Source organism: Dromiciops gliroides, chromosome 4 (genome assembly GCF_019393635.1).
Source record: "Dromiciops gliroides isolate mDroGli1 chromosome 4, mDroGli1.pri, whole genome shotgun sequence".
NCBI classification, from domain to species: domain Eukaryota; kingdom Metazoa; phylum Chordata; class Mammalia; order Microbiotheria; family Microbiotheriidae; genus Dromiciops; species Dromiciops gliroides.
The window spans coordinates 18,585,119-18,709,882 of NC_057864.1; the positions used below are offsets into that span (position 1 = coordinate 18,585,119).

General features: G+C 40.9%; 1 protein-coding gene across 3 annotated transcripts; it reads left to right on the top strand.

Moving 5' to 3' along the window:
* Positions 1-54,573: 54,573 nt before the first annotated feature.
* On the top strand, positions 54,574-120,711 carry C4H1orf87 (chromosome 4 C1orf87 homolog). 3 transcript variants are annotated; one of them, XM_044004253.1, is made up of 12 exons: positions 54,574-54,677; positions 56,188-56,401; positions 68,131-68,332; positions 73,052-73,192; positions 77,909-78,160; positions 81,492-81,613; positions 85,949-86,093; positions 90,670-90,767; positions 96,004-96,074; positions 101,769-101,848; positions 108,580-108,781; positions 117,746-120,711. In XM_044004253.1, the coding sequence occupies exons 2-12, from the start codon at positions 56,295-56,297 to the stop codon at positions 117,871-117,873; spliced, it is 1,548 nt and encodes a 515-aa protein (XP_043860188.1). In that variant the 5' UTR covers positions 54,574-54,677; positions 56,188-56,294; the 3' UTR covers positions 117,874-120,711. The 3 variants fall into 3 exon arrangements, with proteins under 3 accessions (XP_043860188.1, XP_043860187.1, XP_043860189.1); XM_044004252.1 differs by having other exon boundaries at positions 117,531-117,890; XM_044004254.1 differs by lacking the exon at positions 73,052-73,192 and having other exon boundaries at positions 117,531-117,890.
* The last annotated feature ends 4,053 nt before the right edge of the window (positions 120,712-124,764 follow it).

Genomic DNA, 124,764 nt, shown 5'->3' on the forward strand with positions numbered 1-124,764 from the left:
AAGCTATAAGTCTGTCGGTTTGACTTCAACCCCTACCACAATTCTAGAGCATATTGTTCAATAATAAGAACATATTAATTAAATCTTCAGCGGTTAGAAAACAAACTGAAAAAAATCCAAGAGCCATCCTGAATTCAACAAGAACAGATCACATCACACTAACCTTACTTTCAGGGTTTTGGACAGAATTAATGGACTGATAGATTAAGGCAATGTCATAGACCTAGCTTGCTTGGATGTTAGCCAGGCATGTGTCAAAGGGTACCCTTATGAACAAGATGGAAAGATGTGGGCTTGATATGAAGACAGAGAAATGGATGTGGAATTAGTTGAATGGATGAATACAAGAAGAATTAATTCACAGATCGATTTCCAACTTGAAGACGGTTCTAGAAAACTGTGCTGTTCAATGTCTTGGGTATTATATTGTGAAGAAATAGATGGCATAATTACCAAATTAACATGAAAGTGAGAGGGAAAGCTATTATGTAAGACGATAGATTCACAAACATCTCAACAGACAAGCAGAATCTAAATCAGATAAAATTTAATAAAATTAAATATTAATTTCCATACTTTGAACAAAATAATCGCACCAGTATAGAATGAAAGAGGCATAATTGCCCAATTTTTTGTGAAGAATATCTGAGCAATTGAGTAAACTTCAAATTCCATATGAATGAACAAGGTGACAAAGCACCTAATGCTATTTTAGGCTCTGTTAAGAAAGGTAGTCTCCCAGGGCAGCTAGGTGGTGCAGTGGATAAAGCACAGGCCCTGGATTCAGGAGGACCTCAGTTCAAATCCAGCCTCAGACACTTGCCAATTACTAGCTGTCTGACCCTGGGCAAGTCACTTAACCCTCATTGCCCTGAAAAAATAAAGAGAAAAAGAAAAAGAAAGGTAGTATCCCAAATGGAGGAGATAACTGTCTCACTATACATATGATTCTATTCAGACCACACTCAGTGAATTCTGTATGTTTAACTCTGGACCTCACAGTCTGCGACGGACATCAGTCACCCATAGAATATTTGTGGAAGGGCAACCAAGATGTTGAGATACCCTGAGATCTTGCCATGCAGGGATCAGGTAAGGGAAATAGGTAGATACAGAACACTGGAAGAGGAGAGGTTTATGGTAAAATATTTCAAATATTTAAAGTGCTATCATGCAGAATAAATATTAATCTCATTCTGCTTTGAGCTAAAAGGTGGAACTAGAAGCAATGGATGTTCAGTGGAAGAGAGGAAGATTTTGACCAGATGTAAGGGGAAAATATTCCTAACAATTCGTACTATTCAAAAAATGGGCTTGCTAGATAGTGTGCTACTCATCATTAAAAGTCTTCACTCTAATACTGGGTAATCCCTGTCAGAGATTTTAATAGGTAGGGATTCTTGTCCAGCTATTCATTGCTCTAGATAATCTCTGAGGTCCCTTAAAATTTTTGGATTCGATTAGGTTAAATGACTAGCCCAGGAACACATAACTCATTTCAGAATTAGAACTCAGGTCTCCGAGGGTTGCGTATAATGTGCCTTCCACTACACCATTCTATTTTTTATTCTTACAGAATTTAACAGATGAAAGGGACCTCAGTAGCCATTTAGTCCAACTCATACATGAAAGGAATCCCAATGATAGCATAGCCAACAATTCACCATCCAGCATGTATGTGGAGACCTTCAGAGATGGAGAAGCCAGAATCTCTTGACGTAGACCTTCCCACTATTGGAATAGCTTGAATTGAGAGCAAAATTTTTCCCGATATCTCATCTAAATTGCAGCTTCCTCCATGGCTTCTCATTCTGCCCTGTGGGACCAGATAGATTCCTTTTCCAAGGTCCTGCTTTCCAAAAAAATCTTCATATCCCATGTAACCAGCCCATCAACTCCCTAAGCTACAATTTCTAAACGGAGTGGAGCTCCAGGCCAGTCTCAGTGGGTAGGTAACTTGATCCAATTCTCCCAGACCTCAGTGTTTTCTGGCAGCTCCAGGGTGACCATGGACTGCAATTAGCCACTTGGAAACAAACATTGTGGGTACATCTAATTGCCAGCATGGAGTCTGCCCTTGACAAATACTGGAGAACTGCTGAAAACTGGGCAGGACTCAACTCTCATAAGAGGGCAGCTGCTATTGTCAATAATCTTGGGAGAATCCTGTGCCATTTGAGAGAGAAGAGATTACACTGGTTTTATACAATTTCTGCATTTTCACACTAGAAGTGACCTCAGAGGTCATCTAGTTGTGGTACTAGACTGAGATGTTCTCAGTTGCTATTTTAGTTTTTTTTCCTTTAACAGTCATGTAAACTTGAGCAAGTCATATTATTAGAGCCAGAAGAAAACAGAGATCAGCTAATCCAACCCCTTCATTTAACTCCTGAAGGAATGGTCGGCAGCTCACAAATGCAGAAACAGTGATACTTTAAGCTCCATGAAGGCAAGGACCATTCTTCATTTATATGTGCCCCAACATCTAGCATGGTACAGTGGGTGCTTCATAAATGATGACCTTGTCCCAACTCAGTGCATACTGACCTAGAGCCAGGAAGATGAATTCAAATCCAGCCTCAGACATTTAATAATTGTGCAGTTCTGGACAAGTCATTTAGCCTGCCTCAGTTTCTTTATCTATAAAATGGGAATCATATGAACACCTGCCACCAGCTGTTGTGATGATAAAATATTTGTAAAGGGTTTTGAAAATCTTAAAGTACTATATAATCATTCTTGCTGTTGTTAGTGTTCAATGTTCTTCCATTGTGTCCAACTTTTCATAATTTTGTTTGGGGTTTTCTTGACAAAGATACTTGAGTGATTTGCCATTTTCTTCTCCAGCTCATTTTATAGATGAGGAAACTGAGGCAAACAGGGTTAAGTGACTTGATAGGGTCTCACAGCTAGTAAGTGTCTGAGGCCAGATTTGAACTCAGGAAGATATCTCACTGACCCCAAGCTTAGCATTCTATCTATTGCACCACCTACAAGTGTTAGTTATTATGATAATATCCTCATCCCAGCATATCATGGTTCTGGTTTATTATATACATTCCATTCATCTTTTAATGGGACTCTCCCTTTTCCAGCTAAAATTCAATACCATCAAGACTTATGAAGTATCTATTGTGTGCACAAAATCCCATAACTGCATCAGAGTAGTACTAGCAAAATGCTGTAGGAGGTCATGGGGGAATGAATGGGGGAAATGCCTGGAAGTGAAGGCATTTGAGTTTTGCTTTAAAGGATGAGTAGCAATTCAGAAGTGGGTAGGATAAGGGAAGACATTCTAGAAACAAAGAGCTGAGTGAGCAAAGACCTGAAGGCATGTTTGAGGACAGAGAATTATTCAGTTTGGCTGGACCACAGCGTATTTAGGGGGTTGTACAATAAGCTGAGACTAGAAAAGAAGTATGATGTTGTGTTGTTGTGTTGTTGTGTTGAGAAATAACATGACATACAGTTCTGATCTTAGAGTTAGGAAAAAAACTGAGTTCAAATCTGACCGTCTAGATTTATTAGATGTGTGACCCTGGGCATGTCATTTTGACTCAGTCTCCCTTAGTTTCCTCATCTGTAAAATGTGTATAATAACTGCATCTATCTCACAGGGGGTTTGCTTAGTCAAAGGAGACATGTGAAGCACTTTGAAAACTTTAAAGTCCCTTATTAATTTTAGCTAGTATCATTGTTATAGAATTTTATACTTGGAGTCAGGAAGACCTAGATTTAAATATTGCCTTACATCCTTAGACCCTGGCCCCCTTGCTGTGTATCACACAAACTCTCCCCATCCTGATTCTGTTCATTTTCACAGACTTTCTGCCATTACAGGAATTCTCAGGATCCTCACCTTTGCCTCTGGCTTCCTTCAAGTTCCATCCAAATTCAGACCTTTCTGCAAGATTTCCCAGGCTCCTTCATGCTAGAACCTTTCCTCTCAGATGATCTCTAGCTTGTTCTGTCTATATCTTGATTTGACCTAGTTGTTTGAATGTTGCCTCTCCCATCATTGGAGAAGCAGATGGCAAAGCACTCCAGTATCTTTGTCACGAAAACCCCAACTGGGGTCACAAAGAGTCAGACACAACTGAACAACAGCAGCAGAAACAAAGGTCCATTAGCCTGTGAACTCCTTCAGTTCAGTGCTTGGCACATAATAGGCACTTAATTAATGCTTGTTGACTTGATGTGACTTAACTATATGACCAAGGGCTAGTCACCTCGAACATCTCTAACACGATGATACTTTGGTTAAATAGGACCTTGAAGGCCAGACAAAAGACTTGAAAAGCAAATTATAAAGCCATCAGGGAACCCCAGAGTCACATTGAGCAGAACAGTGATATGCTCTAAGACCTATGCTTAAGAAAGTGGTTTCCCAGAATGCATTGGAGGGCCATGACAGTGGAGGAGTTAGGACAGTTCTTGTGGAAGTCCAGCCATTGTCAATGAGGGTTTGCTCTAAGGAGCTGGCTCGGCCAGGAGGAAGACATCAGAGGGGGTTTGGGTAGGAAGATGAAGCAAGAATTTGTAAATCCCTAGGCATGACTCTAACTATGGTGTGTGAGAGGTGACTATCCAAAGTAACATTTTCTTTATCTCCCTGCCCTTTTATTTCCAGATGTTTCTTCATTTCTTAAATGATCTTCATCATGCTCACAGACTTCTTGTATCAGACACAGCCAAGTGCAGGGCCTGGAGTCAGGAAGGTCTGTGTTCAAATCAGTTTATGACCCTGGGCAAATAACTTTTATCTGCTTCAGCTTCCTTAACTATAAAATGGTGGTAATTATTAATTAAATAATTAAATGTTAACTCATTAATTAGTGATTGAGAAAGTGGTGACAATAATAAGCACTTACCTTCTTGATCCCAGGGGATCAAATGATATTTCTAAAGCACTTAGCACAGAGCCTGGCATATACTAGATACTTAATGCTTACTCCCTTTCTTGTCCCTTTCAATATTAAACTTAGTATGAATCACTTTCTGTGCCAGGAGTGTTAGGGGAAAAAAAAAAGAAAAGGAAAAAACAGCAACATTCTTTAGTAAGAACCTCCCAGCAACTGAAATGTAAATTATATTGGAGCCTCAGATTAAGGTGTGTGTATGGGCACATGAACATCTGAGAGCCTAATCTAAGAGAAAATGGGGGTTAAATATTGCCTCCCTGGGCCTGGGAGAATTCAGTCTTTCCTTAAAACTTTCTCTCTTAGAGAGGCCTCTACAAGAACCTTTCCTGATCCCGAACAACAGCTGGTGCCTCCCCCAATTAATTTACATCTACTTTATAAACCTATATGTGCATATGTGGTCACCTCAAGCAGGGACTTTTCTTTTTTTCTTATTTGTATCTCCAGATTTAGGACCATGCTGGGCACATACTAGGTACTTAATGTTTATTGACTGTACGATTGACCACTGGTCATTTAACTTCTCTGCACCTCAGTTTCCTCACCTGTAAAATGAAAATAATAATACCTCTAGTGCCTACCTCCCAGAGCTATTGTAAGATTGAAATATTCTATGTTGGGTGCTTAAGGAACTTTAAAACACTCTAAGTATCAGTTACTGTTATTATAAATATTATTAGAAAAACTAGAAAACATAATTCAATCATGTCGTAGCCCAGAAAGACTAGAAATGGACCGAGATTGAATAGCTGTGATGAGGGGTGACTCACCACCCCCAGGACTCTGTTTCCTCGTCTGTAAAAAGTGACTTTGCTAGATGATCTCTTGGTTTCCCTTTGGGTCCAAATCTTTACGAAACTTAGTCCTCTAACTTGTGGGGTGGGTTATATTCAACAGACAAGTTCTAAAATAGTAAGAATGTCATTAGATAGGCAGACCTGGGAGTCCTTCATTTTGAGCCAATCTTCCGTGGAAGATCCTGTCCTATCATTGATTCCAATAGGCTGCCATTTAGTATCGTTGGCTATTCTGGGCTTTGTGAGATACGGGGCTGGACAAGATGTTCATTAGCTAGAGTCAGTGGACATTAGCGATAATGTCGGTTTCAGATATAATGTGAACATCATCTAAAATTCATTTCTTGGTGAAATGAGTCTGAGAGCTAATTTGCAGCCGCTTGGAGGACGGTATTCCAGTTTTCAAAAGGAAATATGATTACCAGCAGCCTTAATACCAACCTGGAATGCCCCATGTGGTGGGACACAATGGGGAGGCCTTCACCTCTTCCTCCAGAGCCTGAGATTGAAATGTTTCAAGAACTAACTAACTTGTATTTCTTTCTCCCTGGGGGGGAACAGATCACTACAGTCACAAGTCCGGAATCACTGCAGCCCAGCTGCTCCTTCTTCCTGAAGTCTGATTAGTTCTCCAAATTAAAAGAAAAAAAAATCCTGTTACAATTTCATTATATTCTTTCCATTCCAAGGATAATTTTCGATAATAACAATAATAATAAAGATAATGATAATAAACCGAGAATACCAAAAATGAAATGAGCTATCCCTTGGAGAAGCTAAGGAGGCCACTTTTACTCCAACTGGCATCTGAAGTCTGGTCAAAGAAAGAAAAGGGAAATTGCGATCCACTTTTAAAGCACAAGCACTGATGGAGAGAGTCCTTAGGCTTGCTTGGCTTGTTAATAGACTCAGTGTTGGGGAAGGAGGGGTGATGAATGAGGTGAAGGGTTTTGAGGAACTTGGGGGACTTTGGGGGGTTTGTGTCCCCCCCCCCAATCTTAAGGTACAGCCACTGGTTCCCTGGTTGCATTTTGAGACCCCCCCTCCCAGCCCTTTCGTTACACTAAGTCTTTCAAGTTCCAGATGATTTAAAGCTCTGACCCACAGATGCCTTGGCAGTGCTTTGGCCAGATTAAGCCCTCCACGGTTCTGACTCTGAGGCCTTAAATGGGAACCATATGCGACTGCCACTTGCAAGGCTTCACGTGGTCCCTCTGTGCTGGCAAGGTTAGGGATGTTCCAAATTAAGATCTTTCAGTTGCTCCCCTTCCTGGGCCTCAGTTTCCTCGTCTGAGAAGTGGAGGGGTTGGACTACATGGTCTTTAAGACCCCTTCTAGCTCTAAATCTATGCTCTGACCATCCTTACAACAAGCTCTCATATTTGAGGCAGTTAGAAGGTAAAATGAATAGAAGGCTGAGCCTGGAGTCAGGAAGATCTGAGTTCAAATCTGGCCTCAGGCATGTATTAGCTGTGTGACCCTGGGCAAATCACTTAACCCTGTTTGCCTCAGTTTTCCCATCTTTAAAATGGGAATAATAATTGCAACTACCTCCAAGGATTGCTTAGCACAGTACCTAGCGCATAGTAGGTAGTTAATAAATGCTTATCTAGCCTCACATTCCATGACTGGGAAGTTGTTCATGGAGTTGGGATAAGGAAGGAAGGAGGAAGGGCAGAGAAGGATTCATCCTGAAAGGAATCATTCACAAAATTTTATGGCTGGACAGAACCTGAGAAATCACCTAGTCCATCTATTTAATTTAAATTATTATTATTATTATTGTTACTATTATTAGGTGAGGCAATTGGGGTTAAGTGACTTGCCCAGGGTCACACAGCTAGTAAGTGTCAAGTGTCTGAGGCCAGATTTGAACTCAGGTCCTCCTGACTCCAGGGCCGGTGCACTATCCGCTGTGCCACCTAGCTGCCCCCCCAATCCCTTCAATTTTATAAAGAGGAAACTAGATCATACAGAAAAAAAATTGACTTATTTAATAGTATACAGCTAGAGATGTTGACTAATTCCAGGATTCATATTCATGAATAGTGGTCTATAATTCAGTGGTCTTTTCTCTAAACCACAAAGCATGATATATTTCAGCTCAGGTTCACTTGTGTGATAACTTTCTCCTTTGCTTATTTTTTGCTTGCTCAGGAAGATGGATTTACAATCATGGAAAACAGAATGTTAGAGCTGGAAGATTCATTAGGACAGAGAATGCCAGGACTGTATAACAGGGAATATGATCAGATTTGTCCTTCCTAGGAGGTTAGACAGAGCATGCCTCCTTGCAATCTAACCTGTGGGATTTGGGGGGCCAGTTGTGTCCATGATGACTCAGTGGCTGATACTGTGTGATGATAAAAAGTGTGATGATTCAAGAGTAGTTGAGAAGGAATTGATTGTGATTACAAAAATCCCATCTTCTCTGTCTCTTTCCTTGGTGGCTTTGAGTGACTAAGATGGTTTTGAGCCACTGGGTAGGGGAAAAGCAATGAGTTATATTCCCCTCAGACTTGATCATGCTTTAGGTATTATTCATCTGTGAGCACATGTTACCTTTGTTTCTTTGGTATCTTTTCTTTCCTGATGTTAGGTGAATGAAAATTCCAAGATGTCTGTGCCCGTGATCTGGTGAATTTCGGACATCCAAAGGTTGCATTAGAGGTTCCATTAATGATGAAAGGGAGTAAAAAAGCCCATCAGAGGGTTAGCCAGAATCACATGAGTCAGGAGGGAATGAGTTATTGAGATGAACATGCACAAATAGTGAACCCATGGGCATTGCAAGGGCTGGAGAGATTGAGGAGCACCAGTCAACACAGCACTAGCCAAGGCAACTGAGGAGTCAGCACAATAGTTAAATTACTTGCTTGGCCTAGCCCAGTAACTGAATGACCTGCACAATGGAACCACTACAAGTGTCCAACCCAACAGAGCAGTGGGGGACTTGCCCATCACTGATGCCACACTGCATCAATTCTCATAAGAACTTTAGAAATGGAAAAAAAGACTTTGGGGGTTAGGAGTCAGGAGGTATCTCTGCCAGATGTGTTCTATACATCTGTATCTCAATCAGTTTGTACTATAATCATGAGTCACATATCCTCCAGGACTTTGTACATATGAAGCAAGAGTGTGCTTATACTATGCCCTATTGTTTGCTACAAATATTCTTGCTACATCTGCTCAGTAAATTCCTTCTCTAAAATTTTATGGAGTTCAACCGAATGGGGAGCATGCCAGTGGGAGCTCAGAAGGTACAATGGTAAAAACCCAGCAGAGCTACACCCTAGAACTCTGGCACTGGTAGTACTCCTTGCTTTCTGGGGACCCAAGCTACCAGTATGAGCCTGATTTGGAGGGGAAGCGTCAGGGGAGAAGTGGGACTATAAGCAAGAGGGACCTTCAAGAAAAGAAAGCTCATGGAATGTGAAAAACGTTAGAAGAAACCTTAGAATCAAGAACATCAGGGCTGGAAGGGATCTTAGAACAGAGAATAGGGCTCTTCTGAGCCCTGAGGACATGGATTTTTAGAGCTAAATGAAACAGCATACAATGTTAGAACAGGAAAAAGATTCTGTGGATTCTAAACAAAGGAGATTGTTGTTCAGTTGTTCCCTACTTTTCATGATTTCATTTGGGGTGTTCTTGGCAAAGATACCAGAGTTGTTTGCCATTTCCTTCTCCAGCTGATTTTACAGATGAGGAAACTGAGTCAAACAAGGTTTAGTGCATGCCCCAGGGTCAGGAAGATAGTCAGTGTATGAGGCCATATTTGAATTCATGAAGATGAGTCTTTCTTACTCCATGCCCAGCACTCTATCCACCATGCTACCTACATGCCCTTACAAAGGAGATAGTAGAGTGGAATTACTTATTGCTTAGACAATTCCTCTTCAGACAATGAGGATGCTGAAATGATTTTGTAAGTAATGTCTAGGATCTCAGTCTAGCTCTCAAAGCCTGCTTAACCTAAAACAAAGCTGGAATACGGTCCTCCTATGGCTGATTTATTTCAACAAATAATATTTTTTTAATTATGAAAGTATTTTATTATTTTCCAGTTACACATAGAGATAATTTTCAACATTTGTTTTTATAAGATTTCTAGTTTCAAAGTTTTCTCCCTCTCTCCCCAAGACAGCAAGTAATCTGATATAGGTTATATATGTACAATCACATTAAACATATTTCTGCATTAGTCTTGCTGTGAAATAAGAATCAGAGCAAAAAGGAAAAACCTCAAAAAAAGAAAAACAACAACAACAACAAAAACAATAGAAATAGTATGGTTCAGTCTGCATCCATATTACACAGTTCTTTTTTTTCTGGATTTGGAGAACATTTTCCATTAAGAGCTCTTTGAAATTATCTGGTACCATTGTATTGCTAAGAAGAATCAAGTCTATCACAGTTGATCAGCATATAATGTTGATGATATTGTGTACAATGTTCTCCTGGTTCTGCTCATCTCAGCATCAGTTCATGCAAGTCCTTCCAGGTTTCTCTGAACTCCTCCTGCTCATTGTTTCTTACAGCACACTAGAATTCCATTATATTCATATTCCACACTTGTTCAGCCATTCCCCAATTGATGGGAAACCCCTCAATTTCCAATTCCTTGCCACCACAAAAAGAGCAGCTATAAATATTTTGTACATTATTAAGTGTCTACTATGTGCAGAGAACGTGTCCAGGCACTGGGGTTACAAAGATTTTTTTTAAGGTAGCCTCTACTTCTTTTTTAAGAGCAGGGAGAACAGAAAAGGATAAGTAAAGTTCAAGGTTGGATTTAAAGACAAAAAAAGGAGATCTATAATAAGGAAAACTTGATCAGGCAAAAAATGTTCTCTTTCAGCGATGTGGGATTGGGAATAACTGAGAAGAGCAGGAGAATGTTCTTCAGTGGGCAGCAGCTGCTGTATAGTAGGATTGGGATAGAGAGTAAAGAAGAGAAAGAGAAATAAAGCCAGAAAGGTGGTTTGGTGGGCTTTAAGAGTCAGGCTGAGGGTCTGTGTTTGATCCTTAAGGTAGCAGGGAGCTCCTGGGAGTTGTTGTAGTTGTTGCTGCTGCTGCAGCAATAGCTGTTACTGTTACTGCTGCTATTGCTACTGATGTAACTGTGGTTGTCACTGCTGTCCTTGCTGTCACTGCTACTGCTGTTGCTGCTGCAATTACAGCTTTTGTTTCAGGGAAGTGAGATGGTCAGACCTGTTTCTTAGGAAGGTGATTTTAGCATTTACTATTATATCCTATTCCTGATCCCCCCCAAAAAAAACCCCAACAACTTGTATTTATTTTATTCATATTCATTTGCATTCCATTTGCCCTTGTTTTCCCCCAATAGAAAGTAAGCCCCAAGGGGCAGCTAGATGGCGCAGTGGTTAAAACACCGGCCCTGGATTCAGGAGGACCTGAGTTCAAATCCAGCCTCAGACACTTGACACTTACTAGCTGTGTGACCCTGGGCAAGTCACTTAACCCCAATTGCCTAAAAAAAAAAAAACAAGTAAGCCCCAAGAGGGCAGGTCTTATATCCCTAACCCAGTGCCTGGCTACACCATAAGTGCTAATGAATGCTTGTTGATTTGCAGCTATAAAAAGTCGGAATCAAGAAAGGAAAGAGTGTAGCCTGAGAAAGCCAAAGACTGCGTTGTCAATGACTAAATTGTAGATTTCTACATCTACGTCCAAAAGGGACCTCAGACACCAACCTCTTCATTTTACAAATAGGGTAAGCCAAGGCCCAAAAGTCACATAGAAAATGCCATAGATAGTCTTTCCCTTCTTGCTTCTCAATGTCTCTAACGATTCTCTTCCAAAGTCACATAGAAAATGCCATAGATAGTCTTTCCCTTCTTGCTTCTCAATGTCTCTAACGATTCTCTTACCCTCATCTTACAATTAAAGGAATATTATCTTAGTTCTCTCAGTATATTCATTAAACATTTTGCCTTTTACTTTAATTAAAATGCCTGTTTTCTTAACTCTGAACTGCATGTGGTAAGACTACATGAAATATATTATGATACACACACATATATTATATCATGTAGTTAAAATTTAAAATATTTAATCTTACACATGGTTTATATATGTATGAAAAGATGCATGCGGATAAATATATATATATATACATATATACATATACATACATATACACACATAGACATACACATAAAACCTTGGGATCCAAATGAAATTTTAAAATTATGGTAATGTCATGAACATTGTAATGGCCACCTCACAAAAATGAAATTGCCTCCCAGACAGCTCAGTCAGCCCATAGGCATTTTCTAACACTTTAGCATTTGGTGTCTACAACCTGACATTTGGTGTTAATGGGTGGCTGACAACCTTGCAAGAGCTGAGGGTGCTTACAACTGGTATTTGGCTCTTTGCTCTCTGTGGCAAAAGAACTTTAGCAAGAGCTCTTTCCCTCTCTACTCCATCAGTGCTTCCTGAAAATTCTTGACATCCTTCAGTGGCCTTGGCCCCACCCTACCACACAAACAGATGAAGGATACCATCAGGGCTGCTCAGTATAGACTGTTAAAATCTGTGGGTTTTTCCATGGTCACAGCCTTCTTTCAATATGTCAGTCTACAAATACAAATATCCCTTTTGGGAGTTTGTCAGAAAAAAAGGGGCTAAGGGAAAAAGACCAACCAGAAGACAGGCCATATGTCAATTCCATTCCATCCACAGATATGTCAACAAACATTTATTAAGCATGTGCTTTGGCTAGTCAATCAGGAGACAAGGTTAGACAGGATACACACTCTGCTCTCATGGAACTTGCAATCTGATATGTGGGGAGGGGCATTTACTAATGGAGTCCTGAGGGAAAGTCAGTCTTGAAGACCAAGGTGCTGCCCATTGTAGGTGTTGCCTTTTGGAGTTGTTTCTCTACAATTGAAACCTTGAGAGTGGGTAATATACCCAAGGAAGAGGGTAAAAATAGGAGGGTCTAGAAGAGAAATTTAGAGATCACTTCTATGTATGTGAAGAACTATGATATAAGAGAGTGATCAATGAATGAATAAGTCACCAGGCACTTATTAAGCATCTTCTATATATGCCAAAGCTTTTGAAACTATAGGTTACAACCCCATATGGGGTCACATAACTGAATGTGAGGATCATGAAAAATTTGGCAATAGTAAAAGTTTATGCATATCTATTTCATATGCCCAGAAAAAAAAAATTTTCAGGAGAAAAGAGGTTTTGAGTGGAAAAGGTTTAAGAAGTGCTGCTATATGTCATGCACTATGCTAAAAGCCATGGTTATAAAAACAAAACAAGCAAACAAACAAAGCAAAAAACAAAAAAACAAAAACAAAAACAAACAAAAAGAACAAAAAACAGACCCAAACCTACCCTCAAGGAGCTTACAAAGGAAAATAAGACATTCATAAGTAAGTCGATACAAAGTCTCTACAAAATAAATACAAGGTAATAAGATAAGGAAGGGAGGGACACTGGGGATAGGAAAGCTCTCCATCGGCTGCCCTTTGAAGAACAATGGAGATTCTAAGAAGGAGAGGTGGAGAACAAGATGGAAGCATGAGAGAAAAGCTGTACAAAGGAAAGGAGAAGGGCAGCCAGGTAGTGCAGTGGATGGAGCACCTGCCCTGGAGTCAGAGGGCCTGAGTTCAAATCCAGCTCAGACACTTGACACTTACTAGCTGTGTGACCCTGGGCAAGTCACATCCCCAAGTGCCTCACCAAAAAAACAAAAACAACAAAAAAACAAACAAAGGCATGGAGAGTCATGACAAGTGCAAAGGACAGAGAATAGTAGAAGCATACAAATAGCAATAATAATGACTATTATTTATACTTTTTAATATAATAATTTATTATATATAATATATAATAATTTATTAGTAATGATAAAATAATAAGAATGACTGGTGTTTATTACTTATTAGTAATAACATTATATTATATTGATATAAAATAATGTATAATTATATAGAATATATTATATGTAATTACATATCATACTATATAATTACACTATGTATAATAGTGTAGTTGTATAATATAATTATTTATAATATGAATAGCATAATTACTATTTATATAAAGTATAATTACTTATAGTATGACATTTATACTACATTTGTAGTATAGTGTAATTACATATATAATATAAATAGTATAATTACATATATAATAGTATATAATAATTTATTAGTAACAATATGGTAATAAGAATGCCTAGCATTTATCATTAAATGCTTGCTAAGTGCTAGGCATTGTATAAAGCACTTTTCAAATATTACCTGATTTGAACCTCTTAATCCTTCTAGGTAGGTGATATTATTATCTCCATTTTATAGTTGAGGAAACTGAGGCAAACAGAGGTTAAATGACATGCCCAGGGTCACACAGGTAGTAAGTGTCTTGGGTAAGATTTGAACTCAGGTCTTCCTGACTCCAGGACTTCCTGAGTGTTCTATCCATTGAAAGTAATAAGAATTTTGAGAAAAGACAGACCACTTTCAGAGGGACAGGAGGAGAGGGAGACATTAGGGAAGGCTTCAAGAAAGAGCTGATAATTGAGTTGGACCTTGAAGCAATAATAGACATTGCTAGAATTATGTTATGATTGTAATTCTATTCTAATATATCATAATATATTGTGCATTTAATATTACTAGATAGCTAACAGTGGGTTAAATATATACACAAGTATGTATATATGTGTACATATGTGTGTCTATATGCTTGTGTTGTAAGACTCAAGGGATAATGATCTAGAACATTTTATAAACCTCAAAATGCTTTATAAATGCTAATTTTATTAATATTATTATTAAGACTGGAACAATAGGAAGAGATTAACTTGTAACAAGCTTTAAGCATCGAACAGAAGAGATGACCAGGGTTAGAGAAAGAGATAGGGAAATTGTGTTCAGGGAGGCGGTAATCAACCCTTTGGGAACTGATGAAGTCATGGAGTGAGGGGAGTTTTGAGAGAAAGAAGAGAGCCCAAGAGATTTGGGATACACCCAATAGCTATTGCCCTTAGCGGGGATGATAACTTATCAATGGAGACTGAGAAAGAGCTGTCAAATGGATAGGAGGAGACCAGGACTGAATGGTGTCACTGAAAACCAGAGAGCATCTGGGAGAAGAGGCCAATCTGTAGTACAGAGACTGGCCCAGGCTGAGGGCCAAGAGAAAGAAACGAAAATTCCTAGGAACAAAAGGGCAAGGTGAGAGGAGGGAATTTCCTAAAAGCTACCATGTGACATAAAGGAGGCTGCACACTCTTCTCATGCAACTATCTTGCATCATTTTGCATATGTTCTGTGTGCATTGTGTGTGTACCTATGTTCTCTATATACAAATACACACATATATAATATATACATATTTTCTGCATGTGTGTTTGTGTTTTCTTCCCCATTAGAATGCAAGCATCTTCTTGAAGACAAAGAACAGGTCACTTCTGTCATTGTGTCATCTGTGGCACCTCTCACAATGCCTGGCACATAGTAGGTGATTCATCCACGGTTTTTGATTGATTGTATGGGAATAAACAAAGATAGAGTATTCGGAGTCATGGAGCTGGATATTATTGTTCTGGAGCACTAATTTTAAGTAAGTCACCAAACTGAGCTGGGGGCTTGGAACATGAAGCCAGCAATGAGATTATTTGCCCTGATTCTACTGGGCATGGAGGAATCCAATACAGATATCATTAAGTATGCAAATTATTATGGAGAAATATAAAGTCATTTTGTAGGGCAGTAAAAGGCCTTATGAAAGAGGCACCTGAGCTGAGCCTTGAAGGAACCTAGTGATTTCAAAAGATGGAGATGATGAGGGAGAACATCCTAGGCATGGAAGAAGGGAGATGGTCTGGACAAAGGTATTGAGGGAGGAGATGGGGAGTCAAGTATGAAGAGAAAACAGCATATTTGATCTGGAATGTATAATATATGAGGCAAAATATGGGAAATTAGACTGGCAAGGTTGGCTACAGCTAGATTATGAAGGTATTTAAATGATGAATAGAGGAATTTATATTTAATCCTAAAAGTAGCCCTATAAGCTCTTGAGAGATTGAAATTGTCCTATCTGTACTTATAAAATATTGTATTGACAATTGTATAACTAATTCCACTATATCAGACTAGGTGATATGGTAGTTAGAGGAATCTCCCTGGAGTAAGAAAGACCTGAGTTCAAATTTAACCTCAGGTAATAGCTAGCTTTGTGACCCTGAGCTAACCAGCTAGCGCTTGGCTGCCTGTCTCAGTTTCCTCATTTGTAAAATGGGGATAATAATAGTCAGGAAGACCTGAGTTCAAATATGACCTCAAACGCTGATTAGCTGTATAACCCTGGGCAAATCACTTAACCTCTACCTCAGTTTCCTCGACTTTAAAATGGGGGTAATAATAACACCTACCTCCCAGGGTTGTTGTGTTATGCTGAGTCTTGAAAGAAACACAGGGATTTTATCATGGAAAGATGAGGAGGAAGGACATTCTTCTGGGCATGTGGAACAGCCAGTGCAAATGAAAAGAAAGAGGAGATTGACTAGCATCTATGAAGAACTGAAAAAAGCCTGTGTGGCTGAATGAGAGATTATAGAAGGTACCTTTCTTTATATGACAGCATTAACCAATCTTATGAGCTGGTAAAATGGGCATTAGCATCCTGGTTTTACAATGATGAAACCAAAATTCAGTGAAGTTTCATAATTTTTTCATGGTTGCACCCAAACTAGGCCGTGGTTGAATTGACATCTAGGTTGGTTCCAGCCATGCCTCACTTATTCCTCAGCCATCTTCTCAATAATTGCCTCTTCCCCTCACCCCTGCTTTCTAGTTCCACTTATGGAAACATAATCAAAATAATATTGCCACTGCTGTTGTAAAGATTGTGTCATTACACTCTTCCATGTCTCTAATCACTATCATTGTAATTTTCCAACGTAGAATTCCCCTTTCTAGCCAGCACTTTTCTATTAGAATATAATTGATTGAAGAATTCTGAGGAATAATAGTATCCCCTAGACCAATGGCCCTATGTTCAGTATATTATTCTCTACTGCCTCTCTCATTATTTAGGGAAGCAATTCTTAGGAGAAAGTGGCCAACCATCCCATCCCCTCCAACTACAAACCAACTTCCATCTACAGAATCATCTTAGCAAAATACCAAGGCACCTTGAGGAAGAGATAGGAAGCAGCATAGGCCAGGCAAGTCAAACAACCATCATTACCTCAACTTAGACCCTAATGGAGACAGCACAAGACCATGAGTTCAAGAGCCTTGGGGACAGACTCATCCCCAGACCATTGTTTCTGCTTCTAGACCAAGCCCTACAGTCATCCTTGTGGGAAATAGTCACTGAGAAACAGATGTGGGCTGGCATATGGCTCTGTGGGTGCTAAAATACCTGCTTCCCTATCAGCCACAGCTACCCATGACCCAAGAAAGAAGTTGTCATTATCAAAGGCCTTGGAACTATCACAAGGTTCCAATATTAGAAACAGCAATGGCTGTGTCAGTAGACATGGTATTAAAGAAGAAGCATTAACATCTTAGCTGCTGTACCCTAAGGACCATGGGACCTTTCCATCTTATTTACAACTGAGTCTTCTTTATGTCGCTCCCATAAGAATGAGACAGAGACTGTCTTGTTATTCAGTCTGTACATATAGCCTTGTGTATGCCATGTGCTTGCTTACCTCATAGCAGGTGCATAATAAATGCTTTTTCATTCATTCATTCATTCATTCATTCATTCATCCATCCATTCACCCAATCTTCCTGGTACAGTGTTCTTTTCAGTAGACCACGCTGAAGTTACACTTCTACGAAAAAGAAATCAGCAGAACTGGCTATATCCAATTGATTGTCTTTGGCTGTTAGGCTGAAACAAAGAAAACATGGTCACACACATGAACTCACTTCCTGGGAATTCCAAATGTTGCTCTGTTCAGGCTGGCTAATGAATTTGCACATCTGTGTTAGATAAACTGACTGGGCAGCCAGCTTCAGGTATGTGTCACGGTCCGAGGGAGACATCTGCTTGTTCTTTCTGGAGAACTGGAAAAAAAAACTTCCTTTGGCCCAATTTGCCTCTTACATAATAATAAGCAAGTGGTGAAAGCCTGGAATCGATGGAGCTCCAGTGGGTGCCTTTGGAGGATAAATAGGCTTTAGGGGAACGGGGGGTCTGTGGCTCATTCTCTTTCAGCAAAACAGACTTGGCTGAAAATACAGGACAGTGTGAAGAGCCTACAGACAATTCTTTCCTTTAGACACTTAATCTGAGCCATTAAACTTGGTTTGACCAACCCAATATGACTGGGGCAACAACATCAAGTGGTGGGAAGGGCATTGACTATGGAGCTAGACCTAAGGTTTGAATATAGAATTTACAAAGGGCCAGGAGTTCACCATGAGCAGGGAGTGTGTTGTTTGAGATAGATGGAGGGAAGATCAAAAGGATGTCAGATGGTGGAGGGATTGGGCTTATTTTTCCAGGTCCTAGATAGCAGAGTGAGGAGCAATGGGCAGAAGGGACAAAGAGGGGACAACTTAGACTCCACATCAGGAAAACATTCCTAACAAATCAAACAGCCCTAAAGTCCATTGGACTTTCTGTTGAGGTGGTGGGTTCCCCCTTACTGGAGGGCTTCAACCAGGGGTTGGGTGGTATGTTTACAGAGGACATATCTTTCAGGGATAAGTTAGACTAGCTAGCCACTGAAGTACCTTCCTACCCCAGTATTTTGTAGCTGAGTGATTCAGAGGAGGAAAGTTTTTTCAGTGATGGTGGAAGAGGGATCCATGTTTGGGAGTGACAATGAGGATCAAGCACAATACCTACTCTTCTTCCTTGCCTGGTGCATTGTGTGTGGGGTATGGAAGAAGAAGCCCTCAGGTACTAGAAAGTGCAGCTGGGATCCATTGTTGTCTGGGAGTGGGAAGGGATGGACAGCCAGATTTCCGTGAGTTTAAGAAGATTGAGGGAGTGTGAGAGAAATAGATCTAGGACAGAGACAAATTGGCTTACAATACAGAAGAGATTCAAGAGGCCAGAAGTTGCCACTTCCTTTAGAAACCTTCTCTGACTTCTCCAATTAAAGGTTTTCTTTCCTTAAAATTCTCACAGTACTTTGTCTCACTCCCTCCTTTGCTGTTTTTCACACCCTCCTTTGTTTTATCTTTATTTATGTGAGCTCCAAGAGCTGAGTGATTGTCTTATCCCCACCCTGACACCCTACACACACACCTAGCACAGTGATAGGAGCAAAAGGCGATTAATAAATGCTTTTTGACCAATTGGTTCATTGTGTATCTTCTTTCTTTGTTCCCCACCATTATTGGAATGTAAGCTTCTTGGATGTGTGTGTGTGTGTGTGTGTGTGTACTCACATACCTTTGAATGCCCAGTGCTCAACATGGATTCTGACAACTAATAGGTGATGAATAATACATTCTTGTTGAACTGAATACAAGAGTCACCAATGGAATGAGGATAGGCCATTCCTCCTGGCCCTACACTAAACCACACGAAAAGACAGTATCCCATCTCCTTGCTTGTCAGCACTTCCCAGGGGCTCAAAGTTACCTCAGCCTTGTTCAGAACCCCACTCTTAGATCTTCTGTTAATTTCTTGCTCCCATCACTTTAGCGGCCAGCCCAGCCTGAAGTTCCATAGCCTCATTTCAGTTCGGCACCTGTGTCCTTCATTACTGCAGACATAAAATAGCAATTTGGTGAAGGTGCAGCATATTAAAAAGGTCATGGTACTTCTCGGCCCTATTACTATATCCTCCAAGAAATATGAAGGACTAAGATCCAAATTCAGGGAATGGTTGGAAATTTAACCCATTCATTCTTTCCCTTTTGGATGGTGACCTTACACAAGGAAGGGAGAGAGAATCCCCATTAGCCGTCAATCAGATCTTTACTTTTCCAGGTTCTACTTTTATTTGTCTTTTTACTGGGAAACATGGTGTTAATGTGCTTTTAGAAAAGTCAAAAACTTGCCTAAGAACTAAAAAAAAAAGACCCACTTCAGCTTCTGGAGAGGCTGAGGCTAGAGGATCATTGAATGAGTTTTAGAATTCTGACTTATAGCAGGACTAAAGCTCATTATGTAGTTTAAAGAATTAATTGTTATTTGAGGTTTTTTATGACCCCATCTTTTGGCTAGAATTAAAAAAAAAAAAACCTCAGCATTCACTGGCCTCTGGGGCTCTGCAAACGGCACAGTGCTCCACCCACTGATTGTAGCTGTTGCCGTGGCACTGGCACCTCACGTCATCACCACTCGCCGATGCCTACATGGGTCTGGCAAAATTATAATGATTGGAAGCCTAGTGAGGGCAGTCATATTACTGTCAGAGCAGCCAGCCAATTGGCTGGGGGCTGTCTGGGGTCTGCTAGGAAGAAGGGAGGAGATTCACCATTCTAGCTGGAAGCTGGAAGGCGACAGGATACTGCTGTGTATTGTCAGCTGATTCCTGGGCAGTGGTGGTGTTCAGGTTGTATCATTTCCCTTTCCCCATTTTATGTCCTTTCCCTTGATCCTACTGATCCTGTTTGTGTTGTTGTTTTTTAAGTTCATTCTTGGTAAGTAAATCCTGCTCTGTTTTGAGGGAGGCTGCCGGTCTCCTTCCTTGCCCCAGTATTGCGGCAAGCCGCTTAGCTAACACTCCCCATTTAAAAATGGGTCCCCACAGTATCCACACTAAGTATAGCACCAAATGGTGAGCCCCTGGGAGCCAGGGTCCACCAGGCTGCCTGGGGAGCGAGGAGAGTAGTAAATTGGTCCAGGTCAAAGTTTCCAGGCCAAGCAGCAGTGGGATTAAGCCTGTGAATTACCAACACACTTTCAACCTGACAGGATCGGGAGACCCAGTCTTCCCTCCATCCTCTCTCTCTCTCTCTCTCTCTCTCACACACACACACACACACACACACACACACACACACACACACACACATGTACACACAGAGCATGGACTTGTAACTCTAACCCTATATTTCAAGTTAATCTGTCCTATGCCTTCAGAGATTTGGGTTCTGAAGTCTCTCATATGCCTGATAGGATAGTCTAAAATCCAGGACTCTTGAACTTGACAAGCTTTCTAGAACAAAGAGCTGTATTCTTCCAGCTAGCTAATATTTATTCTTTTCTTATGATTGCTTCTCCTGGTCTAGGGCTTTCAGTATCTCTGTCAGTGACCTCACCTTGACTTGGAAAGCACTCCCAATTTTAATATCTGAATCTTAGACCATAAACCAGGTAACGGTTATTTGCTCATTAACTACCAAAAAGCTCTGGCCTTTAGGTTTCCTCTGTATTTGAACCCTAAATTTTTCTATTATCCTATATTGTTGCTGTTTTGTTGTTGTCCTTCATTCTGGAAGAGGATCATGAATGGCATCATGGAGGTTCTGTTGTGACTTGCAGTCAATTGGATTTAAGCAAGGCAGGGCAATGCAAAGTCAACAGCCTCACTTTCTCTTCTGGAGCCACTTGGGTCCAGTGCCAAGATATGGATCAGGATGACTGGAAGTGTATGTAGAAAAAGGGGAAAAGACAAAGAGACAAGCTGAGCCAAAGGGCAAAATCATTGCCTCTATCTCCAATCTATTCCTGTTCATTTCAAATGCAGTGCAGTAGTCAACAAGTATTTATTGAGCACCTACTATCTGGCAGACAGTGCTAAACACTGGAGATACAAAAAAGGCAGACTATGTGAGAGATGAGGAGAATTAAGATATAAGAAGCCTGGGAGTATAGGAAGGGACCAGTTGAACACCAGGTTTTACATTTAATCCTGTAGGTAACAGGGAGTCACTGGGGTTAATTGAATAGATGGGTAATAGGGTCATGTGCATTTAGGAAAATCAGTTTGACCCCTGAGTAGAGAATGGTCTGGTATGGAGAGACTTATGGCGAGCAAACCAACCTTACATCAAGGTGCTTCATGGTCAGAGAGAAGGAAGCTCATATGAGAAAAGTTATGAAGGTAAAATGACCAGAACTTAGCAAAAGATTGGATTGGGGGAGGGGGAGGATGACAGAGAGTCCAAAGTCAAAGATGACAGTGAGACTGTGAGTCTGAATAACTGGAAAGATGGCAGTATCCTTGACAGTTATAGGAAAATGAAGAAGAGAAGGATTAGGGAAAACTTAAGTGCAGTTTTGGACATGTTAAGCAAGTCTATGAGACATCCAGTTTGAGATGTCCAATAGTAATTGGAGATAGACACTGGATCTTGGGTCAAAAATTAGGGCTGGGCAATAATCTAGGAACCATTACCATAAAGGTGATAATTAAATTCATGGAAGTTAATGAGATCACCAAGAAAAAAAAACAGTAAAGAGGGTGAAGAGAAACGGGTCCAGGGCAGAACCTTGGGGGACCCCTATGGTTAGGACAGTAACTTAGATGAATATCCAGCAAAAAAGGCTGGAAAGGAGTGGTCAGATATTGAGGAAGAGAGCCAGGAGCCAGTGGTCTTACAAGACATTTCATCTCCTGAGTATGCATTTTCATGCCTGTTCCCTATATCTGGAAATCTCTCCCTTCTCAACTCTACCCCCCCTCTTCCTTGGCTTCATTGAATGTTCAGATAAGATCCCACCATCTACACAAAGCCTTTCCTAATTCCTCTTAATGCTAATGCTTTTTCTCTGTTGATTATCTTCAATTTATAGCACACACATAATATACATTTATAAAAACTATATAGGGGTGCATATGTGTGTGTGTGTAGTTTGTATTGTTGGTACATGGTTGTTTGCATGCTGTTTCCCTCATTAGGCTATAAGCTTGAAACCAGGGACTGTCTTTTCTCTTTCTTTGTATCCCCAGTCCTTAGTACACTGTCTGGTATATAGTAGATGTTTTATAAAAGTTTATTGATGGGTCATCGACTGGTTGATTAACTGATTGTTCAGCACTTAGCATAGTGCCTGGGTAAAAAAAAGTATATTAAAAATGTATTTCAATCGGATGACTGATTGATTGATTAAACTTACCTAGATGTCAGAAACAACAAAAATCCTAGGGCTGAAGGTGTCATCTGGAGCTAGAAGTTGTGATTTCAGTCATCTCTACTCAGCATCTAGCACACAGTAGGCTTTTAACAAATTCTTGTCAATCGATTGATAGATTGCTGTGACCTGCCCATTCCTCTACCTAATTCAGGAACCCATCTATTTTATCCTGAGGTCTGTTATTATCAGTAACCCAAGGCAAGCCACATCACCAATGTGCGTCTCAGCATATTGTTTTCTAGATGCCAAAGGAAGATAGCATTGCTTCTCCCTGAGTGAGGGCTTCTCGAACTTCAATGCATTATAGAAATATGAGTGGCAATAATTAAAAATGGGGCCCAAAGATCACTGTTTTCATGAAGAACAGAGCATGTTTTCCTATTTATAAAGTCTTCTGAAAGGTTAATTACACTCGTGGCTGTGGCTCGAACACAATTCTTAGGGAATGCTTTTGTAACAACAGGTTGGCAGAGTACGGAAGCCATCTGCTTCATACAAATGTTAAGGTAGACGCTCAAACTTGTGAGGTTAACGATTACAGATTGCTCCATCGCTGAGTGGAAAGAAAACCCATGTTTTGTTGATGTAAAGTTTGTGACTCTCCTTGACCCTGGGCCTAGAAGGAACTCGGAGTAACACAATGGACAGCATTGGAGGGCACAGAAACTCTGAACAGCCGTCATCTTTGTTTGCATAGATTCAGGTTATCCAATGAAGCACAGAACACAAGGGAATATGGTATTTATACAGAATGTCTCCTGAGTAAATTAGGCCTCTCTGTCTGCCTCTGGCCTTGACCCATTAATGGGATCAAGATCATACAGGCAAGATGTGTTCTTTGAAGAAATATGTCATTTACTCTACAAAGCAACATAAAACGTTGCTCCATTGACACCCCCCCTCCAATCCGGCAAGCTGCTCTCAGGGATACTGGTGGGGGCAGTGAGAGATGCTTTGTCATGAAGAATTTCCCTTTGTTTCCCCCTCCTGTGGTACATAGCCATGGTTCCTTCCTCTCGCATTCTCAGAGAATAGCCAACCTAGCAGGTGTCTGGAAGCTGCAAATGTCTAACTTCAAAGGTAGTTCCCAAAGGGACCAGCCGCTGGGTAAGTCATCTGCCTTTATGAAACAGGTAACAATGGAAGCCTGGTGAAAGTTCTGAAGTATGAATGGGGAAATGGGATGGGTGTGGTCCGAAGCACAAATCACCCCTCCCAACCCGATATCACTAAGGAACCTTCCTGAGGCCATATGGTCACAAGTGTGCAATGGCCCTTTAAAACTTTAGGGTCATGGGTATCCCATATCTTCTCCTTCTTACAGAATGTCTTCCCTAGTAGTGGTGGGCTCTCCATGGTAATCAGTGCTCTCTCAACAGCATTTCCTCACCAGGATCCTAGACTAATACTTAGGGCCAGCAGTTTGGATGGGATTTTAGAAGGCAGAAAACAAACTAACTAAAAGTGGAAGGGGCAGTTGTGGAGCTAGTGGATTCTCACTCCCTTGGGGTCTTCAGGCAGATGATGGAATGAAGAAGACACAGGTTCAAATTCTACCTCAGATACTTATCAACTTTTCTGGTCTTCAGTTTTCTTATCTGAGAAAAGGGAAAAAGAGCTTACGAGCTGTTATATACTTTAAAGATAACAAAACATTTTACAGTTGTCATCTTATGTAATTCCCATAATAATTAGTAAGATAGGTACCCGTATTGCCATACCTCCTGAAACCAGTCACTGCCAAAGGAGGGATTAGAACTCTGTGCTTTTCACTATCACACTACAAACAGGAATCTAAAGTAGGGATTGCCAGATGATGTTGGGAACTGGGCAGGGGTGGGGGGATCTAATGTGCATGTATATATGTGTGTGTGTCTGTGTGTCTGTGTGTGTATATATATCTATATATCTATATCTATCTATATCTATCTATCTATATATGAAGTATTTTGCAGACTTTACAAGTGGTACATGAATATAAGATCCTACTTTGTTTTAAAAGACATTCTTTCCTCATTTGGGAGCTCATGACCATAGGTCTCAGAGCCAGAAAGAATTGTAGACACCAAGTCTAACACCCTAGAGATAAGACTGAGGTCAAAAGAAATTAAAGGGCTTGTTCAAGACAGAATTTGAACCCATGCGAACAGAAAGTTGTGCTAGAGGGTGCCTGAGTTTCCTCCGACTCAGGGGAATTCTGTAGCTCTGCAATGCTGCACTCCTGTACCGCCTCAGTGGAACTCGCCTCCACGTAGGTGGGATACAGAGTCTTGTGGAGGAAGATGCTACTGAAGGAGGAATTGAACTAGGTGGCCTCTGACATCTTCTGTAAGGCCTATTTAAGTATCTGAGGACTCTGTGATCTGGGGGGTGGGAGAGGGTGCATTCTCATCATGCTGGCCTGTAAGAACATCAAAGAGAAATCCTGGATACAATGTCAGTCTCAGAATAAAAAAATGGTTCAAATCTTGCTTCAGCCAATCTACAGGCTGTGAGGCTGTGGGCAAGCGATTAACTCTTTCACCCTCAGTTTCTACCTGATGGACTTCCAACAAGGAGAAGGGCATATGAACTCTGACCTCACTGCTGATTTGGGGCCTTTGGTCTGAGAGAGATGGCATCCTTTTATTAATATCCAGCCGGCATATTAATAAAATGATTACATTATCCAGAAACTATGTCTCTCATGTGTTTAATCCTCATACTCTGAATTTAGCAAGGCTGGTCCATGGACAGCAAGCATAGGGTATATAGCTGGCCCTATGCATTTGCAAAGCCTTTGCAGAGCAGTGGGACTGTCAGAGTGGTCTCTGTCAGTATAGCTAGGCTTCATGACCTATGGGGTCATCACCATTTACAATGAAGTGGTAGCACAGAATATACAACCAGAACCAGATTTTTATTTATTTATTTATTTTTTTAGTGAGGCAATTGGGGTTAAGTGACTTGCCCAGGGTCACACAGCTAGTGAGTGTTAAGTGTCTTAGGCCGGATTTGAACTCAGGTACTCCTGACTCCAGGGCCAGTGCTCTATCCACCCAGAACCAGATTTTAATGCAGGATTATCACCATGATTATTAGTCAAACTGTGTATGTCCTCTCCAAAAGGGATCCAGGAAGGTATAGGAAACTGCTTCAGCCAGCAAACATCTGTGCTTCTTCCTTAAAGGTAAGTCATGGAATCCAAGGTCAATACCAGTTTGGAATAGAAACTCATTTGTAAAATGCCAGAGAAGGATGGTAGTAGATTATAATCAGTTGCATTTCCTAAAATAGGGAGAACTGATATGGAAAATAACTTAAAACCAGGCTTGAGAAGGAAACCAATTAACCCTGATCATCTCAAGGGCTATTAAGGTTCAAATGTAATGATAACAAATCAATAGAAAATGGAACAGATCTGTCAACATTTTAATGGCCAACTACCTTCTTTACTAATAACAATGGAATCATTACATTTCAGTACTTAATGAGCAGAACTATTGTTCTCAAGAAGTTGAACATGGAAAGAGCATAGAGACAAAATAAACTATTATAAAGGAAACATACTGAAAGCAAAATAATTCTGAGAACATTGCGGAATCAATTATTAAGATTCTGAAAAAAGAGAAAATACCAAATGATTATTATTTTTTAAAAGTCATGTATGGAATAAGTAGTAAAAAAAGGGAATTTGAGAGGTCTTCAATAATCACCATCTCACATGCCTACTTTCTCATTTCTATAAAACTTTTATTTAAATTTAAAGAAAAGGGCAGCTAGGTGGTGCAGTGGATAGAGCACTGGCCCTGCATTCAGGAGGACCCGAGTTCAAATGTGGCCTCAGACACTTGACACTTACTAGCTGTGTGACTCTGGGCAAGTCACTTAACCCCCATTGCCCTGTAAAAAGAAGAAGAAGAAGAAGAAGAAGAAGAAGAAGAAGAAGAAGAAGAAGAAGAAGAAGAAGAAAGAAAGGAAAGAAAGCCTTGTTGTTCATTCATTTCAGTCATGCCCAACTCTTTGTGACCACATTTGGGTTTTTCTTGGAAAAGATCTGAGAATTATTTGCCTTTTCTTTCTCCAGTTCATACATGAAGAAACAGACAAACAAGGTTAAATGACTTGCCCAGGGTCATATAGTTAGTAAGATTCTGAGTCTGGATTGGAACTTACTACAGGCCTAGTCCTTTATCCACTGTACCAACAAGTTGCCCTTAAGAAAAACTTACACATGTATTAAAAGAACCTTTATGAAAACATGAGAAGGAAAAAGGCAGATTTTCTATAATAGATTACATCTTCATAGTCACACAATTGACCAAAAAGTAGAAATCTAAAATCCCCTTATGTTTATTGTGTGTTGACAATTTAAAAATCATGGAATTTCATGGAACAAAATTCAAATTTAAAGAAGTTTCTCAAACATAGACTAAGATCACTGAGATTTTTTGATAGATATAACAACAGAGACAATTTTGTTTGATGAGCCTCTGAGTATCCATATCACATGAAAACTAATTTACTGGTTTATCCATAAAGACACTCCACCTCTGGGCAATGCTCTAAACCAGGAGGGCTCACTCTCCTAATCTCCATTTACTGAATTCCCTGCTTTCCTTTTAAGTCCCAACTTCTCCAGGAAGCCTTTCGTGAATCCTTTTAATTCCAGTGCCTTCCCTCTCTTGATTATTTCCTATTTATCTTTATCCTCTATGTAGCATAAATATATGTATGTGCATGTGTATGTGTATATGAACATATGAGTATGTATCTCTATGTAGCATATATGTGTATACATGTATGTGTGTATTTTGTATATATGTATGCAGTTAATGTGTACACATATCCATATCCATATATGTATGAGTTTATTGTTCGTGTGTACACATGTATGTGCTTAATCACATGCACATGTGTGTATATGCCCATATCTAGGCATACATACATACACACACATACTGTTCGCCTGTTGTCTCCCCATTAGATTGTGAGCTCCTTGAAGGCAGAGATCCCCTTGAAGACTAATATCGTCAGATATTAGCACAATGTCTGACATGTACTAGACACTTAATAAATGTTTGCTGACTGACCGCATGTGAGTGGGCCCCTCAGTTCCTCTCTTCCTTTTTCCCTGTGAGTTGTGTCAGATCTTTTATAAGCTGTTTCTTGATAAAAAGATGGTAGCACAGGCATCTTTCCCTAACCTTCACCCTGGCCTCCATTCAGCCATGAGCACATGGCATTTCAGATACATGTCCATCTGAGGGAAGTCTAACCCTATATTTGGGCTGCCTCAATTGTGTTTATTCTCTCCTTATCTTAAGAAAGTGAATTTCTAAGGGGCAGCTAGGTGGCACAGTGGATAGAGCCCCGGCCCTGGAGTCAGGAGGACCTGAGTTCAAATCTGGCCTCAGACACTTGACACTTACTAGCTGTGTGACCCTGGGCAAGTCACTTAACCCCCATTGCCCAGCCCCCCCCCAAAAAAAAGAAGTCTAGCCTTGAAGGGAACCTTTGTAAGTTCAAGAATTTCCAATGGGTTAAAATGAATGACAGCAAGAGAGGAATTCTTAGCACCTATTCCCCTGTTCTTGGAAAGAATGGCACTGACAAGAAAATTCATCCAAACTCTACCCTATTCACTTCAAGAACTAAGGATGAACAACAGCAGCAGCAGTAAACTACCCAGGCATTGTTTAGATAGTGTCGGGCTGAGCCGAAATAGAAAATGCCTAATTAGCAGTCTCACATACCTCTTTTTTTTTTTTTTTTTTTTTTTTTGCAGGGCAGTGAGGGTTAAGTGACTTGACCAGGATCACACAGCAAGTGTCAGGTGTCTGAAACCAGATCTGAACTCAGGTCCTCCTTAATCCACAGCTGGTGCTTTATACACTGTGCCACCTAGCTTCCCCTCACATACCTCTTAATTTACTGATGAGGTTGAAGTATTAACCTCCCAGTAGACTGGCATCAGTCACAAGTTAGGATACTGAATCCTGGGTAAATCATTTTATTAATGTGACCAATGAGTCTTTGATATTTCTTTTACATGTAGGGATAAATGACCTTTCCCATGCTTTATTCATATTACAAAGTGAATACATTTTACTCCTTCATTTTGGGAGGAAATCCTGGAGGTGAACATCTCAGCTAAAAGTCAAACTCTTTTTCTGGACTTCAGAGGGGAATTTAAGAGGCTGAAGAAGAGCCTAGCTCCCTACCTCCCAACCCTCTCATCCCATTGTAGGTCAGGCTCTCCAGGCTAACTGCATACCTGGATACTGAGCAGGGAATGGTCTCAGTACCTTTCAGTGACCTCAGAACCTTGTGGACTCAGTCATGTCTCCTCAATGTTAGACTCTCAAGAAGAATAATTGGGAGTGACCCAAAGATCAATAGAACAACACATAATCCTTTGCAGCATATTACCAGTGAAGACTTGTACAAAAGGAGTGATTAAAAAGAGATCATCTCTAACATGTGTAATCAAATTGGAGTCAGCCTGGTCCTACAGAGAGGGGAGAATACTGGAGAGAAATCCCAGGGCTAGCTACACTGGAGAAAATATATTCTTTTTTTTCATCAATGATCAATAATTATCAGTTGTTTATGTATTTTGCTAACTGTGCCTCACCTCCTTGAGGAAAAAGAAAAGGTAAAAAATAATAAACCTTTTAACAAATCTAAAGAGAGACACTCCCTGCCTGTAAGGAGCTTACATTTTTTTTTTTTTGGTGGGGCAATGAGAGTTAAGTGACTTGCCCAGGGTCACACAGCTAGTAAGTGTCAAGTGTCTGAGGCCAGATTTGAACCCAAGTCCTCCTGAATACAGGGCCAGTACTTTATCCATTTCACCACCTAGCTTCCCCAGGAGCTCACCTTTTAATAGGGGAGACAAGGCATATAAGGAAGAGAGTTAAGGAAAGGCACAAATATGATGAATGGAATCACAGGGAGATCAGTTTGCCTCCTTTTGCAGAAACAATGATAGATATCATTGATCTGATTACTAGTTTAAGAGTGGGGTTGGGGGAGCAGCAGAGCAGAATATTGCAGGATGAATAGGAAGCGACCTAGCTCTCAGGAGTACTTGGCTGGGTGGGGAGCCTCAGGCACGGTCTCTGGAGGTCCATTCTGGAGAATGGAACAGCAGCAGTAAGGAAGTATAGAAAATGGTTACCAACCCAAATGTTGAGAGGATTTTTGTTTTTTTTTTTTTAATGTTTTCCAGGATTTATCCCATTCTTGCAATAAACTCAACAAACATTAAATATCTATATTTTCAAAGCATTTCACTGAGTGCTTGGTAAAATACATGTAGATTCTCTCTGTCATGTCCAGCCATTTGATTTCTTCTTTCCCTCTTTCCCCTGACTATACCAATGAGAAAAAGGTAGAATCAAAAACCTTACAGACTTTTCTAAGCCCCTACCTCTTGGGGAATTTGGGTTGGAACTTTCTTCCTAATTATCTCTCTCTCTCCCTTTCCTTCCCCTTCCTTCCTTCCTTCCTTCCTTCCTTCCTTCCTTCCTTCCTTCCTTCCTTTCCTCTTGCTCCTCCTCACTTTGTTTCTAGTAATTTCTCTGTCTATATATGTCTGTTTCTATCTCTCTAGTTCTCTGTGTCTGTTCTGTCTGTCTCTCCTTACCTTTTCCCCCTTAACACATTCAGACAGAATTTACATCCACATTCAGCAAAACAATGTAGAATGAATTCTTTATCTAGATAAATCAAACTTAACAACAAAAAGCCTCTATCACACAGAGGTTGCCTTGCTTTGCAAGATCCATGTAAAAGGAATGGACTCTAGAGGAAAAAAACTAAAACAAAAACATCTGTCTCAGCAGATGGAGGTGGGGGGTGGGGAGGGTTACAATCCTACAATTCTACTAAATACTTGCTAAGTACATGCTGAGGCAAGGTAGCCCCCTGAGAAAGAGATGTGGAATTAAGATCAGAATTCAAGCCAGACAGATACACATTGTGTGACCTTGGGCAAGTCACTTCAACTCTGAAGTTCCTCTAAGACTATAAATTATAGAAAAATAGTTGAACTTTGGTGGTGGATTGATTTTCCTTATTGGGATTTCTCCACACTATTAAAATCACAGGGACAGGTAAACTACACAAACATATCCATATATAAATATAATTTACCTGTACCTATGAGTTACATATAAATCTGTCTGTATCTAGAGATAGATACATAAAAGATATGAATGGATTTGTCTGTGTGTATCTGTATTAAAGTGGCTAAGCCAAAGAGATAAGTGAAGTTTGAGGGCCAGGGGAGGAGGAGGGATCAGGCAGGTAATCACCAAATGCAAGTGAACACAGAAGAATTCCCAGAGTTCACTTAAATCTTTAAAACTGTAGATTGTAGGGGCATCTAGGTGGTACAGTGTATAAAGCATTGGCCCTGGAGTCAGGAGGACCTGAGTTCAAATGTTCAAATTCGGCCTGAAACACTTGATACTTACTAGCTGTGTGACCCTGGGCAAGTCACTTAACCCCAACTGCCTCACCTAGAGAGAGAGAGAGAGAGAGAGAGAGAGAGAGAGAATCCAGAAAAAAAAGAACTATGGAATCTAGATGCTGATTGAATCATATTTCTATTGTTTTTGTTGTTGTTTTTCTTTTTTGAGGTTTTCCCTTTTTGCTCTTTCACAGCATGACTAATGCAGAAATATGTTTAATGTGATTGTACATATATAACCTATATCAGAGTATATCAGAGGGGAGGGAGAAAAATTTGAAACTAAAAATCTTATAAAAACAAATGTTGAAAACTACATGTAACTGGAAAATAATAAAATACTTTTATGGAAAAAATATAGATTGTAAGATAATGATCCAAGAAGCAAAGTTAGGAGTGGAGAATTCAAAAGGACTTCCAAGCATAGCAAAAAGAGTGAGCACAAACCTAGATGGGAGAAAGTAAAGGACATCTACAAGGGATGTCTGTTGGTCCAGTTTGGCTGGAGCCAAAAGTTCATGGATCATAAAAGCTTCAATTTACAGAAAACTAGAAGGGACCTTGTAGCAACTTCATATAACAGTGGTTAGAGCACTAGACCTGGTGTTGGAAAGACCTGAGTTCAAATCTTGCCTTTGAAACTTACTAGCTGTGTGATCCTGGTCAAGTTACTTAACCGCTGTCTGCCTCAGGTTCTTTATCTGAAAGGGGGGGACAACATTAAGTCCTTCTTCCTAGGGTTGTTTTGAGGATCAAATGAGATAACATTTGTAAAGTGCTTTGCAAAGGCTAGCTAGTATTATTATTGTAAACCATTAAACCCAGCAGCAGCAGCAGCATTATCATCATCATCTTGAGGTCTCAAACAGCTTCCTAGAAGCACAAGTTAGAAAGCAGGAGGCAATTTTTATTTGTTGAGTTTCCCCATACCAGGAATTCTATACATCAATAACATTGCTGGTCCTGTCCAATAAATTAAAAAGAAGAGAAATCATGAAAACATTTGCATCACTTATTACTTTGAAAATGTAGGCATTCCCACTTTTGAAAAACTGACGTATTTTTAAATGGGTTCAGACTCTTTATTTTAATAGTTCTCTTCCTTCATTTTTTTTCTTTTCTCTTAAATTGAAACTGACAAATCTCTTTCACAAGAAAGCTTAGGCAGAGCCTTGTTAACTCAGGGATGCTGGGAAGTAGACTTTCAGAGAGAGAGTAAGTGCATTATGGAATGTGTAAGTCCTCAAACCATGTTTCCACAGTGAGATAAAGGGTGATGGGCTCGTTCCCTTGTGCAGTAGAGAACTCCACATGATAGCATGTTAATGGCTGCTTCTGGGGTTTGCACGGGGTTATAATCAACTTCCCTTTGAGAGGCTTAGTATAATTGGATCAATGGAACATCTGGCTCTTAAGAAACTTTCTTTATTCTTCTCATTATGAGAAAATGGACGACTTCCTTCTTTCCCCATGACACAAAGTGGGGAGATAATCACACAATCACAGAACTTCAGAGTTGGAAGGAACCTAAGAGGTCATCCAGTGCACTCACACTTGAATTCCTCTACGACTAAGCATGCCAGTCATTGTCTTGCCTCTTCTTGAAGACCTGTAGTGAGGAGGAACCCATTTCCTCCCAAGACAGCCCACCCCACACTGGACCAGCTCAAATGGCTCTCCTTGAATCCCCAGAGCCTAACAGGGGCCTGGCACAGAACAGGTACTTAATAAATGTTTTTTTTAGTTGATGAATCATTGGGTTTTCTGATATCAAACCCTCATTTGACCCTTTTGACGTTCCAGTCATTTTTCCCATTTCCACCCTAATTCCAAACAGAGCAAATCCAAACCCTTCTCTGGGTGGCAGAACTTCAAATAACTGAAGATAGCTATAGTGGCCCCCCCAAGTCTTCTCTTCTCTAAGCTAAAGCATCTCCCATCAGTTCAATCAATCTTATGGAATGATGGCCAGTCTGAATCTGGGGTAAGTAGTATTTATTGGGGCTGGGGGGAGTGGGGACTTGCACCCTTCTTGTGTTCATTAGCATTCTAATAACTAACCATCACATAGGTATTAGTTTTGCATTGTGAATGAACCAAGGCAAAGACCATCTGTGTCATGGAGGATAAGACCAGAGTACTATGGTGAAAAAAGAAAAGAGCAATTCTCAAAGGGGGAGTGATGCATACTTAAGTTTACGGGACTTTGGGATTTTGCCTGCCAGAAGCCCAAGCATGGTCCATTGATGGAATCTGACTTGGTCTAATGCCATCATGTCTCAGGCCTCTTTGGTCAGACAACCACAAGTAAATCTTCTTATAGTGCAAATTAAGCTGTTATTACGTGTTAGGCACTGTGTTAAATGTTGGGAATACAAAAAAAGGCAAAACCATGAACCCTACCTTCAAGGGGCTCCCATTCTAATAGAAGAGATACCATAGAAACAACAATATACATGCAAGATATAGACAGTATAAATGCAAGGTAATCTCAGAGGGAAAGCCATTGAGATTGTTTAAATTGGGGTGGGCACCAGAAAATGCTTCCTGCAGAAGGTGGGATTTGAACTTAGACCTGAAGGAAGCCAGAGGACCTACTAGGTGATGAGGAGGAAGAAGATCATTATAGACATGAGGCACAGTCAGTGCAAGCAAATGCATGGAGTTAGGAGAGGAAGTTCTATGGCTGAGGAACAGCCAGGAGACTGGGGTGACTGGATCAGAGTTTGTAGAGGGGAGGAAGATATAAGAGGACTGGGAAGATCTAAGGGAGGGCACCATGTGATAAAGGGCTTTGAAAGCCAAATGGAGGACTATACACTTGTTCTAGGAGGTAATGAAGAACCACTAGAGTGTATTGATTATATCACATCTGGGCCTCAGAATTGTATTGACAGAATTTCAGAGTTACCAGGGACTTCAACATACATCTTCTCCAACTCATCCCTGAACAAGAATCCCATCTACAGTATTCCTGGTCACTGGACAGCCAGTCTTTGTTTGGAGACCTCCAGTGAGGGGGAACCCACCAATTCCCAAGACAACTCATCCTGCTTATGGACAGCTCTCACCCCCATATCAAATCTAAATTTACTTTTTTTTTTTTTTTGATAGTTTCCAGCTATTGTTCCTGGTTCTGCCTCTGGGGCCTTAGAGCATCCCAGCAGAGACTCTGGGTTTCTGGCCTAATTTGTAATTTCTCACCTTTTCTTCCCTTCCTGGGAACATCAACCACAGGTCCAAGGCCCTTCTTATTCACGTTGTCATGGCCAAGAGCACCATCAACTGCTATTGACAAGACAGAGCTGGCATGGTGGCTGGAAAAGGGAATTGGTTGATGGGACTGAGTTGAGTGAGGATGTAAAGATGCTGGTGGATGTGGCTATTTAAGGAACCATTGCTTTGTAAGCTTCTGCAAGATTTGATGGACTCATTTTTATCTATTTCCATGTTACAAATAAACTCGAAGCCATCCTGAACCACAAAGACTGTACACATGTAAAATACGGGCAAAGGGTGGTGTCATTGGGCCCTGTGGCAAAAAGAGAGCTTTTGACAGAAAGATCTCCTGGTGCATTTCAGGTTGTAGATCAGGGGCTCTTACCCTTTCTTTCTTTGTGTATTATGGATGTCTTCGGAGTTCTGGGGAAGCCTCTGATCCCCTAAAATAAAATAGAGTACTACAAATAAAACAATTACATTGACACATAATTGTCACATGAAAAAGGGGCCTAGACCCTAGTCTAAGAATTTCTAAAGGAAAGAATATGGAACTGGAGTTCAGAAGGTCTGAAGTCTGATGGTGATCCTCCTGATGACCTGCCAAGGGACCTTGGGCAAATTGCTACTTTCTAGATTAGTGCCTCAGCTCTACCATGAGAGGGCTAGAGTGGATGGGCACCAAGGAACTTTGCTGTTCTAAAAGTCTATGATTCTCAGATTTAGCTAACAAGAGTCCAGTTTCTACACAGCTTTCCAAGGAGATCAATTTCCTGCACAGGGGAAAAGACTTTCAAACAATCTCTGCTTTTTCTGCCACTCTTTATGGCTCTGTCTGGAGAAGCAAAATGGGGACCATCTGAGCTCTCCAGAACATTCAGTCAAACTAAACTGAGTCAGGCTGGTGCAGTACGGAAAGGGCTGGATTTGAATCACAGTACCTGGATGCAAATTCTGGTTCTGCAGTTTACTATCCATGTGACTTTGGGCAAGTCAATTTAATTTTTCTGTGCCTCAATTTCTCCATTTGTAAAATGCAAAATGTACTTCATGAGCTCTAAAGTCCCTTTCAGTTCTAAATCTATGATGTTGTTCATGCATTAAAAAGAATACTAAATTTGGGTCTGAAAATTCCTGGCTTACGATGCAAATTAGATGAAAGAAATCATAGCTTGATTTCTCCCCCTACTGGCAGACACAGAATCTGAATTATCCTTTCTTCTTTCCCCCCTTCTGTACCCAATCCCTAGTCTTTCTTCACCTAGGATGAGAACACCTGAGCTCAAATTTTAAGCTCGTGCAACAAACAGCATTTGTTAAGCTCTTACTGGGTGACAGGCATGATGCTATACTGGATACCTTTGTACTCCCATTCTCAAGGATCTGAACCTCCTGGAGGCTGAGCCCAGGGAAATCCATAAAAATTGATCCTATCATCATGTCTGGGACTTTTTCTTTGAAAGGAAATGTGCAGGAAAAAAAAGGAAATGTGGCATTTTGAAAATGTCACCTCTGAGGCAGATGAGGGGAATATCATTGGACCTTGTCAGGAGTTCAGATGCTTTCAAGATGTTTTCCTGTTAAAGGAAAACTTGGCTTTTGTCAAGTCATCCATGTGGTCCCATGCTTGGAAAAGGGCACATGATTACAATATGCCATGTAGCAACATCTGCTCGTTTATCTCTGGGTTCAAATATTGGCTCTGCTGCTATGATTATTTGTCCTTTGTTTTTGAAGAGAACCAGTGACATCATGAGGTGATGTCTTGACTCTTTGATAAGTTACAAATCACTGTGGCAGAGTTGTACAAAGTCACGTCAGCCTCATTCTCTCTTCCAAAGCCATCCACATCTTTTGGCAAGGCAATGTCAGGATGCCTGGCAATGGCCCAGGATGCAGTGGACGACCTTGGTGTCTCTGATGTCTGACAAAGCTCTAAGATGGTTGTTCAGGCACCTTCATGGACATTGAAACAAACTGTTCTCATCCACCCATTGCGCCGAGAGAAGTCTTTGCACACTTGGGGTAGACATTCCCCACTGATGGCTTTGAGGTCCTTGGGTTACTCTCAATCTGGCTTAGCCTGTCTGTTGAGATGATTTAGCTGGGTGTCACCACAGCTTCTTGGAGCCACAGATGAGAATCGTGTGTCAGGTAGACACCCAAAGTAGACGAGCAGCCCACACACCACTTGGCTTTGCTACGAACTGATTAGATAACCGTGACATATTACTTTCCTTCTGTGGACTTCATCTTTAAAAAAAAGAAGTACATTCATCTTTAAAGCAAGGAGGTTAGATTAGATCAGGGATCCTTACTCTGGGATCTATGGGCTCCCAAGGAATCTCTTGATAGATTTTAGAAGATCTGTACATTTGCCAGAAAAGCTACATCTTTATTGTTGCTAACTTTGAATTGCAATGTAGAATTTTCTTCAATTATGATAAAAAAAAAAAACCCTAACACTGAGGGAGGCTAGGTGGAGCAGTGGATAAAGCACTGGCCTTGGATTCAGGAGGACCTGAGTTCAAATCCAGCCTCAGACATTTGACACTTACTAGCTGTGTGACCCTGGGCAAGTCACTTAACCCTCATTGCCCCTAAAAACAAACAAACAAAAAAATCCCAAAACTAACACCAACATTATTCTAAGGAGGTATTCATAGGATAGAATTGCTATAAAGTGACCTGGGTTCCAATCCTAGCTCTGCTACTAACTTGCTATATGATCCTGAATGATTTATTTTACCTCTTTTGCTGTAGGTTCCTCATCTGTAAAATGAGAGGTTCAGATTAGATCAGGAGTTCTTAACCAGGGGTATGTGAAGAGATTCCTGGGGCCCAGTGAACTTGGACATAAAAAAATCATTTTTTTTTACTAATTTCTAACTGAAATTTGCCATTTCCTTCAATTATGAATTTTAAAAATATTATTGTGAGGAGTCAACCACAGGCTTCACCAGGCTATCAGAAAGGCCATTAGCCAAAAAGCTTAAGAATCTAATGATTAGAGGATTTCAGAGGGTTTGGTTTGGTTTTGTTTTTCCAGCTCTAAATAGCTGGTCCTGTAATTCTGGTCAGAAGAGAGGAGTGTGGAAGTAGAAGATGGAATTGTGGAAATGGCCCAGAATGAGGTTCCATCAACTTGAGTGGAGCAAGTTCTCAAGCAGGAGACAGAAGCAATGGGCTCAAATTCCAGTCCTGCCATTTACTAACTGTATGCTATTAGACAAGTCACCTGAACTTTCTAGCCTTCATTTTCCTCATCTGTATCATTAGGGAAGTAGACTAGGTGACCTCTAAGGCCCCTTCCAGACCTAAAATGATGATCCCCAAGAACTGAACCTTCACCTTTGACCTCACTGGCACCATGTTCTAATAAATTAAACTCCTGGACCACTGTAGTATGGCAAAATTTATTTTAAACAAACAGCAAGAGAAGCATGGTGTACTAGCAAAGGTATTAGAGTTGGGAGTTTTGCCATCCTCTCTTCTGTTTTGGGGGGTTTTGGGTTTTTTTTTTTTTGCAGGGCAAAGGAGGTTAAGTGACTTGCCCAGGGTCACACAGCTAGTAAGTAAGTGTCAATTGTCTGAGGCCGGATTTGAACTCAGGTATTCCTGAATCCAGGGCCAGTGCTTTATCCACTGCGCCACCTAGCTGCCCCCATCCTTTCTTCTAAGTTTTTTTTTTTTTTGGCGGGGCAATTGGGGTTAAGTGAATTGCCCAAGGTCACACAGCTAGTAAGTGTTAAGTGTCTGAGGCCAGATTTGAACTCAGGAACTCCTGAATCCAGGGCTGGTGCTTTATCCACTGCGCCACCTGGCCGCCCCCTTCTAAGGTATTTTTAAACTTTGACATTCTCTTGTCCCAGATCTGACATTATATGATCTAAGTACCTGTGCTGTTTAAAATCTAAATGTGGGTTCTAACCTGCCCCCCTCCCCAGTTTTGGGGGGAAGCTAGCTAAAATCACTGATAAATTCGGCAAGAGTTTAGGCTTTTAAGGATTTATTAAAATATATTACAAGTTAGTGAAGAGAGAGAGAGATTGAGAACAGATTCCTTATAGCATGGAAAATCCTAGCTTAGATCTATTCAGTTTAGCCAGAGAGAAAAAAACCTTTCTTTCCTAGTAGCCCATGTGAAGTTCTGCCACCAAGCCAATGTCGGAAGGAAAAGAGCCCTCTCTTTTTCTCTGTCTCTCACCAGGTGCCAGTTCCTGAATGAAAAGAGCAAGATCCAGTGAGTCAGCATCAGCTTTCTACTTCCTGTCTCCCTCCCCAAAAATGGGAGGTCCTTCAAGCTGATTGGTTGAGAGTGGTCTCCTGTTTATTGTGTAGTCTAGCCTCTGAGAACAACATACCACTCAGGGCTGGCCAGGTGTGATCTTGATTTAATCATTCTTAAGTAGGCTAACAGTCTCACCCAATTCAATCAATTACAAATCAATCTTCAGGTGGGGCCCCTGGGTGTCTGCCAAATCTCATTATTTTATCACATGCCTTAAAGCACTAATATTTTGTGCTCTAAGAGACATTTAAGTTCTGAATTTCTCTGTTTTAAGGTCTTTCTATATAACAGTTCTAATGGATCTTTAAGCTCTGAAATTCTCTTTTCTAAGATTCCTTCTTTCCCAAATAGTCTATGTTGTGATGTCCAACCCCTACCCAGATCTGACATTTCATAATTCTACAGTCTTTGTGTTTGTCTTTTTATCCTTGGAGACAAGCACTGTACCAGGAACACAGTGAGGACTTATAAATGAAAGAATGAATGGTCAAGGTGACCTTTTGGTGTCCCCTGGAGCCCTGTAACACTAGGCATTCATTCATTAAGGGCTTAATTTTACCATCAGCCAGTGACTGCATAGAAAAGTGCTGGCCATGTCTGGGTAATGATATACTCTTAGGTGAATGATACAGGAATTGTAAACCACTTAGAAAAGTGAGTAGCAGGACAATTTAACCACCCGTTAATTTCAACTTGGGCTGCTCTCTATAAAGGAAATTATCTCAGTGTCAAACATGCCTGATCTTCATTGTGTGGGGAGCACTCCTAGTCTTAGCTGATACATTTACTTTCATTCACTAAAAAACAATTGGGAGATGTCATGTTGCTTGACTATGTAAACCATCAGATGGGTTTTCACGGAGCTACGCAGAGGCACAGGGCATAAATGGCATAGCCTAGAGAATAGGATATTTATGAGCCTATTTCTGCCTTGTAAAGATTTGATCAACGAATATGACAATTGATGCCTCATAATATTTTACAACTGCAGTTGCCTTGGTCTATAAAACTTGTTATAATTCTGCAGGAATTGTTGTTCTGAGTGTGAAAATGTCTGTTTTTACTACCTTCAAGTGATCTGGAATAAAATTAGATGTTTGGCAGCAAAAATTCAGGAGACAGACTGCTGGTCAGAGAGGTTGGGTCACAAGGAAATTATATTATATTATATTATATTATATCCACCGATTCTTCTTTTTTTTTTTTGGCAGGGCAATGAGGGTTAAGTGACTTGCCTAGGGTCACACAGCTAGTAAGTGTCAAGTGTCTGAGGCTGGATTTGAACTCAGGCCCTCCTGAATCCAGGGCCGGTGCCTTTTCCACTGTGCCACCTAGCTGCCCCCGATAGCACTGATTCTAAGGTATTCCCTTTTCTTCATCTGTCTTTTCTGTCCTAATATAACTAAAGAATGCCCATCCCACTAGAATGTAAACTCCCTGAGGGCAGGGATTATTTAATTTATTGTATTTGTATCTCCAATATTTAGCACAGTACTTGGTGCATGGTAGTGGCTTATTAAAGACTTGACCAATTGATCAAGCTTAAATTTGCCTCTTTATTTTCATTCATTTTCTCCCTTGGGGCTAATTAGAACAAATTTTTTCTCTCTTCCACATAATAAAACCTTTCCAATACTTGAAGAAAGTTGGTATGTTACATGCCCCTAAGGGTCCTTTTATGTTACCATCAGCAGGTCCTTCACCATCATGGATATCCTTCCCTGGGTGTTCTCTACTTTGTAAAAATGATTTCTAAAATGCAGTACCTCACAAATGAATGCAGAGCCATTCACCATGAACTTTGACCAGGACAAACAATACTCCCTTAATCACTAGTTCCTCTCTGAGGAACCCAGTCTCATCTTAAGGGAACTGAATGGAAAGGAAGGTAGAATATTCTTCAGGCTATTGGCAGGGGTGGAATGATCAATAAAAGACTAAACATCTCATTTGTCTTAAAGAACAGAATGGGCATAGGGTGGGAGAAGCCAGCAAATCTCCAAAATAAAAAGGGAGGGGAAGGAAGAAAACCGTTATCTTATTTGACAAGTGGATCCCTTTCCTGAAATATATTTTCTCGTTCTTACTACCACCAAGAAGAAGGAAAGAAGGAAAGAAGGGAGGAAAAGGAAAGAAGGAAATAAGCATTTATTAAATGTTTATCAAGTATGTAATATTAAGCATAACATGCTATACACTTTACAAAAATTATCTTATTTGATCCCCACAACAACCCTGAGAAGTAGGTGCTATGATTATTACCATTTTATAATTAAGGAAACTGAGGCAGATAGAAGTTAAGTGACTTGCCCAGGGCCACACAGCTAGTAAATGTCTGAGGCTGGATTTGAACACAGATGAGCCCCCACCTCTATCCACTATACCATCTAGCTTCCCCTAGGAGCAGAAGAGGAGCCTGATCATGGCACAACTCTGACCCTGAACAGTGGCCTGTGGGGTCTTGTGTCATGTGGCATCCTGCTTTGGAAGCAGGAAGACCTAAGTTCAAATCTTCCCTCAGGTACTTACTATTATCTTGATGTCTTTTGATATCTCTTGGTTACTCCATATGTAAAATAGGGATTATAATAGCACCTACTTCACAGGGTTACTGTGAGTAATGAATGAGATAATATTTGTAAAGCACTTTGAAAACCTTAGAGTGCTATGTAATTGTTATTGATTATGTATTAGAACAACTATATTGCAAACTCTCTCTCAGCCTCTCCTCCTCTTCTTTCTCCTTCTCCTTCCCTTCTTCTTCTCATCATTCTCATCATTTATTTTTGTTGTTGTTGTTATTATTACTATTATTATTATATCCTGTTTAAGGAATTGATTCACTGAAGTGTGTGCTATCCACCCCACCCCTGAGTGCAGGTACGGGGAGAAGGGTTGGAACCATTTTGACTTTCCTAACTTTTCTACCATACCTTGGCTCCACCCAGTGCTTCTTCTCCCTACAACATTCCCCACCATAAAGACCATTTTTCTAACCCAGGTGAGTTTGTCTAGGGGACTCCATTTGGGGAAGGGAAGGTTGGTCAACCTTCATTACTCTATTATGTTTGCTTCTGACTTTCTGGACTGCACCAGCACATCCTCACATGGCCACCTGCCCCAGTTTCAGCCTCCCTTCATGTTTTGTTTAAATTCATTAGAATGTGAGCTCCTTGAGGATAGGGATTGTTTTTCTTTTTGTTGGTATTTTTATCCCCAGCACTCAGCATCACAGTGCCTGGTAATTAATAAATACCTGCTGCCTTGACTTGTTGAATGATTGATTGACTTTTGGCATTAAAAGTTTATTAGAACAGCTAAAGTTTGCCATGACTAGTGCCAGTCCCTGAACCAGTTGTTAGGAAAGATTATCCCATATTATTGTTTCTTGGTAGAGACAAGAGGAAAAGGACAGCTAGTGAGGATACTGGCCCATCAGGACATATAACAGGTAGCACAATAGCTGGAGGGAGATATCACACTTTGCCTTCTAAATTAATGAAGACACATCCACATCGACATTAATTCTTCCATAGACACGAAAAACCTACTTACTGTGGCTAAGAAAGCACTCCACACCAAGAAATCTTAAACATAAATATTCAGTGGAAGGAAACCTATAGTAGCCTCACTAATTAAGCCATTCCAGGGTTTCCAAACCATGCCTTTGGAGAGTGAATTAGTGTCCAAGTACTTGGCTATACCAAGGATTCTTTGAGAACTAAGCACAGTGTATTTTCCTACCTGGATTCTGTAACTCATTAATTTGTCCACTCTCTCAGGTTTATAGCTTTGGCAACACCCTCCACTTCTCACTCTCCCTCAACCCAGATATCAAATCAGTTGCAAATTTTTGACTGTTTTTACCTTCACAGTATATCTAATATCCAACCCAGCTCGGTGGCACAATGGATAGGATGTTGGCTCTGGAGTCAGGAGGAAGTGAATTCAAATCTGGCTTTAGACACTTGACATTTGCTAGCTGTGTGATCCTAGGCAAGTCACTTAATCCTCATTGCCTCAAACATCCAGGGTCATCTCCAATTGTACTGATGTATATCTTGTCACTGAACCCAAGTAGCTCTGGAGGAGAGAATGAAGCTGGTGACTTTGCACAGCCCTCCCTCACTTAAATCCAACTCACCACAAGTCTTGACATCACCTCCCAATGTCACGTTCGTCTTCGAGAACAATGGACAAACAATGATAACGTCTAACAATGACTTCCTCAATGGTTTCCCTTTCTCATGTCTCCCAATTCCAGTGTAGATTGCACAAAGCTACCAAAATTATTTTCCTTAAGCACAGATTTGTCCCATGGCTTGCCAGAAAATCCCGGGGATTTTCTATTGCTTCTAGGATAAAATATAAACTCCTATTTAGCTTCACAACTTAACCCAATGAGTGTTTCTTTCCTTACTTTTTTTTTTTAAATTCAATGCTTTTTATGGGAAATAAGAATTTCTCTTCCTTTCCTTCCACTTTCTCCATTAAATAATTTTAAGGCAACAGAACCCCCTCATAGCAAACATACTTATTCAAAAACAAAAATCCCCATGTTGGCCATGTCCACAAATGTATGTTTCATTCGGCATTTTGAGTATGCCACTGTCATGTCAGGTCCCAAACTCTATTTCTAACCTCATTCTATACTGTACTCTTGTATGCCTCCTGATCTTGGCAAACCGGCCTTCTCTCGGGACTTCACATATGACACTCAGTCTCCGACTTCATACCTTTACACTGTCGGTTGCCCATGCACACACAGAACACTTTCTCTCCTCATTTCTGATTTATGGAATGCTTCTCTTGAAGACTCAGCTCAAGAACCCTTTTTTCATGAAGGCTCCCCTGATCTCCTAACCTAGCTTGTTGGGGCCCACCTCGGCTCCTTTGTAGGCAGGCCTTCCTGACTCTGAGGCCAGTGTTCTACTTCCCAGGCACACTTGCCCTCAGAGGGAACCCATCTTAGTGTAATCCTAATGTGAACTCTGCATTTTCTTCCTTTTCAAACTCTCACTCTCACAAGAAAATTTCAGGTTCTAGAGCAACACTATATCTCCTCCTCAGGGTTGCAGGAATAATTATTAAAATAGAGTATTGGGAGCAGCTAGGTGGCAGAGCAAATAAAGCACCTGTCCTGGAATCAGGAAGACCAGAGTTGAAATCTGGCCTCAGACTCTTGACAGTTACTAGCTGTGTGACCCTGGGCAAGTCAGTTGTCCCTCATTGACCTGCAAGAGAGAGAGAGAGACAGACAGACAGACAGACAGACAGACAGACAGACAGACAGACAGACAGACAGAGACAGAGAGACAGAGAGAATCCCATTTGTATTTAGGGAAAAGGACAGGACCTGGGGACCTGGAACTTAAGTCATTCAGAGATAATAGAACTTTTTCTATCATCACAGGATGGAATAGTCACTACAACTCCAAATCTTAGAAAACTGCCTAAAGCTCAGAGGGGCTGTGACTTACCTAGGGTCACACAGCCAAAATGTGTCAGAGATAATCCTTGAACTCAGCTCTCCCTGGATTTAGAGTTAGCTTTCTTTATACTATGTCAAGCTATTTCTTACTTAGTGTGACTCATCAATTTAAGTGAGAGAAAGACAGACACAGAGAGGGACAGAGACAGGGAGGCAGAGACAAAGGAAGAAAGAAAGAAAAGAAAGAAAGAAAGAAAGAAAGAAAGAAAGAAAGAAAGAAAGAAAGAAAGAAAGAAAGAAAGAAAGGAAAGAAAGAAAGAAAGAAAGAAAGAAAGAAAGAAAGAAAGAAAGAAAGAAAGAAAGAAAGAAAGAAAGAAAGAAAGAAAGAAAGAAAGAAAGAAAGAAAGAAAGAAAGAAAGAAAGAAAGAAAGAAAGAAAGGAAGGAAGAAAGGAAGGAAGGAAGGAAGGAAGAAAGAAAGGAAGGAAGGAAGGAAGGAAGAAAGAAAGGAAGGAAGGAAGGAATATATATCACAGCTAGTTATATATGGTAGATAGATATATAGAGAATGGAGGAAAATAGACGCATAGCTATGTAAATATGTAGCTGATAGTTATAGATGGTAGGCAGATAGATAAGTACGTACATATACACATGCATAAATATAAGATGGAGAGAATATAAACATCACGTATGATTTATTCCGTGGGTTTTTCATATTCTGTTAAATCCAAGAAACATTCTTGAGTGCCTACTGTTCAGTGTTGAGCATACAAAGGCAGATGTGGCTCAAAGCCTATTCTCTCGGAACCTAGAGCTAATAGAGAGAATAAGACATGTCCACAAACAAGTAGACTCCAGGAGGGAGGGACAGAAATGTACCCCAGAAAGCAGAGCCAGGCCACATACTAGGAACAATCTGAGAAGGGAAACGTTGCTTAAGAGGACCAAATCTCCCCTCTTTTAAGCAGTGAACATGCCAAGGGAGGTCTCCCTCCTGGGCTTTGATTTTCATTGTTAGATTGCAGCTGTGAGGCGCTGAGCGTCAGCTGCACCGACAAAGCCGCCATCTCTCGGGAGTGAGCACCAATTTGCTCTTCTCTGGGGAGAATAGGAGGCTGATTACAAAAATAAGTAGGTAGGTTTCTTTCATTATGTACTATGGATAAGGCAACTGTAAACACCACTTCTCTCATTTAGAGGTGGCACACACAACAGATTGGAAGAACTCTATCTCTAAGCTATAGGGGCAAAAAACCCTCATCTACACATCAAACTATAAGCATCTTGAATAGAGTTAACAAGTCAAAGGATACTAATAGTACCTTATATAGATGATGCCTTTCTAGAAGGCCAAAAATCCATTTGGTGGTGACTGTCCCTGAATCACTAATGAGATTGATTCATTTATGTAGTACTTCAAGGTTTGCAAAGTGACTCTACCTCATTTGATCTTCCTAACAGTTCTGGGAGGTCAGTTCCATGATTGTCCTATTTTACAGATAAGAAAACTGAGGCAGAGAGACTCCAGGGCCAGTGCTCTATCCACTGTGCCACCTAGCTGCCCCTTGTAAGTGTCTTAAGCCAGGCTTGAAATCTGGTCTTCCTGATTCCAGACCCAGTGTTCAGTCCACTGTGATACTTAGCTCCCTATATGTGGGAAGGAAAAAATTTGGAACAGAAAGTAAAACAAATTGAATTTTTTTAAAAAAAAGTTCATACATGGAAAACATAATTCCACAAAGAATACACAGACTCACAGAATCTCAGACTCTGGGAGCTAGAAGAAAGCTCATTAGACACTAATTCCAAGCAGTACCTGAATAAAAATCGTCTCCAAATCATATTTAAACAAGTTTTGGGGTAAGAGATGAAATATGGGTGACTCCAATTCTGTCTCTTCCATGAAGTCTTCTTCATCCTTCCTGATGAATAAGATTTCTTCTACCACTTCTCTAATAGTGCTTGATTCTCCCTCTACCAAACAACCATACTCAAATTTAGATTATCTTGAAGTATACATATACATATCTCATCTACTTACCTACAATGAAATTCCCTGAGGGCAAAGAACATGTTATCAGTCTTTCTCCTTTTGCTGAATATGGTGCTCTTTTTAAAACAGAAATAATAAATACCCAATAAATGGTAGTCAAATGAATGAATAAATAGTATTATCAAAGAATCAGATCATTATCTATCGTAGAATTAGTAGAGAATGTCAGAAAACACAGTGTCAAACAATGGACTTTAGAACACAAGGTGCCAAAGCTGGGCAAAGCCTTGGATCATGGAATGTTAGCACTTGAAGGATGTCAGAACACACAAGCACCATGAAATAGATTATGAGCAGATAGAAGGATAACATCAGACTTGGAATGAGACAATATGGGTTCAAAACTATGCTCTGATATTTCTGGTTATGTGACTGTTGATAACAAGTCACCAAACCTCAGTTTGTTAATTTGTAAAATGGTACAGTAATTACTAGTCAGTCAGACAAGAAGCATTATTTGAGTGCTTACTATTTTCCAGGCACTACTTACATTAATGTAAGCTGGAATTATTATAGAGTATTAGAGCTGGAATGAACCATATGGATAAAAAGGGCAGCTTGGTGGTACAGTGGATAGAGTGTTGAGCCTGAAGTCAGGAAGACTCCTCTTCCTGAGTAAAAATCTGGCCTCATGCACTTACTAGCCATGTGACCCTGGGGAAGTCACCTAACCCTATTTGTCTTGGTTTCCTCATTTGTCAAATGAGCTGGGGAAGGAAATGGCAAGCTACTCCAGTATCTTCGCCAAGAAAACCCCCAATGGGGTCATGAAGAGTCAGACAAAACTGAAAAACAACTGAACAACAACACATGTATGATTTAGTCCAACCCTCTCGTTTTACAGATTGGGAAAATGAAATGAACAGAAATATGGTGATTTAGCCAAGTTCAAACAGAAAGTATGCAAGTTAGGATTTGAACCCAGATTTTTTGACTCTAACACCTGAATGTTTGACCATGAAAGGACCTTAGAAAATCATCTCTTCAGGGGCAGCTAGGTGGCCTTGGATTCAAGAGGACCTGAGTTCAAATCCAACCTCAAACACTTGACACTAGCTGTGTGACTCTGGGCAAATCACTTAACCCTCATTGACCCACCAAAAATATAATTATCTGTTCAGATGGACTATAAACTGTTAAATTAGGAGGAATCTTAGAAGATAAAATATTAACCCATAGAAAATAGAATTTTAAAATTGATGGGAACGGGGCAGCTAGGTGGCGCAGTGGATAGAGCACCAGCCTTGGAGTCAGGAGTACCTGGGTTCAAATCTGGCCTCAGACACTTAACACTTACTAGCTGTGTGACCCTGGGCAAGTCACTTGACCCCAATTGCCTCACTAAAAAAAAATTAAATTAAATTAAAAAAAATTGATGGGAACATTAAGGATAATCTTTGGAATTATGGTGTTATAATGGAGTCAGAGGACATGGGTAAAAATCCTGTTACCTATTGCATATGACTTTGGGCAAGTCATTTAATTTCCTTAGGGCTCAGTTTCTTTAGCTGTTAAATGAATAGGATGAGGCAGGGTAGCTAACAAATGACTTCTTGGACCCCTTTCAGCTGTGGACCTATGATCCTAATGAAGGACCTCATTTTATTTTATTTTATTTTATTTTCCATAAAAGTATTTTATTATTTTCTAGTTACATGTAGGGTTAGTTTGCAACATTTGTTTTTATAAGATTTCTAGTTTCAATTTTTTTCTCCCTCCCCTCCTCCTCCCTAAGACAGCGAGCAATGCAGTATAGGTTATATATGTACAATCACATTAAACACATTTCTGCATTAGCCATGCTGTGCTAGAAGAATCAGAGCAAAAAGAAAAAAACTCAAAAAAAATAGAAATAGTATGGTTCAATCTGCATCTAGATTCCATAGTCTTTTTTTTTCTTTTCTGGATTTGGAGAGCATTTTCCATCATGAGTCCTTTGGAACTATCTTGGACCATTGTATTGCTGAGAAGAGTCAAGTCTATCACAGTTGATCAAAACACAATGTTGTTGATATGGGAAGCACCACATTTTAAAGATGAAGTCTCAGAGAGAAGAAAGGCATATGCCCAAGGTCACATCTATTGAGTGGATGCTCTTATAGAAGAAGGACCCTAGTTTTATCCATTTGAAAAGTTCAAAAACACCTCCCAACCCTGCCTGTCAGCTGTATCACTCTAATAAGGGTAAGGTCTTGTGTTCTATTCCAGGTGGCTCAGCCCAACATCCGGGCTGACTCTCACTTGATTTGGAAAGATCTTCCAGATTAAATACAACACTTAAAATATATCTCAGAGATTGGAAATCAAAGGAATGTTCATCAATTGGGGAATGGCTGAACAAGTTGTAATATATGAATGTAATGGAATACTTTTTGTGCTGTAAGAAATGATGAGCAGGCAGATTTCAGAAAAACCTGGAAAAATCTTAAGTGGACTGAAGCTGAATGAAGTGAGCAGAACCAAGAGAACAGTGTACAGAGTAACAGCAACATTGTGTGATGATCAACTGTAATAGACTTGACTCTTCTCAGCAGTGCAATGATCCAAGACAATTCCAAAGAACTCATGATAGAAAATGTTCTCCACATCCAGAAAAAAGAACTGTGCATTCTGAATACAGATTGAATCATACTGCTTCTACTTTTTGGCTGTTTTTTTTTCTTTTTTGAGGTCTTTCCCTTATGTTCTGATTCTTCTCTCACTATATGTCTAATGCAGAAATATGTTTAATGTGATTGTACATATATAACCTATATCAGATTGCTTTCTGTGTTGGGTAGGGGGGAAAGAAGGGAAGGAAGGAGAAAAATTTGGAACTTAAAGTCTTATGAACACAAATGTTGGAAAGTATCTTTAGGGGACAGCTAGGTGGTGCAGTGGATAAAGCACAGGCCCTGGATTCAAGAGGACCTGAGTTCAAATCTGGCCTCAGACATTTGACACTTACTAGCTGTGTGACCCTGGGCAAGTCAGTTAACCCCAATTGCCTCACAAAAAAGTACTTTTACATGTAACTGGAAAATAATAAAATACTTTTATGATAAAAAATATATCTCAGAGTTTCTTTATAACTTCCTAGAATTACAAGGATTCAGATTTGACATGCTGGATGAATCCTGAATGCAGAAGTCAATAGCTTCCTTTTCTCCAGGCTATGTTTCATGGCCAATGTGAAATCACAGTGAAGAGAGGGGATATTTCTGTGTCCCTTTATTCAAGTGGCTTTTCCCCTCCCCCTTTTATTTTGGAAGCAAATACTCCCTAAGCCCCTTGGTGAGTTGGAGAATGATGGTTCTGCAGAATCTTCCTCTAGCCATCTAAAATTATAGCCTCCAAGGGAGGCCCCTGTAAACACACTATTCCACTAAAAGACAAATTTACTGTGATGCTTCTTTATTGGTTTTAATATAAACCAGGAGCAGGAGATTTCACAGATACATAGCTTTATGGCAGACCCCAGAAAATAGGATACCATGGTTAGGAAGGCTGAAGCATGCCATAAGAAGTGGGAAGAGCTCTGGGTCAGAGGTCAGAAAACTAGGGTTCACATACCAACTCTAATACTTACTGGCAGACTATTTCAAACTTTCTCTATGTATCTCCAGCTCCCAGTACAGGGCTTGACACCTATAATGCTGAATTGGACTAGATTGGGTCAAATTGGAATTTCAGCAGAGCTTCTTAAAACCCAAAAAGATGATGCTATTAAAGTACTGCACTCAATATACCAGGAAATTTGGAAAACTCATCAGTGGCCACTGGATTGGAAAAGATCGGTTTGTGCCCCAATTCTAAAGAAGGGCAACATCATAGAATGTCAAATTACTCAATGATTGTGTTTATTTCACATGTCAGCAAGGTTATTCTTCTTCTTCTTATTTTTTTTTGCAGGGCAATGGGGGTTAAATAACTTGCCCAGGGTCACACAGCTAGTAAGTGCTAAGTGTCTGAGGCCAGATTTGAACTCAGGTACTCCTGACTCCAGGGCCAGTGCTCTATCCACTGCACCACCTAGCTGCCCCCAGCAAGGTTATTCTTAAGATTGTGCAAACCAGACTTCAGTAATATGTGAACCAAGAATTATGAGAAGAATAGAGGAACTAGAGACCAAATTGCCAATATTTGTTGGATTATGAAGAAAGCAAGAGATTTCCTGAAAAAAAATCTACTTCTATTTCTTTGACTACATCAAAGGTTTTGACTGCATGGATCACAGCAAAATGTGGCAAGTCTTCAAAGAGATAGGAGTACCAGATTATGATACTTTTCTCCTGAGGAACCAGCTTGTGGACCGAGAAGCAAACAGTTAAAACCAAACATGGAACAACTGATTAGTTTAAGATTGGAAAAGAAGAGGGGCAGCTAGGTGGTGAAGTGGATAAAGCAGTGGCCCTGGATTTAGGAGGAACTGAGTTTAAATCCGGCCTCAGACACTTGACACTAGCTGTGTGACCCTGGGCAAATCACTTAACCCTCATTGCCCCACAAAAACAAATAAATAATTGAATGAATGAATGAATAACTGAAAGAATGAATAAATAAATGAACAAACAAACAAAAAATAAGTGAATAAAGAAATAAAGAATGAATAAGAAAGATTGGAAAAGGAGTAAGATAAGTCTTTATATTGTCTCCTTATTTGTTTAATTGATATGCAGAATACATCATGTGAAATGCCAGGCTGGATGAATCAAAAGCCAGAAGTAGGGTTGCTGAGAGAAATATCAATAATTTCAGATAGATTACACCATTCTGATGACAGAAAATGAAGAATTAAGAAGCCTCTCAATAAGGCTGGAAGAGGAGAACATAAAAGTGAACTTCTATAAACTTAACATTAAAAAAAAAATAAGATCTTGGCAACTGGTCCCATCACTTCCTGGTAAATAGAGGTGGGGTGGAGAAATGTAAACTGTGTCAGATTTTATATTCTTGGGTTCAAAGATCTATGTAGCTACAGCCATGAAATCAAAAGACTCTTGGATTTTCTCCTTTGAAGGAAAGCTATAGGAAATCTGGACAGCATACTAGAAAGCAAAGACATCACCTTGCTGACAAAGATCTATGTGGTCAAAGCTATGGCTTTTCCAGTATTAATATATGGCTGTGAGAGATGGACTATAAAGAAAACTGAGCAGTGCAGAATTGATACTCTTGAATTGTGGTACTGGTGAAAACTTTTCAAAATCCCTTGGACTGCAAGGAGATCAAATCCGTCAATACCTAAAGAAATTAATTCAGGCCATTCACTGGAAGGTCAAATAATAAAGCTGAAGCTTAAACACTTTGGCAACAAAATGAGAAGATGGGACTTATTGAAAGAGACTTTGATGTTGGAAAAGATTGAAGACGAAAGGAAAAGGGGATGGCAGAGGATGAGATGCTTAGATAGCATCACCAAAACAATAAACATGAACTTGGACAGACTTTGAGAGATAGTGGAGGATTGAAGGTCCTGGTGTGCTATGGTCCATGGAGTCACAAAGAGTGAGTTGCAACTAAATGATTCAAAACAACAACAAACTTGATAAAAAGACTATTCCCATTCAACTAGGTTCCATGGTTTAGTGGAGATTCACTCACTCCATCATTACACATAATAATCAATCAACCAATCAATTAACAGATCTTTCTTAATTGCCTACTATGTACAAGGATTTGTGCTAAGGAATATAAAGAAAAATGAAGTAACCCCTGTCCTTGAGAAGTTTCCATTCTACTGGGAAGACAATACACATATTTGTATGGGTTAGTATGTGTGTATACATACACACATATATGCATATATATATAGCAGATTACACATATATGTTTACATACACATACACAATCAGAGGTTACATGATTTGCCCAAGGACCCATAGCCATGAAGTGTTTGAAGCCAAAGCTAAATTCTTCAATCTAGGGCCATTGCTCTGTCCACTATGCTACCAGAAGATAAATGTGATTCTTAAAGATAAAGTACATTATGTACAAATATCCAATAAATGACTGATACAGAATTTGAACCCAGGGCTTCTGACCTTAAGATGCAGATTATTACTCTTGCCATTGGAATAAATGTGGGCTTACTCTGTCTATCTTTCTCTCTCTCTCTCTCTCTCTCTCTCTCTCTCTCTCTCTCTGCTCTCTTGCTCTCCTCTTTTCTCTCTGTCACTGTCTCCCTCTTTCTCTCCCTTTCTCTCTTTCTCTTTCTGTCACTGTCTCCCTCTTTCTCTATCTCCCTTTCTCTGATTATCTCTGTCACTCTACTTCCATTTCTTTCTATCTTTTTATCTTTGTCTTCCTTTCTCTGATCTTTATGTCTCTCTATTTCTGCCTCTGTCTCTGTATCTGTCTTTCTCTTGCCTTCTTTCTTTCCTCTCCTCCCTCCCTTTCTCCCTCTTTCCCTTCCTCCCCCCTCCATGGGTCTTGAACAAGAAAGGCTGCTTTCATCTGCAACCCCCCCATAGACTGAAGTTGGGAAAATACAGTTACCTTGCCTCCCACCTGGCCAATGGCTACCATGAGCACTTAGCACAGTATCTGGCAAATAATAGGCACTTAATAAATGCTTGTTTGACTTTAATGTCAAAAGACTAGAATTCAAATTTCATCTCTTCTATTTACTGCTGTTACTGTTATCAAGTTATTTTATCCACATCTATAAAATATACTGGAGTATTAGAACAAATGATCATTCTGTTTCTTTTTTACCAGAAATCCAAATGAGTGTAGGACCTTAAAGGTCACTGATACTGACCTTCATTTTACAGGAATGGAAACTGGAAACTGATCAAAGGGAAATGACATTTGAGCAGGGATAACAATTCAGGGTTTGACCCTCCAAGTTCAACTCTCTTTTCACTGTACCAAGGATACGTAATTTTCTAGCTCCAAGTGAATAAATCTGAAGATGTCTTTCTTGGGCTTTTAAACAGCATTGCTCCTTTGAAAAAAATCTCTAGGTTATATTAAATCTATTCATTACTGAGCCAATGATGTGAAAGGGAGAGGCCCACAGAGGCCTTGTAGCTTGCTCACCCAGAGATCATTTATCCTGTGTGAAGGATGACTGGCTTCCTGATCTGTTTACCCCTGAGAGCCAATGAAATCAGAAGCTGAAATAGATAGAGACAGAGAGAGAGAGAGAAAGATAGATGATAGATAGATAGATAGACAGACAGACAGATATATAGATACATACATAGAGAGACAGATATTCAGGTTGGTAGATGATAGATGAGATGGACGGATGATTGTATATATATATATGTATATATACATATAAATAAACACATGTGTATATGTATGTATGCATGTGTGCATGCATGAATATGAGACAGAAGCAGTTAGATGTTACACACCCAGACATGGATGATCTTGACTACCCACAGGAATATCCAACACAAGCTCACACAAGTAAAGTTCTCCTGGCAAAGGGAAGACACAAATTACCGAGAAGGATTCAGGATGAAAGAAGGGATTTTTATTTTGGGGTAAATGGCAATAACCAGGGAAAATCAAAAGGGGAAGGGCACAAATAGATTCCCTGAGCTCGGTAGCTATTCTAGAGTCAAAAGAGAGAGAAATCAGGAGGGAAGTTCATAACCTACTTACACAAGGTCATAGAGAGGGGGACAGTCCGACTGTCAGCTCCTCTTAATTTATCCTACAGCTCCCCCATCCCCACCCCCACACTCCAAGGTACCACTTCCCTCTAACAACCTATAGGCTTTTCTACTTCTCCAACTACAGCTACCCACTGGGTAGCAGCTGATGTGGCCCAAGGCTGTCTGCAGGTGAGGACAAAGAAACTTAGGGGACTCATGGCTTGTCTGTAGGATTGTGGGATACCTTGGAGAGCGTTCCAGCCCCAGCATCTATCTGTGAAAACTCTGAGAACTGTTCACACTATGTAGCCACCCCTCCTTTCCTCCTCTAATCCCTCTCTCCACTTCAAATTCCACCTCTGTCACTAGCTGTGTGACTTCAGGCAAATGACTTAACCTCTCTCTGGATTGTCAGGTCCAGACCTGCAAAATGAAGGCTGACTAAATAGCCTCTAAGCTCCCATCTGCTCTATACCTTTGATCGTAAGAACTCACCCCACCCCCTCCTCCCCACAAATGGGGAGCTCTCCTGCTGTAAACTCAGGGCTAAACATGCTGAAATCCTGCAGGGGGTGGAGAGAGGGGGAGGGGCTGGTGTATCCTTGGCCCAGATTAGCCTAGCCTAGCAACAGCTTCCGCGTCCTTAGCAACCTAGAAGAGGGGCGGTGCCGGGGGCGGTCTCTGCCTCAGCTTCTGAATCTCTGCACCTGATTGGTCTACAGCTCTCCTCCTACACTTGCCTCTAGGACTCTAGTCCCCGTGACCACACCTTCCTACCTGAATGCAACCTCTCTAAGGGACCCAGGTAGAACCCACTCCCCCTGAGCATCCTGGGCGCCAAGACCTGCATAGGTAAGCGCCTGGAGATCCATGGTACCCTATCGGTGAAGGGGAGGAGCTGAGATTCTCGGCAATTTCTGTCTTAACCTTTTTCGGCAGAGACGCATCTTAGTGCAAAGAGAGCCAGGGGGGACCTGGGTTCAGATCACCGCTCTTGTCCGTGTTGGGTCTGTGATCTTGAAAAAAGTCCCTTAAACTCTCTGTTATCTCGGATCAGCTCCGATGGTAGGGGATTTTTTTTCTGAGAGAATCCGAGGTCTGGACCAAGAAAACCTTTGGGGAACACCCGGAGAGGGTCAGCTCCTGGAGATGCAGAGAGTGGTTTCCTTCATTCCCCGCTCTCCTGCCCGCCCCCCCCCCCAGCTCCTACAAAAATTATAAAGCCATTCCCAGATTTAAAGACATTCTGCTCTAGAACGCTGGCCTCCTGGGCTCCTCACGGTTGTCCCGTGAGCAAGACCTTCTGGCTCTGGGCTCCAGGCATTTTCTCTGGCTGTCCCCACCCTATCCCACCCCCCTCCTTAAAATGCTCTCCCCTCACTCTGATTACTGACCTCCCTGGCTTCCTTTAAGTCACAACTAAAATCCCATCTTCTACAAGAAGCCTTCCTCAAGCCCCCTGAATTCCAGTGCCTTCACTCTGTTCATTATTTTCTATGTATCCTATATATAGCTTGTTTGTATATATTTGTTGGCTTGTTGTCTCCCCCATTAGACTGAGCTCGTTAAGGGTAGAGACTGTTTTGTTTGTTTGTTTGTTTGGTTTTTTTGCCATTTTTGGTACCCCGACTGTTTGGCACAGTGCCAGGCACACAGTAAGCACTTAATAAATGTTTATTTATTGATTAATATGGGACCAGGGCTGGGCAAGACAGGGAGTGGTTGGCAAGGGAAAGGGGGCAACACAGAAATCTGTCCTTTCTGTACCTTAAACAAACAAAACAAAACACTTTAAAAGGAAGTTGAAACCAGATGGAGCATATCTGAACCTAGTATTACCAGCTTTTAATCAGGGAAATAAAACTTTAAGAGCTCATCTAATCCAAACTTCCCTCTTTTTTCTAGAAGAGGAAACAGGACCATAGAGCTTGAGGCTTGGCAAAGTTACCCAAGTGTAGTAAGTGGGAGAGGCAGGATTTGAACTTAGATCTCTCTGAGTCCTAGTTTAGATCCTTCTTTATCTGAACTGTCAGGCTGCCTCTCTGTCTTGTAGATCATAGTTTCTTTTTTTTTTCCTAGTTAAACCAAGTGAATGAACATTAGATTTAGAGCTGGGAGGAACCTCAGATATCACCTATCCCTATGCTCTCATTTCACATAGGAGGAAACTAAGACCCAGAAGGAATTGAATCGCTCAAGGCTGTATACAAGTAGTAGTTGGCCCAGCTGGTATTTGAACCCAACTCTTTTGATTCCAAATTCTGCTCCTTCCATTCCAACAGGCTTTGGATGGCCCAAGGCAAAAGAGACACAGACCCCCATCTTCAAATTGCACAACTAACTCCAGCTTCCTTCTTTGCAGAGGAGGGAAAGCAGCCCCATGGTAGGCCTTGGGAAGCTCTAAAGCTCCAGACTGCAGATTTCCAAGGACAGGGCTGTAGGTGTCTAGTGGGAACATTCCAGAAAGTCATGGCTTCTTCCTGGGACACCCCCTATCGGAGGGCTCCAATGCCTGAGACTGTGGTGAAAATTATCGGGAGCAAACATTACCGATTCCTCGTGGAAAAGCCAAAGACGTAAGTCAGTGGATGTAAATATATTTCTGGGAGGCCTGGGCTGAAGAATCTAAAAATGAGTCATTAAATACCCTGAGAGAGGGGCAGCTAGGTGGCGCAGTGCATAAAGCACCGGCCCTGGATTCAGGACTTCCTGAGGTCAAATCCAACCTCAGACACTTGCCACTTAACTAGCTGTGTGACCCTGGACAAGTCACTTAACCCTCATTGCCCTGAAAAAAAGAAAGAAAGAAAGAAAGAAAGAAAGAAAGAAAGAAAGAAAGAAAGAAAGAAAGAAAGAAAGATACCTTGAGAGATATTGGGAAGGAGTTCTGATAGATAGATAGATAGATAGATAGATAGATAGATAGATAGATAGATAGATAGATAGATAGATATGGATGGATGAATGGATGGATGGATAGATGGATGGATAGATAGATAGAAAACAAGAAATACACTTATATAAATGGATAGGTAAATATAGATATGAGTATATTCATGGGATACACTCATGATATATTCATATCCATATTTATCTATTTATAAGAGTGTATCTATTTCTACCTATCCATCCAACCACCCATCCATCAATGCATGTATGTATGTATCTATGTATGTATCTATCTATCCATCATCTATCTATTGTCTTTGTACAGTTTTACTGTATTAAAGCAATTAAAGCTTAAAACTGCCCTAAGACATTTGGATTCTTCAGTATAACCTGTGAATGCCATTCATGGAAAACCCAACCAGTGACATAAAACTGTGTGCTTGAAGGGAAGGAGGGAGGGAGGGGAGGGGGAGGGGGAGGGGGAAGGGTGGTAGAATTCTTGATATTTTTCATTTTTATAATTCCACAAACTTCACCGAAGCACTCGTTTCATGATCTGTCAGGTCAGGTCAGCACAAAATGGAAAGTTAGGAATAGGCCAGGTTGTGAAGGCCTTTAAATGCTTAACAAAGGATTTTATATTTGATCACTGGAATTTATTGAGTGTTGGGGGGCATGCTATGGCCAGACCATCACTTTCTTTTTAAATTTTATCTATTTGTAAACATTCTTTTGTCCTTAATTTTGACCTTGAGGTACATGCCTACATTCCGGATCTCTTAGGGAATGGGCACTAGACCTGTCATTTCATTGGTATGTGAGCTCTCAGAAAAGGATACTCCTTCTATCAATGCAGACTGGCACCTTCTCTTTTGCTTACAGTCTTAGAGAGATGCATAGAGCACCAAGAGGTTAGGTGACTTGCCCAGAGTCACACAGTAAGTATCTTTCAGATTTAGTACTTGAACTCTGGTCTTCTTGGTTTCAAGGACAGTTCTTTCCATTATGCTGCCTTTTGTCCCATTGAGCAGATATCATAATCAGCAACAATATCACCTACAAAGAGGAGCATCTAGAGGGCATCACCATCCACAGAAAAAACCCCTTAAACTTGTACTCTATAGTGGGTATCCTTTATCACTTCAGGAACCAAGGATATATGTACAAAGAATGAAATTTTTGTCCTTGTTCTTGTTCTCCTTCTCCTCCTCCTCCTCCTTCTTGATTAGTGATTAAATTCTTAGGAATTACATGTATTATCTTCCCATATAGGAAGGTAAACAACTTAGCTTTTTTTGGAGTCTCATGATTTATTTCATTTTCATATTTACTTTTTTTGCTTCTCTTGAGTATTGTGTTTATATAACAAAATTTCTATACAGTTGTGGTCTTTTTATCAGGAATGTTTGAAAGTCCTGCATTTCATTAAATATCCATTTTTCCTCTGAAGAATTATATTCAATATTGTTAACGAGATTCTTCTTGGTTGTATTCCTAGCTTCCTTTCCTTTTGGAATATCATATTCCAAGCTCTTCATTCCTTTAACATGGAAGTTGCTAAATCTTGTGAGATCCTGACTATAGTTCCATGATATTTGAATTGTTTCTTTCTGAATGTTTGTGATATTTTCTCCTTGAAGTGGGAGTTCTGGAATTTGGCTCTACTATTCCTGGGAGTTTTCATTTTGGGATCTGTTTCAGGAGGTGATGGTTGGATTCTTTCAATTTCTATTTTACCCTCTAGATCTAAGATATTGAGCAATTTTTCTTTATAATATTTTGAAAGTCTAGGTTCTTTGTTTATCATGGCTCAGGTAATCAAATACTTAAATTATTTCTCCTATTGTTTTTTGTCTTTTGTTTTTCCAATGAGATATTTTACATTTCCCTCTCCTTTCTTTTCATTTTTTTGGCTTTGTTTTATTGTTTCTTGCTGTTTCATGTAGTCATTGCATTCTACTTGTCCAATTCTAATTTTTAAGGAATTATTTTTGTGCCTATTTTACAATTAGGCCAATTATATTTTTAGGGTGATGTTTTCTTCAGTATTTTTTGTGTCTCTCTTTCCAAGCTGTTAATTCTCTTTTCATAGTTTTCCATCTCCTTTCCCATTTGACTTTTCAAGTTGTTAATTTTTCTCTCATGACTCTCCTGCATCGCTCTCATTTCTCTTTCCATTCTTTCCTCCCTCTCTCTAAATCTTCCTTCTCTCTCTCCTACTTTCTCTTCAAAGTCCCTTTTGAGTGCTTCCAAGGCCTGAGACCAATTCATATTTTTCTTGGAAGCTTTGGATGTTGGAGCTTTCTGAGTGTGTATTCTGCTCTATTTTTCCCCCAAAGAAGCTCTCTATCGTCTGCTTTTTTCTTTGCTGACTCATCTCAAGCTGGAAGTAGGTGTCTGATTGAAATCTGATTCTCTATGTTTGGAAGCTTTGGTGAGCCTGTGGCCCTCCCCAACTGGACCACCACTCAAGTGGGCCCACTGGTTCAGAACCAGGGTGCTTCACCCCAACTCCACCAGAGACTATAGCCACTTCACCCTGGCCAACTGCCAAACCCCCTCACCAGTCTGCAAGCCAAGCCTCAGAAGAAGCCACTATTGCTCTGAAGGCTCTGAGGTGTCTGTTCCTGGGTGGGTCCAGGTCACGCACTGTGCTCCTCTTTCAGCCCAATCAGCAAGTGATCTCAATTGCCATTTCTGGCTGGAAAGTAGTCTCACTCTGTTCTTATGTGAGTTGGGCTGCTTTGTTTTTGTTTTTGTTTTTTTTCAAATGGCATTACTTGGGAGTGATTGGACAGGTTTATTGGGAGCTCTCAGGAGTCACAGCCTCTCCTTCACCATCTTGGCCAGCCCCTCTTTTCAAAGTTTTCCTATGTCACTCACATTTCTTTCATTAATTTTTCCTATACTACTCATCTCTTTCTTTAACTCTTCTAGGAATTCTTGTTGAGCTTGTGTTTAATTATCACTTTTTATGACTTTGGTTGTAGCTGTTTTCACATTCTGGGGATCTGCAAGTTTTTTGGTGCTTACAAACTGATGAGATCTGGGGAGAGGTGTTGCATTTCTAGTCTGTGTTCTGGTGTTTACCCAAGAAGGGCCCCTATTCCCCTTCAACCTCAAGCACTAGTGACCCTCTTATCTTTGGAACTAAGACTAGGCCCCTGCTTCCTTGAAACCCACAAGAAGTGCTTTCCTCTGCCCTGGAACTGTGACCCAGAACTGTGCATGGGCAATAGAGTTGCCAATCAGCACCAATTGTATCCAGTGTCAGTAAAAGGTCATGTGTAATCTCCTTTTGGCCAATTGTCTGACCCCCTCTGTGTCTGAGGTGAGAGCCCCCAAAGTTGTTCCTGCTCCTATCATGGAATGGCTGCTGCTAGTGCTTTGTCATGTATTCTCCAGGCCAGCCCCTAGCCCAATGTCATAGAACTCTTCTATGGACTTCCTAAGTTGTCTTAAGCTAGAAAAGAGTCTTACCCTGACCTTTTCTTGGTTCTATCATTCCACAACTCAATCTGAAGAGTTATTTTAAATACGTTTGGATGGGAACATTGAGAGAGTTTGGCTGGATCGCTGCCTCTAATCGACCATCTTGGCCCTGTCCCCAGACCTGCATTTTAGAAAAATCAATTGGCAGCTGAATGGAGGATAGATGGGAGTGGGGACACACTTGAGACAGAGAGACCAACCAGTGGACTATTGTCATGTGATTAGGGCCTGGAGTAGGTTGACAGCTGTGTAAATAGGGAAACAAGGAAAGATGCAAGAGATGTGTGAAGGTGAAAAAAACTAGAATTGGAAACAGATTGGATGTGTAGGATGAGTGTAAGATCAAGAATGTCTCTGAGGTTATGAGCCTGTATAACTGAGAGGATGATGGTGCCCCTAACAGGAATGGGTATTTGGGGTTTCTTTTCAGTTTCTTTTGCTGAATCATAATCCACATTGTATTTAATTATGACGGTCCCCTAAAGATCTGTTCCATATCTTCTCTAGATGAATTTCTTTATTATTTCTATACATTTGGGACACATTGAGCTTAATATAACTACAGGCTTTCTAAATGGCATTGCTCAGGAAGTTACTGTTGACATGGGAATGGAACTCTGGAGGGAGACTGGAGCTAATCTCCGAGGACAGGCTTACAGTCCTTCCTGGTCTCTACGTGCAAAGATTCTCCAGGTTGGGTTTCTGTCCCATCTTAATAGATTGTAAACCCAATGTGGGCAGGAAGCCCATAAGGCTGAAAATTGAATTCAGACCATAGGCTAAAAGAATCTTAGAGTTAGAGCTCCAGAGGACATCAGACAGCATCTACTGCAGCATCTTCTTGTTACAAGGGGAAACTGTAGCCAAGAGAGTTTAAGTGACTTGTCTGAGGTAACATCGCTAGTACAAGCCCAGGGTTAACATACAATGCTGACTCCAAAAAAGATCCTATATTCCTTTGCTCTGCCCATAGTAGGTGTCTAATAAATATTAGTTAAGTTTGGATTTAGATACAATTATTCATTTTTTAAAGGAGTTACAATGGGAAAAAAATGGACTCATTTTTATTTTCAAGCAAGTTTCCCTGCAAGTCACCCCCTTTTTGTAGATAAAAAAACCAAGAAACTTGTTAGAAACATATATTGTTTAAGAACTCTCAGAAAATCTATGTCAGTGTCAAGTTAACTTGGTCTCCCCTCAAATCCTAGCCTTTGAATTTTTTCTACCTTGTCATGTGTTGGCATTGGCTCTAGGGCTACTCCCCTAACTCATATTGGACTAGCAAGTTGTTTCCCTAGAGAATGACTGGTTATTTGTACACAGGGTTCTAGGAATAACCTTGAGTAGTTGGTGGTGATTGTTTTCTTATATTACAACTCATGAGCCCCCATTGATGTGCTCCTCCCATTATTACCTTTTATCAACTAGCCAGCTAGACACACTTAATTAGCTTTTAGAATCATGTATTTAATAAGGTAGTACAGTAATAAAATGAGTACAATGCATCATCCCAAAGTAGGGTCTGATTTTTCCATAAGTACACATTAAACCCAAGAGAAATTGGGTTTGTGCTTAGACAACTCATATGGAAAAGTGGTAACTTAAAGCTCTTAGTTGCTGGAAGTCATTTTTCCCTTTTGTGGGATCCTCATGAACTTTCCCTATTATTGCTTTTTTTAAGGGCACTCCTTGTAGAATTTTAAAGCTTAATTTTTTTATCACATCTAGCTTATCCTCAGCTCCCAAATGACAGATGCCTCCATCAGCCACTGCTATTCTGAAGATCCTATAAGGATGTTCATTGAAAAAGCCAAAGCCTTCCATCCTCTTAAGGTTCACGAGGAAATCCTCTGTTCAAGGGTGAAAGAAGGTACAGAGGTTCTCCTGTGACATTCCCCAAGTGATTCCCTCTTAGGATATGGCTAAAAATTGCATTTATGTGCCTGCCTGCTACTGAAATTCCTCATTTCAAACTAGCTTCCTGTTTTCATCCAAGCTCTTCAGAGTCTAATCAACTCTTCAACCAATTCCTGGTCTTCCTGACTGCAGGTCCAGCTCTCTATCCTCTGTACCACCTAGATATCAGTGTTCTGCTTGGACCCAGATGTCAAAACCAGGAGCAATCATTGGAGGTCATTTATACTTGAGGTTAAGGAAAACCTGCTTATGAGTAGAGCTATACCAAAGTGTAACATGAACTGCCTCAGGAAGCAGTGGGTCTGGTCTGTTAAGAAGATAAATGATATCAGGCACACATATCAAGTAATTTCATGGTAGTGGCCTGGTATAGTTTTCTTCTTCCTTTTCTCCATGCCTGTCAGTGACCAGTGCTATTCAGAGGAAGGACCCTGAGGCACTTTGTTCAAGTCCAGTCAAATAGCCCTTATTAAGCACCTAGCATGCTTTAGGCCCCATCCAAAGGGCTGGAAATACAAAGAAAGTCACATATACAGAAAGAAAGGCAGAGATTATTATATACACACATATATACCTATATAATATGTATATATGCATGCATGTATATTATATGTATGCATGTATTTCTTCTTTTAAAGAAATTATAGGTATTTGGATTATCTTTGATCCCATCCCAAAGACAGTGAGAACAACAGAATCCCAGAACCTGAGAGTTAACAGGAACCTCAGGGGCCATCCAGTCCAATCCATGTCCACCATGACACCCCTGAGAAAGGTCATCTTGCCTTTACTTGAAGACTGACACTGAGGGAGAGACCACTATCTCTTAAAGCCACCGATTCCTCTTCCATCAGTTCTATTTTTGAGGACTTTTTCAGAACAGAAAGCCCTAATTTTCTCTTTCACAACTTCCACCCATGCCTTTTCACCCTCCTAGATGCTGCAATTAGATCCCAATTCCAGGCTTTGGCAGGAATACCATTTTTATTCCAGAAGGCAATGGGCACATTAGTGGGGGCAATTGGGAATTGGTGACATAAGTGTCTGCCAAAGCTGGCAGACCTTTAAGGTGGCATCTGGTGACCTTTATGCTGCCCCCACCTAGACCTTTTTGAGTTTTATGTTCTGGGGGATGGTGCCTGGGTCCTTTGGATAGATACAACCCACACTGCAGACAAGTAGTGCTAAAAAGGCCAATTTGCTGGAAGATTTGGGTCAGGACCAGTGGACTGGTGAACAGTTGGGCAGGTCTCCTTTCTGAATCATCTGGCATTTTCATCATCCTCCTTCATAGCTCTTGTGATTGGATGGCATAAGACCAAGCCGGCTGTCCGTAACTATGTAAAAGTTGGCTATGTCTCTGTTTCCAACAGGTCTCGCTGTTGCTTTTTTCATCTTCTGAAGCTGTAATCATTACTTTTCATCAAGTTATACATGAGCATACGGGCAGCAGCAATGAGAACTGTGAGCTTGTGAAGAACACTGCGTGGTATTCTCAAACTGGTTGTTTTAATGGCAGACACACGTGGCTTCTGAGCTGACCAAGCTTTTGCTTGGTACCAGCACCCACAACCCCGCCACTACCACCACTACCTTTATCTTTTTTTTTAAGAGTGTTGTTTTGAAACAGATTTTATTCTGAAGGTACAAAGGGGGTGGCTCATTTTGTTGTATGTATGTGTGTGTGTGTGTGTGATTTATTTTAATCTCCAAATGACTCTCTTTTGGCAGATGGGCATGTATGCCTTTGATTCTGGAGGCCAACTTCTGCCCTGAGACTCTTATTGAGAATTCTTCTTCTGAGGGTGAGGGAAGGTGATGGGACCAAAGGTGTCATGCCCATCTCCTCTTTATCTAAACTTCTGACAAAAGAAAGGCAAAGTTGTAATGCCTTTATATAGATCTGAGTAGCCTTACCCTAAATCCCGCTCCCACTCATAAGTACAGTTCCCATAACAAAACTAGGTTCTCTCTCCTGACAATGTTCTCGGGGTACCCTTGAGGGGTTGGGAAGGTATTTCTCTAATGCTCATTGGCTCAAGACCCATTCTGATATTTTGGGGGGTCTAATGTAAACCACCACCAGTGATTAGTGTCTTAGTTTTATTTAGCTAATTAAAAATCAATTTAACTTTTACAAAGGGATATTTAGATATAGTGAAAACAGAAGTTACACGGGATTTGGAGTCAAGGGACCAGTATTGAGCTAAATCTTATCTCTGATATTTCCCTATCTCTATGACCTTGGACAAGTTATTTAACCTATATTACCCTAAATTTCTTTATACTTGGAAAATGAGTGGCCCAAATTAAGTGCTTTTAAGATATCTTCTAATTCTTCATTTGTTATCATCTGACCTTCTGGGAAGAAGGCACTTTAGGCACAATAAAGCTGAGAGAATTCCTCCTTTCAAAGAGTTTTCTGTTTAGTTAGCAAGGAAGAGACAGCCACATAACTAATGAATCAACAAGATTTCTTATGTTCTCCCTCTGTGCTAGATACTATGCTTCTAGCTGGGGACAAAAAGCAAAACAGTCCCTGCCCTCAGAGAGCTTACTTTCCATTAGGGGAATCAACATGTACACAAGCAGGTGAATACAAAATAAATCCAAGATAAAGTCATCATTTAGGAAATGGCATTTGAGCCATGTCTTAAAGGAAGCTAAAGATGTCAAGATGGAGAGGTCAGGAGGGAGAGCAATTATGGCACAAAAAAACCAAGAATCCATATTGGAACCTGGAAAGTGGCCTGGAGAGGTCCAGAGAATAAGGGAAAACAAAGTGAGGGATTTGAGGAGGGAGAGATCTCTCCCAACTGTGAGCAGTCAGAGAAAGCTTCCCAGAGGAGGCACCATTTGAACTTTGAGTGCCAGACTAAGGAAGTGGAATGCTGGATCCCATTCAGTGATTCTGGGAGAAGTATTGAGTACAGGAGAGATACAACTTTACAATGATGATGTCCTTTAAGAATGTGCCTTAATGGACCAGCGAGGTGATGCAGTAGATTAAGCACCAGTCCTGGATTCAGGAGGACCTGAGTTCAAATCTGGTCTCAGACACTTGACACTTAACAGCTGTGTGACCCTGGTCAAATCATTTAACCCTCATTGCCCCACAATTCTTTACTTGATATTTTAAACTTAAACAAAATAAAATGGAACATAAAAAGAAAATTATGAATTCAGGAAAATCTGAGTTCAGATCCTGCCTTATATACAAACTGCATTACTTTGGGAAATCCCCCTACCTCTCTCTGCCTCAGTTTCAATGGGATCATAATAACATTTCCTACTTTTCAGGGTTGTTGTGAGGATAAAATGAGATAACATATGTGCATGATAATATATAACAATATATACATATGTAAAGCATTTTGCAAACCTTTAAAAAGCTATATAAATGCTAGCTCTTATCACTATTATATTCTGAGAGAGTTAGTTGCCTAAGGAAATATGGGTTTTAGTGAATTTCCCAGGAACCCATATGTATCATAGTTAAGCCTAGAAGCCAGGTCTTCTTGGATATAAGAATGGCAACCGTACATTGTGCTGCACACAAAAGAAAAATAAGGGTTTTGGGGTATGGGTAGGCAGGAGGTGGGAAGGAGCACCTTCTGTGGTAGGAATTTCTAAGATCACAAGAAGCAGAGAACATTGGGAGAAAGGGCAGATGTGGACAAGGAATGATGGGGAGAGACTAAGGGGTTCAGCCTGGTCCACATTCACTGTATATGATGCATTACTATATGCAGACTTTAAAGTTTGCAAGCAAATGATGCAATGTGGCAGACATATATGTGATAAGACTGGAAAGGTCATAATAATAATTTTCATTTGGTTTTTTTTTCAGTTGTGTTTGCCTCTTTGGGTCCCCAAATGGGGTTTTCTTTGCAAAGATAATCGAGCAGTTTGCTATTTCCTTCTCCCACTCATTTTACAGATGAGGAAACTGAGACAGAATTAAGTGACTTGTTCAGGGTCACACAGTGTCTGATTTTAATATTATGTTTTAGTTAATGTTCATATTAATAATAGTACACATTATATAAGGCACTTTATGGTTTACAAAGCTCCTTCCATTTAGTAATCTCATTTGATGCCTAAAATAGCCCAGAGGAAGAAGTATAATTATTATACCCATTTTTCAGGTGAGAAAATTGAGGCTGAGACAGGCTAAGGGATTTGTCCAGGATCAAACAGCAGGATCCTAATAATAATAACTATCATTTACATAGAACTTTAAGATGTAAAAGCATTTTACAAATATTATCTCATGTTTATTTTCACAATAATCCTGGGAGATAGATACTATTATTAGCCCTATTTTACAGATGAGGGAACTGAGACAAATAGAGGGGGAGTGACTTGCCCAGAGTGAACTAGTAAGTGTGTGAGGCTGGATTGGAATTCAAGTTTTCCTGACTGTTTTTTTTTTTCCCCCTGGGGTGCCTGGCTGGTCTTCCTGGGTTCAAGACCATTACACCATCTGCTATGCCTCTCATAGGGTGCTACTGATTGTGAAGAGCCATGAATACTACTTTACATTTTATTCAGTAAGCAAGTGGGAGGCAATGGAGATTTCTGAGCAAGCAAGTTCCACAGTCAGTTAATTAGCCTGGCAAAGACAAAGCAGACCTCTCGTGAATCTAGTCCTAAATGAACTTAATAAATGTTTGTTGATTGATTAATTGACTTAAAAGTATCCCATTTCTGGTCTTGGGATTTTAAGGTTCACTGCAATAATTCCACCATGTGACTTATTTTGGAAAAGGTTTTAAAATCTGAAAATGATTCTTCTGTTATTTTTAAAAGGTTAGCCTGTGTTTTTAAGTATGCTTTAAAAAATGTCTTGGGACCAAGGTGTTATTACGAGAATATATCTTTGGCCTTTTAATGGGTAGCAGTTACATTCAATTTACAGAAATTCACTTTACAGCCAACTTTCCCAGAATACACTTTTCTTGTAAAGAGTGGTGCTCTGCTATTGGTCTGCTCATGAGATTTCTGATTCTGACATGGAACCACCAGGGCATACTGCAGTTAATGATAAGAAGAAGAATTATTATTCTAGTAGTTCACATTTCCATAGCACCTCAAGGGTTCTAAGTCGTGTCGTTTTCTTGAATGAGTTATGGGAGTGCAGCCTTGCATGAATTGTTTATTTGGTGTAGGTCAGTGGAAAGACTATCAGACTTCAAGTTAAAAGGTCTGGGTTCCATTCTCTTCCTTGTTGTGTGACCCTGAGCAAGTCATGAGAACAGGAAAATGTTTCCTCATCTATAAAGCAAGAGCAACATCTGTTCCACTTACCTTATTGGGTTCTTTCTTGGTGAACTCTTTGAAATTTGTAAAGAGTTACAGTATGGGAATCGTTCTTAGAGAGTGGTATCCCTTACAAGAAAGGAGAAATACAAAGTTTTACTTACTCTGTCTTCCTAATCAAGCATTAGGTACCTTTGGGCTGAAGAGATACTCTTCAGTTCTCATATCAACCTGAAGTCTCACAGAAGTGCTCAGCTTGGAAAAAAACAAGGAAGGAGGGATAGAGAAAAGGCCAAGTACCAATAATCTGTCTTAACTTTCCCCCTTCTCCTGTTACAAAGATTACAAATGACTACTAGGCTTTTATGAAGAAATATGATTCCTCTTTAGAAATCTATGTTGATGGACACCTTACTGGAAGTGACAAGAAACAGGTAAAAGGGTCTCTCTCTCTCTCCCTCTCCCTCTCTTTTTCTTTCTTTCTCTTCCTTCCTTCCTTCTTTCCTTCCTTTTTCTTTTTCTTCCTTCCTTCTTCCTTTTTTCTCTTTTCCTTCCTTCCTTCCTTCCTTCTTTTTGTTTTATAAACTGAAAAGTTAATTGTGAGAAAATATTAGTGCGACCTGTCTGCAAAGTAAATGGTCCACATAGCAAATAACTGGTTATTTCAGAAGGACCCCCATACCCTCTGATGCTTCTCTAAAATGCTGATATAATTAGCCTTCCCATCATTGCTGTCTTCTCTCAGTCAGCTAAAGGAGAACACAACCACCAAAGCTCAGCCTGAGCTGGGGCCATTGGTACCCCATCGTGGAAGGCAGTTTGGGGAAAATCCACCAGTTCTCAACAGCCTTGCTGATTCCAAAGTCAAGTTCAACCATGGTTCCAGAGAGCAGAACAAAGGGAGAAAGGAAGAAGACAGATCCTTCCTCACAGGAGCCAGCGGTGGTGTGAGTAATTAAAACAATGATTGCCTTTTCACTTGTTCTTGGGCCTTTGACATGGCAAAGGAGAGAAGAATGGCAAGATAGCCAAGGAAATAGATGTATGGGGTCACAGGATGTGAAGCTGGGGAAGACTTAGGGCAAACCTAACCCAGACCCTTCATTTTGTAGGCATAAGGAGGTCAAGTGATGTCATCGGATTAAAGGAGCATACACTTAGAGTGAAAAAATTACCCCATAAATTGGGGACATACCCCATCATTTTAACAAGGAAGGAAGTGAGGTCCAGAGAAAAAAGCTGCCTCCCTGAGATCATAGGGAAGCGAGCGTAGGCTCATAGATAGAGAGAGAGCAGGAAGGGACCTCAGAGGCCAACTAATCCAACCTCTCATTTTACAAATGAGGAAACTAAGGCTGAGGGAAATAGTAGGGATTCTTCTTCTGTTATGGGTTGGTCTGGGTGAGATCTCTGCTGACTCTGGAGTTCAGGAATCCAGAGATTTTTGAAGTAATCTAGTCCAACCTTCCTCTTTTAGTGAGATGTAGAGAAACTGCCCATCTTGGTTGAGGTAACTCCCGTCACTGGTACAACTAAGACTTAGGGACTTATTCCTCATGCTTCTGGATGAAACAGCTAGTAACATGAATCTTGGAGTAGGTCAGTTTCTACAGCAATATGGATTCACTGATGGATGTCCAAACTGCTAACATCTAGCCTTGTTCACTTTCTTTACTCAGGAAATAGAAGCTTAGAGCTCTTGGAGGCTTTAGTAATCATTCTAGAGCAGCGGATAGAGCTCCGGGCTTGGAGTCAAAAAGATCTCCGAGTTTAAATTCAGCCTCAGACACTTCCTCATTGTGTGACCTTGGGCGAATAACTCAACATCGTTCTGCCTCAGTTTCCCCATCTATAAAATGGGAATAATATGAGCACCTACCATAGAGTTGTTGTGAGGATCAAATAAAATCATATTTGTAAAGTGCTTTGCAAACCTTAAAGCACTATAGAAATATGAGCTATTGTTAATAATAATTATTATTAATATTATTATTTATTGTTATTATTACTTTGCAAATGAGGAAATGAGGTTCTGGAAAATAGATGGGACTTCATGAGCATCACACTCAGCTGGTGACTGGCAGAAAGGGGACTAGAACCCAAGGGAGCTGACTTCCAGGTGAAGGTTCTTGACAACATCCAATGTGATTGTATGAAACATTTGACAGGTCAATTAATAAGCCAATCAACAAGCCTTTATGAAGGGCCTACTATTTCCAGATACCATACTAGATTCTGGAGATGCAATAGCAAAAGTGGAATAGTCTTGCCCTTGAGGAGCTTACATTCTAAGAGTGAGCCAATCTTTCTAAAGGTCCCTCATTGTTTTATTCCTCCTTTATTTTCTCCCTCTTTTAAGCAGAGACTTGAAATCAGGATGACTATAGGACAAATCAAGTAAAGAAGCACTTAACATTTATAAGTGCTAAATATGTACCCTGACATTGTTCTTAGCCATGGGGATACAAAGAGAGGCAAAAGATAGTCCCTGCCCTCAAAGGGTTTACAATCAAACGATCCTTTCATTTTACCTTGACCCTGAATAAATATCTGGTACGCTACTCTAACCATCACAGGAGCTTGAATTTGCATGGTGCTTTGAGGTTGATTGAGTGATGCCCTCAAAGAAGTCCTGTGAGTGACGTAATGCAGGGATCATCAACCCATGTCACAGTTGGAGAAACCAAGGCTCAAGAAGGGAAACGGGATCAGAGAATTATTATTCCATCAAGCAAAGAAGCAAGCATTGATTATTATATGTTAAGCTCTGTGTTAAGCACTAAAGATACAAAGAAAAAAGTGAAAGCAGATCCTGTCCTCAAGGAACTTAGATTCATTACACTGTTATAGTACAGTCTAGTATAGCATAGCATTGTATCATATTACATTCTATTTTTATGTTGTGCTGTGTTGTGTTGTGTTGTCATGTCATGTCATATTATGTTATATCATATTTCATTACACTTCTAGAGATAGAAAGGACCTCAGAGTTCAATATTTAAGCCTCCCATTTAACATAACAACAATAACAATATTTACATAGAACTTCAAGGTTTTATGAAATGTTATTTCATTGGTTCCTCACAATAACCATGGGAGGGGGGGGTGCAATTATTATGCCCATTTTACAGATGAGGAAATTGAGGCTAAGAGAAGCTACATGACTTGCCCAGCATCACATAGCTATTTATTATCTGAGACATGTTTTGAATCAAGGTCTCTCTGACTCCAAGCTCAGAATTCCATCCACCATGCCACCTAGTTCCAAGGTTATGAAAATAGTAAAGTGCAAAATGATATAGTAAAGAGTGGCTATCCGAGTCAGACTTGGGTTCAAGTCCTGATTCCAAAACATACAGAATATGACTCTTCATTCCCCTAGGCAACTTTGTAAGATTATAAATTGCAGAACAGCTGCCAATCAACTCGAGTAGAGAGGGTTTCCTCATTAGGACTTCCCTATCCAGTGAGGTCTCAGATCCAGAATGTCCAAGATGTGTGTGTGTGTGTGTGTGTGGTGGGTGGATATCCAGTTTTGGAACCCACATATTTTGATGACAAAGCTATTATTGTAGGTCTCAGATAGTATGAAAGCAATGGGGCCACCATTTAAACTCAGATCTCCTGCCTCTTGCTACCTGGCATCTTCCCTGGCTGTCCTCTAAGTCCCTTCTCATCTCTGCTACCTGGCTTCCCTGGTTTCCTTTGAGTGCCAGCTAAAATAAGCCTTTACAGGAAACCTTTTTCTATACGCCTAGTTCTTTGCCTTGGTTAATTATCTCCTATTTATCTTCTAAGTAGCTTATTTGTACATATCTGTTTGCTTATTGTGCCCTTCATTAGACTGTAATCTCCTCGAGGGCAAGAACTGTCTTTTGCCCCTTTTTGTACTTGAGATGCTTAACACAGTGTCTGGCATACGTTAGGTGCTTAATAAATGCTTATTGACTCACTGACCATCAAGACTTCAGACAAGTGACTTGATATCCCCTAAACTTAGTTTTGTCATTTATAAAATGAGATAGTTGAACTATATGGCTTTAGGGGTCCCATCTAGCACTTTATTTGATCCCTAATCAAAGGGTCCTATGTCTACAAGGACAGAAGATCATGGGATCATAGACTTATATCTGAAAGAGCCCAACTCCCTCATTTTACATTAAGTGGAAACTGAGGCCAAGAGAGGAGTGACTTGCTCAAGGTCACACAGACATAGTAGATTTGGGATCTGAACCCTGGTGCTCTGACTCCTAATTAAGATTTGGGGGAGAGGGCAGATATGTAACATTCCAGACAAATGTGAATAAATGCATAATAGGACAGAGTTCAGGAAATAAGGACTATCAATATCGCAGCTGAACAAGGTGGCATAGTATCTAAACACAGCCCTGTCAAGTTTTCTCCCTCCTGTTGTTCCTGTGGCTCTTCTGAACATGTGTAAAGGGTCAAGGAAGTGACTTACCCACCCTCACACATCTGGAAGGTGTCAGAGCAAATCTATAACACCAAGGTCCCCTGACTATGAGGTCCAGAGCTCTCCCTGTAATGCCCCCCTTCTCATCTAATCCTATGGGTTGAGACAGAAGCTCCCTGCCTCCTCCCCCAAAGCTTAGCATGTTTTTGATCTCTAGGGGTCTTTGCACAAGGCTTGGCAGGGCTAACACCAGGCCCCCAGACAAAGCCAGCTTCAGTGTGATGCAGGGGGAACTCACTAATTAGCTTTGTCTTCGGGCAAGCCTGGTGACGGTCCACCAGATGGCAGGCACAGTTGTCTGGGACAGGAGGTGAAGGTATTGGGTGTGGGGGCCCTCATTACCACCATTGGGAAGCAGGAGAAGGCATCCTGCTAGAGTTAAAGATGTGAAGAAATCACAGAAAAGCATTCCAAACTCAGTTCCCTTATTGCTTTCTAAATAAGCATTGCCTTGGCTGGGGTGAGGGTGTTGGGCCTCAGTCCCTGAAATCCTTCAAATAAAGACTACAGATGATGGCTAATCTCCCTTGAAGGGTACCTGTGATGCTTTCTGTGACTTAGAAAGGCACTCTGAAGATTGGTCATTAGATGTGAAAGCATCATTTGAGTTTTGCCAACTGATTTCATAGAATGCTAAAGCCAGGTGCAGTCTTAGAAGAGAGAATATCACTGCTGGAAAGGATCTTGAACCATAGAATGTTGGAACCGAGTAGGAGCTTGGACAGGCAACTCAAAACCCAAGATAAAATAGTCAGTCCTCCCAAGAAGCTTAAAAGTCTATGAGGGGGGCAGCTAGATGGCACAGTGGATAGAGCACCGGCCCTGGAGTCAGGAGTACCTGAGTTCAAATCCGGCTTCAGACACTTAACACTTACTAGCTGTGTGACCCTGGGCAAGTCACTTAACCCCAATTTCCTCACTAAAAAAAAAAAGTCAATGAGGATTGGACTCTACCCCAAAGGTCCTTTCCAGCTTTACATCTATGATCATTATGACCTCCGAGATTTTGGATCTCACTTGTTTGTGCTAGATGCCCTCAAGTCACAGAGTCCTCTGATTGAATAACCCCAAGGTAAGAAATGCACCTGACATGAATCTCTATGCCAAGGCTTATAAGTTTGCAACCAGGAATGTTCATTTAAAGAGAAATGAACTCACCTCTTTTCTTCTGCTGTTGTCTTTTCTCTATCAGATTCTAAAATGGGCAAATGCTCAGTGTAGCTCCGTGCCCTCAGGAGACCAGTCGCTGTCCTACCTCCATGGCCTCCCCAAACCCAGCCCAATAGACTGGACCTTGGAACACATGTCTAGAAATGGTCCAGGTGGGCTTGAGGTATCTACATGGGAATGGGATTATTTTATGGTGATGGAACAGGAAAGCAAAGGTGGAGAATACAGGTAGAAGGTGTAAATCATAGGAACATAGGATTTGGAGCTGAAAAGCCACCAATTCCACATTCCTTGTTTTATTGTTATTGAAGGATTTTTAAATGCTTTTTGCTCTTATATCACAGGCATGTATAGACTGACCCCCCACACACACACATACACAACCCTCCACCCATCACCTCCCTGCTGTTTCTCACAAAAGATGCTGACTCCATCCATTTTCACCAGTTGTCCCCATGACTAAAATAATCCTTATCCTTGTATCCCTGTCCTGGCTCCTTCAGTCCTCAGCTCAAATCCTACCTTTCATTAAAGGTCTTCACCATTTTCTCTCAATGCTATTGCCTTCCCCCTGAGAATGCTTCCAATTTACCTTGCATTTTTTGTATATACATAATTGTTTACATGTTGTCTTCTCCATTAGACTGTGAACTCTTTAAGGGATGGGGACTATTTTTGCCTTTCTTTGTATCTCCAGCACTTAGTACTTTGCTGGCATGTAGTAAGTGCTTAATAATTGTTTATTAACTTGACCCACTCGCCCAAAGTAGACCTGTCATAAAAAAAATAGTAGGGGCAGCTAGATGGCGTAGTGGATAGAGTATCGGCCCTGGAGTCAGGAGTACCTGAGTTCAAATCCAGCCTCAGACACTTAACACTTACTAGCTGTGTGACCCTGGGCAAGTCACTTAACCCCAATTGCCTCACTAAAAAAAAAAAAGAAAGAAAGAAATAGTAGATCAAAATCAACCGGCATATTCTGCCCCTTAGTCCACCACCTCTCCAAGGAAAGGATGTGGAGGACTTTTTTATCTCGTTTTTTGGGGGCCAAGACTAGTTATCATGAATATACCCCATTCAATTTTATTTTAGTGATCTTTTCATTTATGTTGTTATAGTCACTGTGTATATTATTCTCCTGTTTTGCTTACTTTACTCTGTATCAATCCATTCAAATCCTCCCACTCTGATTTTGTTTCTACCTGTGATTTCAGCAGCCTCAGGCCCTCCCACATTTCTCTGAATTCCTCCAATCAGTTGTTTCTTACAGTTCAATAGTATTCCATAATATGTATATTCCCCAACTAGTTTGTTTCCAGTTTGGTTTTGCTACCACAAAAGTACGCACATGAAGCCTTTGTTATATATGAGACTTCTATTTCTTGAGTATATGGAGAATCACCAGTTCAAAGGGAAAGAACTATTAAATCTTTTTCCCTGCCAAAATTCCAAATTGATGTCCAGAATGGTTGAACCAATTCACAACTCCTTCAATAGTTTATATATTTTGGTCTGACCTCTGGCAACACCTCAAACATTAACTGTTTTTATTTTGTGACATCTTGAATGATTTGGTGAATTCCTTTCATTTTACAAATGAAGAAACTAAGAAAGACCCAAAGAGAGGTGATTTTCCCAGGGTCACACCTGTTACTGTAGGTGTGAGAGAGCTGGCCATTGAACTGGATCCTCTGACTCCCAAAGGACTTAGACTCCAAGGCATCATGGCATAATAGAGTGAGTTTTGGAGACAGAAGCAATAAGATCTCCTGATACTCTCAAGCTCTGAGACGATGGGCAAGTCAGCTATCCTCTCTGAGCTGCAATTTCTTTATCTGTAAAAGGGAGATAATAATACTTTCATAACAAATGAGGTATCTGAAAAAAAAGTTTTGCCAACTTTTCAGTGCTATGTAAATATTAGTGTTATTATTATTTAACATTGGATCATACTGCCTTTCATGATGGTAAACAGACATCAACCATCAGCTGATTGACTCAAAGGGTTGCCTCAGGCTAAAGCTTTTTTTAGACCTTTGTTTTTTTCTCATGGGGCTGAACCTTGACTGGCACAGCTTCTTGACTAGGGATGGGGGCAGATAAACTTAGGTGGATTGGTTCTGGTGCTTCCCTCACCCCAAGTATAGGTAGTATGGTAGAATTCATATAATACTAAACTTGGGGTCAGAGGACCACAGTTCAGTTCTCTGATCTGCCTGTGAGACCTTACCCAAGTCAATTCCTCCTCTTACCTTTAGTTTTCTCACCTGTAAAATAAATAAGTTGAATAGTTGTAGAGAGGATTACTGTTCAGGTCTGACCTAAAATCATAGATTAACACTTATTTCTGGAAGAGATATTCATGTCCATTGAGTCTAGTCCCCTAATTCTGAGGAAACTAGGGCCCAGAGAGATTGGGATTTCCCCAGGGTTACACGTCCAGTAAGTTTCTGAAGCAGTATTTGAACCCATCTTCCTGATTCCAAGTCCAAGGGTCCACACATAATAGGTATTTATTGAGGTCCCTTCCAAGCTGAGATTCTAGGATTTTGTGATTCTGTGACAAATTCATAGATCATAGACTTAAATCTGGAAGGGAATTTGGGGTCATCTGCCTCATTTTACAGAGGAGGAAACTAAGACACAAAAAATGGAAGTGATTTATTTGCCTAAGCTACAAAGTACATGACAAAAGCATGATTCAAACCCAAGTCTTCCAACTCCAAATTCTGTTCTTTTCCCACTACACCATGAGACAGTCTCTAAGTTCCCTTTCAGCTCAACATCCCACAGTTCTCTAACATGGGAATCACTTTCACGGGGTTGTTGGGAATATTGAATAAAACAATATATGAGAAGATCTGTGTAGAGGCACAATTGTTTTCAGGATTTCAGCCAGATGATGGTAGGTGGAATCATATAAAAGAATACCTTGATCAAAACTGACCCCCTCTAGCATTCTCCCAGTGCAGGTTCTCAGACTTGCAACAGAGGGGCTCATCTAGAACCCAAGTTTATCTGTCAGGAGCAGAATTATTCATTCATTCACTCAATAAGCATTCAAGTGTTTGTTAAACATGCAGAACACTGAGTTTTGATAAGAAACAATCCCTTCCCTCTTCAATCTTACTTTCTAATTGGGGAATAAAGCATAAATAAGGAAAGTTATGATGCACATTATATTTTACATAGATTTGAAATGGAATACATTTTAGGGTTAGAAATGTTTTACATAGTCTGAGGGGGAACCAACATTACCAACAGAATGGATCAAAGAAGAAGGAGAGGGTGTTCGAATTGAGCTTTAAAATATGACTAGGACATCAGTAGGCAAAGAAGTTTCCTCGTAAAGTATCTATGGCCTGACCCCATTCCCACAGGTCCAGTAGTTCAGTAACCATGCAGCTGCCAGAATGATAATCTTGGAGTTCAGGGTTAATGATGTCAGTCCCTCATGAAATAAACTCCAATGGTCCCCTCTTCCCTTCAGGATCAAACACCAACTCCTCTTTGGGGCACTTTGAATCCTAAATAACATGGTCCCCATGTGCCTTTCCACTCTTCTTATACCTTAGTCTCCTTCAGGCTATGAGCTAACCCAATTACTCTCCTTACTCTTCCGAAAAAAAACCAGTCCATCCCTGTACCTTTGCACACACTGCTCCAGCTCCAGCCGCATACCACCCCATGCTTGTGATGTCTTCTCCCCTCACCTTAGACTCTTTAGCTTCCTTTCAAGATCACCTCAAGTGCCACCTTCTGCATTTGAGGCTTCTCCTGATCCCTCCCTACCAGTGGCTCCTCCCAACATCACCCCAGAAATTACCTCATATTTATCATGTATATATTTAGGGTATCCTTACATATGTATATCGCACCATAGATCATCCAAAAAGCATTTAGGAAGTGCTTCCAATTGGCCAAGCATGAGGCCAAGCGTTAGTCATACAAAAAAAAAAAAAAGGCAAGATGGCTCCTTTGGCAGCTCCCTGTCTATGTTATTTCGCTCAATGAAATGTAAACACCTTGAGAGAAGGGTCTTTAGAGTTGTATACCCAGTACCTAGCATCCTGCCCAATGCATAATAAATGCATCTTAATTGATTAATTGGTCTTAAGAGCCCATAAACTGCCCTGACTTTCAAACACAGGACTAAAAATAAAGACATATATTGCTACCAACTCAGGTAGCCTCTGGCTACTCTCTTTGTCACTGATTCGGCTTTTCAGTCAATCAAACAATGGACATTTATCAAGCACCATGTACCAGACACTGTGGTAAGTTCTGGGGATACAACAAGAGGTCAAGGACCGTCCCTGCCCTCAAGGAGCTCCACTCTAATGGGGGACACACCATGCAAACAAATACATACAAAGGAAGTTCTATTCAGGATAAATAGGAAATAATGAATGGATGGAAGGCATTAGAATTAAGGGATTGGGGAAGGCTTCCTGTAGGAGGTAGATTTTAGATGGGACTTGAAAGAAGCTGGGGAGGTCCATAGTTGGAGTGGAAGAAGGCAAGCAGCCCAGGTAAAGGGGAGAATCAGAGAACATGCCCAGAGATGGAGGGTCTTGTAAGGGATACAGGCAGGAGCTGCTGGATCCAAGGGTATGAATTGGGGAGAGAGATGTAAGAAGATTGGAAATATAGGAGTTGGCAGATGGCTCCTAGTAGGGTGGGGATCAATGAGCTGCAGATCTGCCTGACTGGCTATAGAGCATGAGGTTTCTGCCCACTTACAGAATTCCACCCAGCAATCTGTAAAGGAGGTGGCCCAATCACATAGAACACATGAAAATTCTGTTTTCCGGGATTGGGTGTTTTACAATTTATGTCTGGAGCTGTTGTGTTATTTTTTTTTCATTGTCTTTCTCAGAACCTTGGTCTGAGGTCAAGTGAAGATGAGTCTCTTCTGGCCATGGTTGGAAGAGAATTCAAGGTGCATCCTCCAAGTTCAGATTTGCTGGAGAAGCTGGAGAAGGAGCTGAAGGTCTTGGATCCTATCTCTTCGGGACTTCTTCTTCAATCCCAGCTGAGTCGACTGCTAGTAAAGCACGAGGTCCCTCTTCAGTTGCCTACTGTCAAGTTACTTTTCCAGAGGTTCACCCAGAGCAGATACTCAGAACTGGTATGACTAGCTTAATCTGAGAGTGGGATTGGAAAGAGATTTACCTTTCACTCTTTTTTTTTTTTTTTTTGGTGAGGCAATTGGGGTTAAGTGACATGCCCAGAGTCACACAGCTAGTAAGTGTTAAGTGTCTGAGGCTGGATTTGAACTCAGGTCCTCCTGAATCCAGGGCTGGTGCTCTATCCACTGTGCTACCAACCTGCCCCTACCTTTCACTCTTTAAAGTAGCATGGCCAGTGAGCTGGCCTTCAGAAGCCTTTCCTGGTGCTTAATGCCAGAGCTCTTCCTCTGAGATGACATCCTGCCATTATTCCTGTGTATATCGTTTGTTTAGACTTGTTTGCATGTTGTCTCCTCCATTAGATAGTAAGCTTCTTGAGGGCAGGCAGAATGGAGGGCTTTGCCTTTCTTTGTATCCCCAGTTTAGCAGAGAACCTAGCACATCATTTTGTTGCTGTTGTTCCATCATGTCCATGTTCAGTCATGTCCAACTCTTCGTGACCCCATGGACCAGAGCATACCAGGCCCTTCTGTCCTCTATTATCTCCCAAAGTCTGTCCAAACTCATGCTAATTGTTTCCATGACAACATCTAGCCATCTCATCCTCTGCCATCCCCTTGTTCTTTTGCCTTCAATCTTTCCCAATATCAGGGTCTTTTCCAATAAGTTCCATCTTCTCGTTGTTTGGCCAAAGTATTTCTGCTTCAGTATTTGACTTTCCAGAGAAAAGCCTGAACTATTTTTTAAAGTATTGACTGGTTTGAACTCCCTGCTGTCCAAGGGACTCTGAAAAATCTTCTCTAGCACCATAATTTGAAAGCATCAATTCTGTGGCTCACAGCTTCTTTAGAGTCCAACTCTCACAGCCATGCATTGCTACTGAAAAAAACAAAACCAAAACCAAAAAACCAAAAAAACATAGATTTGACTATATGAGCCTTTTTCAGCAAGGTGATCTCTGCTTTTTAACATGCTGTCCAGATTTGCCAGAACTTTCCTGCCAAAGAGCAAGTCTTCTCATTTCCTTGCTGCAGTGGCTGTCTACCATGATCTGTGAGTCCAAGAATATCAAATCTGACAGTGCTTCCTTTTCTTCTCCCTCTGATCACCAGGAAATGATAGGACCAGTTGTTAAGATCATAGTTTCTTTTTTGTTCATTTTTTTTTTTTGGTGTTTTTTTTTGATGGCACATAATAGGCGCTAAATAAATTTTAGTTGACTGTCTGATTTTACATATGAGGAAGCTAAGCCAGTTTGGTGAAAGGATTTGCTTGAGGCAGGAGCTGATAACCTTTTTTGGAATGTGGGTCCCTTTGTCATTTTCATGAAGACTATGGAAGGAAGACATCAGAACCATGGATTTAATTAGTGTATCTACCACTTATCTGTCCAGCCAGCCAGCCATCTCTATGTAGATATATAGCTATAGGTTAAGGACCTCTTGGCCCCAGAGGCGGTAAATGACTGAGTCAGGATTGAACCCATATCCTCTGGCTCCGAAGGTATCCCTCTCTTTCACTGCACCCCTCTGCCTCTCTATGGGCCCTTCCTAGCTTTGTGACTATGGGCCAGCTACTTATCCAACCACAAGATCATGAGTCTAGGACTGGAAGGGAAAGAGGAAAGTGAGACCCAAAGACCTTAAATGAATAGCATGGGTAGTAATTGTCGGACATGGGACTTGAACCTAAGTCCTCTGAATCCACTGTGCCTTATTATCTGTGATAACTTACTAATTGTGTTATTACTATTGTGACATAACATTGGTTAGGTACCTAGGCAGCTAGGTGGCACCATAGTACACACACAGAGCGCTAGGCCTGGAGTTAGGAAGACTCATCTTTACGAGTTCAAATCCAGCCTCAGACACATAGTAGCTGTGTAACCCTGGCCAAGTCACTTTACCCTGTTTGCCTTAGTTTCCTCATCTGTCAAATGAGCTGGAGGAGGAAATGTCAAACCATTCCAATATCTCTGCCAAGGAAAACCCCAAATAGGGTCACAAAGAGTCAGACACAACTGGAAAATGACTGAATCCTAGGCACGGAAGGCCAAAGGGTCCCTGACAATCTACTAGGAAGCAAAGAAAGCTACAATGTGTGCTACTACATAATTAGTGTGAAGCAAACAGCTCTGGAAAGACTGAGAAGGAAAGGTCATCACCAATTGGAGGAAATCAGGGCAGGCTTTCTAAAGGAGATGGTATTTGAGTTGTCCTTTAAAATAAAGGACAAAATTCAGAAAATCACCTTTACCTCCTATAGCCTGATTTTTTTCTCTTTTCTGAAATGTGGCTTAGAATATACGTATCGCCTCCTTTACAGGAATTGGGAGGAATGAGCTTTGAAAATGTAAAAGCTTAGGGGCAGCTAGGTGGTGCAGTGGATAGAGCACTGGCCCTGGAGTCAGGAGTACCTGGGTTCAAATCCGGCCTCAGACACTTAACACTTACTAGCTGTGTGACCCTGGGCAAGTCACTTAACCCCAATTGCCTCACTAAAAAAAAAATGTAAAAGCTTGTTAATAAATTAATAACATTTTCTTTAATGCTAACAATAATGATCATTGAAAGACATGGGAGGGTTGAAGTCTCCTTGGGCAATAGGATTTCTCACAGAATCGAAGATTTAGATCTAAGAGGGACGGGAGACTCCTTCTAGTCCAACCCCCTCTTTTTATAGATGGGGAAGATAAGATACCAAATATGGAAGGAATGACTTACCCAGGATCCCACAGTTAACAAGTATCTGGTTCACAATTTGAAGGCATGTCTTTCTGACTTCAGGTGCATCAGACAGTACTGCCTAAGTCATCAAGATTATTGGGGCAGTTACTCAGAGATAGATTAAGAGAGGTGGGGATTTGGGCTTGTTTTTGGTCTGGACCTGGTACCATTGTTGTGGGAACTACTGGGAGTAGAACTCTCAGCATAGTTCCTGCCCTCAAGGAGGTGGAATCCTGGGTAAATCACTTAACCCTTTGTGCCCTAAGCATCTTTCTAAGACTATAAGTGACAGAGAAGGCTCTGACCTCCATTGTTAGAAAGAGGTTCCTTACACTGAAAATTCTCTCTACCAATGAAATCCCAGGTCTGGGCCCTATTCCTTATTTTATATATGTTCATGAACTAAATTTTCTTTCCCCTTATAGAATTCAAGGACCTTAAGAACATAGTTTAGGCTATGTATCTCCAATATCCAGTATAAGGCCTGGTGCCTTGTGGGTATCAATAAATGAATGGATGGATGGATGGATTCTCTAAAGACATTTTGCTAACCTCTGCAAACCTCCTTCTTTTGCATATAACCAAGATGTATGTTTATTTTTAGATCAATTATAAAAAGCTGCTGTGGTTTTTAAGGTTAGCAGCATCGAATGAAACTCAAAGGACTGAGCCCCTGGCTGATGATATCCCAGGAAAAAAGGAGGAAATCAACAATCTTGGCCCAAGGTGATCCTTTCTTCTTCTTCCATGCATATGTTCATGTAGTCAAGGAATTTCAGAGTTAAATGAAACCTTATGGGACTGGATGTTCTACTTCCCACCCAATATAGAAACTCCCTCTAGACGATCCCCAATGGTTGGTAATCCAGTTGCTTCTTGAATGCTTTTGGTGAGAAGAAAATCAGTATGTAGAATTGGAAATGCCCAAAGAGGACAGTTAGCCTCCTCCTATCCCCTGCAGGAATCCCTTTGAGCTTAACCCAGCCTTGTCACAATATGGTGGTTTTGGGGTTTTTTTGCATTTAAGTGTTCCTTCAAATGGAGACCCCTGAGAATGTGAAGAGGGGCCCACCTGTATTGATGGAGATGGATTCAGATGAATGACTCAGGGATCTCCTCTTAAGCACAGGGGAAATAGAACAGACAAGATAGTGAATACTTAGGATTTGGTGGTTTTTTTTTTTTCCTTTAAACCACCTGGGTATTTGAAAATGATACCAACGTAGCACAGTGCCCAGCACATACTGAGTGCTTGCTTAATGCTTTTCAAATTTATCCATTAAACACTAAGGCTTTCCAGCCCGGTACAGCCACAGTTTCCATAAGGTTTCTTTACATTTTTATCTATATAGAGGACAGTGGCTTCAGCCTGTCTTGTAAATAAAAATACTAGCTGTAGTAATTAGTATAGTACTACTTAGGACTAGCATGGTACTAATGATCAGGAGCACTTGAAGCTGAAAGGGACCCCAGAGGGCATCAAATGTAATCCCCTCATTTGAGCATATGAAGAAAATGAGCCACAAAGTATTTCTGTGGCTTGCTCAGAGTCATAAAAGCTAGCGTGTATCTGAGGTGACATTTGAACCCAGGTATTCCTGAATCCAAGTTTAATTCTCTATCCATTATGCCACCGTATCATTTCATGACCTTAACGTTTATCCTTTGTTAAAATTATTATGTGATTATAAGGTAGGGTCCTATTGATACGGTTCTTGTCGTTGTTATTTCGTTGTGTCCTACTCTTTGTGACCCCGTTTGGGATTTTCTTGACAGAGTCACTGGAGTGGTTTGTCATTTCCTTCTCTGGCTCATTTTGCATATGAGGAAACTGGGGCAAACAGGGTGAAGTGACTTACCCATGGTCACACAGCTAGTGTCTGATGTTGGATTCAAACTCAGGTCTTCCCGACTCTCTGTCCACTGAACCACCTAGCTGCCTATAATGTTGTAGAATACTTAATAACAGTGTTTTGAAGCTTGCATAGCACTCCCAATTATTTAATCAGCAAGTGTTCCTTACATATCTCTGTGCTAAGTACTCAGGCTATGAACACAAAAGTGTCCCTGCCCTCAAGGAGCTTGCAATCCAATGTACAGTCTCAATGGCCTACTCTGGAAGCAGCACTCTGACTTTGGAGGGCAGCTGAGGAGACAGTCCTGATCCTTGGAAAGCTCATTGACCAGGTGTAGTGCTTTGTTTCTCTTCCAAGTCTTGTCATTAATTGGCTGAGAGATCAGGTGAGATTCTTGGTAGCATTGTCACTGGAGCTAAGCTTTAATTGTGGAACTTTATTGTAAAAGCAGTAACATCCCCAAATATCTAATTGATGCCAGAAAAATAATTGGAAGTATGATATAAGCTCATGGGGCAGCTAGGTGGTACAGTGAATAGAATGCTTGACCTGAAGTAAGAAAGAACTGAGTTCAAACTCAGCCTCAGACATTTACTAGCTTTGTGACCTGGCCAAGTCACTTCACCCTGTTGGCCTCAGTTTCCTCATTTGTAAAATGAGTTGGAGAAGGAAATGGCAAACCACCCCAGAATGTTTGCCAAGAAAATCCCAAATGGGGTCACAAAGAGTCAAACACGACTGAACAACAAATAGCTGAGCTCATAGCTAACTTGATGACTCCAGTCCCCAGATTTGGCATTGTACCAAAGAATCACAGAAGTCAAGAGCTGGGAGGAATTTTAGATCTTGGAATGTTAGAACAGATAGCACACAATATCAGGAAGGGACCTTAGAACCAAGTGTTAGAGGAGGGAGAGAATCTAAATTTTAGAATATTAGAACAGAAAATGTTAGGGAGAGAGCTCGGAACAAAACCTGTCAGAGCTGGGAGGGACCTTAAAGGCCAACGCTCCCAAATTCTTATTTTACAAACAACAAAGCTCAGTGTTTGAGGGGCCATTGCCATTATTTGTTGTGATTGTTTCTATGCTCAAACTCCCCAAGCTGGTTAATGGAAAAAGAGGAGCATCTCACAAAACCCAGTTCATATGACTTAGTGTCTGATCGACCACTCCACCAATGGCCAGCTTCTTCACAGGACAAGGTTATGTCTCTTGGAGAAGGGGCACAGAGGAAAAGGGGGCTGGGGTTTTCAGAAAAGCTGATACTTGTAAAAACCTCCTGTCAAAGCAAGCAAATAAACAGCAGGAAGAAGGGTATAGGGGCCCAGCTCATAGCTCATCCAAGGATTTTTTTGTTAGTTAATGTATTTAATTCCAGCCTTCTCCGGGTGTTCAGTCAGGGGAAGCCTCCAGCCAAAGAGACCCAGATGTGTTTGAAACTTGCAGTGCTGCCAGTGATAGGTGGGGTGGCAGTAGTTCTCCCCATCTAAGTTAGACCAGATGTAGCAAGCATCTGGACCTGAGCCTTCTAAGAAAATCCCACAGGCTACGGGAAGTGGGTTTGCTTCATGCATCTGCCTCTTGTTCCCTTGATGGTAGTGGTGGTCATGGTGGTGGTCTCAGAGTTACTCAGCATTCACAGGGCACTAGCACAGACTTACTTCATAGGTGGCTGAAGACTCGGAGTCAGGAAGACCTATATTTGAACCCTAGTTCAGACATTGGTTATATTATGAGCAGAAAGAAGAGGACAGATTTAGGAGATGTCTAGAATTGATAAGATTTGGCAATGGATCTGATAGTGGTGGTGGGGAAGGTGCTTTATGCTATAAAGAGCTGAAGATAACATCTTGATGGAAAACCTGAGAGACTAAAAGAATAGTGGTGTTTTTTGATAGAAACAGACAAGCTAAAAGGAGGGGAGGAAAAATAATGAGTTACCAACTCCATGACCTTGGGCAAGTCACTTAATCTCCATTATCTCATCTGTAAAATGTAGAGAATAATGACAGCAATCTCATGGTGTTGTCATGAGAATCAAATGACAACCTTGAAGTATGATATAAATGCTCAATATTATTATTGTTATTCATGTTGCCTGTCTAATAAATTTCCTGCTCTTCTTACAATGAATGTTCCTTAGAGCTGTGTCCCATATGCTCTTCTGCCCATTCATTCATCCATCCATCTATCCATCCATCCACCCATCCATCTCTCTATTACCTATCATCTATCTATCGATCTAGCCATCTGTCTTCCTATTTGTATATTTATCTTTATGTCCATCCATCTATCCATCCATTTATCCACCCACCCACCCACCCATCCATCCATCCATCCATCCATCCATCCATCCATCCATCCATCCCTTTTCTTGCTAAGTAATCTGTTTTGTTTTGTTTTGTTTTTTTGTGTGGCAATTGGGGTTAAGTGACTTGCCCAGGGTCACACAGTTAGTAACTGTTAAGTGTCTGAGGCCAGATTTGAACTCGGGTCCTCCTGACTCCAGGGTAGTGCTCTATCTACTGTGCCACCAAGCTGCCCCCAATCTTATTTGTTTCAAGCATAATACCCATACATATTACCACCAAATATGTATATCCCACTCTGTTATCTCTCTAGACCAAACCATTCCTCCATCATCTGCCTGCTGGACATCTCAAACTCAACAAGTCCCAAACTGGAAACTAAACTCATGCTCATCCTCCTTTCTGTTGAGAAAACCCAGGCTCATCAGCTTGAATTTTCTGTTTTGACGTTCCTTTCTCAGCCTCATATCCAACCTGCTGTCGGATCTTGTCAATCCCATCTCCACACATTTCTCCCATCCAGCCCCTTCTCTCCAGTCATGTAGCCGCTACCTTAATTTAGCCCTCATCTGCCTCTTGACTGATGAATGAATCCTGAGTACTTAACTGAATCCAAAAGTACTTAATCTTCCAGCACTTGACAAATTTAAGTTATTACTGTGCCAAATCAGGAGGCTTAGTGTTGGTTCACAAAACATGACCTTTTGAGGTAAGTCTCATACACAATGCTGTCCTCATTTCACAGAAAAGGAAACAGACTCAGAGGGGAAAGTGTCTTTCCATTGAGGGAGAGAAATGGGACCCAAACCCAGGCCTCTTGATGCCATGTCTAGGACTCTATCACACCTCTCTGCCCTTCACTGACACCCCTTCTCTTGTGCCTCAATTCCACAGTTCATCTTCTGAAGCCAGTGACAACCTAACCGAGCTTCTCAGGAGGGCCGTGAAGACATCCAAGGACCAACTCAACACTGAAAACCTTCACATGAGTTTTCAAAAAGAAGATCAACCTTTTTCTGGCCACCTGCCATCCTCCAAGGTAAACCACATCACCTTTAGATTTCTAGGTTTATTTCGATGTGCGTTTATGAGTAGATAGGTGGTAGGGAGATCCTGGGAGTAATTTTCCCTTCTGGATCCCTTTTGTGGATTGTATGGTGAAAATAAAATTATTTGTTCTTTGTGGGCAACCTAGTTGGTAGGGGAGATAGAGTACTAGGCCTGGAATCAGGAAGACTTGAGTTCGAATAGAGTTTCAGATGTTACCTAGCTGTGTAACCCTGCACTTTACCTCTATTTGTCTCAGGTTATTCATTTATAAAATGGGGATAATGACAGCACCTACCTGATAGGGTTGTGAGGATGCAATGACATAATAATTGTAATAATTATATAATTCCTGGCACTATATAAGTTTTAGCCATCATTAGATATTATTATCATCTCACAATTTGGAGAGGGGCCAAAAAGAAAGGATCGTAAAACTATTAGAATTGCTCCTTGAGCAAGAGTCTGTGATCCATGTAACAATGCTTTAATTAATGCTTTAATTCTATGTAAAATGCTTTGCAAACTTAAAGGCTATATAAATACTAGCTACTAAATGTTTGTTGATTGACAAGATATACAGAAGTGAATCCCAAGCCCTGGGTAAAGATTATTTGCTGGTGTCTGTATCTGTGTCTGTGGCTGTGGAGTGAGGAGGGGAGGGAGTCTGTCTGTACACAAGACTTAGGTATCTTTCCAACTGGGGAGATGGATCCCCACAGGTACACCTGGTTTCAGATTAAGGGGAGAGAAGGGGGCTAGGCTGCCCCAGAGAGGGGTACAGATAGAGGGACAATAACAACAAACATATCACTTTTGCCCCTGGCTATGCCTGCACAAGAGTCTGGTAGCAAAAATTGCATCCAGAGCAGGGAAATTGCTAGTGGGCAGTTGCCACAAGTGGATTCCAGGAAGTGGTGAATGACCTGGGGTTGTGAAGTAGCGAATCCAAGAAATCCTGAACTTCCCCACAGGGGTCTCAGCATCTGCATAGGGCCAGGGATAACTAATTTGTTATGTTTGCAAACTGAATACTGCACTTGGGCAAAACTTCTAGTACCCATCTTCAGTGCCCATGAGTAGACTTTCAAATGGCAAACCTCATAAAAGATTCAATCTCACTCCCTCTTCAGATCCATGAAGGGTCCTAGAGATGAGCACCCCCTCACACAAAAAAATAAAAATAGGCAGCAGTCAACTGAGAATTGATGGTAGAGTTCTGTGAAATTTTGATGGGACATCTATTACAGAACAACAACAGCATTAATAGAGTACTTTAAGGTTTGCAAAGCACTTTACATATGTTATCTCATTTTATCCTTACACCACCACCAAGAGGTAGGTGTTATTATTATTCCTATTTCACAGATGAGGAAATTGACGCTAACACAGTTTAGCTGACTTGCTCAGTGCTGCTAGTTGGGCTGGTCAATGTCTGTGTCTGGATTTGAATTCAACTTTCTAATTACAAGTTGGATGCTCTATCCACTGTACTTAACTGCCTGATGCTTTTCATCGGCCAATGCCATCTTCAGATTGGTCTAATTGTTTGCCCTTTTATATATGATTAAATTAAATTTTGTTCAGGGAAGCTAGGTGGTGCAGTGGATAGACCACTGGCCCTGGAATCAGGAGGACCTGAGTTCAAATCCGGTCTCAGACACTTAACACTTGCTAGCTGTGTGACCCTGGGCAAGTCACTTAACCTCAATTGCCTCACCAAAGAAAAAATTGAAAAAATTAAATTTTGTTCAATTTAAATGACTTCTGACCTCTGTGATGAAGAGTAATTTGAAGCTAGCCTAGAAAGACAGGGTTGGAGCCAATCAACTAATAAACATTTATAAAATGTCTATGTGCTGGGAGTTTGGGGTTTATCCTAAACATAATGGGGAGCCCTTGAAAATTCTTGAGCAAGGGAGTGATATAGACAAACCAGTACTTTTGGAATGTCATTTTGGCTTCTGTGTGGGCGACGGAAGTCTCAGCTTTGTGTTCCATCTTTATGGGGTAAGAAGCCAGGCTTTCTTTGAAGCTGGAATTTGTGAGCTCTCTGGAATCTTTTAAGTGCCTTAGAACTCATTTAAATTACAGTTATTACCTGAGGGGAAAAAAATTATAGGAATTTGCTTTTCTAGGCATTACAACAAATCAGTGTTCTGAGACACTGTGCTAAGAGTACCCAGGATGTTCCTTATTCTTGGCTGCAAGGTCAAGAAAAGCTTAAACTGAACAGGACAGAAGCATTCTGTGCAGGCCACACTTATGTCTCCTTAATAGATTCCCAGAGGTTTGGGACATTGAGGAGTTATCAGAAGAAATCAAAGAGTGAGCTAGACCTCATTGACATGTAAATTCTGAAAAGCTAGAGAGAAGCAAGGATATCCCCATCCTCCTCCTCCTCCTCCTCCTCCTCCAGCCCCTCCTCATCAGACACCATCAGGAAATGATATATTTAACTGATTTAAATTTCCAGATCTCTAATGTTTACTCTTTAAGTACCCAAGTGTTATTTTATCTCTTTTTGATTAAAATCTTGCCCATATCCCTCCTACATTAGTAAACAGACTGGGAAGAACTTTAAAAGCCAAACATAGGCATCAATATTTTATTCTCCAGGCCATTAAAAACCCCCTGAAAATAATTTTGCTTTTTTAGGTGACTCAGAGTCCTTATTACTTAAATGCGTGTAAATAATTTCGGATCTTCAATCTCACCGATGCTAATACTCCTTCCACCAGTGAATTAACCCATTGCTTTAAAATTCCAGAATAAAATAATGCATTAAAGAGCTGTAGTGTCCCATGGTGGACAGAGGGCCAGACTTGGAGGCAGGAAGACCTGGCTTCAAGTCAAAGCTCTGGCCCATCCTGGATGTGTAACTGCAGATAAGTCACTCACTCTCCCTAAGCAACTCTTGGAGAATTTAAGTTACAGAGAATTTTCCATACTGGGAATTCCCCACACTAAAGAAATCACAAATCAGGACTACCATTTTTCCCTCTCAAAAAGGAAAAAAAAAAGACTTATGGGAAGATAAAATGTTAATGTTTATGGAGTCTTTTTTCTCACAATCGCTCAGTGAAACAGGTATTGCAAGTCCTCATTTTATTGCAAAGAAACGGAAGCTCCAATAAGTTAAGTGCCTCTGGCCATAAAATTTGTAAATATCAAAGCTATGATGGAGAAACTTCCCAGGACCCTGATTCTAGGTACAGCATTAATCCCACCAAAATATGCTGGCTCTTAAATATTTTACAATTTCATTTTAAGAGAAACACCAACTCCCAAAACACAGAGCATCCCCTCTGTGCCTTGTAAATGGTTTTTCATGAAGATCCAAAAATGAGTCTCTGTTTTAGATGTGTCCTGCCATTGCCTAGACTCCTCCTCTACACTTACCATGATCTCCTTTGTCATAACAAAATGAGCATGGTGTATAACTATGGGAGACAAATCAGACAGAGAAGCTCTGTTTCTACTGTGGGCTGAAGCAGGAAGAGATCAGTTGATTAACACCTTCTTCAGTCAAGAGTCAAGGAAATTCCTGCAATTTCAGATGGATGGATGGATGGATGGATGGATGGATAGATAGATAAACAGACAGACAGACAGACAGATAAAAGGAAAAATTCAGAGTTGACCCTGGGGAAGATCAGAAGGTCACTAATCATATCAAAGGGACTAGAGTGAGGCAACTTTGTTTTGCTCCAAGGCTAGCCTCACATAGGATTCAAGGAAGAGCAAAAATATAAATACAGGGATGGAGTGGTATGAATGTGACTGCTCATTTTGCACTAAAACATGTACTCACTCATGCCCAAAATGGAAGATAGAGGACCCTCTCTCTTCTGCCTGCACACAACTGTCATCCTAATGATTCAGGTCCACTTTTTATCTCCTCTTTTACTTTGGGAGCTTCTTGAGATCAAGGAGTGTTTCACATTTCTCTTTGAAGAACCATAAGTGGTTAGTGAATGAATAAACATATGAATGAATATATGCATGCATGAATGAATGAATGAATGAATGAGTATAATAGGTTGGGTTTATCTTGATAGGTAAATGAGCACCAAATGTTGCAAACTCTTTGAAATTCAGTCAAGTAACTTTACATTGTTCTCTCTCTTCTCTCTCCTCTCCCTCTCCCTCTCCCTCTCCCTCTCTCCCCCTTTCTCCCTCTCTCCCCCCTTTCTCCCTCTCTCCCCCTTTCTCCCTCTCTCCCCCTTTCTCCCTCTCTCCCTCTCCCCCCCCACCTGGACCCCAAGGCTATGGTTTCTTACTCATTCCAATCACTGTGGTGACTCACTGGTAACTCTATAACAGCAAACACCTCAATCAAAGACTTTGAACTCCTGTTATCTATTTCTTCAAGGTCCCCCTACCATCCCCCATGCTAAATGGTGCCCTGATGGCTTGGGGGAGAGAGTTTAGTTGCTTAGGAGGGAGATAGTGACTGCCTTGGGACATCTCACCTTGGCAGGTGAGGGCCAGTGGTAAAGGGGATGGGAAAATAGAAGGGATTGTGTTTGTCATGTCCACATTTAAAATACTTTTTGATTTTTCAGGTCAAGGCTATCTGTGAGCAACATGGACTTGCTCTGTCCCCATCACTGATGAGGGCTTTGTGTAGCCACCAGGATTTGAACGTACAAGATGAGATCAAGTAAGTGGATTTTCAATACATATAGATTTTAGCTGCAGCCCATGTGTTAAATCATTGGACAAACATTTATTAAGTCCCTACTGTGGTCAAGGCACTATGCTTGGGATCCAAAAGCAAAAACACAAAAATGAACCTGCTCTGCTCTTGAGGAGTTTACATTTTGCTGAGGAAAAAACAATGTGACAAATAAGTAAATGCCAAATATATACAAAGAAAATTCACAGTAATATTGAGTGGGGAGGCTACTAACAACTGGGAGGTGGGGTGAAGAATCAAGAAAGACCTCACCCAACAGGAAGCACTTATAGGTAACCTTTATATAGAGCTTTAGGGTTTGCGAAGCACTTAACAAATATTGTCTCATTTGATCCTCACAATACCCTGGGAGGTGGGTTCTGTTATTATTCCAATTTTATAGATGAGGAAACTGGGGCAGACAGAGGGAAGTGACTTGCCCAGGGCTACACAGCTAGTGAGCATCTGAGGTCAAATTTGAATTCAGGTCTTTCTGACTCCAGGTTCCACTCTCTATCCATGATGTAAGTTTTCCCTTTTGTGACCATACCCTGTTGTTCCTTTTCCTGCTCTCTAGGCCAAGTCAAACAAGGCAATCCCTCTTCCAAACCACAGCCCTTCACATCCTTGAAGACAATTCCCTCCTTCCCCATGATTCTTCTCTCTCTTTGCTTCCCACACACACTCTCTTGCAACTCATCCTCTGGTGGCATAAACTTGAGACCCTTCATGATAAAGGTTATCTTCCTCTAGACTGTATCCAGCCTATTATGTCCTTCTTAAAATGTGGACTAGAGAAACAAACACTAAAATTAAAGTGCCATTAGGAGCACACAGTAGGCCAGGTGTAGTATGACTAAGGGAGAAGATAGTAATGCTGCCCTCTCCCTAGTCTTAGACATTTCTTTTTATCCACAGTACTCAGTACAGTGCCTGATATATAGTAGGTGCTTAATAAATGCCAAGTGCAGTATCACATTTTTGATTCTTATTGAGCTTCATGTCCACTAGGATCTCCAGATCCTCTATATGTTGTCCAGCCCTATTGAAATGTGAGCTATCTGAAGGCACTGATTGGCTTTTATATTTGCATTGCCAGTGCTTGACACATTATGAAGTGCTTAATAAATGCTTTTCATTCATTCTTTCCATCTAAAAAAAAAGAAAAGAAAACGAAATCCTGCAATTGAGTCATGCTTCTTCGCTCATCTTATATTTGTGATGTTGATTTTTTTAAACCCAAGTATGGCTTTATATTCATCCCTACTAAATTGCATTTGGGAGATTAAGCCCAAGTGTAGCTTGAATCAGAGGAATCTGGGTTTGTCTTAGAATGTTTAGTGGGGTTCTTTGACTTTCGAGACAGAGAATAGAGTGAGGATGCTGGTAGAAGGTGAAGGAGAAAAGTCAAGAACAACCTCTGAAAACCACGACCTAATGGGGAAGCAGGGGGTGAGATCACCATGCCTTTCCCTATTACTTACCCTCCACTCTCTTTAAAGTTGCCAAGAACAAGATCAGTGTTTTGTATGAGCTGTTTCCACCCTTCCTCTGTTCCTTAGGAAGGCAGAGAAATCCTGAGAGGCAGGCAGGCATTAGCCTCACACCTGAATCTAATATCCCTTTGAAATCGAGGTGATTTGGGCTCATCTCTTTCATCTGCCTCCCCTTCCTTCTTTTGATGTGTCCGCATTAATTTTGCAGGTGGAGGGAGGGAGAGCTAGGTGATGGAATATGCCTCTTCCCCCACCCCTGAAAAATAGAATGGGTTGGTTGTTCAAAATAAGCCATTGATGGAAGAGAGAGTAGAGAGGAGAGCTACTTCTCTAATGGAAGGGTAGAAACTCAGAAAATAATAAAGGAGGTAGGCTTCCACTGTCTTATTTCTGTAGCTATCCTTCTCCCTGCTTTTTTTTTTTAATCCAAAGATCTGGGGAGGGCATAGAATTCTAGATTTCTCTGTCCTTACCCTCTGGGATAGCCAAGGACATCATGGCATTGACCTTCAGGAAGGAATTACTCCCCTATGAGATAAATCTCTTCCACCCATAACCAGCCACTGGCTAAAGCCTCATCCATTGATATAAACGCATTTTGTCAAGGGCTTTATATTCAGACTTATGTCTTTAAGAGATTAAAAATACAATATCGACACACATGTCAGGAGCGAGATGCATGAATCCCTATTTTAGGGCATATTTTCCATTAATCCTCTGTCCAATCAGGTGCCTTTTTGGAAAGCGGCTGCTGGGTAATTAGCAGGATTCCAGCTTGGAGCCACTTCCTGATTAAATATCCTTAAAATCAATAAGACATCAGGAAGGATTAGGGTGATGCTGGATTAGCCCCCATCTCACCACAGAGAAGCAGCTCTGCCCACCCCCTCTGAAACTGTCACCCTGGGGGAACGGGTAAAGGAAGCGGTGTTCTCTGCTCCATTACAGTGGGATTTTTAACAATGAGTTCTTTTGTTCTTCCCTTACTCACAAATGAGAAGAGAATTGAGTGAGTGGCTGCCACAGTGGGGGATTTCACAAGAGGCAGAGTGGATTGGACTCATCAGATCACCCCCTTGGAATTGCCCTTCTGTAAAATGAGTTCAGGTCAGACGGATTTGAGTCAAAATTAGATTTCTATTTGCCTCGTGAATTTCCACTAAAGTCATCCTGTGATGACTCAATATCAAAATGTGACCCTGAGTTGTTCTTTAAAATAATAGATAAATAATATAAAGGACAAAATAAAAGATAGTCAATAATAAACATTTGTCTTGCTTTTGTTGTTATATCACCTTAATTTCTAAATATACCTTTGCCCCCTTTAACAAAAATAAAAACAAGAGGGAAAAAACCCCATAGTAGTTTGGCCAAACTAATCAATATATAAACTGAGTTATAATATTTGCAATGTTACATAATAGTTACCATCCCTGCAAGAAAAGTAAGGATATATACTTTCTCTTCTCTTTGATTAGGCTAGGTCATTATAATTATGCTTGGGGTGGGTTTTTTTGGTAGTATTTATTTTTCTTTCCACTTATATTGGTTCAATCATTAGATATACTTTTAGTCTTCCTGGATTTGCTTTTTTTGTTTGTTTGTTTGCTTTTTATCAGGTAACATAATTCTTCCAATTCTTCCTTATATTCATCACATTAGGTGCTATTAATATTAATAATTTATTGATGATGATTAATAGCACTTATTTCCTATACTTATTGGGAGGATACAACAAGATAACATTTTAAAGCACCTTGCAAACTTTTAAGTGCTATGTAAATGCTACATATTTTTCTTGTTCATTTTTCTTATAGCACAATAATATTTCACTCTATTAATGGACCACAATGTTTTATTGCTGTTGAGTTGTTTCAGTCATATCTGATTCTCCATAACCCCATTTGGAGTTTTCTTAGCATAGATACTGGAATGGTTTGCAATTTCCTCCTCAAGCTCATTGTACAGATGAGGAAACTGAGGTAAACAGGGTTAAGTGATTTGTCCAGGGTCACATAGCTAAGTATCTAAGGGCATATTTGAATTCAAGAAGATGAACCTTTCTGACCCCAGGTCCTGTGATTTATCTATTTCTCAAACAACAGTCATCTCCCTTATTTCCATTTCTTTACCACCAAAAAAGTAAATGCTACTATGAATATTTTGGTGCATTTCTGAACTTTGTCTTTCCCCTACTTGGGAGTATATACCTAACACTGGCATCTGTGGGCAAAAGGGTATAGACATCTGAATTACATTCTTTGCCTAATTCCAAATTACTTTCCAGAATGCTTGGACAAGTTCATAAAACCACCAATAGACTATCAGTGTGCCTGTTTTTCCCTAGCACCTCCAACATTGACTGTTTCTATATCTGCCCCCCTTTTATTTTTGCCAATTTCTTCGTTGAGAGGACCCTCTGTTGTTAAAAAACAATGCTTACCAAGAAATTTTCTCCCATGTCTTTCCAAGCAGAAAATACTTTTAATTCAGATCTATGCAATGCTGAGTGGCTGTTGTCAGAAGATCATTCTAGCTAAATTCAGGGAGTCTAATCTCCAGGAAGATGACTATTATATGATAAATGAGGTACAGGGGAACAAGAGCTGAACTTAGAATCACAAACCCTGAGTTTGAAATTCAACTCTGATATTTAATGTGACTTCACTTCTCTGGGACTCAGTTTACCTTATTTTCAAAATGAGGGTGTTGAACTAAATGGCCTTCTAGTGATATATCCATGACCTATTAGTATTTTTAGCCACAGAAAATTAAGAAAATATCTACTAAGGTGAAGAACAGGGTAGGGACCCATGTCCCAAAGAAGTGGTGTAGGGGACACCCACACCAATGGAATCCCAGTGATTGGGAGGGAGGAAATTTTTTATAGTAAATAGGAAGTTAGGGAAGAAGAGGAATGAAGAAACAATTGTAATTTCTTTGGAGTAAATAAAGGCTACAGATAAATGCTATAACCCAAAAGTCAGAATATATGGAGATGAGACAAGAGAGGTAGAGGGGAAGAGTTTGGAGAATAAACCTGATGTACTGACATCTTTAACATTTCAGAGCAATGAGTGCAGTTGCCTGGCAGCCACAAGTAGAATATTACAGGCACATCTGGCCTCTTATTCAGAATATGATAGGTAGAAAATGCCTGCTAATCGAATGCCAAGAGCAAGTGGGATGATTTTTTGAAGACAGAGGAAACATTAGGTGCTTAGATTAGCAAGTCTTTAATGGAAACCGAAAATGAGTTGGCTTTCTCCTGGAAAAAGATGGGGATAGGTTAGGGGGGAGGCTAAAGGACAAAACCTGGAATGGGTAATTAAAAGGCTTGTTGGGTAACATTAAGACATGGGAGCAATGATCACAAAGAACTAACATGACTTTAGGGAGAATAAATCTTATCAGATTTACCCATTTCCATTTTTGATGGAGTTGCTGGATGATAGATAAGGAGATTTGTAGTTAAGAAGAATTGTTCATAACAAAGAATCATAGAGTTTAAAAGGACCTTAGGATGTCCCAGAAATACCACATAATAGTGCTTTATAATTGTTTGAATGAAAGAATGAACGATTTTTTTCCTCTAACAAATTCTTTGATTTGGATTTTTCCCCATTTTTAAATTCTTCCCTCTGATGATTTTATTGGTTATGATTTCAGAACAAAAAGAACCTCCCTTTAAGCTTTAAAATCACTCCATTTCTCTTCTCACACAGATGGCAAAAATTGATGGAGTTCTTGATCAAAGCATCCTCAGACAAGGCTTCTCCTTTTCCTGAATGTACAGGTCAGTGTCCTGGTTTTGTTGCCCAAATTGTACTTAAAAGACACAATAAGCAAGCCCCTCCACAGCTCCCAGTTTAATCATGCCTTAAAGGGCAAATAAAGTGATCAGAAAGTCTATAACCCGAATCTGTTTCTGACCAGAAAAGAGGGGTTGGCTACTAAAGTAGAAATAATAGGAAATGTGGGAAATTTGGAGAATGAAGGAACTGAGTTCTATTCCTATTTCTTCCATTATTACTAGTGTGACCTTGGGCAAGTCTTTTCCCACATCCTGAGACTAAATTCCCTCATGTGTAAATGAGGGTGCTTGACTAATGACCTCTAAGATGGCTTCCAGATTGAATCCATGGCCCTGGAATCCTGATGTTTATGATAGAGGACAGAAAAGCTGAGCACACACAGAGAAGTAATTCTCTTTAAGAGAAAAAAGGAGAAATTGTCTAAAGTGATGAATATGCACACTCAGGGCCCTTACCAACCAACTTAGGGTTTTTAAAAGACCCTTGCTGGGGGCAGCTAGGTGGCGCAGTAGATAGAGCACCGGCCCTGGAGTCAGGAGGACCTGAGTTCAAATCTGGCCTCAGACACTTACTAGCTGTATGACTTTGGGCAAATCACTTAACCCACATTGCCCAACCAAAAAACAAACAAACAAACAACAATAAGAACAACAACAAAAACCCCAAAACAAACAAACAAACAAAAAACAAAAGACCCTTGCAGAAGGTAGAAACAAGGACAGGAATTAAGGATAAATGCATAAGTGGAACATGGTTCTGGAGGAATAACGTCAGAAGGTCTGAAAAAGAGAATGAGCTAAGCAAGAAATGCTAGCAGCCACAGAGTGAATTACATTAGCTATTTGGGAGAAAAGAGGAAGATCCAAAAAGAAAGACCCTCCCTGGTCTTCCCCACCACCACTTTCTGCTAGTGCCTTCCCTCTGAGATTTCCTTCCATTGTCTCTGTCTACATCTTGTATGCACATTGTTACTTGCATGTTGCCCCCACTTAGAATATGAACTCTTTGAGGGTAGAAATAGTATTAACCTTTTTATATTACATTTAGCAGAGTACAAGGCATGTTATAAGTACTAAATAAATGCTTGTTGACTGACTGATGCTGAGAGCTAATTTCGGAGGCTCTCAATAATTCTAGGCATTATACTTTGGGGAGCAAGTCAGGCGATGTGAGACAATTTGGCTCTGCCCAGAAATGCTCAGGAGCTCATTTCCCAGAAAGCCTCCTCTCTGATGATTGCAGTCACACTGCCGCAGCGATCACTTTATCACAGCATACAAGGAAGTCAGCTGAACCAGGCTGCTTCTCACAGTCAATTGAAAGGGTGCCAGCCAATAGCCCCAAGTGCAGGAGACAAAGAAAGAACCCTTCATGGGAGCTGGGGTCTGCATCTTCAGAACCCCCACTTCCTGCTTGTTTCTCCAGCAATTATAATCATAGCTGTGGATTTTGTAAATTAGGGTGCTGCCAAAACAAAACAAAACAACAACCGGAAAAAAAAAAAAACCCATGATGTTCAACACAGGCCACAAAGAGGGGCAAAATCCTAGTCAATGAAGGTTAGAAAGGGCTTTTAAAAGCATTTAGCCCAGGGAGCTAAATGACCCCTGTTTGGGTCCTGGACCCTTTTAGCAGTCCAGTGATCTCATGGACCCCTTTTCTGAATAATGTTTTAAAATGCAGAGAATAAAGTACAAAGGACTACAAAGGAAAATGATTGTGTTGCAATACAGCTCTCAAAAGAGAGTGATAAAATCAAGGTCACAGATGCCCCCCATGTTAAGAGCCCCTGAGCTAGCTCACCCTCACATTTACAGAGGGAACAACTGACATCTAGTAGAAGGAACAATGAATTCAGTCAGCCAACCTTGAGTTGGAATCCTATCTCTGCTACTTCCATAACAACAACAATATCAATAACAATAATTATAATAATGTATAAGTATAATATCATTATAATAAATATAATATTATTGTCCCCCCTTTATAGTGGAGGAGCCTGAGGTTCAGAGTAGTGGAATGCCTTGCAAAAAATAAGTATCTAAGGCAAGACTTGAACCCAAGCCTCACTCACTCAAAGCCCATCAGTATTTCCTCTGTACCATATCTGTTATGGTTCCCTGAGTTGTTAGTGATACCAAGATTCATTCAAGGTAACATTTTATTGTTGTTGTTGATGATGGTGGTGGTGGTGGTGGTGATGACCACCATTCATACAAAACTTTAACGTTTGTAACTTGCTTTACATATATTTTCTCATACAATTTTAATATCTGAGGATGAATTTGAACTCAGTGCTTCAGGACTCCAGGTCCAGTGCTCTTGTACTGTGGTATCCCCTGGCTGGTGGTGATTCATCTCTCATTTCATCAAACCTTGTGTGTGTGCAATTAATTCTCCCTTTTAAGGTGATAAATTCTTCATGAGCTCACATGCTCTTCAAGACTGTTTCTGACACCTGGGTTGGGTTGGCCATCCCCCTGGAAACCTTAGGCATTGGCCCAGTCACCTTTGGGATGACCGATATGTTTAGGATGGGGTAAAAGAAATAAAATTAAAAAGGGAAAAATTTGGCTTCCCACATATAAGTCTTTCCAGGAATTAGGGCAATCAGGATGGCAAGAGGATGGAGCACTGTATCATAGGAAAATAAACTGAAGGAAGTGGGGATAAATAACCCGAAGAAGAGAAAAGTTGGCATGGGGGTGGAGGTGAGAATGAGGGATACCTCCAAATGGGATATTGTATGTAAAACTCATTTGTGAACATTAAAGTGCTATTTAAATTCTAGCTACTGTTATGATTCACTCAACCAACAGGTTTTGTTAAATACCCACTCTATGCAGGGCACTGTGCTTAATGGTGAAGATACAAAATCAAAAAATGAAACAAGAAGTCTAATTATAATGAGGGAGACAAGGCCATCAAAAATAATACAGCATCAATATAAAGTCAATAAAACACACATATACATAGAAACATACATATGTGTATATATAACTTATAATACTTTTTCCATGTATATGTATATATCTATGCATGTACATGCATGCATACATGCAATAGTTGGTTTGGGAGGGAGGGCACTAGCAATCTGAAGGAGGCATCAGGGAAGTCTTCATGCAGAAGATTGTTGATTGTTGTTGTTATCTCATCAGTAATTCAATGGACTTGAGATAGAAACACTGTCCTATGACTCTTCTCTCCACAGGCAGCTAGAGCACTGGACCTGGAGTCAGGAAGATCTGGGTTCAAATCCTACCTCAGACATTTACTAGTTGTGTGACCCTCTGTGTTAACCTCCCTCTGCCTCAATTTCCTTAACTATAAAATGAAAATAATAATAGCACTTACCTCTCAGGATTGGCATGAGCATCCAATGAGGTAATAATTACAAAGGCAGTTAGTACTGTTCCTGGGAAATGATAGACACTCCATAATTGCAAATATTTTGCAAGCCTTAATGAGTTAATATAAATACTAGTTTATTTTTTACACATAGGTAATAGTCCTCTTGATTTTATTTCTTTAGGGTAATTGCCTTGTAGCAGTATCATGGGTCAAGGGGAGTGCCCAGTTTTGTAACTTTGGGGGCATAGTTCCAAATTGTTTTCCAGAATGGCTGGGCTAATGCCCAGTTCCAATAACAGTACATTATATATCTGTGTTCCTGTAGCCACTCCAACATTTTTCATCTTTTTTTGTCATATTTACCAGTTGTATGAGTGTGAAATGGAATCTTAGAATTGTTTTAAATTTGTATTCCTTTAATTATTAGTTATTTCAAGCATTTTCCATATGGTTATTGATAGCTTGAATTTCTTCCTTTGTAACTTCCTGTTCATATTCTTTGAACTCAGATCATTTTTCTCTTGCGGAATGACTCCTTTTCTCATACATTTGCATCAGTTCCTTATGTGTCTTGGATAGGAGACCTTTACAAAAAAAAAAAATTTGCTGCAAGGCATTTTCCCCCATAACCGGATCTTCCGTGCTTTCTAAAAAGTGTGGTACCTTTTCTGCATGTATTTACATATTATACCTGTAATGATTGGAATGACGCCACCTGCTGGAGACTTACTGTAGAAGAGTTCTGCCCATGAAGCGAAGGTCTTTGAGGGCAAGACCAGGAGTCTTTTCTTTGGCATCAGGAAGTGACGCGGACTAGTGGGAGGAGGAAGGAAGAGACTGGCGCTCGGTCTCGCTCTCTTTCCTGAGGATGCTGGTGGAGAGTGGAGCTAGAAATGTGCTCTCCCTTTAATAGATAGAAATCTAGGCCTTTCTCTCTCTCTTTACCAAATTCTTATTCTCCTTAATAAATGCTTAAAAGTCTAACTCTTGCTAAAGCTTATAATTTATTGGCGACCACTCATTAGATATTTTAGACAGACTAGCTAGAATTTTAGCCCTTAACATACCTGACTTGAGAGTTCTTAATGATGGGCTCATGCTTGATGGCCTCAGCCATCCAAAAAAGGGGTAAAAAAGAATAGATGTAAAGCATTGGCATAATGGCTTATTGGGACCAGCTGTTTGGGGTTACACCTTTTCTCCTGACCACACAAACAGTAACAAGAGATGGTATGAGCGTTTTGAACCAAGGTGCAATCAAAACAGCTTTAGAAAATGATCCATGGCAGGACAAGATGGATGGGGGAGGGAAAGTTTGATATTCATGCAGTTGACAGAGTACGAGTTGGCCATGACCAAGGTCTGACATCCAGGCATGTTTGGGATTCCAAGTCTGGACTCGAACCTCTCACCATCTGGTTGGAGAAAAACCAGCTGTCTGCTGAACTATAAACATCCTTCATTCACGATGATTATTCATTTATCTTTCATTGAAAATGTAGCCTGCAATCTGTCTTGCTGGCATAAATTACGGGACAACCTTCCTGACAGACATAACAAATCGAAGACCATTAGGATAGCGTGAATAAGATTATGCCTGCTGAGCAAGGGTGCAAAGGGAGGGAGTGGGCGGGATGCCTGGAGTGTTGACCTGGGACAGGTAACAGGTGGAGGGCAGAATAGTACCTTAAACACCAGTCTTCTTGGGAAGGAATTATATTCTAAAATTATATCCAGTAGTCAACTACTGATTGTAAGCTGCTTGAGGGCAGGAACAATTTTTTGCCTTTCTTTGCATCTCCAGCACATAGTAGGCATTTCCTGATTTTGTTTTGATTGATGGATAGGGACAATGTCTAGGGCACTGAATCCCACCTCCATCATTACCTAACTTTCGGCAAAATTACTTTACCTCTCCAGACCTTAGTTTCCTCATTTGTACAGTGAAGGGTGAAGGAGGGGAGGGGAGAAAGGGAAATGATATAATCTTTAATATTCTTTCCAGATCTCAATCTATGAATTTTATGTATTTTCTAGAGAAACTTCTAAAACCAAATCAATACTCAGCTCTGACATCTGGGTTTTATCTAGTAGGTTACCATTTTTTGTCTATGTGTCAGAGTCCTCCTCTGTAAAATGAAGGGGTTGAGTGGGATGACCTCTGAGCTCCTTTCCTGCTCTGGACAGGAACACAATAAGACAGTGGCAGATCCCTAGAAGGTCCCTATACCAGTGAAATCACAAATCCAGGAAACATGTTTACATCTTCAATTGCTCCTGTAATATGAATTATTGTGTTTTTTTTTTTTAATTTTTATTATTAGGAAGAAAGAAAGAGGAAGTTCCATCTACCGTTGAAGATGCTAAAGGTTCAGAGGAAGCTCAAAGCCCAACTGAGAATCTCGTAAGTTTCTATGGAGGTCAGGACCAGGGCCAGCAGTTTGTGGGTCAGTCATGTAAACATGTTTTCCGGACTTGCCCAAGGTCACACAGTAATCAGAAATTAAATAGAATCCAAATCTTTCAACTCTTGATCCTATGCTTTCTCTCTTCCAATATTTAATAGGACTAGTACTTAAAACTTAGAAGAGAATCTACATTTTATGAATGAGGATACTCAAGCCTAAATAGCTTAACTCAGGAATCCAAGGCTGAAATAAGAAAGTCAGGTTGTGCACCTGGAGCTTCATACTAGAAAATGGGAGTTCTTTCTATGAAATCATGGTGCCTGGTGCATTTTAGGACCACTCAAAGCTCTCCTCTCCTGCCACCAAAATCCTCTTGCCCCAGGAGTTTCCAAGGCCAAGATTAGAGACAAGGGGCAGAGCTTCTGGCTCTAAATTCCTTTGGGTGTAACATATAGGTAAAGGTTTGTTGTCACTCCCTTGCTTCATTGCCCAGAGGAATCTCAGACCATTCTAACCCCCCCTCATCATCCCCCTTCCACAATCCCTCTCCCCCCAAGGGACCGGGACCTATTCTCCAGCTTTGGAGTTTGTCTGCCTGCTATGGAAGTGCATGAATAATACACATACTCCTGTCAAAATAAAGAGTGGTTATGAGGTCTCTTTTAACACTGGAAGTCCATCTTCCTAAGGAGCAAGGAGACCTTTTTCACCCACACGTCACCCTTTAGAATGTAATGGCCCCTTTGATGAAGGACCAAAGTTTGGGGCCAGCGTTTAAAAGCCCCTCTAATATCTGCAGCTATTTTGTCCTGGGGGGAAGAAAGCAAGCAGAGGTAAAGAACAGACTTAGTGTGGCTGGTATGTTTAATATCCCCAGAGCAGAAGAACATGATTCATCTTAAAGTGATGGGAGGTCTCTTCATACACTTCACATGTTAAAATATTTTAGAAAATAATACCCATTTTGCCCTGGCTCGCTCGCTCTCTCTCTCTCTCTCTCTCTCTCTCTCTCTCTCTCTCTCTGTCTCTCCCTCCCCCCTCTCTCTGTCTCTCTGTGTCTATGTCTGTGTCTCTGTGTCTCTTTCTCTGTCTCTCCCTCCCCCCTCTCTCTCTGTCTCTGTCTCTGTGTCTCTGTCTCTCCCTCCCCCCCTCTGTCTCTGTCTCTCTCTGTCTCTGTCTCTCTCTGTCTCTCTCTCGATCTCACTCTCTCTTCAAGAAACAACAGCAAATGCTTTTGGAAGGGAGTCGTTACGTCTCTATGGGAAAATGCTTGCCTCTTTTCTTTCCTGTCTCTTTAACAACAGAGGATTGTGGGCAGGCCTTCATCACCCTTCTTTAGAGAGAGAGAAGGTGAGGCAGGGGGTGGGGGCAGGAGGCTTACCCTCTATTTCACTAGAAAATGTTAGCTGAGCTTGCAAATTCTTGGCTTTTTATCATTGGTGGATTAAATCAGAGCCAGAAGGGACCTCAGAAGCTTAATGAGCCTCCCTTTGACAGAAGCCCCTTCATTTTAGAGATCAACCATCAACCAGCATGGATTGCAGTGCCAGGCCCTGAAAGATGAAAAGAAGTGAAACAAGTTTTACTTGAAAGGAAACTGAGGCCCAGAGATGTTAAGTGAGCCATTGCCAAGGTCACATGGGTCCTCTGGCTAAGATATAGACCTCCGAGAGACCGTGGAGATCAGTTAATTACACAACTTGAGAGTGGGAAGAGCCTTCTGACCCCATCTAGTCCAACCCAGATTTAAACATGAATCCCCTTGAAAATATTCCTGTTGAGAAATCCCAGTTTCCACTTCAAGACATTTGCTGAATTCCTCACCCCCCCCTTATTGTTTTTCTTTTTTTACAGATGAGGAAACTGAGAACCAGACCCACCAAATTATTGTATAACCTATTGCATCTAGATACATTTGTTAAAAGTTTGCTCTGACAATCATTCTTTTTTTTTTTTTTTTTTTTTTTTAGTGAGGCAATTGGGGTTAAGTGACTTGCCCAGGGTCACACAGCTAGTAAGTGTTAAGTGTCTGAGGCCAGATTTGAACTCAGGTACTCCTGACTCCAGGGCCGGTGCTCTATCCACTGCGCCATCTAGCTGCCCCTCTGACAATCATTCTTAAACTAACCCTACCCCCTCATATTGGAGACGATCAGACTGAGACTCTGACCTACTACTCCCCAAGGCCATCTATGTTACTTATGAATAGCTTCAGCCTTTAAAGGTTGGAGGGGGTATTGTTTGTCTTCCCTGAAATCAAGTCTAGTTTTGATTCATTGCAATTTCTACCCATTGTCCCTCATTCTTCCCTTTTTGTCTTGGACTACCTGTATGACTTTAACCAAGTAAAGTAACCTCCCTGGCCTCAGTTTCCCCAACTATAAAATGAGAGTGTTGAGCCAGATAGTTCATGTCCTCAAAGGACTTACAATCTAATGGGGAAGACACCATAATCCTAAGCAACTCTCAACCTCTCAAAGTCTCAGTTTTCTCATCTACAAAATGGGCATTATAAACTTTCCTATGTCATGGGGTTATTGTAAAGATAAGATGAGATGAGCATAAAGTCTTTACAAACCTTAAAAATCTATATAAAGGGGGGGGGCAGCTAGGTGGTGCAGTGGATAAAGCACTGGCCCTGGATTCAGGAGGACCTGAATTCAAATCTGGCCTCAGACACTTGACACCTACTAGCTGTGTGACCCTGGGCAAGTCACTTAACCCTCATTGCCCCAACCCTCCAAAAATCTATATGAAATCAGCTTGGCAACTAGCATTTGTTAAACACATAATGTGTGCCAAGCACTGGGCTAAGGGGATGCCAAGAAAGGCATAAGACAGTTCCTTCTCTCAAGTCTAAAGGGGGAGACAATGTGCAAACAACTATAGATATAAACAGGAGAAATTAGAGAAAATTAATAGAAAGTAGGTACCAGAATTAAGAAGGGGGTAGTGAAATTATTTATTATTATAAATCTATTCCTCTGTAAAGCTACCTTCCATATACTCTGAATTTATCTTCTGTGTATCAAGTTATATACATTTTGTCTCCCCCATTAGAAGAGAAATTCCTCGAGGGCAGGGATTATTTTCACCAAGTCTTGAGGTAAAGAAAAAAAAAAACTTTCCTTCTGTCAGAGCTGTCCCAGAAGGCAATGGGGCTTCCTGGAGAGCTCCAAGGGTCCCCACAGAACCTCAGCATCCAGATAGTCCGAACTTCACCAGATATGGATCACCACCATAACATACCCAACAAATGGTCCATCCAACCAACCTCTCGCTCCAATGCCTCCTCCTTAGAGGTTTTTAATCAGGAGCTCAGAAGCCATTTCTGAGGGGTAATGAAAACTCCTTTGCAGATAGTGGTTGTACCAAATGACCTCTGCATCAGCTCAAATCCCACCTTCTGCCAGAGGTCTTTCCTCATTACCCCCACTGGGATTATACTAGTGCTTTTCCTCTGAGGTTACCTTCCATATAAATATAGATGCATAATAATACATACATTGTATATATATATATATGTATATATACATAAACAACAGATATCGATATATGTGCATCTTGTATATATGGGTGTGTATGTGTTTATGTATATGCCTGTATGTATGTATGTTTGTATCTCAATAGATAGATGCATATGTAAGGAACTAGCTATTTGCCTATTGTCTTTCCTGTTGGAATATGAGCTCTGGGAAGATGGGGGCTGTTTTTCCCTTTCCTTACATCCTTAGGTGTTAGCCTAGAGCCTGGGACAGATTGTAGGGACTTATAGGCAGCTAGATGGCACAGTGGATAGAGTGCCAGGCTTGGAGTTGGGAAGGCTTATCTTCCTGAGTTGAAATCCTGACTCAGACATTTCCTGGCTTATGTGAACCTGGGCCAATCGCTTACAACTCTGCCTCAGTTTCCTTATCTGTAAAATGAGCTGGAGAAGGAAATGACAAACCACTCCGGTATCTTTTCCACGAAAATCCAAAAGGGGTCATGAAGTGTGGGGTAGTACTGAACAACAACTTATGAAATGCTTGTTGACAGGCTGATTGATTGACTTCCCAGAGGTACAGGAAATGTCAGCCTTTGCCAGTTTTAGATCACAAGATTTCCAGCCAGGAGGGGCCTAAGGAGTATTCTTTAGTTCAATAAGTCTAAGCCACAAGGTTTCCATTTCAGAGGTGAGGAATTGTAAGCTCCTTGAGGGTAAAGACTATCTGTCCTTTTTTCTTATATCCTCAGTTCCTGGCTCTTAGTAGGCCCTTAAATGGGTGTTGCCTGTCTGACCAAGGGAGCCCTAGACAGTCGTTAGCTGAGGAGCAGCCCACTGTGATGGACATGTGGGGCCCAGCAGTGCCCAGGGGCTTCCCAAAACTGTCAGCTGGAGCCTGTCAGCCCCAGCAAAGAACGCATCATAGCAACATAAGCATTCACAACTGACAGTTCACACCAGCCTCCATTTTTGCCACTGGCAACATTAATTTTTAACTTTTTTCCCACTTAGCCTTTTGTGAAAAATTGGTTTGCAGTTGAGTATCACACATCCTCGTTAACAAGGAACTCATCACATTATAAAGTTGGGAAGTTTTTTCCCTTTTTTTCTGGCCAAAATCTGCCTCTCATCTCCCAGTGCTCCTGCCCCTGGGGCCAGAGAGAACAAGTCCAAGTCTTCTTCGATGGATCAACTTTTCAGATATTTGAAGACAATTCTCATCTTCCCCCCAAGTATTCTCTGCTCCAGGCTGGCCCTTCCAAGTTCCTTCAGTTCATCTCGTAGGCCATGGCTTCATAGGGTCATGGGACTTGAAACTGGAAGGGATCTCGGATATCATCTATCCCAGCCCCCTCATTTTACAGAGGAGGAGACCAAGACCAAGAGAAAAGGATTTCTCAGGGTCACGCAGGTCGTATGGAGCAGAGGAGAGATTTGAATTCAGAGCCACTGATCCCAAATCCAACTTTCTCCACTACACATTTATGTCTCTCCTTAGAGCAGGAATTCTTGGCTTTTCTCTGTATATTAAATGCCTCTGGTGAAACCTAGGCATCCTTCTTTTTCAGAATAATGGTTTTTTAAATACATTAAATAAAATACAAAGAGTTATATTGAAATAATTATCATTTTTAAATAAAGCAGGCCCAAGGGTTAAGTAAGTCTGGTTGAGTGGACCAGTCATTGAAACTGAGTGGGCCAGTTGTTGATACTGAGTGGGCTCTGATGGAAGACTCATTTCCTATACTCAACAGCTCATTTCAAGGGCTAGATTCTCTTTAGAAGTATCTGTCGGGGCAGCTAGGTGGCATAGTAGATAGACCACCGGCCCTGGAGTCAGGAATACCTGAGTTCAAATCTGGCCTCAGACACTTAACACTTACTAGCTGTGTGACCCTGGGCAAGTCACTTAACCCCAATTGCCTCACTAAAAAAAAAATAAATAAATATCTTTCTAATTTAGGGATATGTCAGCCAGTCAATGACTGTGTGACAAACCCTCAGGATACCAAGAAAGGCAAAAATACTAACTCATGCTTCCAAGGAATTCACATTCTAAAGTCCAAACAGAGGAGAGATGCAGATGGGGCAAGAATGGGACTCCCGGGGGCAACAAGTATGGTATAGGGCATTGTGAAAAGATTCCATGCTCCTGAGAGGCTTGGGGAGGGCTATTGGAGAAAGGACAAAGGACCTAAATTTTAACCTTGGCTCTGATTCTACTTGTATAAGTCAATTAAAAAAAATTAAGCACCTACTATGGGCCAAGAACTGTGCTAAGTGCCAAGGATACAAAAAGAGACAGAAGTCATTTCCTGCCTTCAAAAAGCTCACAGTCTAGCAGGGGAGAAAACAAGCATATACATATTTCCAAACAAGCTATATACAGGATAAGGAGGAAATAATTGAGAGGAGAAGCACTATAATTAAGTGGGGTTGGGGAAAGTTTTCTTTAGAAGGTGGGATTTTAGGTAGACTTCCTCTCTTTGGGCCTCAGTTTCTCTGTATGTAAATGAGAGTCAGACTAAGAAGCTATAAAGTCACTTCCAGACTCAAATCTCTGATCTTATTAGTAAATGCCTGTAGGGGATATGCACAAGTTTATAACTGGAAAATGTGTCCTTGAAGAAGGATGTTCAGAGCAAAGCTATCATTGCCAAGGTCAGGCCAGGGGGTACAATGTAGGCTGTACCTGCAGTTACCTAAGGGCTGAGGGAGGGGGCGGGACCTAGAAGATGGGGCCTGGCATATGCCAGGAGTGCCCTGGGGGTGCCACTCAAGGTGGGCACCGTGGACCCAGCTGACTACCATTCACTCATTAGGAATTGGGATGAGCACTCTGTGGAGTATCCCCCACTTTGGACTACATTAGGATAAAGTCAAGGAGGATGGAGTAAGATGATATCTGGAGCCCATGCTGCAGGTTTTCCTGTTTCCAGAACCACTTTTTCTGACTCCCCAACAAAAACCCTACTGAGCCTGAGCTAAAGACAGGATGATGCCCTTGCCTGTGTAATTATTTAGTTTAGAAATCCTTGCTCAGAGCCATTCACATCCAGCAGAAGTTGGCAGGCATCATCCCTCAGAGCTGAGGATTTGAAACGTGGCCTTCCTGGCTTTAAGAAACATCAACTTATCCCAGTCCCTGCTCTCTGGGTGGCCCATTCTTTTGCCAAAGAACCTTGGGATTGTCTGGGTTGCTATCTCATCGTCATAAAACTGTTTGTTTTTTGTTGGTAGAAACACACAGAAGAGCCACCCCCTGCAAACCCTGCCCCTGAGACCAGGGCCTCTGATGAAAGCCAGGCCGGCAGGAAGATCCGACCAGCCTCACAGCCGTCTCTGAGCCAGCTTGGGAATGAGGAGGCCCAGAGGGAGACCTGGATGGACCGGTTCCGAAAGCTGGAAAATGCCCTCTACTTGTGCGATGTGAACAATACAGGTGAAAGACTGTGCTTCAAACAAGCCCCCATCTCCCTGGGCAGTCAGTCCCCTTGATATCTGGCAGGCTCAGGAATGGCAGAAAGATTTATTATTATTCATTATGTTATTTGGTTCCTATTTGTTTATGGCACTATTCATTATTAATTTATTGTTTATAATTTGTTTGTGCTATTGATTATTTATCATTTACATAGCACTTTAGTGTTTGCAAAGCTTTTTATATATGTTATTCCATCTGATCCTCACAATAGCCCTGTGAGGGAGATACTATTATTCTACCTATTTTAGAAAGGAGGAAACTGAGTCTGAGTGAGAATAAGTGACTTCTCAACTCAGGTCTTTCTGATTCCAAGACCAGAACTCTACCCACTGCATCCCCTGACTGCTTCCCTTTATTAAAAAATATAGGAGTGGGGCAGCTAGGTGGCACAGTGGATATAGCACCGGCCCTGGATTCAGGAGGACCTGAGTTCTAATCCGGCCTCAGACACTTAACATTACTAGCTGTGTGACCCTGGGCAAGTCACTTAACCCCAGCCTCACCAAAAAAAAAAAATATATATATATATATATATATACATACACACACACACATATATATAGGAGTATTTTGAAAAGAACCAATGCAAGGGAGGATTCCTATAAATAAAATTCCATTCTCATAAATGCCATTACAATAGCAAACTATAATGAAGCGGAGTCATTAGGAGAGTCCCCAAGCTCTAGTCAAGGCTCAGGCCTTGAGAGCCATACTCCTTATAACCGTCTACGTTGTAAAAAACAAAGTTATAGCCAGAAGGGACCGCTAGAATACAGAGTGAGGGGACGTCAAAGCTAGAGGGGCCCCTTTGAAACAACAATGTTTCAGTTCTTCAGAGACTTCAGAACAGACTCTTGGAGAATGTTAGGGATGCACCTTATACTAGAGAGTGTTAGAACACAAAACATGAATAGAAATAAAATGTTAGAACATATAAAATCGAGCATTCAAGCTGGAAGGTTCCTTAGGAAATAGAATCTTAGAATATCAAACATGGAACATGGAACATTCAAGCTGAAAGGGCCTTAGGGAATAGAATGTTAGAATATACAATTTTGGAGATGGAGGTGACCTTAGAACTTAGAACATAGAATGTTAGAGATAAAAGGGTCCTTCAAATAAAGAATATTAGAACATAGAACATGGAATGTTAAAGCTACACTGGGGCATTAGAACATAAAATGTTACAGCTGGAAGGTTGCTTAGAACATAAACTTTTAGAATTTAAAGCCTAGAATTACCATATTAGAAGAGACCTAAACCTTAGAACATAGAATAATAGAGCTGAAAAGGACCTTAAAATTGGTAGAGACCAAAGTCACTTATTTTACTCATAAGAAAATGGAGGTCAGAAAGGTCAAGGAATTTGTGTAAACTCATACATTCATTTATCCATATAAAAAACAATTAGTGAGCATTGTCTCTGTAAAGGCACTGTACTGTGCTAGCTATGGGAATAAATAAAGTGATGCCTGTCCTCCAGTAGCTTACATTCTATATAGGACTGAACATTCTGGATGCCTCCTGGTGCAGGGTTATTGACATTGTAAATATCTGAGACAGGATTTAAACCCAGATCTTCCTGTCTCCAGATCCAATACCCCCTTGACTACCTCACTCTGATAAGAAGGATGGGTAAGTTAAATTGAGGAAGACATTGAGTGAAGTTTCGGACATAGCAGGTGTGAGGCACTGGTGAGACATCTCTGGGGAAATACCCAGAAGACAGTTCCAGATGTGAACTAAAGCTTAGGGAAGAGATTAGAACATATAATGACCCTAGGAGTCATCTTCCTGGGGGTGATAATGGAACTCATCAGCATAGACAAGATATATAGGGTCAAAGAACTGCAAGGGACTTGAGAGACCAACTTTTCCAGGATTCAAACCCAGATCAGCCCAGGATCCTGGATTTAAATCTGGAAAGAACCTATGAAGATATCTAATCCGATCCTCTTCATTTAACAGACGAAAAAACTGAGAACCACACAAATTAAGTGACTTGTCCAAGGTCATACAGGCAGCAAGAGATAGAGAGGGGATTTGAGCCTGGGTGCTCAGCCTCCACACCCTGCATTGTTCTGCCATACCATACTGCCTCCCACAGACGAGATTCTGATGGAGATGAGGGGAATGTTTGAGAATAATAACAGTACAAATTTGGGTATAAAGTCTTTATATCTGTTCGACCTCATATACAATCATTCTTCCCAATTCATGAGCAAACTAAGACTCTGAGAGGGTACGTGACCTACCAAGGTCACTCAACTGATAAATATTTGAGTCAAGATTCAGACCCAAGGCTCCACGACTCAGAGGTCAGCACTCTGCCCTTAACCTCACTGGCTCAATGGTGCACATGCTTGGGGAGGGGGAAGGGGGAAATGAAAAAAATGAACAAGTGAACCAGTCCAAGAGACCAAGAAGGAGTGGTCTAGAGTGGTCAGAGGAGAAGACGGAGAAAAGCCGAGGGGGGGAGCAAGTGTGCAGAAGCTGGGGGCAGCAGGAGCATTGAGTGCTACAAGAAGGTCGAGCAGAATGAGGCCTAGGAAGGGGCCACTGGATTCAGCCTTTCCAGTGTCGTGGGTGGCCTTTGGGAGAGTGGATTTGGTGGAGTGGTGAGGTCAGAAGTCAGATTGCTAGGGCTGGAGGAGAGAGGGGGTGGGAGATGGTCGAGGCTTATCTAGTGTGTATCCCTTTAGTTCCTACCCCCCTTTTAAAGATTCTGATCATGCATTAAAAATGGGATAGGCTCATTTTCATGTCCAAGTTTGACCATCAATTAGAGTTAGATCAGGGAAATGCTATGCACATCATGTTGTATCCGGATTTCAGCAAGGCATTTTACTGAGCATCTCAGCAAATCTTTATGGATCACCCTGGTCTGGGCCTCAGGAAACGCTGGCCCTTTCCTATCATAATTCTGTTCCTAATTACCTTTGTGACTCTCACATATGTATACACACATGTATGTATGCATACATACATATATACATATTTTAATGTATGAGTGCACATATAAACCTATTTGTCTATGTATAGATACACAAAGCTATATGCATGTTGTATGTGTGTGTGTGCATTTACATGCATGCATACGTACCTATGTATTTATATATACATATAGAAATACATTTATGTGTATACAGAAATTACATGTATATTTAATTCAATGTATAAATGGATATAATAAATATGCCTATATTAAATTTAATAATATGTATAGATAGATAGGTATATATGTGTGCACATATGCAGGTACATGAAGTCTATGAAAGATGGATGTAGATAGACTAGAGAATAGGAGGGAGCCACAGAAACTTTTTGAACCAGGAAGTGACATTCCAAACAGTGTGCTTTAAGAAGATTGCATGTTTAGCAGTGAGCAAAGTGGATTCAAAAGGGGAAAGATTAGAGGCATAGGGGTCACTTAGGAAGCCACCTAATTATAGTCTGGAAGACAGAGGGAGAGAGTTTAGGATTAGGCATATTTGTGATAGGACTAACTGACGTTGTTTCTGAATTAGAGACAGAGGCTATAGACTCATACAGTGTTCAGTATGAGAGTTCATTGGTAGGACCAAGATGAGAATCTGGATCTCTCTTGATTCCCTGACTGCTTTTTCCACACTCACCAATACTCTTAAAGGAACCAGACATTATGTCATAGGATGATCAATTGACAGAACTGGAGACTTTTACCTGGAGAAAACTCCCAACAGGGAATCAACACGTGAAGTTAACAAGTATTTGTCAAGTGCCTACTCTGAGTCAGACGCTGTGTGCTAAGCACTGGGGAAACAGAGAAATGCATAAAACCATTTCCTGCCCTCAAGGTGCTTCCAGTGTAATGGAGGAGACAATATTCTAGCATATATGTAAAGTGACATATAAAAGGTACAAATGGAAGGTCCTGTCCAAGAGGGAGGTTCTAGAATTGAGAGAATTCAAGAAGGACTTGACTGTGGAAGGTAATAGTCTGGCTAGGATTTGAAGGAAGACGGAAAACCATGAGGAGGACATAAGAAAGGAGAGGATTCCAGGTCTAGGTGACAGGAGACAGGAGGAAGAGGAGGCTTTAGATCTGTATGGCCTGGCCAAACAGGACAGATCTACAAGCAATAAAGTTGAAAAGGATCAGATTTTCCCTAAATAGAAGGAATGGTACCCTTCACCAAGTTACATGGATTTGTAATAGATTGCCCATAACAAACCATTGGAGGTTTTTAGCAGGGTCTGGATGTCCCTTGTGTGGGGAGAGGTTCTAGGTAGTTTTCATGAACCTGGCTGGTAGGGGATAAACTCAGAGTCCCCTTCCCAAGCTGAGATTCTGTGATACTGTCAAAATGATCTAGGCCTGAAGTGAGGAAACTTGGGATCTGAGAAATAGTCCCAAAAGGATAATGAGAGTAATAACAGACTGTTAGGCTTTCTCATACCACAGCCCTGTGAGTTAGGTCTGACAAGTATTCTCCCAACCTGACAGATGAGGAAATTGAGGCAGAGAGGTCACATGATATAATGTCACAGCTGATGACTGAGCCTGCATTTTAGCTCCATTTGCTTGACTCTGACCCCAACATCATTGTTTATTTTTTTTAACATGTTCTTTACAACATGAGAAACACATTGGGAAAAACCCCTCAAAATTCAATGACTGATGATGGTCATAGCCTCAGTCACCGATCTATTTCTCCCTAGGCTTGGACCTCATTCTTGTGGAGTTTCTGAAGAAATAATTTCTCTATGGAGTTTTATTGACCTTGGTAGATGATGGATGTAAATAAATTAAAAGGGCAGATTTGAAATGCTTTCCCCATGACCGCTTCATTATTTATGTCTGTTTTCCCCGTTTCCATGAAATGTGTAGAGTTACTACAGCCAAAGAATAGGTCAGCAAGAGATGGGAATGTCTGAGGCAACTTTTAATGAAAAATAAGGATTGACCGAGGTCAGCGTGTTGGCTGACTCATTGGCCACAAACTCTTAGGAAGCAACCACAGCCTTATAGCAGAAGGAAGTCCTATGTTACAGAATCACAGAATGGCTACAAATCTTAGAACACAGAACAGAGGAGCAGGCATTAGAATGCTAGTGATGGAAGGAACCTTAGAACCTACAGCATTAAAGCTCAGAAGGACAATAGAATGGTCAATCAAGAGGGGATATTAGAACACAAGATATTCAATCTGGAAGGGACCTTGGAATATCAGAGGTGGAAGGGACCTGAAGATATCTAATACCAGAGCTGGGAAGAACCTTAGAGCAGAGAATATTAGAGCTACAAAAAGACAGACTTAAAATGGTTCAGGGAAGGACCTTGGAACATAAAAATCTTAGAACCTAGAGCTAAAAGGAACATTAGAATATAGAATGTGAGAATTAGAATATCCTAGCACTTACACTATTGAAGTTAGAAGAGACCTTACTGAATTCAACTACCCTATTTTTACCAATGAGGAAGGGGAGTGAGAAATTAGGGTTAGTCAAAGGTCATGCAACCAGTGGATGTGGGAGTAAGGATTTGAACCCAAGCATCGTCTCTCTAGTTCTAAGGCTCTTGTCATGATACCTTGTATTTCTCCATCTTGCAAATAGCTATGCTCTTTGATGTCCAAACAAATAGATGAGCCAGAGCATGCTTGATGTGAGATGAATGTCTATTTGGCACTTCCTATGGACAAGTAGACTTGAAGTGGTCCTTGGGGTGAACATGCACAGTGCACAGAAGGGCCAAGGGACTGGTGTGAACGAGGACCTGGATAAACTGAGGAAAGTACATAATGCTGGGTAAAGAGATTGTTCTTTCCTTTGAGGAGATGGTGGGATTTTTGCCATGGCTGACTCTCTGAAGGATAGATGGGAAATGTCTTCCCAGCTTCTTGGCGATGTGTTTGCATGTGTTTTCACTGAGGGAGTGGGGGAAGGATCAGAGCTGGAGAAGATGGACTTTCCCGCATGATGAGAGATTGAAAGATTGTGGTGAGCAGCTGTTCAGGGAGTCCACTAATGGCATGATCGATTAGAATGGGCACAGATTTCAGCTGATGGCATTTTTAGTTTGACATCAGGATGAATTTCCTAGCAGTCAAGTTTGGAAGCTCTTTAAATCATAGAGCACAGAATGCCATAGCTGTAAGGACACTCAGAATATAGACTATTAGTGATAGACTGTCAAAACTGGAATGGACCTTCAGACATAAAAGGCCCAACATAGTGTAGGCATTAGAAGATAAAGTTCTAGAGCTGGAATGGACCTTAGGAGAGGGAATGTTAGAATATAGAAGGGCAGTGCTGGAAGAGACCTCAGAACAAAGAATGAGAGAACTGGAAAAGTCCTATGACTATAGAATGCCACAACTTGGAGGGACCTTGGAAGAGAGATTGTTGGAGTTGGAAGGGACCTTGGAGCATAGGATGTTGGTAGAAAAGATCTTAGACCATTGAGTGTCAGAGCTGGGAGGAGCCTTAGAAAAGGGAATGTCAGAGCTGGGAGGGGCTTTAAAACATAAAGCAAGAAGGAATATCAGTACATAGAACATTAGAGCAGAGAATGTCAGAGGCAGCAAAGCCCACAGAACGTAGACTGTTACAGCTAAGCAGATTGATTCAGTAGAAACCTGGAAGGAAATAAAAATGTGGAATCCTAGAGCATAATAAGAGAACCTAGAACCTAGAATGTCAAAACTGGTGGGGACCTTGGAATATGGAAAGGTCGAACAGAAAGTTAGGATCTTGGAAAAATCAAACATAAAGCATCAGAGGAACCTGAAGCTAAGAGATGGGAAGTCATCTGCAATGAGACGAGCAGGGAGCAGGGCCAGGTCTGGCGATAATGGCAAATACTCATGGCTGGGTGGTGCAGTGGGTAGAATGCTGAACTAGCTATCAGGAAGACTTAAGTTTGAATCCTACCTCAGTTACTGCATTACACTGGGCAAGTCACTCATCCTCTTACAGACTCAGTTTCTAGGAGACTTCAAGAGCTTCCTTTCACCCCTAAATCTATGATCCCATGACCTAGGTTTGAATCTTGCCATTTACTACATTGGAAAAGTCTTGGGGCCTCAGTTTCCTCATCTATAAAATAAAGATAATAACACGAATCAAAGGGTTGTTGGGAGGATCAAATAAGATAATACATACCAAGCATTTTTCAAAACTTATAACTTAAAAGTGTTAAATATACTTATATTATTCTAGAGTTTGTTATTAACATGGACTAGGGAATACAAACACAGTGCTTTAGGCACATGGAGAAGGAAAAGGCACATGCAAAAATACAAATGAATTCATTTGTGAAATATTTATTAAGTATCATCTTATGTTCAGAGTGCTATATGAAGTGATGGAGAAGGCAGAAAGAATAATAAGACTTCATCTGCCTGTAATCCCAGCATCTCACAGTCAGAAGGGATTTTAGAAGCCATTGTGGCCAACCCCCAACTGAACAAGTATCCACTCTACCATTTATCCAATGAGTAGTTGGGTCCTCAGGGAGCTTACCGTCTAGGAGGGTAGAGAAGATGCCAAAGCAAAATGCAAAATACAACATGGAGTGGAATGTTATGGAAAGCAAAGGAGAGAAAGAAGAATAAGAGAAGCTTAGCAAAGTACAATTAGTTGAACATGGCGCCCAAGGGGCAGGAAGACAAGGATTTAATCACTTGTACAGGACCTTGAGCAAATGGCCCTCAGCTTTCTCATAAGTAGAAAAAAAAAAAAGCATTGGACTGAAAAATCTCAAGAGTCTCGTCCTGTGCTAGCATTCTATGAATCTATGACTTTTGGCAATGGGAGTTGGAATCAGGCAACATTTCATTACGTGCCCCACCCTTCTCTAGAACTGGTTTCAGGAAGTTTTCATGACTGCATAAAGCAAGCGCTGCCTTGTACTTGGCCTCAGATTCAGCTGTTGGCTGCACTCAGGCAATGGCATCATCATGGAGGACCTTGTAGGAAAGCCCTCATGAGGCAAGGTGCTTACGTCTCTGTGTTGGCTTTTGTCAGGGCCACGGGCACTTCAGAAGTACCCATTGCTAATTCTCTTCTGGAATCCCATTAAATTCAACAAACATTTGTTTGATCCTTACTATGTATAAGACATTATGAAGAAGTTAGACTTAAAAATAAATGTCTTTTCTCTCTCTATTTCTCCATCTCTATCTCATTCTGTCTTTTTCTTTCCCTCTATCTTTCTTTGTTTATATGCTTTTCTGTTTCTGTCCCTGACTCTTCATCTCTTTCTTTCTGTTTTTCTATCTTCTCTTTTTTCCTATTCTCTGTATATCTTTCAATCTGCCTCCCTTTGTGTGTGTGTATGTGTCCATCTGTCTCTGTATCTGTGGGTCTCTGTTGTCCTCTCCTTCCATCTCTTTCTGTCTCTATTTCTCTGTACCCCATTTCCCTACTTCTATTTCTGCCTCTCTCTGTTTCTCTTTTTTCTCTCTTACTCTCCTTTCTTGCTTCTCCTCTCCCTCCCTATCTCTATGTCTCTCTCTTTCCTTCTCTATCTCTATCTTTTTCTGTCTCTCTGTCTCTGTCTCTCCCTGTGTCTCTGTGTCTTTCTGTCTGCCTGTCTCTCTGTCTCTCTTTCTCTGTCTCTTCTCTCTCTGTCTCTGTCTCTGTCTCTGTCTCTCTCTCTCTCTCTCTCTCTGTTTCTGTCTGTCTATCTCTCTCCCTCCTTCCTTCCTTCTCCCAAATACAGGTGTGCTGGAGAAGGAGCGAGCCAAGCGTCTCATGCACAACTACAATCTCATTTATAACCTGGCCCTCAGCCCTCTGAAAATTGATCAGGCGGCCCGTAGGTTCCGCCGGGGAGAGAACCTGCTCTTGGAGCCGGCGCTGCGGTACCTGAAGGAGCTGTGAGCCTGCCCAGAATGTGCTAACGGGTGTTTGCTGTGTCTTTCCTCTTGTACCCAGGGACTCGTTGTTCACAGTTTAAGGATGAGCAAGATGAAGCAGTCCCAGAGAGGCGCGGCCAGCGTGGGCATCCTGGGCATGCCTCTTATGGCCTTCGGGTTTCACACCGACCCCCTTTTACCGAATGACATGAAGGAGGGGAGGCTTTATTTGGTTTGGGTGAGAATCTAATGAGGACTGTCACCAGCCAGTTCAGCCACTTTCTCACTGTGTGACCTTTAACCTCTGGGTGTCAGTTTCCTCCTCTATAAATGGGGGTGGGGGTGGGGATGGGAATGTAGATTAGATAATCTCTTAGGGTGACTCCCAGTTGTTATTCAAGTAAACTCTGTTCTAACATTCTATGATCGAACATTTCTTGTTTTAAGGCTCTAACGTGCACTATTCAAAGGTCCCTTCTAACTGATGTTCTTTGTTCTAAGGCCCCTCCTAGCTCTGACATTCTTTATTCTAAGATCCCCTACAGCTCTAACGTTCTTTGTTCTGTGTTCTGGGAATTAATATTCTGAGGAACAACCCATCTTTAACATTTTGTGGCTCAAGGTCTCTTTTCTTCCCCTCTAACATTCCATGTTCTGTGTCCTATCATTCCAAGTTCTAAGGTACAGTGCAGCTCTAACACACTGTGTTCTAAGATAGTGTGTTCTATGTCTGAAAATTCTAAGGTCCCTTCCAGTTGTTATAGGCTGTGATTCTGTAGGGGATCACATGCAATTTTCCAGAACCATGCAAAGTACCTTGCACGCAAGAGGTGCTTAATAAATGCTGATTTGCTGGTTGATTTATCCTGTTTCCTTCCAGTTCTAACATGCAATGCTCTATATTCTAACATTCCGCATTCTAGTGGCAATTTCTGTTCTAACATTCCATGTTCTTTTTCTCTGTGAACCATTCTGCCACTGGTGCTTAATAGCTATGTGGCCATGGGCAAATTATTCGCCCTCTCTGAAGATCAGTTTCCTTGTTTTTAAAATGACCATGATAGCATCTGTAGTAACCTGCCTCACAGCGTTCTTGGGAGACTCCAGTGGAATAATGGTTATTAAATGTATTGTAAGCTTGAAAGCCCTAGAGCTTTGCCTGTCATGATCAGGATAGGGATGAGGATGGGGATGATGGAAATCTTCTCACGTCCTATATTCTATGGTTCACTTGAGCTCTCACATTCCATGATTTAGTGAGGGTTATCAGGGCTCTTGCCCACTTGAGTAATCTCTAGAGCCTAGCTAGGGTCCCATTCATACAAAATGTCTGATTATTTATGGCATCCATTTATCATTACCATGGCCCAAACTATATTGCAGGAATCATAATACCTCCAAAATGAGAGGGGGGATGAGAGAAAGAGAGAGACTGACAGAGAGAGGGAGAAGAGACATCGAAGAGAGAGGTGCTTTAGAGAGCTCTGCCTATAAGGGAAGGATTATTTCCATCAGGAAATTATAGTCTCTGAGCTAGACATTTCTGGAGAAGCCATCTAATCCAACCCAACTCCCCATCCTAGCACTCTAGCTCCGTCAAGCTTGTGGAAAAATAAGTGTGCTTTAGATGGGTGAATAGGTGTAATTTTACTGGATAATTAGGGTAGTTAAGTGTATGTAGATCCATCTTCTAATCCTGCCACAGACATTTACTAGATGGATGGCCCTGGTCATCTGTGAACTTTTTTTTTCCTCATCTATAAAAATAGGAATAACAATAATCTATACCTACTTACTGGGTTGTAGCAAAGCTTAAATGATATAATTTAAGAGAAGTCTTTTGTGAGTATTAAAGAAAATGGGCAGGGTTACCTATTATTTGCCACCTTATTGGCAGAGTAGCTGAAACAAGGGAGACTGAAGGAGATCACCCAAGGATGGAAAGATCTAGTCTGATGCCAATGTATTAAGCATATTAGGGATATTCCTAATAGATGTATCATGTTGCACCATGCCCCACAACCCCAAAATCTACTTAGTGCCTGCTATATCTGCTGTCTATGTCACCTTGAATTCCGAGTGCATTTAAAGGGATTTGAATGATCATAGAATTTAGAACTGGAAGGGACCTTGAAGACAATCTAATCTAATACCCTCATTTTACAGGTGAGGATACTAAAGCCCAAGGGCAAAATGACTTTCAGAGCTGAGAATGGAAGTCATCTTTCTGTTCACCATGCGACCTAGCTGGAACAAAAAAATAAAGTTAGTGATGTGTCCTCACCAACTCCTGAGTTGCCAATTCTATTGTTCAAAGCTTCTAGGAGGAAGACCTTTAAGACCAAAGAGTTCCCGTGAGTGGTAAAATCCTATTCTCTGTTATTGTGGAGCAAGAAGGAGGTGACATGTAAATGTTGGCTACCTCCCCACTTCTCCCCACCATATTCCTCTTCATTTTATCATTCCTTCACTCAGCAAACACTTTTAAACCCATACTTGTTTGAGGTACCATATTAGTAACTGAATTAGATGGTTCTGAATTCAGAGAGCATGGGTTAAAATCTAATGCTTACTACCTGAATGACCTTGGACCAGTCACTTAATTTTCAAGGGTCTCATTGTTCTTGCTTTTAAAATGGTTGGGCTAGCTGGACTCTGACATCCTCTGTAGCTATCTTTTTAATGAATTTTATGAGTTGTCCAGCACTTCTTTAAATATTAATTGATTTTACTCTGTATAGACTGTGGTAAGCATCCTAACATTAATTTAACTTTTAGAAAACAATGAAATTTGGACATTCTACTTCAACAGAAGTGGTGGTCTGCTTTTATTCCAACCTTTAGCCATATAATAGAAGGTACCCAACAATCACTGACATCTGTGGTGTCAATGCAATGAGAATCTTAAGCTATTGGTTAAGTAAGGGCCTTTCTCTACAAATCCTCTCCATTTTTCTTTGTCAGTGTTGAGGTTTCTTTTCTGAGTATCTCTGGGCACAGCCAGTATCTCATGATGTTTTATAGTTGCTATGAAACCTGAATAAACTCTTGCTAAATCAGCATGCCTGGTGTATGGTGTGATTTCACTGGAGAGCCCATTTATGAATGCTTTTCTCCCAGCATAGATCTGGTTGCCTTCAAAGACTCCTCAGAGTGAGATGGAATATCATGGAGCCCTATTTGCAGAAGGTGCCATCCATTTCAATTGGAAGAGACCACAATCAACTCTTGAATGGATGACTGACAACAGTGTGTTGCACTGTGGCCATCAAGAAAGAGACCTGGGGCAGCTAGGTGGTGCAGTGGATAGAGCATTGGCCCTGGATTCAGAAGGACCTGAGTTCAAATCTGGCCTCAGACACTTGACACGTACTAGCTGTGTGACCTTGGGCAAGTCACTTAACCCTCACTGCCCCACCCTCCCCCCAAAAGAAAGAAAGAAATAGACCTAATCTTGGCAGCATTTGAATCCCAGCTCCTTTATTTATCATCTGTGTGACCAGGGATGAATCCCTTACCCTCTCCAAAACTCATTTTCTTGTCTGTAAAATGGAGACAAGAACACTAGCCCTGCCTACCTCTCATCGTTGTTCTGAGATCAAAAGAGTTGTAGATGTGAGAGCATTTTGTGACCTGGAAACATTCTATAAATGGTGGGTGGTAGGAGTGATGTTATTACAATTTTAGGACCAATACAAGGCAGGCATCTTAGGAAACAGTTGTGGTAAAGGACCCCTAGGAGTCAGTGTGGCATAGTGGAAAGGACTCAGGTTTTGTGGGTAAGAGGACCTGGGTTCAAATCTCACTTATTGCCTGTGTAACCTTGGTCAAATTACTTTGTTTCTCTGGGCCTTAGTGACTTTATCTGTGGAAAGAGTTGTAATACTTGGTTTCTGAGGCTCTTTCCTGCTCTATCTATAAAACTATGAACTAGAATTTGAATCCAACATCAGACACTTGGTAACTGTGTGTCCTGAGACATTTGACCTCACGGGGTTTCAAATTTTATTATCTGCTAAATGGGGATAATGCTTTTGCTGCCCACCTCATAAAGTTTTTTTTGTTTGTTTGTTTTTGTGTTTTTTTTTTAGTGAGGCAATTGGGGTTAAGTGACTTGCCTAAGGTCACACAGCTAGTAAGTGTTAAGTGTCTGAGGCCGGATTTGAACTCAGGTCCTCCTGAATCCAGGGCCGGTGCTCTATCCACTGTGCCACCTAGCTGCCCCCTCATAAAGTTTTGAGGAAAGTGATTTGGTAACCTTTAATAACTTTGAAAGTGTGAGTTGCTTTTCTAGGATTCTCTCCACCCAGGTGAAATTCTTGGTCATAAAACCAGGAAAAAGATGTATTATGACTTTTGTCTTCATTCTAAAATTATTAATCAATCTCTTTTTTCTTATATCACCCAACTTTCTAACATTTTTCTCGTGCTCCCCAATACCAGAGAACTAGCCTTTATAACAAAGATTTTACAAAGGCAGAATGGGGTGTTAAAGTTTAGTAAGCTGACCAACATATTAATCAAGTCTGGCATTCCAAAAAAATCCCTGTTATCTTCTCATTTTCCCCCATGGGAAGGAGAGAGTGATTTAAATGGATTAAAGAACTCCCGGTTAGGAAAATCTCTCCACTGATGCAGATTGCCACCCATTCATTGATTTACTCAGAGGCATTGATAGATTAAGTGACTTGTTTAGGGTTAGACACCTACTACATACATGTCTTGAAGTGAGATTTGAATTCAGGCTATAGCACTAAATCATAGATTTAGATTTGGGAGGAAACTAATGTAAAGAATTAATTGTTATTTGAGGTTTTTATGCCTCTGTGTGCACTGGCCTGGGGCTTTGCAAACAGCAAAGTGCTCCACCCACCGGTTGTGGGTGGAGCACTGTGTGGTGTCATTACCACTGGCCATGGGCCTGGCAAAATTATAATGATGGGAAGCCTAGTGAGGGCAGTCATGTGACTGTCAGAGCGGCCATCCCATTGGCTGGGGCTGTGTGGGGTATTTCTAGGTTTGGGGGAAGAGAATTGGGCATCCTAGGTGGAAGCTGGAGAGCGACAGGCGTTCTGCTGCATACTTTCAGCTGATTCCTGGGTGGTGGTATTTTTCAGATATTATAATTTCCCTTTCCCCATTTTATTTCCTTTCCCTTGATCCTGCTGATCCTGTTTGTGTGTTTTTTTTTTAAGTTCGTTCTTGTTCAAATAAATCCTGTTCTGTTTTGCGGGAGGCTTCCGGTCTCCTTCCTTGCCCCAACACTGCCGCAAACTGCTTAGCTAGCACTCCCCAATGAAAACTGGTCCCCACACTAGAACAGTTGAATCCAAGAGCTCACTTTTTCAGATGAGTAATCTGAATTCTAGAGAGAGGTTAAGCTAATGAGCATTGTCACCTTTCATAGATGCTACCCTCTAGCCATACTAGTGTACTTGCTTTTTCCTGTACATACCACCTCATCTCCTACTTCCAGGCCTTTGCCTAGCCCAGCCCTCATGCCTTTCCCTCCTTAGCTCCTTGGTTCCTGTCAAGGTTCATCTCTGATTCCATCTACTACAGGAAGCCCTCCCTGATTCCCCAGTTGTTCTCCCTACCCCTCCACATAGCTTCCTATTTGCAGCATTTTGTACATACCCTCATTCTACTTATCTATGAATATGTCCTATCCTTCCCCCCCCCCCCCACCGCACTTGTATGGAAACTGTTTGAGGGTAATTTTTCATTTTTATTCATTTTTTTAAAATTTACCATGGGAACTCCTAGGTCAGCAGTGAGCACATAGTAAGCACCTAGTAAATGTTTGTTGATAGACTGACCAATAGAACTCTGGCGATGTAGCCATGAGTGAGTTAGTCAATCTTTCCAAGACCTGGTTCCCTCATCAGTAAAATGGGGGAAATGACAATAGCTATGTAACCATGGGGAAGTCACCTAAGTTATTCCTCCATTTACCTATCTGTAAAATGGACTTGATAATCACTGTAGGATGTACCTGTCAGGTATTTTGTGAGGATCAATGATATCATTCCATCAGACACTTTTATAACAGAACTGTACAAATAAGTTGTAAAATCTGATCTCATACACTTTACACTTACTAGCTGTGTGATCCTGGTAAAGTCACTTAACCCTCATTACCCCCCCCCAAACAAAGAGAGAGAGAGAGAGAGAGAGATAGTTGTAAGCATTAAATGACTCACAGTATAAGCTGTCCAGAATCTTTAGACCGAAGGTACAATGCTCTTTCTAGTATGTTAGCTTGACTCCAAAAGCCAAGGGGTCAGTTCTCTGCAATCAGTCCTAACGTTTCTCTCTCTGCTTTTCCTGCTTTCTCCTTACTACTACCTTCAACTTGCCTGGAATCTCATGCCTGGATTATAAAGTAGGCTTTTCCCTGCATAGTATTTGTCTTGGTAAAATTTCTTCCCATCCACCCTCCTCCAGGCTCTTTATGGAGGTTAGAATAAGGAGTGTTCCATGACCCTGCTTGCTTCTACCTTGGCTCTCCCAGGAGAAGAGAAATCAATCCCTCGCAAGCAGGAGTTGTTTCATTCTTCGTCTGTGTATCCCAAGTGTCTAGCATAGTATCTAAACATAGTAGGTGCCCAATCAATGCTTGGTGATTGATTTAATGCTTGGTTAAGGAACAGAGGTAAACCTAGCCAATGGACAGACTTGCCCATGCTCCCTGACTCAAGAAAGGAGTTTCCCAAGATCCTCAAAGGCAGAAGAATCCCAGACGCCAGTGTTGTACTTGGGATCAAAAGCTGGATGGAGCTATCATTGGATAAAGAACAGGTATGCTGAGCAAACCGACCTTCACCTCTCCTTTTCTTCTTCCAAACATCTTTCAGCTGTGGTTCCCCATTCTCTTAGCAACCAATGCAGGCAGAAGGGTCTAAGGATAAGGGATAGTTCATTAGCACACAGAAGCTGCTCAGCAGCTCTTGCTGTTGGCTGGGAAAGTTTAAACGTGGGAAAGAAGCATTGGGATGCATGGCAGCAGTTAGCTGGAGCTAATTGGGAGGGAAAAGCCTTGGAGGAAGAGTTTCCAAACACAAAGCATCAATATTATTGGAGGAGTGATTGGGACGC

Excerpts from the sequence above, each read along its gene's own strand:
- C4H1orf87 (XM_044004252.1), top strand. The coding sequence starts at position 56,295 with ATGGCTTCTTCCTGGGACACCCCCTATCGGAGGGCTCCAATGCCTGAG. Across the intron at positions 68,333-73,051 it reads TCACAGGAGCCAGCGGTGGT|ATTCTAAAATGGGCAAATGC; the intron begins GTGAGTAATTAA and ends TTTCTCTATCAG. Across the intron at positions 90,768-96,003 it reads AACGTACAAGATGAGATCAA|ATGGCAAAAATTGATGGAGT; the intron begins GTAAGTGGATTT and ends CTTCTCACACAG.